The sequence below is a fragment of the Argiope bruennichi genome, chromosome 10 (assembly GCF_947563725.1).
Source record: "Argiope bruennichi chromosome 10, qqArgBrue1.1, whole genome shotgun sequence".
NCBI classification, from domain to species: domain Eukaryota; kingdom Metazoa; phylum Arthropoda; class Arachnida; order Araneae; family Araneidae; genus Argiope; species Argiope bruennichi.
Genome location: NC_079160.1, coordinates 93,463,400 through 93,607,578, shown reverse-complemented (window position 1 = coordinate 93,607,578; position 144,179 = coordinate 93,463,400). Strand labels below are relative to the sequence as shown.

At 30.5% G+C, this 144,179-nt stretch overlaps 4 protein-coding genes across 10 annotated transcripts; all 4 read right to left on the bottom strand.

Moving 5' to 3' along the window:
- Nucleotides 1–21,676: 21,676 nt before the first annotated feature.
- On the bottom strand, nt 21,677–35,817 carry LOC129988828 (acetylcholinesterase-1-like). 2 transcript variants are annotated; one of them, XM_056097099.1, is made up of 5 exons: nt 35,717–35,817; nt 30,138–30,692; nt 27,083–27,394; nt 22,770–23,403; nt 21,677–21,997 (listed from the first exon to the last, which is right to left on the bottom strand). In XM_056097099.1, exons 2-5 carry the CDS (start codon nt 30,667–30,669, stop codon nt 21,853–21,855), a joined length of 1,623 nt encoding a protein of 540 aa, XP_055953074.1. In that variant the 5' UTR covers nt 30,670–30,692; nt 35,717–35,817; the 3' UTR covers nt 21,677–21,852. The 2 variants fall into 2 exon arrangements, with proteins under 2 accessions (XP_055953074.1, XP_055953075.1); XM_056097100.1 differs by lacking the exon at nt 35,717–35,817 and adding an exon at nt 31,782–31,901.
- A 25,822-nt stretch (nt 35,818–61,639) lies between these two features.
- On the bottom strand, nt 61,640–89,053 carry LOC129989346 (acetylcholinesterase-1-like). 5 transcript variants are annotated; one of them, XM_056097830.1, is made up of 6 exons: nt 85,516–85,571; nt 85,309–85,385; nt 77,050–77,611; nt 73,735–74,046; nt 71,661–72,291; nt 61,640–62,017 (listed from the first exon to the last, which is right to left on the bottom strand). In XM_056097830.1, the coding sequence occupies exons 3-6, from the start codon at nt 77,588–77,590 to the stop codon at nt 61,870–61,872; spliced, it is 1,632 nt and encodes a 543-aa protein (XP_055953805.1). In that variant the 5' UTR covers nt 77,591–77,611; nt 85,309–85,385; nt 85,516–85,571; the 3' UTR covers nt 61,640–61,869. The 5 variants fall into 5 exon arrangements, with proteins under 5 accessions (XP_055953805.1, XP_055953803.1, XP_055953808.1 ...); XM_056097828.1 differs by lacking the exons at nt 85,309–85,385; nt 85,516–85,571 and adding an exon at nt 88,782–89,053; XM_056097833.1 differs by lacking the exon at nt 85,309–85,385 and having other exon boundaries at nt 85,541–85,559.
- Nucleotides 89,054–114,232: 25,179 nt separating this feature from the next.
- LOC129987979 (acetylcholinesterase-1-like) lies at nt 114,233–129,342 on the bottom strand. Of its 2 annotated transcripts, none has more exons than XM_056096032.1 (4): nt 129,251–129,342; nt 122,205–122,516; nt 116,936–117,566; nt 114,233–114,512 (listed from the first exon to the last, which is right to left on the bottom strand). In XM_056096032.1, the coding sequence occupies exons 2-4, from the start codon at nt 122,512–122,514 to the stop codon at nt 114,371–114,373; spliced, it is 1,083 nt and encodes a 360-aa protein (XP_055952007.1). In that variant the 5' UTR covers nt 122,515–122,516; nt 129,251–129,342; the 3' UTR covers nt 114,233–114,370. The 2 variants fall into 2 exon arrangements, with proteins under 2 accessions (XP_055952007.1, XP_055952008.1); XM_056096033.1 differs by having other exon boundaries at nt 129,247–129,309.
- Nucleotides 129,343–140,628: 11,286 nt separating this feature from the next.
- Nucleotides 140,629–143,630, bottom strand: LOC129987977 (speckle-type POZ protein-like). The gene has a single exon (XM_056096031.1). It carries the CDS (start codon nt 143,544–143,546, stop codon nt 142,029–142,031), a length of 1,518 nt encoding a protein of 505 aa, XP_055952006.1. The 5' UTR covers nt 143,547–143,630; the 3' UTR covers nt 140,629–142,028.
- Between the last annotated feature and the right edge of the window lie 549 nt (nt 143,631–144,179).

Sequence of the window (144,179 nt, the reverse complement as noted above, 5' to 3'; positions counted from 1 at the left end):
CGATCCGGAGACGAATTAGCGAAAATATGGAAAAGAATAAAACTCAAAAAGCCAAAGAGTTAAATAGAATCAGTGGAAGGATAAAGGCGAAACTAACAAGTATTAAAAAGTTTGTCGAAAGTAGTTCAACGGTTGAAGAAGAAAATAAATTTATATTCAGCTGTCAACAAAAGCTGGCAATTGTGGAAGAAATAAAAAATGAATTAGAAATTTTATTCAAGAATTATTTAGAAATCGACGAAGATGAAACACTAAGCCAGAAGTGCGATCAAGAAATGTTGGATATCGAAGAAGAAAAAAATGAATTAGAGGTAAGTTTGAAATGCTTACTCTCTAATTATAGTGTTAATGAAAATGTAATTCATAATATAAATGATCAAAATTCAAATTTGAAAGCTTATATCAATCATATTGAATTAAAAACGAAACTTCCGGAAATTCCCTTACCGCTATTTTACGGAAAAATGGAAGAATTCACTAATTTCAAAAATCAATTCATGTGTCTAATAAACGATAATACCGAATTAACGAATGATCAAAAGTTATTTTATTTAAAAGCTGCCCTCCGTGGTGAAGCTAAATTTATAGAAACAAGTGACGATACATTTGAGTCACTGTTTGCTGCTCTCGAAGAACGCTTTGAAAATAAGCGAGCAGTTGTTGATATTCACATTCGAAATATGCTAAAACTAGAAAAATTAAATTTTGAGTCTGCAAAAGCCTTACGAAATATCACAGACACAATAAATAAAAGTCTGAGAGGTTTAAAAAGTTTGAATTTAGAATTTAATGACTTAACAAATGCTATATTAGTAAATATAATATTAGAAAGACTTGACAAAGAGAGTAGAAAATCATATGAAATGACCATACAATCAAAACAAATACCTTCATTGAAGGAGCTCTTGCAATTTTTAGAATCAAGAGCGATGGTACAATTAGGGAAATACCCTACAAGTAACAAATTCCCCAAGGAATTTCAAGCCGCAATAAATAAGCCGAAAAACTTTCTTCTTAATGCGAATAAACTAAGTAATGTAAAGCCATGCATTTTATGTAAATTTGAACATCCTTTATAAAGATGTTCTGAATTTTTAAAATTGAGTGTTTCTAAAAGAATCCAGCTTTTAGAAAAATACAACATTTGTAAGAACTGTTTGCAATTGCATAAGCCACCCTGCAAATCCACATTCCTCTGCCGAAGCTGTCAAAAATCAGGCCATAATTCTTTGATACATCTGGATCCTAAACTCTTAAGTACGCGCCTTGCAGAGGTAACGCCCCCAGACGCGGGGGAGCAACTTTATGTAAACAATGAACCGTCTGGCTCGTCGAGGTTGCCACAAAAACTAACCCCTGATGCTGAGTCAGCGCTTACAAGTAACTCGAAACTATCTTCAAACATTCTATGCACCGCGCAGTTATTTATTGAAGACGCATTTGGTCAAAAAATAAAAATAAAAGCCCTGTTGGATTCTGGGAGTTCGGTAAACATAATAACTGCAGATTTGGCCAATTCTCTAGATTTGAAGCGAGAAAAGGTTAATGCATCCATCTCTGATATTAACGGAGGAGAATTCTTCTTTAAAAATAAATGAACCACTACCATTTTTAATGAAGATAATGATTTTTCCAGAACTGTATCATTTTTAATTATGCCTAAAATAACGCATTTAACTCCTTGTAAAGAAAATGATATCTCAGAAGTTAACTTCCCAAGTGAGATAAAACTTGCGGATGAGACTTTTCATATTCCTAGTAAAATTAATGCATTACTCGGATGTGAGTTGTTCTTTGATTTATTGAAGGCAGAAAAATTTAGATCATATGATAATTCACTCTTGTTACAAAATAGTGTGTTCGGATATTTAGTAACGGGAACAATCAACGGCAGAAATTCAAATTTCTTTTCTGGATTAATTTTTGAAAATGATAATCTGGAGAATTCTGTTAAAAATTTCTTTAACTTAGAATCTTTTCCTGGTGATACTACAGATGATTCAGTCTAATCAAAAACATATGAACAAACTTACTGTGAGGAACATTTTCTTTCCACTCATAAGAGGGATAGTACCGGAAGGTATGTTGTTAAATTACCAATAATTGAAGAAAAACGTTCTATACTAGGCGATTCAAAGGAAATGGCGGAAAGGCGTTTAAATTTACTTTGGAAAAGATTAGATAAAAATAAAACAATGGCAATACAATACAAGGCTTTTATGGATGAATATTTCCACTTAGATTATATGGAAAGAATTTTAGATTCTTCTGAAATTGCCAATAGCAAATATTATATTCCTCATCATGCTGTATTTCGCCCAGAAAACACATCAACACCCTTGCGTGTCATTTTTGATGCATCTGCAAATTCTAGCAATGGAGTTTCACTTAATTCCATTTTATTGAACGGCGGAACAATTCAACAGGAACTATTTTGCATCATCTTGAGATTCCGAACATATCAATTTGCATTTAGTGCAGATATAAAGAAAATGTATCGCCAAATTTTGGTCGCAGAAGCAGATAAAGACCTGCAAAAAATTCTGTGGAAACCTAATAGATTTACTCCTGTAGAAACATACAGACTACGGACTGTGACATATGAAACAAAATGTGCTCCATTTTTAGTCACCAGAACACTCAAGGCATTAGCTGAGAAAGAAAAAAGTGAATTTCCTCAATTATCTGCAGCACTTCTTACTGATGCTTATGTTGACGACATTTTAACTGGTTCAAATAACTTACCAAAAATCAAGGCTTTACAACAGCAGTTAATAGAACTTTTAAGTAAAGGGGGCATGCAACTTCACAAATGGGTTTTCAAACCATCCTGGATTATTAGGGAATAATGAAAACTTAAATTTTGAATTTCCAGCTGAATTTCCAGTCCTAGCGTTTTAACTGTTGTTAACAACAGTTAAAGCGCTCGGAATGCAGTGGCGTCCCACATCAGACATTTTCACGATTGAAGTGACTGTCAGTTTGAATAACAATCACTCAAAGCGGGAAGTCCTTTCAATCATAGCAAGACTGATCTTTTGGGTCTTATCAGCCCAATTATAACCAGCGCCAAGATATTTCTTCAGAGACTTTGGCAACAAAGGCTAAATTGGAATGACACAATTCCTCAAAACGATTTGAAAGGCTGGTTAAAATTCTTAAAAGACTTACCGGCAGTAAACCAGTTAAAAATTCAAAGATGTGTTATCATCAAGAATCCCACCACCATAGATATATATTGCTTCTGTGATGTCTCAAATAAGGCCTACGCTGCAGTCATCTATGTGTGTTCAAAAAATAAATCCTGTGAAGTGAAAACAAGTCTTTTGTGCAACAAATCGCGAGTGTGTGCAATCAATAACGACTTTATGAAAGAAGTTAAAATTCTTTGTGAATTGAATTTACTAACTAATATTTCTAATAATTTTGTTTGTAATATTTTAAATTTAAGTAACAACTATACTAAAATTGTAAGTTATCTTTTCAGATTTATTAATAATTTGAAGTGCTCTTCTGCACGTAAAAAAGGTAAGGTAACAATAAAGGAAATTCAAACAGTATCCAACTTCAGGGTAAGCAAGGTGCAATCTTCTGAATTTTCAGAGGAAATTAAAGATTTGTCAGAGGGTATTCATATTAAGCAAAGTAAGATTAAAAATTTAGCACCATTTTTAGATGAGGATAATATTCTTCGTGTAGGTGGTCGTTTGCAAAAATCTACATTAACTCAAAATGAAAAGCATCCTAAGCTTCTTCCTGCTCATCATAGACTTACAAAAATAATTATGGAATCTTTTCACAAACGGTATTTTCATGTAGGTCCCCAAACCTTACTCCATCTTGTCGGACAGGAATTTTGGCCAGTTGGAGGAAGAAATTTGGCTAGAAGAATAGTTAATGAATGCATTGTTTGCTTCAAAAATAAACCAGTAAGTTGTAATCAATTATTAGGAAATCTGCCAGCGGAAAGCGTAAGTCCTAGCCCACCATTTTTAAATTGTGGTATCTATTTTTGTGGACCATTCTTAAGTAAATATAAAGGCCAACGCAAAGGTATTTTTCAAAAGATTTATATTGCAGTCTTCATTTGTTTTTCAACTAAAGCCATACATTTGGAATTAGTTACCGATCTAACGTCTAATGCTTTAATTGCAACTTTAAAACGCTTCTTTGCCCGACGCGGTAAATGTGCATGTATATTTTCGGATAACGCAGGAAATTTTGTTGGAACAAATTCAGAATTAAAAAGATTGAAAAAATTAATGAGTAATCCTGATGATACTTTAAATAATTATCTAACTGCAGAAAGTATTGATTGGAAATTTATTTCCCCAAGGTCTCCTAATTTTGGAGTCTTGTGGGAATCAGGTGTCAAATCTTTTAAATTTCACTTAAAGAGAGCAGTAGGTTCTATAAAACTGACATTTGAAGAATTTTTAACATTAACTGCAGAAATCGAAGGTATTTTAAATAGTAGACCTATTGTACCTTTATCTACGGATCCTAATGATTGTACAGCTTTGACCCCGGGACATTTCTTAATTGGCAGTCCAATAACTTCAATTACTGAACCACAATTAATTGAAAAATCAGATAATTATTTGTCAAAATGGCAAAAAGTAACTAAATTAGTACAACAAGTTTGGAAAAATTGGAAACGTGATTATTTGAATAATTTACATCTTAGAAACAAATGGCAGTTTGCTAAGAATAAGGTAAATCTTAATGGTATGGTTGTAATCAAAGATCCAGATTTGCCTCCATATAAATGGAGACTGGGTAGAATTCAAGAATTAATAAAAGGTTCAGATGGTTTAGTCAGAGTTGTAGTAATAAGAGTTTTGAATGCTGTTATTAAAAGAGGTATTAGTCAAATATGTTTACTCCCAAAAAATTAATTGGATTTATATGTGTATATGATTGTACATAATATATAGAGACTTTAACTCATTTGTATAAATTTGTATATATAAGAATTATTTCAGTATTATTTTGTGTAAATTTATATATAAGAATTATTTCAGTATTATTTTGTGTAAATTTATATATAAGAATTATTTCAGTATTTTTTTATTTGTTTTTACATTTATTCATTTTTTGTAATAATTCTGTTGAATTTATTGTAATGTGTGAAATTCATATAGTGTCTGAATATTGAAATTGTGCAATTTCAAGGCGGGAGTATGTTACGTAAGCATGTTGCCCCGCCTCTCACTTGTAACGCCCTATAGCGGTATATGTAAAAAACCATCAGTCTTTGTAACATCCTCGACGTAGCAGCAAGCTGAAAGGCAAAGCTCAAAGAAACTCCCGAAAGCAGAGAACCAATAAATTCTTTAAAATACAAAAAAGGTCCGTCATTATTGTTGAACCTCTCCACACTTTTCAATCCAATCACAGATTTCTTTTGAGAGCTTCCATTGGACAGATCGTATCAATTGTTACTTTCCAGTGAAATCACCACTCCGGCAAATTTCAGTGATATCGTATCGATTGTTACTTTCTATCGTGATCCAAAACCTGTAATCGAAATATCATCAGTAAGATCGAAGATCGTATCAAGGATTTGAATCACACCCCTCTTTGAAAAGTATTGATCACTTGTATTTGTGACTTTTTGATATTGGTTACGTAATAACCGCTCTTAAAATATTCGTCATCCCTAGCAAGAATGAAGATAAGATTTATTTTTTCATGATGAGTAGGTTTCAATATTAAGTAAGCTTGTAATACATTTTTTGTTATTTTCCGTATTTACGAATAAAATTTAACTTCAGAATGAAGCAATGTTGAAATTTTTTTAAATGCCTCCATTTTAAAATGTTGCTGCTTTTATTTGTGATATAATTAAAAAAATAAATATGTGCATAAAATGTAGATAGAAAAAAAATGTCCAATGCAGAGGCGGCGGTAGAGTCTTGCCGACGGGGGGGGCAAGACATATCCGACAGGGGGGCAATCACATTTTCCCTAATTTGGTTAGAAAATAACTCATAATAATTAATTTTTACATTTAATTAAAGGAAATTAAGTATTTTTAGCTTCTTTTTTATTGAGATACTGACCTTTCTTTCGTTAATAAAAATTTACAAAGATATTTGCAAAAAAAAAAAAAAAAAAAAAAAAAAATTCTCAGTTGTTGTTTTTTTACTGATCTTTAAAAAATTGTCAATATTTGAATCTATATTTTTATGAGATTCTTGAGATTTATTTGCACTAAGATCTAATTTTGGAAAAATACAATTATATTTATTCTAGATTGTAGTATATAGATAGAAACACAGGCTGAGGTAAAATGCGGTGTCGTTGCAAATTAAACAAATACATATTCTCATCATGGAAGCTATTTAAAATGAATGTAGAAATTATATTCAAAAAGTTTTATAAAAGAAATTTTTTAGAAATCCAGCATGATAAATAAAATGGAATATTCAGTGCTTTCGCCAAAAACCGATTTTTTTCTCCTCCTTTGTATAGTCTCCTACCTAAAATAATTTTTATAAGAATTGCAACAACGAGAGGGAATTCAGATATATTTCGAAATCGAGGCGAATAAGCGAGCGCATACAACAAAAATTTAATATAATTCAGACACGAACGATATAGAATGCTGAAAAGATACAATGACGTTTCTTAAGAAAGTTTGGGAAGATATTTTGTAAAGATATGTACAAACTTAACTATTTTATGAAGGTTGAAAAATGAACGTGTGAAAAATGAGCGGCTTAAGCATTAGTTGTCCCATGTATTATGCATATGCTAAAAAACTATCAGACTTTAAAAGACAAAGCGTTTTATTAAAAAACATTTAGATCTAGAATATGAACTCCTCTATTTTCATTTTTAAGATTGTGTTCTTGTGGTTAAGTACTTGTTTCCCTCGAAGCTATTGCAAGCTAATATACTTCTAAAAAAATTATTTTTATCCCCTCAGTTGCATGCATTGGTTTTTCTTAACCACTTCGTATACAATGACGAGTCTGGATCGCGCATTGAATTACTAAATTTTTAATCTACAATTAAGTGAAAATATTGAGTAATTTAAAATGCAAAAATCACTTGAAAACTCATCAGTGCCTCAAATGACTTTATATTATTTTAGGAATTAAAATAATAATAATTGTCCTTAATAAGATGTACCAGTTAAGTAAATTCGTATATGAATATTCTATGAATAAATATTTTAATCAAGACATTATCATTTTATCAAAATATCTTTATTTAAAGTCTATTAAAAATTTAGAAGTACCAGAAATTATATAGATTTTACTGTAAAGAGTATTTATTAAAAAATGTAAAAGAAGTTTTTTTAAAAATACTTTTTCCGATTACATAGTTATAATACTGAATGCAGAATCTTAAGAATTTAGGTAGTAATTTATTTAACAAATTTAGTACATACTTGGATAAGCTCTTAGCGTAGCTAAAAAGCTACCATAACATATATTTTTATTTTTTGTCGTCATTTTCAGTCGGTAATATTTCTTTAATAATTGTAGCCAGTAAATTAGATTGCATAAAAAAGATATTTTACTGTTAAATAATTTACTATAATAAAATTTACTTATTCCAGTAATTTATAAGGAATTCAAATAACCTGGTTACAGCAACCTAACTCTTCTTAGCATGCATAAAACACAAGAGTACCGAGAGAAAAAGTGTTTATTAAATTTAGTTTAACCATAAACTAGATTTTAATCAGAGAATTCTCAGTGAAGTAAAATAAAATAAATTTACCAATTCATCACCGAAGGAATAACAATTAGATAAAAAAAATGATTCATTTTATAATCTAAAATCTCATAAAATGATTCATTGAATTCCGAATTAGAGAAAACTATCGCCCTATTCATGTTTATAATGGCACTTGCCATGGACAAGCTCGCTGACGAAGTCAGCTATTTAAAGCCAAGGGAGCGTCTCTTGTTTTAGTAGCGCTAACTAGGGCCAAGAGTATGTCTTAGCTACTCACGCATCACATTCGCTTGCACAACCCCTTTTTAGAGGGGGAGGGAGGGGCACATTCACACATCTCACAGGTAGAACAGATGAAGAACAACCATGCCCGATCCGGGACTCTACAAAGTTTACTTAATATGAAAAATTATAAAATTTCATGACTTTTTTCTATTAATTTCTGTTTTAAAGGTGATATTTTATACCGCTGATCTTGATAAGATATTATAAGTTGCAGTTAGTTATTTATGGAAAAGTCATTTCATAATTAATCATTAAACTTACACACAAGAGTGAAACTGTGCTTTATTCTTAGACACACCAAAGGCACCTAAATATTCTCAAAAAAAGAACAAATACAATGAAAACAGTTACTTGAGGTGAGTGAAAAAAGTGGCTTAGATGTGAAAGTGCATTGTGGTGCATGTGATTTGAAAATGAACCCAGGACGCCCAGGTCACGGGGAAGACGCGCTACCCCTATGCCAGGACGCCGGCCCTATATCTTGTGAAATATAAAAGTGTTTTTCCCTAATAATTCCACTTGCAAATAATCGAAGTACTCGATAAAATTTTTTTTTCTCATAACTTATGATAACATCTTAGCCGAAAGACAAATATAAATCGGCAAAAATGTGACTTCTTACTCACTTGACACGTTGTCGGTTATTCTGCCAAAAGTAATGCAAATTATTAGCCGAATGAACATTTACACAAGATGTCTGAAAATTAGCGAACTTCCATCGTATTCAGTTCATAGTCGGCAGAATGAGATAACTTATTCACCCTGTCGGATATACTGCCAAAAGTAATGCTAATTAGAAGCTTGATGAACGACATTTCAATCAAAAGCCTACAAATCTGTGAATTTAACTTCTACATCTATCAAATTGCGTTTATACTCAGGCGATCAAAAATCGTCCTTAAAATGCGACATCTTATTGCCCTGCCACCCTATTGATTATTTTACCAAACATAATGAAACCGCTTTAACAGCTACTTAATTGTTTACAACATATTAATTTTAAGATGGCTTTTAAATTTTCATATTCGAGAATGTGTGCTTTTCCACAACCATTTTGAAGTAGTGAAAAATTTTGCCGACGAAACTCTCAATCTCTAGCCGACGGGGGGCAAGCGGTTGCCGACAGGGGGGCAATTGCCCCTCTTGGCCCCCTGCTAACGCCGTCTCTGGGTCCAATGAAAAGCAAAGTAAAGCTAAAAACAGTGTAAAGCATATATATATATATATATATATATATAGCATATATATATATATAAAGCATATATATATATATATATATATATATATATATATATATATATATATATATATATATATATATATATATATAAATTTGGGTTTCCAGAATGATTTGTTGTGGAAACAAATGAAATTTTCACCAACCCTTATTCCCAGCTAATTAATAGGTCGTAGAAGGTGGAAAGTTTAAAATATTCGACTAAATATACCAAAAACGTTTGCAAATCATATCAACTCTCTGAATTATTCATTCACAGTCAAAGTATGCCAAATATAGTTCTAAAATATAAATAAATAAACTTTAAAAAGGAATCTAAAATAGCGAAATTCTATTATATGAAAATATATCTAAACTTAACTACTACCATCATAGACGACTCCAAATGTTTTGAAGTAAATTGTTAAGTTAAATGTACATTTCAACCAATTAATAATACATAAGTCAATAAGAGAATTTGACAGATAATAAATTTCTTACTATTTGAAATTAAATCTGTTCATTGAATTTTCGGTAATCAAATAAATAATTTATATACATATGGAATAAATAACCTAGCAAACCTAATATTCTTATAAAAATACGTCATATCTCATATTAAAAAATCTAGTATTCATGTTTACATGAAAACTTCATCTTTACATACGTAAATATAAACGTAAAATCTTGACAGTAAAATATACATGCTATCTTAGACTTATACATATATTTTTTAATAGATTTAAAATACGCAAAATGAAGACAGATAAACCAATAAAATTAATGAATTTTTTTAAAGATTACCGTAGAGATAACATTAATTTTTGTGGTATATATATATATATATATATATATATATATATATATATATATATATACACACACTCATGTCCAAAATTAAGGTCACAAACATAAAATCTGCGAAAAATCAAAAACTATTCACTGTGTTGCTACGAAATTTGGCACAGAGGTACACTACAATGGAAGAAAGAACATAGACACATAACAGCACGGAAAAGATTTTTATTGGGAATTAAGAAACAGGGTATATCAAAAAGTGTTACATTATGAATCAGAGATAAAGCTTTTATCTCGGGGAAAGCCTGTCTGATATGGAGTGTGACAATCGTGCACTGCTATACAGGCTTCACAATGAGCTTTCATGCTGTTTATGAGGATGTCAATAAATGCTTGGAGAAACAAAGCCCATTCTTCCAAAAGAGCGTCTTTTAACTCTTGGAGGATATTAGGAGGGAGGTTACGCTCTGTAACGGTTCTTCCGAGACCATCCCAAACATGTTCAATAGGATTACGATCCAGAGACCTCGAGGGCCAGTCCATACGTCGAATATCCTCTTCCTCAAGAAAATCATCAACGATCTGGACTCTGTGTGGACGCGCGTTATTGTCCATAAGCATGGTCTGGGCCAAAAGCACTCGGGAACAACCTCATATAGGCTTCAAGGATCTCATCCCAATAGCGATGTGCATTGAGGGTACCCGCATCGGAGAAGTGCAGTTGTGTATGACTGTTCAACATTATGCCACACCAGACAAGGATTCCTCTGCCACCAAATTTGTCGATTTCTTTTACGTAGGAGGGATGATAGCGAGCTCCTCGCTCTCTCCAGATGAAGATTCGACAAGTGTCACTCTGTGTGATAAATCTCGACTCATCACTGGAAAGAACACGCCCCCATTCTTGCTGTGCCCAAGACTGATGTGTTCGGCACCACAACAACCGGGCCTTTCTGTTGGATGCAGTCAAAGTGACTCTGGTCGCCGAGCATAAAGGGCCCTCTCTGCTATACGTCTGTATAGCAGAGAGGTCTGTATATATGTCATTTGCTCTTGTTGTTGTTTCTTATGACACTTGAAACGGACAAGCCCGCTGTTCAAAGACAGCCGATTTAAGGCTAAGGGGGAGCGTCTCTTGTTTTTATCGTAGAGCCAACTTGGGCCAACCGACTTGAATACTCACGCATCACTCATTCGCTTGCACAACCCCTTCTTACAGGAGGGCACATTCACTCATCTCACAGATAGAACAAAAAGAATAACCATGCCCAAACCGGGACTCCAACCCGGGACGCCAAGATCACGGGGAAGATGTGCTACCCCAAGCCAGGACGCCGACTTCATTTGCTCTTGAAATCTTAAATTAATCTTGACTGGACTTCTGCAAACTATGGGCTCATTGTGAAATAAATAGACTTTTTTAATAGCAAAATGTCTGCAATATGCCCATGGTTTTCACGAAAGCAAAATTGCTTAAGAACGTCGGAATGAATGGCATATCGAAACTTGTCCTTAAAGCCGTTTCTAATAAAAGTAATTAACTTTTCAAGAAATTTGAATCTACGATACGGGAGCTGTAAATATATTATTTGAATAATTCTAATCAAGGGGGATGGGGTGGAAGGGAAGGATTATTAAGTAGGCAAAGTTATTGGCATTTGCAAAGGAGACTCTCAGGTCTTGAAATTTTTTAGCATTTGTAGAAAGTTATTTAATTTTATACTTTCATTTAATGACAGAAGACCGTGCAACCAAATTTATTCAAGTCAAAATCAAGTATCGATTGAATTAATTTTGGAACTATTCTAGCAACATTCCTAATTAACATTTACAAGTTAGTTATTATGCTACTTCACAATTTAGAGCTTTTCAATTTTTTTTAAAAAAAATGTCCCCTCCTTTTACAATATTATTTAAAATTAAAGAAAATTGTCTTTTGTTTTTAATATTTTGCTTAAAGTTAATTTTACGTTTTAACTGTGCAATTTCTTTATATGTAAAATAATGAAATGGTCTTTTTAGAAAGGGACTTGCGACTGCAGTTTTTCAAAATTTGCTACTTAAAACTGCCGAATAAAAATTATATGAAAATCAATAAAAAAATGTGGAGGGGAAAGAGGCTTCCGGATTTGCATTACCTCAAGGAGGTTTAAAAAGGCTCTGAACTCTTCTGAAATTGGAAATAATTACATTGTTTGAAATATGGAAAAACAAAAAACATAGTTAATCAGTAAAAATTTTGCAATAAAAGTGTAAATGTAGATTGTTGAATAGTGTATTACCAGAACTACATTCATCACGATCTTTAATGACTTATTTTACATATAAGAACGATCTTTAAAAAAATTAAAATTTCTGAATAATGTATAATACATATGTTCATGTAAAAATAATTTTTTTTTCATTCTGTTTTTATTTTTCAGCTATCTAAAAGAAAATTAGATTTCAATTCAGCTAACATCTCCTACAGATTTTCGCAGATGCAAATGATTAATTAGCAAAATATTAATATACTTCTGTTTTAGTGTTTTTAATATTAGTTCTTTTTATGCACTGTGTTCTTGCTATATTTCATATACAAAATGAAAAGTTATATAATGAACAAATAATTTATCTTTGTAGTAGTATAGATTTTAAAAAAGTGCAACAGTATTGAAATTAAATCTAAGATAATAAACAGAAAAATTTAATTTTGTAATGGCGCTTCTGTTCCGGAAACTGATTATTTTGAAATTGATATAACATGGAAGCTTTTCTTACTACTTACGACATTTCAAGAATTGCTTTTGCAACTTTTGACTCCTTACAAATCCTTTCAATACCACTAACCTCATTTAATTGTACTTCAAACTTAAGAAATAACCTTCTTTTCAAGTGCCTATATTTAAATAACATATTTCTGTGTTCAAACTTATTGAATTAAACAAACGAACCATGAAGAAAAAGTAATGAAACCAAAATCCGTTCGTTTAATGCAAATCGTTATATTTATGTAAAGCAATGCATTTATATCTGAAATCTAGAAGAAATGATTATTATTTCGAAGTGGTTACAGTATTTATATGAGAAAACTACCATTATCTCCATTTCTTTCAAAAATATACTTGCCCCACTTTCAAAATAAACGGCTCATATGCATTTCTACTTAGATGCAGGTCTGTTGCAGGCCTAATTAGATGCAGATCTAAATAGATCTGGTTACATGCAGTTCTAATTAGATGCAGGTCTGATTCGAGCCTAATCGGATGCATACCTGATTCAGATCTAAAAAGATGCTCTATTTAGAGACGGGCCTTATTAGATGCGGAACTGATGCCAGCATGTCTGATTAGGGCCTAATTAGATGCACACCTGATGCAGATCTATTTAGATATGGATCATATTAGATGCAGACCTAATACAGGCCTAATTAGATGTAGTTCTATTTAGATGCGAATCTAGTTAGATTTGAAGCGGAGCTAATTAGAAGCAGATCTAATTAGATGTATTTACAAGCAGTTCAAATTTGATGTAGATCTATTTAGATATGGATTTAATTAGATGCAGATCTGATGGAGGCCTAATTAGATGCAGACTTCATACAGGCCTAATTAGATACAGTTCTATTTAGAAGCAGATCTAATTTGATGCAGATATGATGCTAGCCTAATTAGTTGCAGACCTAATTTGGTCTATTTACATGCAGTTCTAATCAGATGTAGGTCTTATGAAGGCCTAATTAGATGCACACCTGATGCAGATCTATTTAGACATGGATCATATTAGATGCAGACTTCATACAGGCCTAATTAGATGCAGTTCTATTTAGATGCGGAGCTAATTAGATTCAGATCCAATTAGATGTAGTTACATTCAGTTCAAATTTGATGCAGATCTAATTAGATAAAGTTACATTCAGTTCAAATTTGATGCAGATCTAATTAGATGCATGTCTGATGCGGGTCTAATTAGATGCAGGCCTGAGGCAGATCTATTTAGATATGGATCTAATCAGATGCAGATTTGATGAAGCCTAATTAGATACAGACCTAATTCAGATCTAATTAGATGTGGTCTTAATTATATGCAGTTCTCTTTAGATGCAGATTTGATGTGGGCCTAATTAGATCTAATTTGATGCAGACCTGATGCGGGACTTATTAGACGCAGTATTAAATATATCTAGTTACTTGCAGGTCTAAATAGATGCAGATGTAATTAGATGTATGTCTAATGCGGGCTAAATTAGATGCAGATCTATTTAGATACGGGCCTAACTGGATGCAGTTTTATTTTGATGCATATCTGATGCGGGCGTAATTAGATGCAGATCTGATCAGATATGCCCACATGATGCTGTTTTATTATCGAAACACAAAATTAAGATACACTTTTTATTATTTATGAAAAACTGTACAACCACCGATAGATAGATAGAAACACTCTAGATTTCAGACATGATATCAAACGGCCACATTTGCTTCACCAAATAGCAACCGGAGCTAAATTTTGCCGTAATACATTCGGTCAAAAATAATTTAAATCTAAGATGGATTTGCACCACTTTCAAAATAAACTGATTTTTAATATTGTTAAGAGCTAAAACTTCCATCTCCAAAATACAAGAATCTGATTTTTTTTAACTTTAAATTGTTTACGCATAAAAAAATATCATAACAAGTTTTATCTATACTACCATTATCTCCATTTTTTTTTTTTTTTTTTCAAAAATGGACTTGCCCCACTTTCAAAATAAACGGCGGATACGCTGAATCAGATTTACAAGGGATGCATCATACAAAATGTTCTGCAAAACACCGATAGAAAACGATGCTGAATTTTAAATTATCGATTTGCCAAAAACGAGGAAGACCAAGTTATTTCAGAAATATAAAATTATGTTTTATGTATGAATAAAAGGAGATCTATTACATCTGAAAAATGAAGGAAATGATGGATTTATTACCATATATAACTCCAGTTCATCATGAACATTTTAAAATGTTAAATCCTGAATAAAATTCATTTTAATTATAACTACGTATAAACTGAAAATGTATAATTTCATTGAGATTCTTAATAAAATTGATTTTTTTTGTTATATTTTCTCTAAGAATATTCTTTGTCTTTTTTCCACTTTTTATCAAATGAATAAATAATTGTAAATTTTTGATGCGTAGTAGTATTTTGTGTTTATTATTAAAAAAACCAACTGATGTAACTAAAATATTTCCCAATTAAATGAACTGTTTACAATAATGCATTAATCTTGAAAGAGAGTCAAATCCATTTAGTTATAATAAAACTCTTATTTTTTTTAGTCAGCACTGTAAACACTATTGGATTATAAACTTACATTATCTGGTACCACAAAATACAAAACAAAATATATCTATTAATACTTACCAATATTTTTAAATTTATTGAAATGCAAACCTTTAAATATCTCGCAATAACAAAAAATGGACTTGCCCCATTTTCAAAATAAACGGCTCATCTCTTAAATATTTTTTTAAATTTTAATTAACAATTAACAGATGATTGATTTTTTTTCACGGTAACTCGCGAAAATATTTTTGGACAAACTCATTTTTAAAAATTTAAAATATTCTCTTTTCAGGCTATCAATTTAATTCCTATGAAAGTATTTCTTCAGTTTATTTTTGGTAGTTTTCTAAAAACATTTTTCACTTAAATTTCAACAGCAGATTCTGTTATTACAATAGAATTCAAATCGTTTTCATTGTAACATTAAATATTTAATTGTCTAATTTTTTTCCGTGTTTGAAAACGAAGAAAATGCTTTCAGATATGCATTTTTGCAATTTATATGAGAAATCAGAAATTGAAATTACAATACTGCTAAAGACAATGGGAGTTCGAAACATTTATACAAATATTTGTTTTTAATGGCCTGATGTGTCATGGGACTCGACTCTGTTGGGGATTAATTAATAGTTGTTGTAAATTTCAACAATTACATTCTAAGAAAAAGATTTCATAATAGTGAAAGGGTATATAAAAATTTTCAGTAAATATGCAAGCACGAACGAATTTAGGAATAATATCTATCTTTAAAGCAATGACCTAAAGCACATTTTTCATTCCAAATGATCTTTTACAAAGTAGTTTAAAATTCTATCTTTGAAAATACCTCATTTTGGCACATTTCAGTAAAAGTAGGTAATCAACAATTATAAAGCTAATGTCAAAAACTTTATCGCTACATTGATCCTTATTTGTATCAGTTGTAGCTGACACAAATTATATCAATGTATTCAATCTATTTATTTTAAACTAGCTGCCTTTGGCGACCTACAGGTTCGCCAATCTTAATGCTCGTTAAAATTTTGATAATTAAATATTTTATGTAATTCCTACTTTAATAGCTTCTTCATCAAAATATTTTAAAACTTCAAATTTTGATAGTCATATAATTCACTCATAATATTATAAAAACCTTCAGTCATAACGTAATATACATCTTTATAATTTTCTCTTAGCTCCAGTAGAATTTAAGCGTTAAATTAAAGTGGAAATGATTAATATAATAATATTTTTTACTGAAACAAAGCATTTTTTTTAATAATATGATTACTGAAAATAGAGCCACTGAGCATTTAAACCTTATGGACATTAAAGAATATCTTTTTTAATTTATGTAATATCTGAAGAATTTGTGAACAAAATTTTCACAGATTCATCATGAGCAGATCGATTAATTAACAATGTTTAATTTTAAATGCATCAAACACTAAGGAGATAAACAGAATCGTTTAGAATAGCTGGTCGAAAACAGGTTTAAAAAAACTACTTAAAAAACGATGTACTTTAAACTATAAGCATATACAAAAAATATATAACTAACGTAAATACATTTTAATTACAAAAGCATACAACTAACCTAAAAATAACTTAAATCAAGTCCGCATCCGTTGAAAACAGTTGTCAACAATCAAAACACAATGCGCATGCGTGAATTTTCAAGTTATGGTAACGAAAATGCGTGAATGTTTCTACGCCAGTTGGAGTAACGCTATGCAGATCAGAAATTTTTAATTTACTTTATTCTGTTTTTTTTTAATTCAAAAGTACTTCAGAATGAATCTGAAAGATAGATTAATTAACAATGTTTAATTTTAACTGCATTAAACATTAAGAAAATAAACAGAATCATTTGAAATAATCGGTCGAAAAATGTTATGTCTAACCTCATGAGCGTGGGAAAAAAAACTAAAGCCCTACTCATTTGGCGGTGGGGAAATGAAGATTCTTTTTAGCTGAAAAGTTAGTTTTTAATTAATAATTAAAATTCTAATTAAGAATTCAAAAAAAGGGACCCCAGGTTCACATTCCCAACCTCCAAGGCATACATGTACCAAATTTAGTAGCTGTAGGTCAAACGGTCTGGCCTGTAGAGAACCAACACACACACACACATTGACCTTTATTATAATTATAGATATTTTATCGTTTTCATACAAGTTATTTAAATATTTTTCATTGAGACTCCCAGAAGAGAATATTGTTATCTGAAGATAAATAGCTATTTTAGTTGTGATCTATCCACACAATCAATCCATATAGTGCTGGTTATTTTCTTCGAGAGTATTTTCTTCAAAGTGTTTCAACGTAATGCTGACAAAATGAAGAAATAAATGAGATCCTCTGTGGGACTAAGTATAAAAAATCTACTGCGGCTCACAAAGCATACGGAGATCAATAAAATACAAATATAAAATATGAATAATAATGAATACAAAGTACATACAGGGTGTTTCAAAAATGACCGGTATATTTCAAAAATCAATAAAAACTAAACGGTCAGCGATAAAAATACACCGTTTGTTGCAATATGCTTGGGAGAACAGTAAATTTTCAGACAGACAAACTTGCGAAATTAGTTACTATTTTCAACAACAGATAGCGCTACAGTCTGGAAAAAATCTAAACTACGATATTTTCCAAATATCCACCATGCGCAGCAATAACAGGGCGTAGTCACAGAATGAAATGAGCAGAAACCCGTGTAAACGTTTCAGGCGGGATGGCTTCACATGCAGAACAGACGTATTGCTTCAGTTGTTCAATTGTTTCTGGATTGTGGCGATTCACCTGATCTTTCAAGTGTCCCCACAGAAAGAAGTCGCAGGGGTTCATGTCTAGCGATTTCAAAATTTTTCAAACAGATCTTTTATTGTATCATTTTTCGGCTCTTTGGTTACATTAAACTTTCGTTGAAAACTTCGTCTTGTTGCAACAACACTGTGTTCTACGCGGTGGAATTCCAACACCAGAAAAATCCTTTGTTCTAAGGAATAAACCATTTTTTCACAACAAACTTGCAATCTGTGAACAGCACACGCTTAAAGCAGAAAGACGACTTACAGAATGGCGAACTCAGACTGTGTTTTCTTCTATATCTTTCAAATCGCCTGCAGCGCCATCTGTTGTTGTAAATTGTAACTAATTTCGCAAGTTTGTCTGCCTGAAAATTTACTGTTGTCCCAAGCATATTGCAACAAACGGTATATTTCTATCGCTGACCGTTTAGTTTTTATTGATTTTTGAAATATACCGGTCATTTTTGAAACACCCGGTAAATAGAGTGAATATAGAGTAAATACAAATGAGAAATATATACAAGTATGTAATAAAAGTCACCCCAAAACCCTGCAAAAAGGAGCCATAATTTTAAGCTTATAATAAACACAATTAAGCCCTTTAATTCTTAATGTGTTCCAAACCATGGGAGTTGAACACAAAATGTTGCCAAGTTCAACAGACAAATTCAGAAGGATGATAGTAGGCATCAAGAAGTTGAAAAATTACCACAGATTAATCGCATAAGTAAAATGGTCAAACGAATGCCTGGATTACTGTCAATCAATCTTTAGTCTGTCGGAGTAAACTCCACGAGTACCTAATATCACTTTTTCAACCTCTTGATCCTACTATTATCGCTCTGAAATTGTTAGTAAAGTTTGGCAATGCACTGTACATGCAAATACCTTTCGCAAGTGGAAACTGTTTACCCTAATCTTCTCATATTTTAAAGATTTGAAAATAATTCCAAAAAATTTTCTCACATTTCTATTTTTTGACTTTGAACTGTGATGTTATATCTGTAATAAAAATTTAATTTACATCTAATCAATATTTTTTACTTATTCAAATCAAATTTTATATCAAATCAACATTTTTCAACTTATTATTGAAATTTTTTTTTCACTCGACGTCACATACTTCATAAATATTTTTGTGATTTTTTCCACTAAAAGAGATTTGTGATTCTATGTTCTATGTGAATATTTCATCCTCTTTACAACATCTGAAACTGTCGTTGGAACCCATCGACACCCTTTATGTGCAAACACCTTTCATAAATGGAAGGTGTTTGTAACCATGGTGTTATTAACCATTTCAATCTTAAGATCTTTGGAGATCAGGTACCTCAGAGTATTAGAAAGCCAGAATTTCTCTCTGGAAGATAAGAACAAATCTCTACTCCCCACAGAAATAGAATAGACAGGCCATATAAGTAAAGGATAGACATATAAAATAGGATCCCGCTTAACTGATATTTATTAAATAAATTTATTCTGGGATATCTTTTGAGAAAATCTCCTGTACCCGAAACCCCTCTTAATTAATGTATCTAATTAACAGAACACGCTTAATAGATATTCAATTAATCACACAACGAAAGAAAGAAGAATGTTTGCAATGATATTCAGGCGTCTCGGGCACCCACCATAGCTTCGTTGGTCTGGCATTTCTGGCCTTTTAGCCCTGATATGTGTTTACACAAACACAATCTTCATATATATATCTCAGATTATTGCTGTCATTTTCATTACTTTTTTTTTTGCCAAATCCCCATGTACATGTTGTAATTAATCAAGTCTAAAGAAGTGTGTTAAACAATAGTAGATATGGTTAATAGTTTTTTCCGTTATTGAATACGAAGTATGCTAAGAAAAAATATTGTAATCTTCAAAAAATTCGGTCTTGAGATTTGATATGTCTCCATTAATCCAAAAAATACATTTTAAAATTATGTCTATCTGTCAGTTATTCAAAAACATTTTGAACTAGATGAATGAAATTTGGTATATTGTCTTTACTCTATATTTGTAAATTTTTTTAAATCAAATTTTGAATGAAATGTATTCAGAGGAAGTCTGTCTATCTGGAATCCAAATCTAGATTAGATTAATGACCACTAAATGCCTATACCTTGATAAATAAAATGTGGTACAGACATCTACATCTAGAGGTTAACCGTCTGAAGGTCTGTTCTTTCATTAACACGTGGACACGATAATTCAAAACCCAATGACTTAAATATATGAAATTTTGTACGTGATTTTGTGACTGCAGTTGTAGTTTTTCTATGAAATTTTGATTATTTTCTAAAATTATATATATTTTTTTCATGACAATATACATAATAGTGAAAATTTCTCTAGAGTTAACACTTGAAGTACAGCAAATGTTTGTTACTTGGATATTAAATCTCTTCTTTAAAAGCGATGAAATAATATTGAAATATTTAATATTTTGTTAATCTAAGAAAAGGCTTTTCACGATAGTGATTATTACAGTATTTAACCAATTTATTAAACAGATAAAAATTACCTCATTAAAAATATAATATAAGCTGCTGTTCAGATTTTAAATCATATTTTGTAATATTTATTACATGTAGAATATGTTGCACAATAGAGACTCTTAGAATTAGAATAATTTGTACAATTTATTACTTAAGTACAGCTTTAAACAAACTTCGTTGAACCGGAACTTTTGTTGATTTGGATGCTGCCAGCCCCATTATTGAGAGTATACTCTAATAAAAAAATACCCGTTGTAAAAATATCATAAATATGTTAGAAAAATGCTGATGGTATACTGATTTGTTTCAAATAATAGATATTGAAATAAAAGTGAAACTGATAAAATCTTAATTTCGATATTAAATAAGAAAAGTAGACAATATTTTTCCGCAATATAATTGAAAAATTGAATAAAAACTTCTTAATTTGTATCATCTTAAATCGTTATTTACTTTATTTGATTGAAAAAAGAATAACTGCAAACGATAATCAAATGTGATTAAAATGCAGACGATGAACTTTTAATACTTGCCCACTGATATAATCTTTTGGCATTTTCTTAAAAACTTCAAAGCTTTTTAATAATATATTTTAAGTTTTGAAACAAATCTCTTATACTTTATTTGCATACATTAATAGTGTTCGTCATCTCAATATTATGAATTTTTAAATACATATTGAATAAGACGATAATAATTCTTTCATTATCTATAGTTGCTTCAATATGCAATTTTTCTTTATTTTTACTTTAGGATTGAAAGGAAATTGCAAACATTAACTTAGATAATTAGGAATCTATCTTTGTCTTCCAGCTTGCCGATAGGACCCTTTTTAATTTATTATTATATTATATGTATATTTCTTCAGATGAATTATATCACATCAAAGTCTGTTACATTTCGTTTCTTCATTTTGATTTTTGAACTTGGCTAACTCGATTTGTTTAGAAATATATTTGGAAATTATATATATATATATATATATATATATATATATATATATATATATATATATATATATATATATATATATATATATATATATATATATATATATATATATATATATATTTTCAATAAAACTTCCGTTTAAGAGTTTCACACTTTTATTAATAATGAAAGAAAAGGAAATAAAACCAACCAATATAATCCAATTATTTCTAAGAAATTTGTATTACTTTCTATCGGTGTTCTACAATAAACTGCTGGGTAATTTGTATCTTTAATATTGCTAAACCAAAGTATTATTCCAGTGATTAAGATGCTAAAAACCAAAATAACTTCTCAGCATGTTGCAGCTTTCCAAGTGAGGACCTGTGCCAAGATCACCAAATGTGTCTGTATCTATAGTGTAATAGGTATGATTTTCTTTAGAGTATTTTGGCCATTCGGGATATACGCCAGGACGCCTAAAAAGAAAAAGGACAGAGAAAAGAATTAGAAGATTAGAAGAGCCTCTTTAAAATGTCAGAACTTTTGCAAAAATGTAAGCTATTATTGAATGGAAAGCTAAAGTATTTTCATTTCAATACAGAGCTTTTGCAAATATCTAACAACTCTTTCTTTCTTTTTTCAATATTGGACCAATTACTATTTACAGTTTTTATTGTTATTGTTTAATTACTGTTATAGTTGTTAATATTATATTCCCAATTACTTTTATGAGTTTAAGAGTAGGTAATTAAACAAGTTTATTTAAAGAATACAAAATCGTTAAAGTATTTAAAATTTTCCCGAATTTATGAAGACCGGTATACATTGTGGACTGACTACCACAAATGATATGTGATTGCTATACTGAAAATCTAACAAATGTGAGCTCTTCTAGTTCAATCAATGACCTTTAGTCAAATTTAGTACAAATATAAATGATTAGTCATAAAATACTTTCAAGATGTATTCTATGGCACTGGAAAAGAGAATCCGTTATGAGGGATTTGACTTTTTAGCTTTCTCTTTTTGACTTTCATTTGACCTTTTTTTAAAATAATCTTTGTTCTTGAGGTTATCAAGATTCTTATTATAGGGGAAAAGAATTGTCAATTACATTTTTCTCTGCACTAAATATACATTTTTATTCTATTATTTGATATTAGAAAGGACAGGTATACGTGTGCCACAATAATAGAACAGATATCCAGAATTAATAAATGACAATAATCAAAGAAAAGCGTCACTTACCCATTTTTTGCGAAGTTTGCCCATATTTTCATTACTTGTTCACTAACCCAAATGTCCTTTGTATCGTATTCCTTGCTTCGTACCCTGACGGGTCGACCGAAAACGAACTGCACATCTTCAAAATGCACCGCTCCCATCCATTTTGCCCAAGGTGAATTGGAAGGGCGATAAGTGAAAAAGTAATAGTAGACATCATTTTTCCTCTCGGCATAGCTCTCAGCAAAATACACCGTCTCACACAAGATGCTGCTGTCTCCAAATGCAGCGGAAAGTTGACTTCTAATTAGGTCATAGTCTTCATCAGGCACATCTTTCAAATAGAAATCGATATATTTTTGTGGATCAGTGTAATTTTTAAAGAGGCCTTCCAGAAGGCTGTTGGCGTAAGTTTTGTTGACTTTTGGATCTTTTTCGCCAAAGAAACCGAACTGATCGGGATGTGCTGTGGTAATCTGAAAAGCTCCTTCATCTCCGACATCTCCAGCGAGGAGTGGGACATTTTGGAAGTTGCCGTTTTTGATGTCGTCTATAGCATTATTCGGTAGAAATTCATCGCCGTACTGAGTGAAGAAAGATCGAGCTGAGAGTGGATTGAAAGACCACAGAGTTTTCGTCAGATATGTGGCATTTTTAGCTAAAAAGATAATTTAATTTTCATATCAATTTAAAGGAAATGTGCAAAGTCACACAACTATATATTTTTAATATTACAATACTTATCATGTTTTCTCTATGTGCTTTCTCTTTTCTTATTACAAAAGAATTTTTGAAATATTTGCTGTCTGATGAATTCACAGACTGGATTTTCTCCTCAATTTACTACTTACTGTAATTTATAATATAATTCGTTTAAAAATTTAACAAATGAATCACACATATGTAAGAAACAGCAAAGTCATATTTTTTGAATCAGAATCAGTTTTCCATAAAAATAAACTACTTACCTTTTTCCACTTCGCTAAGCTTAAAGTTTTATTTGATGTTATATTTGTATATAATAATTTAAATTGGCTTTGGGAAATTTGTTTTCCTTTTTAATTAGCTTTGACAAATATGTTTTCCTTTTCAATTAGCTTTGACAATTTTTTTTCCCTTTTCAATTAATTTTGCCAATTTTTTTTCCCTTTTCAATTAGCTTTGGAAATTTCTTTTTTTCCTTTTCAATTAGCTTTGACAATATTTTTTCCTTTTCAATTAGCTTTGACATTTTTTTCCCCTTTTCAATTAGCTTTAGAATTTTTTTTTCTTTTTCAATTAGCTTTGGCAAATTTTTTTTCCTTTTCAATTAGCTTTGATAAAGTATTTCTGTAGTGTTCAATCTTTAGCACTCTGCACTTACTTTTCAAAATGTTTTATAATCATTTAAATCTATTTATTTATTTTGCTTGACAATTTTTTTAGGAACTTCGATCATATGTAGTTTTCAGCAACAAGAAAGTCTTTAAAAAATTGAAGAGACAACTCTATTGTTTTCTTATCTACCATAAATAATTTTCCTTACATGAAATTATATATAATCCCAATTAAGAACAATGCAATTTACGAGTATAACATCAAAACTTTTCAAATGCGATGATATTTCAAATAGCCAAAGTGTTTTAACTAATTCTTTTTCATTCTTTACTCTAATCAGTTTGTTATTTTAAGTGCAGTATGAAGTCAGAAAAATTATCATAAGACATTATTGCTTGATATTTTCAAATATTATAAATCCGTTCTTATAATACAACCATAAATAGAACTTTAAGGAAGATATAGATGATGTAATTTTTTCCTTCTAAATAGAAGCATACATAAGTTGTATCACCTTGTAATCTAAATATCATGCTTATTTATCTATCTTTATCTATTTTCTGGAGATATGTGATCAGCTTGCATATACTTTGATATGCAATTTTTTGTGATAACAAAAATCATGATAATTTTTGCCTGGAATAGCGACTTAAAAAGAATTAATTGATATGTTAGTATGCTTTGAATTCGTAATACTGCAATCACATGAGAGCTATTTGATACTGATCGTAACAATTCTTTTTTGTTAAAGATAAACATTGCCGTATCAGTTACAGCATGCATGAGGACAGGAAAATTTTTAAACATAAATAAGATCCCTCAGTAATAATATGCTCAAAGAAGGAGCGATTTTTAAAAATAAACATAGCCTTATCAGTAATAATCTGAACTCAGAAGGAATTATTTACTAAGAAAAAATAGATGCATCTGTAACAGCACGCACTAAGATGGAAAAATATTTAAAAACAAACATAGTCCTCTCAATAACAGTATGCACAAAGAAAAAAGTCTTTAAAGTTGAACAAAGCCTCAACAATAACAGCATGAACCAAGATGGAACGATATTTAAGACTAAACAAAATTGTTTTTGTAACAGTATGTACTCAGAAGGATAACGATAAACATGGCTACATCAGTAACAGCGTGCTCCAAGAAGGAAAAATCCTTGAACTAAATATGTTCGCAATATTATGTGCAAAGAAAAACAATCTTTAAATGTGAACAAAGCTTCTTCATCAGTCACAGCATGAACCAAGTAGGAACGATATTTAAGACTAAGTTGTTTCAATAATAGTATGTACTAAGAAGGATAAAGATGAACATGGCTACATCAGTTAACAGCATGCATGAAGAAGAAACAATCTTTAAGGCTAAGCATGCTGGCATAAATATGCATAAATAGTATTCACCAAGGAGGAAAAATTTCCTCCTGTTTGAAAAAGTTTAGTAGAAGGGGAAATAAATTAGAGTTTTTCTACAATACGGGGATAGTGAAATCTACAATCCACATCAATTGTAGAGATATGTCGTTGAAGAAAGGATGGTGTCATGTGAAACTGGAAATCCAATTACCACCAAGCATCCTCACAACACTTAACCGTTTGAAATTAGATGCTGCCTCCTCTTGCAGTTCAATTTCTTGAAACTCTGAAAGAAGTATTGCAAGTAATCTAATATATAAAAATGAATTTTCGTTTGTTCGTACTTTATGCTCTGTCGTACCGTTCATCCGATTGTAATAAAATTTCGCCCACTTATTGCCTGCACTTGCGCGAAGGTTATAAGCATAGTACTGTTATTATATCTGTTGTTGTTCTAATGGGACTTGTTATAGACAAGTCCACTGACTTTAGATGTCAGGGATTTTAGGTCAAGGGTGCGTCTCTTGTTTTTCAGTGGCGCCATCTAGGGCCAAGAATATGACTTAGCTATACACACGTCACAACTCTTTTTACGGGGCGGACTTCATTCATGCATTTCATTCAATCATCCACAGATCGTAATTTAGAGCTGAATCAGAGAACGATCACCCCTGATCCAGTATCCCCAGTGGTATTACTCTCGACATGGAGGGCTTTGTGACCACGACAGATTTATACGCGTGCCAACCGCCACACACGGAGAGTCTTCAGCCGGCGGGGTTCGAGCTCGCGGCCCTAGGGAAGCGAATCCATCGCCTTACCAACCAGACTATTCCGGCCCCTGTTATTGTGTCTAATATATAAAAATGAAATTTTGTTCGTATTTTATGCTCTGCCGTATTGTTCATCCGATTACGATAAAATTTTGACAACAATTTGCTTGCACTTATGTTGGATGCTCAAGAGTCGGACACCCAAGAAATTCATTTGTTTTGTTGAAAGCTGAAAAACAAAACGAAAAAAATGTTGTCTACCCAAGAGCAATTGAATAATAAAGTAAAAAAATAGAATAAATATTATCTATGTTTCTCCTTTATAAATTATCAATTTCAATGAATATATTCATTATCGACAAGAAATTAAATATCACTTTTTCTCTCATTCCTAATTAAACAAAATAACTATTTCAAACGATATTCCCAAAATAATGCGTAGGGCACAAGCTAGTGGTAAATAAAATGTAACAATCATTGGCCGTTGCTCTTTTCTAGAATGTAAGATGCTGTTTGTCAATGGCTAATTTCTTGCCCATCCTAAAACTTTCTTCATCGAAGAAATGTTTAAGGTTTCGGTGCACAGAACTGAATATATCATTATGACAAAAAGAGAAATGACGCATTTATTCATTTGCTAAGGTTTTTTAATTTACTATGCAAAAGTAAAGATATTTTTTAGCTTTTTATTTAAGATCAACGAGGGAAATAAGAATAAATTGATTCATTGGTTTTGAGAAGGAATATAAAATTTTTAATCCCCTTCAAAAACTAGGAAACTACTATTTTTCTGTAATGCACTGTGTGTGTGTTTCATTTAATCTGTAATATAAAAAAAATATAAAAATGCTGCAGAAGGTTCAACAATCTGTACGGTGGTACTTACTTCTCAAACATTGGACGACTTCGGTCGGATGATTATAAATAGTGAAATTCTTTGTTGCACAGCCTACAGCTTCTGCTAGACGCTCACTGAGATCCAAGTTGTAACCCAACTCATTGTATTTGAACATAATGATTGATGCACTCTGCATGATAGCTCGACTGAACATGCCTCTGGACAGCGGAGAAATGCACAGTGCGCTAACGGCTATGGACCCCGCACTTTCTCCAGCAATAGTGATGCGGTCTTTGTCACCTCCAAAATATTCAATGTAGTCATTCACCCACCGGAGCGCCATCATCATATCGTACATAGCTGGAAAAATAAAATTCAGAGTAAGAATCAAGAGATTTATTAAAGTAAAGAATTTTATTTATTTAACTGATAGTGTTCATAATCGCAGGAAACTGAAATCTAGGAGCAGTAAACGTGGTAAAGATTTTAATAAAAGTGCAGAATAAAGCAATACGTTGCAGCGCGATACGTTGCAGAAAAGGATCTGTAATATTTTGCAATGGAAAAAGAAGGTGTTTCAAAACAAAACAATAGAACGTTCAATCACTGATAGAATCATTATAAATAAATTACAGTTATATAAGTCAGATTTTAATTATAAATATAAAATTTTTTAAAGTTTTCTGCAAAATTTATTGTGGCATGCTTTCCTTATAGTTGTTTCAAAGAAATGAATTGTTACAGCGCATTTTAATATATTTTTTTGACTTCCAGATTTTTAATTGCGAAATTCTTTTCTTTGGAGCCTATTATTAAGCTAAAAAAATTAAAACATTTCAAAATACATTTTTTTATATTAATCAATATTTTTTTTTTGTCTTTAATATATGGAGTAAAAAGACTCATAAAAAATGTCAAAGTCTTTTTTTGTGGCTATTTTAATGTAGCATTCCCCGAAACGAATAATAATTATCACATTGCAATTCCCCTTATATTAATAAATAACAATTTCGGCATTTAAAAATTTTTATTCTGAGATCATTTCTAACTGGTACTCGCTGGCTCCTGATTACCACCATTTTTTATTAGAACGGACTGCTTGCTTCCTAGGAGACCCTGTGCATCAAGAGTCCCACATTAGAGTGCTTTAAAATATTTACTCGAAATTATACAGAACAGAAAAATCAAATACCGATTTAAATTAGATAATTAAGTTTAGCATTTTTCGTCTTTTTAAATTTGCTTACTCAAATGATATAGAAAATGATCATCAATAAAGAATTAAATATCTAAATGAAATCAATCGATTAACTAATAATAAAATTTTAAAATGTTGAATGAACAGAAAAAAGTAAAAAAATTCTCGTTCTCTATTGTGCTAAGATCTTAATGAAAAATTAATAACGAAATTCCATCCTTACAAAAATGGAAGCTATGTTTTATAATAGCATGAAAGAAAAACAGAAAAAATAATATTAAAATTGAAAATAAAATGATTGATTACCGTTTCTTCAGCAGCTTCCAATTCAAATGGGACCACTTTTATTACATTAGGTTACAATAACTAGGGATTGTATCGTAATGAATGGACGGCGAAAAATATATCCGGACTTTCATTTTATTTGTAAGATTTCAAATATGAAAAGCAATATAAAAAAATACTACTTACGAGTACCTGTGGAATGACTAATTTTAGAAATGTAAAATTCCAGCCACCCTTGTATAAATATATAAATGTTATTTAATGAATAGAGAAAGCGCTAAAATATTAGAAATAAAAAAGAAATAAAAGAAAAAAGTTAAACAATTTTTTTTCTAAACCTAAGGGTTCAAATCAGTGGATGTATGGTGAAAATATCCAACATGTAATAAGATGTTTTATTCTATTTTAAAACGCTCAGATAGCAAAACACAGCAAAAACTCAAAAAGCACTTACAATTATTACTGTGATAGAAGAAAAAAGAAAACAAGATCATCAATTGTTAAGATAGAGTGGAGTTTATAATAAGGGAAACAAATTGAGAAAGAATTTTTTTTCTTCCCAAACTCAAGGGTCTAAAGCAGTGGGTGTAAGAGGAAAAAGTTCAATATATAATAAATAAATTGTTTTATTCTACACGAAAAAGCTAAGATAGCAAAACATAACTAAAACAGACACAAGAACAACACTTACAATGAGCAGTAACACACAAGAAGAAAAATCTGTAATAAATAATTATAAGAACACAAAGCGCTCAGAGAGAACTCACGGCACAGATTTCGCTCGATTCTTGAATCATCTACTACTTTAAACTGATTTTTCATTTGAACTTCTCTAATTGACTCAATACTGACTCTGTTTACCAGATTTATATAATTTCCTTGACAAGGAAAAGAAGTTTCTAGAAACATCAACATAACTCAAATCTTAAGAAAGCCATCGGCAAAAAATTTGCCGATTCCAAAATTTTCAATTTTGTGTCCAAAGCTACCAAATTTGTTGCCAAATCATCAAAAGATCTCCAAATCAATATTGACTTTATTTCCCAGATATATACAAAGAGTACTTGACAAGGAAAAGAAGTTTCTAGAGAGATCAACATAGTTTAAATTTTAATGAAGCTATCGCAAAAACTCCTGCTGAAATTTTTCAGTTTAGTAGCCAAAACTACTAAATTTGTTGACAAATAGTCAAAAGTTCTCCAAATTTGTCAGTGAGGTTGGAAATCATTAATCCGGCATCCAGTCAAAGTCTGTTCAATTCAACATTCAGCATCTGCCAGAACTATATATGTAAAACTGTCTTCCTTACTATGAGACTTCATAAGTTGGGAAGCAATATTACAATGTGTTTTTAAAATATGAATAATCTATTTTTTAGAAAAAGTAAGAATGTTTTAAATAATAGTAACGAATAATTTACATGATGAAAAAGGAAGATATTCCAACCAAATATCAAAACATTAAGTCAAATACAAGAATAGTTGGACAGAAGGTGTCATAAAGAGGATAGACATAACGCACAAAATCTGAATTTTGGAGATAGACGAACTTTTAATTATTATTTTGATAACTATGGATAATTTAAAATTTCACAGATTTTATTGAAAATATCTCACTTACCCATATTTCCTGGGGCATCGCTTGTGTTTGAAGTAAGAAAACCAAGCGCTCCCAAACGGTAGTTGATAGTTACCACAATGACTCCTCCTTGCGCTACTAAAGGTCTGGCGTCATACACTTCCATACGATTCGATCCAAAAGTGAACCCTCCACCATAAATCCAAAAAATTACTGCGAACTTATATCCTACAGAGACCGGTGCATATATATTTAAATAAAGACAATCTTCACTTTTACCAGTCATGTTATCATACCATGGGAACGGGGATTCTGAATACTGCATGCAAGCTGGTGGTTGGGTCTTTGCTTGATAGACATCACTCCAGGGTTGTACCGGCTGTGGTTTCAGAAATCTCAGATTCCCAAGTGGAGGCTGGGCGAAGGGTACTCCAAGAAACATTTTTACTGGCTTAACACCAAATGTAGATATAACTCCTTCGATTTTACCCAATGGTGTGGTTACCACTGGACCTGAAATTCCTGATGCGGGCCATAATATTGCTATCAAGTATACCAGAGTTATGATCTTCATCTTTGAATGACGAATTCAGTAACCTGTTAAACACAGCATTAAAGAAACGATTTTAAATAAATTTTATATTTGATTGCCTTGGTTAAAATTAATTTTCAATGAGTTTAAATTAGAAAGAAAACTATTCCGAAAGTGTTAGTTATTGGAAGTTTAGCTTAATTTATTTACATTAGCGTCCTGTTTTAAAGCTACATTTGGGCCATTTTCTGACAGACCTCGTAATTTTGAACTATGGTCAGATGACCAGAATGACAGCTGAGCTGGCACTAATTAATTAAAGTTAAGTTTTAATTTCTTAAGATTTAATAAAATCTTCTTATTTAATTAAAGAAAATTATCTCATATCTCTGTGTATAAACGTAGAATTAAATTTTTTTTTTCTAAAACTATATTACAGGGGTTGGTTTATATATGAAACAGTTAATCCCTCAAGAAACACTGATAGTTTTCGTTAGACAGGAGTTGAATATTGTATTTTTTCATATGTTAATCTTTATTTCTATTTCTTTATTTGCTCCCAGCTAACTGAAAAACATAAAAATTGTTCTCAGAATTTACAGCAAACACAATAACTTGCATTTTAAATGCTGTAATATAGTAAATTTTTCTCTCTTATCTCAAATGTGACAAAAAATAAGAATTAACATTGGAACAACACATCGTGCATAACGCTACAGCAAAAAGTTGGGTAAAATATGTTATCTTCAGAAAGATCACTAAAATAAAAAATATTGTACTTGAGACTTATTGTTGTCTGGACTTGTCTGGAAAATATTTCACCCATTTTACCTGCTAAGCAATATTTAAGAACTAATTTTTTTTAATGTCGCAGGATTTTTTAAAAAAATTATTCAGGTTTACATTTTAGTTCTGAATTTCGGGCAAATGTTACGAAAAAAAAAAAAAAAAAAGAAGAAATTTCGGCTTATACACGAATCGGTTTCTATTCGGAAATATACGATATAGTTTGGGTTTAGAAGAATTCGAAAAGATTTTTTAAAAAAATCTATATACTTTCGAAAAATATGGTGATATGCGCACATTCTGACAAAAGTATTAGAAAGTTCATGAAATTTTAGTTTAAATTCATTCTATAGGAAATTCATACTTACCTGCAATAATTCAGCAATCGTTGCCAGCAGCGAATGAAGAAGCCAACTGCCTGGATATTGTTAACCATAGATGGAGTGCCAAATTTATAGTATGCGTTTCTCGCGTTTTAATGTTGAGTCATTAACCTTAATTTAAAATTTCATTAATTCGAATAATATAAAATTACGAAGTGTTATTATCTATTCAATTTGAAATATCATGCCCTTTAAAATTCTGCATGAATACTTTAAGATTATTTTGATTTAAAACATTGCTGATTCATAATGAAAAATGACTTTTGCGTTAAAAATAAGATTAAGGGAATTAAATAGACGCATACACACATCTTGTACTAAATGCGTTTTCATATTATAGAGGCTAAGATCATCTTTCTCCACAGCAGAGAATTCAGTTGTGAAAACTGAAGTGATAAGTTAGAGCAGGAAATTAAGGATTTGGGAATATTAGAGAATGAAATTGATGATTAGTAATCTATATAGTCATCAGTGGTCATCTAGACAGTGGTCAGTTGGTCAGACAGACGACTCATTATAGTCTGTGAAGAAAAATCTCAAAAAATGTTGTCTTGAAATTTGGTAAAATAGACAAAATCTTTAACAGACAGAGGCTCTGAAAACAATGGAGGGAATTTGGAATATATGGTAGTATCATATAGCCCACAAAGATGGAAGTAATTTAGGAGAATGGAAAGTAAGTATTAGGTGCTTTGTATCAATGATTTGTCCATCTCACCAGACAATAATGCGTACTTGCGCGATTCCTTGGCCTCGTAATTCATGAGTTATTTCTGCAATAGGAACACTGAAAAGTCCCCCACAAATGATCACACCATTTGAATAATTAAAGGATGAATGAGGACTAATGGTAACGGGGATTGCATCAGGGCTTTAAATTTTATTATTTGCTGGGCTTGCTTTTTAGAGTTCACTTCTATCAGCAAGTCACTAGAGTGAATTTTCCGTATTCCATTGATACTACCCACGGTTGCTGAGATGGCCTTTTGCACCAGAAAAGGGGAAAGTATGAAAGTTTCCCTTATTGTCAGATACTCTTTTAATCAAATCATAAAAAATGTGTCGATATTTGGTTCAGTGATAGCTTAAAGTCGCAATGATGCCCTCTGGTGGGAGATTTTTTGGAGCCCATATGATATGGAAATAAGATTCAGGCCCAACGGCACCGCCCACCTCGGGCCCAACAAAGGAAGACAACCACCAGCTCAGGCCGTTTCCAGCCTCGGCGCTAACCTTAGTGGTTGCCAGAACCTGTACGCTCAGAGTTACCCCCGGGGATAGTGACCACCCTTAACCTCTTTGTTTGATCCCTAGCAGACTAGCAACAGCAACTCAGGTTGCTAGCTACCGGCCGATTGATACATCGGGGACTACAGTGCACCATCCGTCTAAAGCCGCGGTCCAACGACCGGAGGATCTTCACAGATGTGGTCATAAAACTGTCACCCTTCCTTCGTGGTGCCACCCCCGCCTGTGGCAGCGGACCCACGACCAGAGAAATCTTCAGACGGCACGCGTTCCCCTTTCGACCGCTCAAAACCCTCAGTTTCTTTGACTCCCTTCCCCCCCCCCCATAGCCCAAACAAATTTTCCGGCTCTTTGATGTTTATCCATCTACCGACATTTTGCGGGAAACTACAGGCGTACCACGGGCGACGGGGGAGTGTGGTCCCCCAGTGGGTTGGATGTCAGATTTATGACCAAATCCGTGAGGTGGCAGGTCGTTGGACCGCCGCTTAATAGGTCGCCACGCATAACGAACACGTGGGGTTTTGGTTGCCCATGAGAAGCAAGAAGCAAACAGAGCGGCGACAGTTTCTCATGAAGAGCTTCCTTATTTGCCGTCGAGGGAAGGAAGAAAAACAATAGACAGCAGCAGACTGAAGGGAGGGAAATCTGGAAGACCTACCAGATTACTAGGGTAAATCTGGGTCGCAAAACTGCTCAACTATGATGTTTAACCATTCTTATCAAAATAGGTATTATTCGTGATTTCAATAAAATAATTTTCATAAACCAAATGTAAATTCCTTAATGTTAAAGATGCTGTAGAGACAGCTCTTGCTCAGTCATAATGCATAAAATTTCAAGATAAAGTATGCATTACTTGTGATTTCAGTACAACGGGTTAATAATTTTCTTAAGCGATGTTTTTTAATATGAGTTCCGTTAAATGCAATTTAAAAAATAGAAATTAGGTATGTCAGTTAGAATAAAAATTTAAATTTAAATTAGCGTTTTGCAGATTTTAAAATAATGGAAAATATCACACTCTAGAGATAGTTCCAACTCAATGCAATGCATAAACTTTCATAATAAAATAAACCTTTCATGTGATCTCAGCACAGCCAGTTAATAAATTTTATGAGTTACATCTTTTAATGTGATTCCATTAAATGCTAATTAAAGATTTAAAACATTGACGCTAAGAGTGAAGATTTAGGTAAGGTTATTCTAAATAGGATTTCTCCATGTAAGTGAAAAAGAGCTTATAGAATGAGAAGCTGATTACTGACTTGCCATCAATAGCATATTATCCTGTGATTACTTTTTCATAATAATATGATTGACATTATTATTTTTTTTATAAAATTGACTTTAATTTTTGCTTTTTTATAAAAATATTTTTTTTTTAACAATTTCTCAAAATTTTTTGACTTCTAGTTTAGTTTATGAAGATTATCAAAATAAGGATTGTTACAAAAAAAAGAGCTTTAATTTGAAGATATAAATGTTTTAGATAAATATTTGAGATTATATATATTTATCCGATAAAAAGTTAAAGCAGCAAAAATCCCAAATACAAATTAAAATTTCATTGAAAGCTTGAGATTGGTATTATAAATGGTCACTTTAAAAGACATTATACAATAAGACATTAACATATGAATAAAAAAGATTAATTTATTAATGAACATTTTAAATGACATTTTAAAGATTTCAAATATTATATGAATTACAAGTTCTAAAGACTTTATAAAAATACCTCAGTGTTGTGTATGAAAATTAATATTCGAGAAAAGGAAATTAATTCTACTGTGTCATCTATAGCAAACTGTCCTCCGTTTATTTTGGTCTTAATATGGTTAATATTATTATTTATTAAAAATTATTATTTTTATCATTATTTTAAAATTATCTTCATCTGTTTTTTTATAAAAATATTTTTCAAAAATCTCTTAAAATTTGGTTGACGCCTTGTTTGATCTATGAAAATTATTACAAAAGGAATTGCTTTAGTTTGAAGATATAAATGGATTCGATAAATATTTGAGGCTATATATATCACAAATAAGAAGTGGAAATTACACATGCAAAAATAAATTTCTTTAAAAATTTATGAAAGAGGATAGCATTATAAGAGGACAATGTGAAAAACATACATTAAAATGTTAAAATTTGAATAAAATATTAATTTTTTTATTAAAAGTTATTTATCAATACAGCATGATAAAGCAATGCATCAATAAACGATATGTATATTTATTTATACAGTATAAAGATTTCAAGCATTTAGATAATAAAAAAAATTGAGATTTTTTAAAAATATCTTCCCTAATTGAATTTAAGTCCCAATAACATTATAAAAATACGTCATTATTGATAAGCATGGAAATGTATAAGAGAATTTTTCGGTAAATTATTAATTTTAAATAGAATTATGTACAAAACCCATCAAACTTTTTTTCCCTTTTCTTTAGAAGCTTAAACTTATATTTGACATTTACTAAAAGTTTAAAATTTTAAAGATTTAAAAAACGTATCTTTATTTGAATAAAAAAGAAACCAAGATTTTCTTTTTAAATAAAGTAGTTAAAATTTTATTTTTTCACCTTAATGTAAAAAAAAATGATGAGATAAGCATAATTGAAAATAAATATAATTCAATAAATTTAAGATTAAATAAAATTATAACTTACGGGCACAGTTCGATATGTTGCAAATTGCAGTGAAGTAGGCAATTGCCTGAATTTATAGAGACCTTAAAATGAGCTGCGAAATTTAATTTATAGTATTTTCCTTATTTTAATGCGACGTCGTTTAATTTTATTCAACATTTCATTTATCACATGAGAAAAGCATTCGATAATCAGCGGTTAAGTTTTCGGTTTTTTTTGTTTATTTTATATTAATTATAAGTTTCAGTGAATAATGCGAGATTATTTTGATAAAGGAATTCCCGAAAAGAAAAAGTAATGCTAAATAGACCATTAGTAGAAATATTGCCTAAGTGCTTTTTTCCCCTTTTTGATAGATATACATAATTTATAAGACATAATATTGAATGTATAATTAAATTTTCTTTAAAAATTTTTAAAAACATTTATTAAAAGCCAAATATTTACTAAAATTTTTCCTTCATATTTAAACTACAATACCATGATAAACAATCTAGTTTTGTTTGTTTGACCTTTTCCGACTTAATTTTGAAGAAACACGATTATTTTGGGATGGAGCAGGTATGATCAACTGATAAGAATGGAGACAAGCTGACCTTGAAGACACTTAACAAAACTGTCATCTCCCTTTTGCCGAACGTGATTAAAATTTAGGATTCAATCTTATATGTCCTTGTTTTAAATTTTCACTTGCTCTTGTGAAATATTTATTAGTTTCTTAAAAACCCTTTTTCAGACTTTTAATTAAAATTCCATGGTAAACAGTTTAAATTTATTTTATTGCTTATCTAATTCGAACACACACACACACACACACACACACACACACACACACACACACACACACACACACACACACACACACACACACACACACACACACACACACACACACACACACACACACACACAGGGTATTGCCGAATTCGACCTACAAATTCAGAGGGGTCATAGTAGGAGGCACCAGGAGGATAAAGAATCACCATACGACAGGGGTCCCAAACAAAGTTTAGTAGGTGAAAATCTCAAAAAAATATAGAGTCGGAAAACTGTTGGAAACTGTAAAAAATTAATAAAAAAATAACAAACGAGGTTTTAATTATGAATTTTTTTAAAGAGAAGGTGCATTCTAATAATTTGTTTTTCATACTGGTAAGATGCCGATTTGATGATCTAGGAGGTTATAAATTACTGAAAACGAAAAAGTAGTTTAGAAAACATATTTGCAAAAATATTAAAAAATGAAGAAAAATCATAGCTTGAAAATGTAAGGAATTTGGTATTCTATAATTTGATATAAGCATGTAGTGCGAGAACTGGGTATTCAAGAAAAACTAAAATGGGAACCCGAAAACATCGCTGCAACATCAATACTGATTTTCGCAGAGAGCGTTGTCAAATTCGAAAGACAAATTCAGAGCAAGGATAATAGGATTAAGTAGATGAGAAATTACCAGAAAACATAGGGTCGCCGGTAACGTTTATTCAGTAAAAATCGCAAATCGGGTGGAGTTAGCCCGCTGAATACTTGATGCCCCACAAGAAGATACAGACTTTTCTGCTGGAGTTTTATTCTCAGATGAAGCCTGCATTATGATAGAAGGTGTCTTCAACACGCACAATCCGAATATTTGGTCATTCGAAAATTCCCACATCACTATCCCGCCGAACGTACAACGCAAGTTTGATATTAATATCTGGGTAGAGTCATTTACTTGGACCATATCTTCTGCCTGAACGCATCAGCGCACAAAATACCTGTTTTCTTCTAGCACATTTCTCTGGATTTACTGCAGGGAACACCGACAACTGTATACCAGAACATTTGGTGAGTGCATGATGGGGCACCAGCACATTTTAGTTACATTCGTAAAATCTGACTTGTTGTTTGCGAATGAAGTTTTACGACGATCAATTCTTCAATGCTCATTTATGAATCCTTGTTCTCTGCCTTTTGCCGTACGCATAAAAAATTTACATAGGAAAAAGCTTCTTCCCGATTACTTTGTTCCTAATCCTCGCATTCCCAACGCCATTCTCTTCGCCTGATTCACTGTCTTTCGATGTCTGTGTTTGCGATTTTCTCTGAATAAACGTTATCTGCGATCCTATGTTTTCTGGTAATTTTTCATCTACTTAATGCCTATTATCATTGTTTTGAATTTGTCTTTCGAATTTGATAACGCTCTCTGCGAACATCGATACTGATGATGCAGCGATGTTTTCTGGTTCCCATTTTAATTTTTCTTGGAAAATCTTTAAACCTCCCCAGTTTTCACCCTACACGCTTATATCAAATTATAGAGCACAAAATTCCTTACATTTTCGAGCTTTTAGTTTTCTTCAAGTTTTAATATTTTTTTTCAAATATGTGTTCTAAACTACTCTTTCGTTTTCAGTCATTTACGACCCCATGGGCCATTAAATCGGCATGTTACCTACATGAAAAATAACCTTTAAGAATGGACTTTCACTTGCAAAAAAATATAATTGAAAAACCATTTGTCCTTTTTTATTAATTTTTTACAGTTTCCAACAGTTCTATACTTTTGCGATTTTCACGTACTGAAAGTCGTTTGGGACCCTATGTTGTATGGATGCATGCTATCACCCCTTTGAATTCAGGAAAAAAATCCTGGGATGTATGGTATGAAAAAGCGAACTGGGAGACCAGAAATTCTCACTCGTCGACAAAAAAGAATGATTGTAAGGAGAGCTTGCGAGAAAAGAGAAACCGCAAATGAAGTTAGACAAAATTTGAGTTTACCATGCTCAACAAGGACTGTTCAAAATGTTTTGAGTAAACATCCTGAAGTTTTTTATGGGAAATTAGTGTCACGCCCCCCTCTTACAAATCAACATAAGAAAAGAGGAGTTTACTTTGCCAAAAAATACATTTCTCTTGGTCAAAAGGGGGATGATGTAATTTTTTCGGACGAAAAAAAGTTCAATCTTGATGGACCGGATGGGTTTCGTTATTTTTGGTATGATCTGCGAAAGACCAAGGAAGTGTTTTCCAGGCTTCAATATGGTGGTGGCTCGGTTATGGTATGGGGCGCTTTTGTGGCAAATGGAACCACTCCAATTGTATTTATCAACCGTAAAATGAATTCGGACAGGTATGTTGATATGTTAGGAGAAAGTTTGTTACCTGAAGCGCCACTAATTATTTCAGGGGACTATATTTTTCAGCAGTATAATGCTTCGTTACACGTTTCTACGAGTGCAAAACTCTGGTTTGAAGCTAATTCTGTAAATTTACTTGATTGGCCATCGAGAAGTCCTGATCTTAATCCAATCGAAAACTTATGGGGACTTCTAGCCAGAGAAGTTCATAAAAACGGCACACAGTATTAATGTACACAAGATCTTGTCGTCGCTATCAAAGACGCTTAGGAAAAAATATCTGTGGATATTTTAAAAGATCTTTCAGGATCTATGACCTCTCGGCTTATTCAAGTGATTGAAAAAAAAGGTAGTTTTCTTGATTATTGAAACATTTTTTAAGTATTTTACAACATGTCCTTATAATTTTTTCCTTATTTTCTTTAATGTTAAATTTTGTAAAATCAATATTTTGAAGCTAAATTATGTTTTTTATGTGGTATAAGTGTTATCACAAAATTATGCAGCAGAAGTAAGAAATATAAAAAGTTCATTTAGGTGAAATGGAAATAAAGCATATTTTCATGCAATTACATGTTGTCCTCATACTTTTTTCGTGCACTGTATATAAGCAATCTAAAATTAGAAATATTTTCATAACGAAACTAAATAGTTTCGGAATCGCAGCTAAAAATTATTTCTTATTCAAACTAAAACCAAAAAATGAACAGGAAAAAATATCTTAGTATTTAGAGAGCGCAAATGCAGCTACTTCTAAAACACAGATGAATTGAGACAATAGTAATAAAAACCAAGTTAATAGGAAAAAGTCAAAATTAAACCAAATAAAAAAAGAATCCGGCCTGAAGACTTTCTCAAGGGTCACCCACAGGCAGGGATTAAAAAAAAGGTTTTTTTTTTTCTGTGAAGGAATGCAGACTAAACAGTCTAATATCGATTCCTCGTGACTCAAAATTCCCCTGAAAATTAGGTCTAAGAGATATACCATTTTTACAGAAAGGAAAATACAAAACAATAAATTAGAGGAATACGTCCACTAATAATCAAAAATACAATAACAAATATAACATAAAATAACCATATAATAACTCAAACTAGTAATGCAAACAAAAAGGAAAGCACATACCAGGCGGTAGGCAAAAAAAAATTTTAAGCTTTCGGTTGTGTTTCCCGCTCTCAATACCTCCAAGCTAACGCATTCAAGGTAAAAAATAATTGGAGGGTCTTAGCACCATCTATTGGGTTATCTAACATGCAACGGAAGATTTGCTTTTATTTTTACAATTCCTATATTAAAACATCAAATAATCACATTATAAATTTAACTAATTATGAATTTCCCAGAAACTATCAATTTTTTTAATAAAACAAGGAATGATTTGAGATTAATCCTTTACCTAAAATAAAAATAGACCTTCCGTTGCATATTAGATAACTCAATAGATGGTGCTCAGACCCTCCAATTATTTTTTTACCTTGAATGCGTTTGCTTGGAGGTATTGAGAGCGGGAAACACAACCGAAAGCTTAAAATTTTTTTTGCCTACCGCCTGGTATGTGCTTTCCTTTTTGTTTACATTACTAGTCTGAGTTATTATATGGTTATTTTATGTTATATTTGTTATTGTATTTTTGCTTATTAGTAGACGTATTCCTCTAATTTATTGTTTTGTATTTTCCTTTCTGTAAAAATGGTATATCTCTTAGACCTAATTTTCAGGGGATTTTTGAATCACGAGGAATCGATATTAGACTGTTTAGTCTGCATTCCTTCAAGGAAAAAATCCCTTTTTTTTAATCCCTGCCTGAGGGTGACCCTTGAGAAAGTCTTCAGGCCGGATTCTTTTTTTATTTGGTTTAATTTTGACTTTTTCCTATTAACTTGGTTTTTATTACTAATATATATATATATATATATATATATATATATATATATATATATATATATATATATATATATATATATATATGTAATGATATTTTAAACTCTCAATTTCAATTTAATTAATTCCCAAGAATTTATCTTAATTTAGCCCATAGTAACTTCATTCTAAAAATATTCTCTTATTTCGTGATCCAATTCCACTTTTCTACTTAATTAATTCAAGAGAAGCTTTATAAAATTACTTAGTCAGCTAAAAGCCGATACTTTCACACGCTCGGCGTGAAGGGGTAAAAATGTCCAGTAAGCACATTCTTTCTTAAAAGATCCCTGTGTTTCCCTTACATGTGATCGACATGCGTCAGAAATCCCTATCAGAATCTTATTAATATATTGGCACTGTGAAGAAATATTTTCCCTGTCAAAATCTAAGGTTATATAAGGCGAGGGATAATTTATTTCGGCCCTTCTTCCCCACTTCGGCTTTTTGTACTGCGCTGCGGCGGACGTCTTGTCCGCGTCTCTGCTTGTAAATAATTATGCTTTCCCGATGGATTAAAAAGAAGTTAAAAAGATAAAAAGTCTCTTCACTGCTGGTCACAACTGCATTTTGTTATTAATTAAAAAGTGATTATTCTTCGAAAAGTGATACATATATATATATATATATATATATATATATATATATATATATATATATATAAATGAAATCTAAAGCGGTAAGTTAAAATTTCACAAAAGTCTTCTTCTTAGCCAAATATCTGCTAAAAATATGTTTACACACACGTGCACGCACACATGCATACACACATACACACACACACGCATACAACGAGCACACCCACACACACCAAAAAGTATTTTTGACTGATTGCGATAAAAATTTGAAACTAAATGACAATTCTAGAAACTAAATCATATATAAGACTTCATTTATATAAGCCGTTGCATTTTCTAAACTACCGCGTTTACATATATGCGAACGTGCAGATCGATGGACGGTCAAGCTTTTAATAAAAATGGTTAAAAATTTTGTTCAGTGTGTTGTTGTGACTTATGGCACTGTAAAAACTTATGGCACATTCGCTTGCCCAACCCCTTTTTACAGGGGGGCGCGTTCACACACCTCACTGATAGAACACAGAAGGGAAAAAAAAAAAAAAAAAAAAAAAAAAAACCACTCCTGAACGTGTGACGCCCAGATCACGAGGAAGAAGTGCTACCCTTATGCCAGGAGCCGGCTCCTTCAGTCTGCACTTTAGTTTGTAAATCTATTTACATTAAATTTATCTATTTGTGTTTAATGGCTATTGTATCCCTTTAACCTTTTGCAGGCAAATATCCTCTTAATGGGTTTCGTTCAAAATTTGAAGAAAGTCTACAAATTTAGTATTAAATCTATATAAAAAATTTCATTCGTCTAGCTTTAAGACGAACTCTAACTTCGTCACTAACAGATTAATAGACATAACTTCAAAACTGTTCTATCCTATTTTAGGATAATTTAAAATAATGAGATCATTTTATTTTAAAGATTATAATACTGGTCATTCATGAATTCGAAAACCCTCCGCGCTTTTACGCATGTGTCAGGATACGTTTATTTCGTCAAAATAGGGAAAAGATAAAAGGAAGAGATGTCTACATTTAAGAATAGGATGAACTCAGATTATCTGCGGACTTGGGAGGCGTAAGAACTGTGGATAACTTGTGCTATTATCAGTCAAAATATAAATTCCCAACAAAATGCTTTAGAGCAATTTTTATTTACTGTAAAGGGCCTAAATATTAAATTAAGTTGAATGAATAGAATATTTCTGTTCTTAAAATTTGGTGATTTGCTTTTTACATAATAATAATTTTTTTTGTGTTAAACACTTTTTTTGTTATTGAATTCTTTGATAATATTTTGATATTAACAACAGTGGATAATCTAAGTCATATATAACAACAATATGATATTATATGCAATATTTTTCGTGCCAATTTGTTTATCCCTTGAACTAGCCATATAAACAATCAATAAGCATTTTTGAGTTAAAATACATAGTCATATACATAAACACTCATATGTATAGTCATATACATAAAAAAGGACGAAAAAGTATTTAGTAGAGTGAAAATCAAGATCATCCTTTCGTATCTGCCACCTTTCGTATCTTATACCTAATAGAGCGGAATTCTGGAAATGCACGCATGCTTTCGTATCCAATTCCTTAACGACGTAGAGTAACAGAAAAATGGTAATCTTAGATACTGAATCGAAGAATGTTTTCTCTTAATTCAATATTTACAGTATTATAATATTTCGTTTACGAGGAAAAAAACCTCGGTTATGAGAATAAGTTGCATCATACATGTTTTTCATGTATGAGTTAACGAGGAAACGAGGCATACTCTCTCGTTTCCAAAGTACTGCATCAAATACTTCGTTTATACATACCTCCAATTTCACGATGCCTTAATAATGTACTATTTTGCTTTGAGTGAAGCCTACCGGTTTTTAAAGAAATAATAACCATAAAAGCTTTAAAAAGAAATGCTGTCATCATTTTTTAAGGAAAAGAAAAAATAGTTTTTCCTACCCCATCAAAAAATCTGGGGAACTAAACGATAATCGCATAAAATCTGAGTAAATTATAATTATATATATAATGCTTTCCTATTTTTATAAAATAAATTATTGTGATTCTTTTTATTTTTCCATATTCTTTATATTTTATCTCTTTTTTTTTTCTGTGCCTTATGCTTTTCAAATATTGTTTTGATCTCCAGACTCTTGATACAAACAATTATCTTATACATTGAAAATGTTAATTTTATGTTTATTATTTTAGAGTTTTTATTTATGTTTAAAGATAATCATTTTAACAAAACAAACAAACAAAACAACAACAACAACAAAAAAAACCCGGTTAAGCAGTGTCAAAGCATCGAACACGAGCCATATGTTCTTCCGCTCGAATGTCATGCTCAAATAATAAACTAAATTCGTCTGATTTTGTATATGATTACACTTGCGTGCAATAATTCGTCAACCGTTGCCAATGGAGAATGAAGAAGCCAACTGCTTGAATATTATTAACCACAGATGAAGTGCTAAGTTTATAGCACGCATTTTCCTCATTTTAATGTTGAGTCATTAACCTTAATTTAAAATTTCATTAATTTTGAATAATAGAAAAATACGAAGTGTTATTATCTATTCAATTTGAAATATCATCCTTTTAAAATCCTAGATGAATACTTTAAAATTATTTCGATTTAAAACATTGCTGATTCATAATGAAAAATAGTTATGAAAAATGACTTCTGCGTTAAAAATAAGATTAATGGATTTAAACAGGCACATACACACAGATTGTACTAAATGCATTTTCATATTATAGAGGCTAAGATCATAGCAATGAATTTAGTTGTGAAAACTGAAGTGATTAGTAAGAGCAGGAAATGAAGGGTTTGGGAATATTAGAGAATTAAATTGATGATTATTAATCTATATAGTCATCAGTTGGTTATCTAGACAATGGTGAGTTGGTCAGACAGGCGACTCATTATTGTTCTGTGAAGAACGCTGGCCCAAATCATGTCTTAAGAAAAATCTCAAAAAATGTTGTCTAAAAATTTGGTAAAATGGATAGAATCTTTAGGAGACAGAGGATAGAAATCCTCTTTTCTTGCACCCTATTCAGACTATCTCTCTTCTTTCAACTCAAAATTTAGTAGGTCATAACAGGGATGGGACTTTTTATGGCCTATATTCGCATATTCAGCCTGTGGTCTCTAATCTAATATATACTTTGGCTTGCTCTACCCAAATAGAATTTAAGGTTTTTTTAAAGGGAAGTTTTTTTCCCTTTGGGTGGATCAAAGACGAATAATAACTTCCTATACATTTCTGAGAAGACCGTCAATCCAACCCAGCTCAACGGATGGAGAATTATCGAATCCAAGAAAAGCTACAGACATTACTTTTATAGTAAAAAAGTTAAATGCACTGATATGTTTGAGTAATAGTTTAAAATATTGGTTTGATTACGATGTTCAACCCATTTCGGTACTGGCGTATGGTATCATGATTGTTTCGACTATGGAGACACGGGCGATCCAAACTATTGCTTTGTTAATTATTTTATACCAAAAAAATCTTTTATTATATCAAGACCAGCGAATAAAATTTGCTGACCTGATTCAAAATATCAATCAAAATAAAAGATCCATATTACATAATGATTACGAAGCTTCTACAGAAATGAAGTCATGTCATTATCCTGGATTAAAAATGATATTAAATGTCTTTGTTGGCTCCTAAGACATTCATTGTGGACTTTTTCAGTAACCATTTTATATTACGTCTTCAATTTTACTTAAATTTTTACTTATTTCAAAGAAGGGTTTTGTTTAATCCGAAGCATTTTCAGGTGAGTTTTCTCTTGGCGCTTAACAGTAATCTATACTTATAATAAAGCTCAATGTGTGTGTGTGTGTGTTGGCGCTCTACAGGTCAGGTCATTTGACATACAGCTATCAAATTTGGTACATGTATACCTTAGAGGTCGGGAATGTACACCTGGGGTCACTTTTTTTGAAATTTTAATTATAATTTTAATTATTAATTAAAAACTAACTTTCCCGCCAAAAAAATCTTCCATTTTCCCCACCACCAACTTTTCCGCCAAAAAAAAATCTTCCATTTTCTCCACCGCCAAATGAGTAAGGCTTCAGTTTCTTTTTTCTCCCAACAGTAATAAGGCTAGGGTTAAAATATTTCGGCGGATTATTTTAAACGATTCTGTTTATTTTCTTAATGCTTTATGCATTTAAAATTAAACATTGTTAATTGATCCATGTTTCAGATTCATTCTGAAGTACTTTTGAATTAAAATAACACAAAATAAAGGAAATTAAAAATATATAATTTGCATAGCGTTACCCCAACTGGCGTAGAAAAATTCACGCATTTGCGTTACCTAACTGACGAAGAAAATTCACGCATGCGCATTGTTCTGATTGTTGTCATGACAACCACTTTCAACGGATGATTTAAATTATTTTTAGGTTGGTTGCATGCTTTTGTAAGTAAATTGTATTTATGTTAGTTATATATTTTTTGTATATGCTTATAATTTTAAGTACATCGTTTTTAAGTAGTTTTTTTTAACCTGTTTTCAATGATTTAAATTATTTTTAGGTTAGTTGCATGCTTTTGTAATTAAATTGTATTTCTGTTAGTTATATTTTTTTTGTATATGCTTATAGTTTTAAGTACATCGTTTTTTAAGTAGTTTTTTTAAACTTGTTTTAGACCGATTATTTTAAAAGATTCGTTTTATTTTCTTAGAGTTTGATGCATTTAAAATTAAACATTGTTAATAAATCGATCTGTTCATGATGAATCAGAGAAAATTTTGTTGACAAATTCTTGAGATATTACATAAATTAAGAAAGATATTCTTTAGTGCCCATAAAGTTTAAACGCTCAGTGACTCTATTATCAGTAATCATATTATTAAAAAAATGCTTTGTTTCAGTAAAAAATATTATTATATTAATTGCAGATTAATCATTTACACTTTAATTTAAAGCATAAATTCTACGAGGGGTAACAGAAAGTTAGAGAGATACATATCACGTTATGACTGAAGGCCTTTATAATATTATGAGTGAATTATATGACTATCAAAATTTGAAGTTTTAAAATATTTTGCTGAAGAATCTATTAAAGTTGGAATTGCATAAAATATTTAATTATTAAAATTTTAACGAACATTAAGATTGGCGAACCGGCTGGTCGCCAAAGGCGGCTAGTAAAAATTAAAACAAGGATGTAACAAAAAAGTACTTGCATAATTATTAGCGGAATGTATGCTTCGCTGATAGTTTAAATTGTTTAGATTAGCGTAGGATTCTGAAGCCTAATTTGAAGACTTAGGTTCAGATTTGTTTTTGGCTCTAAGTTTGTAATTTTGAACTGTGGTGGATTAGGGAAACACGTGGCAAGCACTAAAAAGATTCGCATCGTACCAGATGTTCAGTAGCTGGATACTTCACTCTAGATGACAGCTGCATCAAACCAATTTTCTTACGAATCTAGTCACGAAAAACCCTCATTACGAAGGGGATCTAAATCCTAATGATTTACAGGATCTCATTTCCAAACACTTCAAATTGTCTCCTCAAACCCTTTCTCGTATATTTTCCAATCAAGATCATATTCCCCTCCCCGTATAAAGCTATGGACTTCACAAATTATTTGCGTTGTTCATTGTTCATAGCTTTATGCGGGGGGCATTGGTAGCGAAATATAGATCTTTGTCATGAATTTAATAATTTTGCTGAATCTATCCTGTCAATATGTATTTTGAACATATTTCTGCCGATTAAATGAAACCAAAATTTGACACGTAATTACACTTGTAGTTGCCAGATAACTTTTAGCATTTCATTAATTTAAGCCATTTCAGTCGGTGTCCTGTCATAGGGGTAATGATGACAAGATGGCAAAAGGAATGGGAAGAAGGCGAAACAGGCCGCTCCACATTCAACATAATACCGAAAGTTTCTCTCTACGCGACCAACTGGAACAGAGCGGATGTCCTTTTCTTCACTGGACACGGCCCATTCCCGACATACCTACACAGATTCCACCTGGCCAACTCTCCTTATTGTAGCTGTGGGGAGATAGGATCCCCAATTCACTATGCCACCGAATGCCTACTGACTCTCTCATGGCACATGAGGAAGCCAGAAACAAGTCTCGAGGAAGAATGGTACAGGAGAGTTGCATCGAATACCCTTTCACGCGGCAAGATCCACTCCATAGTAAACCATATTCATAAATACCAAGACCTCTTCAAAACTACACAATAGCTGAAACCAAAACGCCACTTATCAAAATCAGCCGAAATTATAACTTCAAAAGTGCAGTTCTGACGAAGGAAATCAAAACCACAGGACTCAGAAGGACGTTACAGATTTCTGACTTTTCAGTGATTATTTATATGCTTATACATATCATACAGATGTTCTCAATGTAATTTATCAATTTTTTCAGTTAGTAATCTCGTTTCCCTGTAAGTTGAACCTATAGTGACCATTTGTTTAAGTATCCTTGTCCCCTCTATTCGGTTATTACGTCACCAAAAAATTAAATACAGTCGTGTAGGATTTGACACCGTTGGGATTCTCTCTGGAGAACCCTGGATTGTCTGTCGTCTCTTTCTTTCTACCAACATTTTCTTTCTTTCTTTTCTTTTCTTTTTTTTCCTTCCATCTTGTGCTCATCCAACTGGTTAGATAACTTAGTGTTATAGGCACCGGGGGCACAGGATGGCGTTATGTTATGTCATAGGGGTAGCGCGTCTTCAACGTGATCTGGGCGTCCTGAGTTCGAGTCCCGGTTTTGGCATTGTTGTTCTTCCGTTGTTCTATCTGTGAGATGTGTGAATGTGCCCTGCTGTAAAAAGGAGTTGTGCAAGTGAATGAGCGATGCGTGAGTATCAAGGTCGTACTCTCGGCCCTAGTTGGCGCTCCTATAAAAACAAGAGACGCTCCCCCACCAGCTTAAAATCGTTGTCTTTGTAACAGCGGGCTTGTCCATGGCAAGTGTCATAAGAAACAACATTTCATTTATGAGTTATTGCATCTACATGCTTTTATTTAACAAATTTGGTTCAAAATTTGACAAAAATCTTTATTTTAGTACCAAATGTTATCAACCTATCTCTTCATGCCTAGGAAATATAGAACAATTGCAATATTTCCTCTATATTTCATATGCAAGAAAATAAAAAAAAATGGGACATCTTTGTGACTTGAATCTATAACTTGCCTCTATAACTCATATAATATTCTTTATTGCATATGCATGAAACTAGTGTCAATAAAAGCGAGCAGTTTATTCAGGTCGACAGCCTAACCAATCCAGTTAATTCACGCATTAATTTATTAATATTTCAAAATTTATCCAAAACATAACCTGACAATTTTCAATAATTTATGGGCGTGACATTTTTATATGTGCACCGTCTTTCGTTCAAAAATTCACACAGATGCTTGAAATATAATTAATTTGTTTTGCTAAAAAACTCCGCCATAATAGAATCAACTCACTAAGAATATTAATAAGAAAAAATAGCACTTACTAATAATGAAAAAACTTTATCTTCATCTATTTTTCACTGAAATTTCAGGAAAATATGCGAATGATTCTAACTGAGCTTTAATAAAAAATTTTCTTTTTCAACTTCAACAAAAATCTTACGATTCATTTGTTTCCAAAATATGAATATTTAATTCCTTTTCTAAGCATTTTTTTATCATTGTCCAGTATCTGTACTTGATATCATAATAAAGATATTTTATCAATACCTCCCTTTATCACACATTTATCACACCTTTATCACACATTTATTATTCCATTACTCTTGAAATAACTCTCAGTTCATTGACAAAAAGCGAATTCTCACAATGATATTTTAAGCCAATTAATTTAACTGGGATTATTAAAAATAAATCTTATCTGCAGACATAAATATTATTAGATTAATATTAACCGAATAGAAAATTCGTCATACTGTACTAATAGTAAGAAAAATAGTTTTTTTTTCTATCTTTCCTTCACTGAAATTTCAGAAATTTAATAAAACATGATTTCAATTGATCTTTCATATAATCATTCATTTTTAGATTTTTAACTTTTTTTGTTTCCAAAATTTGAAAATTTCATTAGTTTTTAAAACATTTTATTCGGGATGTGAAAATGATTCCACTTTAAAACATTTTATCAAAACTCTGAAATATTTATTTCGATTGAAATACTTTGATTTCATTATTCTTAAACAAGGTTTTCATTCATTGGTAAGAAGAGAATTTTGTCATAACGACATTTTCATCCGATGAAATTAGATTATATTAAATAATACATAATTTTATTTTCACACAGAAAGGATTTTTAAATGGATGGGAAATTTATTATATTGATTTTTCAGTAAATATTAAAGATATTACACATTTAGCTTTTGAAATCAGAATATTTTAATCAAAGCTATAGATAAATTGGTGTTAAATATTTAATAGGAATATTATTACATAATATTAATATTATTATATTTAATAAGAAAATTGTTAAATTTAAAGTTAATTTCCAGAAGAATGGGCATTATCTGGTTGGAGGAACTTCATACGGATCATAATTAAAAGTACTGAAATATTCAGTAGTTTCTAGTTAAGAAATATTTAAAATTAAGCATTGTTGAAATTTAAAACATTGTTGAAAAAAAAAACACCTTTTGTTGTTTTATTATTTATGGCACTTGTCATAGAAAAGCTCGCTGACGAAGTCATCGATTTAAGCCGAGTTTGTGCAGTAGCTTCTGAGGAAAAAGACCCCTGAGCACCCGAGGCAGACGTTTGACTACTCGCTCATATAAAGATGACACTCATACACTCACTTGCACAACCCCTTTTTATAGGGGGGGGGGGGGGCTCTTTCACACGCCTCACAGCTAGAACACGGGGTAAAGTACAACCATGCCCGAACGGCAACGGTAACGTCATGATGTTTCGGAGTTCCACGATGTGACAAAGTGGTCACGATCACCTCCACATCATAACTTGGAATAGTTACTTTAATTTGTTAGTTTGGGGAAAGTTAAAATTAATTGAACTAGTTTAGACGAGAGCAATAAAGCTCTAACGTAATGAAATTTGGTACATAATTAGTTTTTAATATAATTAATTAATTTAAAGGTAATATTTAGATTATTTATGGGGGTAAATAGAACTTTAATGGATTACGTTGCACGTGCCTTTTCTATGAGGACTGAATTAATTGAACAATTTTTTTTTCGAAAATTTTCAGAAAAAATTTCGTGCGTGTAGCTCTTTGTAGCTATCTAAGGCCTAATTAGTAATAATTTTGAGAATTTTAATCCACCAGATTGATAACAGAGTTAATAAATTATCAGCCTTTTAACCGCTGACAAATTGATGTATTCATTATCAATTGCTTCCCTAGGACTTTTCCTAGAGCTGAGCATGTCCGAGCCAGGACATGAACCTGGGACGCCCAGATCAAGAGCGAGAGGCGTTACTTCTAGGCCAGGACGCAGGCACAACACTTTCTTGTATATAAATGCGAAATGTCAAAAAGGGAAAGAGTTAGAGGGTTGAAATTTAATATGTGATCTTGTCTCAAAAATTATACATTTTTGCCGAATTTTAAATATAGTCCATCTGAAAAACTTTTCATGTCTATTTGCCTGTGCCTATGTGAATATTACAAATAAAAAAAAATCTGAAAAAGACGCATGGGTGAATTTTCTTACATAATTTGTATCACTGAACTTCTAGACAGTTACGAAAAACAAATAAAGGCCAAACCGAGATAAAAATGGTTCGAAGGCCAACAGGAGGCAATCAGGATAAAGATGGAATGAAATAAAGTGGTTTCAGGTAACTTTTATTTGCATATGAGCTTCAGCATAGACTGTCTCTCCTGTAAAATGCATTAACCATGAACTTGGAATATATAATATGTTATTAAAATATATTTATGCGAAGGCCGTGTATATTTTACCTTTTTAAAAATATTATTTTAGCTTCCTTTGTGTAATAACGTTTTATAATGAGATCCAGAGCCTAGTATGAATGCAAATGATACTGATATGAGGTCAGGAAATTCTTTTATAAAGCTCCCTATTTTATTATTCGAAATATTGCAATAAAATAATAATTATTATTTCAATCTCAAATTTTGTAAGGAAACACAGCGTTCATTAATGATCAGTGTTTTTAAATTTTTGAGATTTTAGAAGAAAATACCATAATAAAATATCATACTTCATTCAATGAAATATTAAAGATATTTTTTTTTTTTTTTTTTTTTTTTTTTTTGATAATGGGCTGGAAATTCTATGCAAATGATTTAAGCTAAAATTATGTCATTTATGCTAATTTATTACGTTTTTTATGTTAATTTATATATTGTGTGCAAAAATTCCTATTTAGAGATCAGATAATGCAATAATTCTGAGCAACATGAGCATTCTTAAATGGGTATAAATTAGCATTTTTTGTAATTTTGAATCCGAGAAAATTATTTCACATTATGTGAGGCTAAAATTTATAAAATGACTTTGACTTCCATTGCATAAAGGATAGTGTTCTGTATTTTTATTTGTATTGTCAAACTAAATGTTAAATATTAAAACTACATGATTAATATTTATATCGCATTTAAAAAAATTAATATACAGGGTGGTTATTATTAAAGTTACCCTGTTTATACCTTCATTGTGTCCGATCTAGTGGAAGGATGTCGAAGAAACTTGATACTTAGGTTGTTTGGATCATGGGGAACAGAAATCTACTATAAAAAAATTAGTTCAAATTTCAACCGCCAAGTGAGAAGGCGGCGCATGAAAAACAAAAAACACAATTTGGAACTTAAAAACTTTATTTAATTACTATATATGTTCAATGTGCATTCCATTTACGTCAAGCACATGTTCAACAGTGGTACGAAGGGTTTCTCGATCAATTACAGAAACATGATGTGTTATGCTTGCTTTCAATTCATGCAGAGTCCGTATGCTTCCTCCTTAGACACGATCTTTCAAAAATACCCACAACCAGAAATCGCAGGGATTCAAGTCCGGAGAGCACAGAGGCCAGGCAATTGGAAATCTTCTTGAAATTACACGTTGATCTTCAAAGTGGGCACGAAACAATGGTCGAGCAATGTGAGATGGTGCACTATCTTGCATGAAGACAGTAGTCCCTAAACATTCTCGTTCTTGTAACGCAAGAATGACTTGCTGCTAAAGAAGGTCACAGTAACGGGCGACAGTAATGGAACACCTTTGAGGGCCATGAGAAGTATTATCCTCAAAAAAAAAAAAAAAAAAAAAAAAAGAGAAAGAGAGAGAGAGAGACCAAGAATTAAATCAGCAGTAAAACCATACCATACTGTAATGTACTCATGATGTAGAGACTGTTCATGCACTACATTAGGACTTGCAGTACCCCATATGCGACAGTTCTGAGTATTAACTGCTCCCCCTAGGGTAAAATAAGCCTTATCCGACCATAAAAAGTTCCAAGGCCATGAATTGTCAACGTTTATTCTGGCTAAAAAAAATTCTAGCAAATTGAATTCGTTTCTCCGGGTCTGCAGGATTCAGCGCTAGCACATGATGGATCTTGTATGGATACCACTTTACAATGGATAGAACCTTTCGTACTGTAGACCAAGAGAGGGACAAATCACTTGGCACCGCTGGAGCACTTGATGAAGAATATTGCGAATCGTACTCTCTTTCGACCACGGCAAGATTGACTTCTTCCGCTGTTTCATTTGAAATTCGTTTCCGTCCGCTACCTTGTACCACACCCAACTCTCTAATCTCTTCAGATTTAATAATTATCTTTTTCAAAGCCCGCCTGGACATAGGGCCTTTCCGTAAGTCTTTCAAGCGCCGATATTCTCGCAATGCAGCTGACAAATTACTGCTGTTCTGCTAAAATAACTTTATCAGTAAAGCTCTACCTTTCTTCTCTAACGGCAAGGGAAAGAATGATTTTGCGGCAGTGAGTACTGGCTTTTTAAACTACTCTAAATTTGCATAACGGATGAAAACCGCCATCTATCGGCCGAAATTTAAACTAACTTTTAATTGCAGATTTCTTTTCCCCATGATCCATACAACTTAAATATCAAGTTTCTTCGACGTTCTTCCACTAAAGCGGACACTACGTAGGTCTAAACAGGGTAACTTTAATTATAACCACCCTGTATTGTTACGCATTTCACCGTCGGGTTCGCTTAATAGTGAGTGCATGGTGTGAGAACACAATCAGCAGGCCTCAGTAGAAAACAACGACGTTTATTTACACGAATAACGCGAGTACATAGACGACAACTATATACAGAGAAGACGAACACAGGACAGTACACTAAGGCAGACAGTAGCCCACAAGTAGTAATCGGCGCACACAGCGGCCAGACAGAATCCAGCAGGAAAGGGGATCCTCGGATCTTTGTTCTACGGTCTCTCCAACGGCTGAACTTCTCACTTTAGCTGCCGACTCACTACTTCTTACAACTGGCTACTACACAAAAGATACGACGCTGCTTCCACAGTAGACAACAGGACTCAGCACACAGCAACTCAGCACTCGCTCCACAAAACGCTGGCACTCCGCTGTTGCTTCGCTATCCTCTCGAAGACTCGTTACTTGTCGGCAACTCCGACTACAATTCGCGACGACCACCTACAGCTTGAGAGTGCAGGCCTTTTATAGTTCCCAGGAGGCGGGCCAAAAACCTTCTGGGGCAATCAGGGCTTATCTGGGCGTATATCGGTTCCTATTAGATGGATCGTGAAAATTCTCGAAGTGTCCAACTTTATCCATTTTGTCACCAAAGTCGCCAAATTCTTCTCCAATTTGCCAAATGTTCGCCAAGCTCTAAAGTCATTGACGCATCACCCGATCAGTACCCACAGGGCTTATCGTTAAAACAGTCTTTCTTACAATGACACTATTCATGCTGGGAAGCAAAATTACAGGTTTGTAACAATATATTTATCATTTTCAAAACTAGACATTGATGTTTAAAATTTTTGCATATTAGATCAACAATAATAAAAATTGTTGACGGTCCTAAAAAAAGTGGGTGTTGCCGGCTGTCTATAGGCATTTCAATTTTTTTTGAATATTTCTACAATTATAATAGATATGCTCATAAATTTTTGAGTTCCAATATTTCATAATCTCATTTTGGTCCACCTAGAAGTTTTGCTGCACGACAACTAACTTCTTTTACAATTATGATTACAAATTTCTCCAAAAATATTAAATTTTTTTTCTGATGTTTTTCTATCTTATCAGATATTTATCAGAAGATACAGTGTATGTCAAAAATTCGAGCAAGTCACAAGTTTTGAATACAGTGTATTCAAAAAGTTTTAATAAAAGAAATAATTATCGAATTTTTTTTTTCTTTGCCCAAATATGATTAGAAGAATAGATTTTTCCATGTATAAAAATGACAAAAGTAACTGAAGAGTGAGATCCAAAAATAATCGAAAAAATTAGCTCACAACAAGAGAAGGCATTAGTCAAGCTAGGCGTATCACTCCGCTTATTGCAGCTGAGAGTAGCATTTCTGCATTGATTTTTGATTTAATTTTAATCAAGTGGCTTTTGACTTCCTCCCCCGCACACATGAGAATTTAAGCACATATACGGGCACTTAAATAATCCAGAATTCTGACACCATGCATTTAAAATTAAATTAACATATTTCAATTTATTTTTCAGCACAGGTGAAAGACTCTAAAACCATATACAAAACAAAATCTTTGAAACATTTTTTATGGATTATAAATACATGATACATAAACAATTGCACTCTAAAAAAGAAGATAAACTCCCTTTATGTTATTTTGCAGGGCATTATACCTTGTAGTTTTCTGTGTATTGCCACACTCACATGTGACTAAAAATTTTATAACGTTTCATGCTGAAGCATGAATAAAATTTCTTCAACGGTTTCATCATGTTTTAATATATTTCCCTTCTTCTTTCTCCTTGCATTCTCTCTTCCATACTGTTAAACTTGACATTTCTGTTCTACTTTTTTCATTCAATAATTATATTGTTTTTGATAAAAAATATGGTCACATAAATTGCTATTGAATGCAGGTTTATTTATTATGCACTACTTATTATTTTAAAGGTCGACTCAGCCTTTCATCCCTTAAGTGGGTCGATAGACTAAGGACCAAGCATGCTTGGGAACTAAATCCTGGGGGTTCCGCATTAGGCTGACCACCTAACCGGGAATATGCCTTTCACTCCAGAGCCCTCGGTCAAGAAAGCAGATATGGACATTGTAGGCTTTGGCCTACATGGGTTGTCGTACCACTGAGTTTAGTTTACTTATTATTTATTGATTATTATGTACTATTTATTATTAATTAATTATTATGTATTATTTATTATTATTTCTTAGTGTGACTAGAAAATAATGGTGAATGTGGAAGATATTTATGGTAAACCATAAAATCTGGGATCATCGGTCATGAATAACGTTCTTTAAAGATTCAGTATTTTGAGTGACTAAACACTGGATGACTTCTTAGCATACAGAGTTCAGTACCTCTCTAAAGCAATAAGCATCTTTATCCTTTACAATTAATCGTGTTTCTATATAGACATCGAGTTATTGTTAGCTCAATTACAATAATTGCTCATAGAATAATCATAATTGAATAAAATCTTCGAGAACTATAATTGAATTTCCTTTACCTTTCTGTGATTTTAATACTATGTATTCACTTTAAAAGCTAATTTTCCATATCCTTAATGTAGCAGGGTTCGGAAGTCAGGCAAATTTCGGCAAATCTAAGATATTCGACCACTTTATATGGATGTCGAAAACCACTTTATATGGATGCTATCGTAGAGGAGAATTCATTTTTATTTTACTTTATGTAAAGTTAAGTTATAAAATTTTCTAAGAAAGCTAAATCTAATTAATCTTACTTATATATGAGATATTTACTCATCAGTAAAAATTTAGACAAATCCATGACGCATTTTCCTTTTTGGCCAAAATCTGTAAATATTTTTGACATTTCACACATTTAAATATCCATAAAAAGATTCCGTTTATTGATTTTAAAGACTAACATGCCCTTTAATCTAATTGACGTCAAAATTTAGGACTTTTCCAAAACTAAGGATTCACAAATCTGAGATGTCTGTTTGTTATATAAAGGGCGTCCCAAAATTAACGCAAGATTTGAATTTGACAGCATTCGTGCAACCTTTTAAAAAAAATCATTTGACAGCTGGTAGTTTAGGGTTAGTAAAAATGGAGCATTACACGATAGGACAGCATATTTTGATTGCCACAAAACATTTCAAAAATTATGAAAATCAGTTTGAAAATTTGAGAATTCACCTTCTAGATCGTGTGATTTAACACCATTGGATTTCTTTTTAAGAGTTTATTTGAAGTCAAAAGTCTATGCCAACAAGCTCACAAACACGCATGCATTGAAGAAGGAAATTTATCGCCTCATGAACGAAATTCAGCCACATTTATTCAAAAGTGGCCAAGGAAAATTTGTACAAAACAGTGTGTATGCGCCAGCAAAGCTGTGAAAGTTATTGGCCCTATGTGTTATTCCATACATAACTCAAACATGTACTTTACGATTCAATAAAAAATCTAACAATTTAAAGAAAAAAGAAACTTTTTTTTTATTTCATTCAAATCTTGCTTTAATAAGTTGTTCCTTCCTGTGACGTTCTGGTTTTACTAATTCTAAACTATCAGCTGTCAAATGATTTTTTTAATAGGGTTGCCAACTCTTTACTGCATGAGTGGTGGCAATACACACATAGAGAGAGAGATAAACACACACAGAGAAACGACACACACACACACACAGAGACGACACACACACACACACAGAGACGACACACACACACACAGAGAGACGACACACACACACACACAGAGACGACACACACACACACAGAGAGACGACACACACACACACACACAGACGGCACACACACACACAGAGAGAGACGACACACACACACACAGAGAGACGACACACACACACAGAGACGACACACACACACACACAGAGAGAGAGAGACGACACACACACACGCACACACACACACACACACACACACACACACACACACACACACACACACACACACACACACACACACACACACACACACACATATCGAATTCTTACATTGATTTTGTACTTGCAACTAAAGTCCTGGAAAAATCTGCGATGTTTTTCCATTCAGGTGCATGCAGTAAAAAATTAGACCTGTCAAGGTTAATCCACGAAATCAAAATAAATAATTCCTTCTCGAAATTATAACTGAATTAATTTGTAGATTTTTAACTCCTTAATTTATTAGTTTAGAGTGTTGTAGCTCAAATATTTTTCAAAATATTTTATTCTAGTAACGCTTAGATAAATTCACAGCATCAACAGAAGGAAGTATCTTCCTTTTGAATATTTCTAGTAAAAACAAAAAGTCGACTCACACTTCATGCATATTTAATATGTAAACAAGAATTAAGAAATTTCCCACGGAAGCGCCAACAAGAAAATACTTGTTTTCTTATTTTCATATGATGGCTTTTACAGATAAGTTATAAAAAAAAACAATTCAAGCTTTGCTTATCAGAATGTTTTCTAGCACTAATAATAGGTCGTTGTTCCCATAAGTAAGTAAATGATTTGCTAAAATTGAATGTTTGATTTCTATTTTTCAGGCTATATTGCGAAGTCATTTAGATTAATTCAAAATCGGGTCGAATATCTGATAGTTTTAAATTGTAAAACGTATTATTATTCATTCAAATATCTTTGCTAGAAAATTTCAATTATGATTGTTAAGATAAAAAATATTCAATACATGCAAAAGATATTTTAAATAATACAGTTTGTTTTGATAAAGTAAAGAATAGCTTTAAGGAATAGTAAACTCATTTTTAAACCTCCGTCGGAATTATATTCGTTCTGGAAAGTTCGGGCCCTATGCACTTGAGAAAAGCAGGTAAAAAAAATTCTTAAATTGTAACATTAAATCTTCTTTAATTTTTTATTTTATTTTACTAGAAATAAATATGAAGCGTATTGAGAATGTGTAGAAACAAAAAAAAAAATAGGTGAAATCATGGCGAAAAAAAAAAAAGCATTTATTTCTCAAAAAATTTAAAAAAAAGCATAAAAATTTCTCAGTTTTTATGAATTGATATAAATTATCAGATTATAAATTAAATAAATCTGAGAATATTGAAAAAAAATTTTGAAAAACGAAAATAATAAAAAGTTAAACAAGATGAAATGTAATTTAATAATGTAGGACATCGGTAAATGAGATTCCCTCGGAGTCAATAAACTGGCATTTTTTCAACCTCGTCTTAATATTCAATATCACTTTCGTCCCCCCCCCCAACAAATCCTCTTTCCTCTAGGAGTCTTCCTTGTCGTCTTCTTCTAACCAACTCGCATTTAAGCATGATGACTGGATTAGAGAGATAGCAGAATTTTAGAGCTGTTTTTAGCGGAAACAATGAAAGGTCAGGTTGGAAATTTAACATAGTTTCGATAATCAATTAGCGGGAGCAATGAGGGAAATAATCAATTAGCGATCAATAAACTAGCAATCAATAAACCTGTATTGCATCATAAGAAAATCAAATTTCTACTTTAGATATGTATTTCTCAACCTATTGAAACAAAGATTTGACACTAAACTTCGTTTCAATGTTAATATTTGTTTATGTGCACTTTTAGTCACTAAATTCCATACCAAATTTGATATATTTAAGTTGTTGTGTTTTTGAATAATCAAGTTTACATGCTTCTGAAACTACAGATCGATAGATAGTCAATTCTTTATTGGATTTACTTCAAAATTTGTCAAGTTTCTACACTATAGATGTCCAATCTGCGCACTGAATCTTATCTATCTAGATCACTTCACTTTGTAGTTATCGTGTTAGCTTATATTCGATCAGCCGGACAGACGAACTTGCTCTGAACAGATTTTATTCAAAATTTGATAGAATCTGCAAATTTGTTTTAAAGACCATATACCAAATTTCAACCATCAGGCTCAAGGCGTTTATGAGTAATCTTTGTCACACACAGACAGACGGACATTTTTCATAAATATTTTTCGAATTTAAGAGTTCTAAAACATGGAAATTCGTCAAAATCTCGAGTTCGAATTTCTTGACAATTACTATACTTCATCTATACTGTGTATTCAAGAAAGTAAAAATAAGCACTCGCTATAAAAAAAATAAATTTTACTCTCTTATGTGCCACGATTTCGGAAGTAGTGTGTCAGTAAGATAAGCTAGGCAACAACTTTCGAATCGAATCAACTGAACCGAAGAGTTCCATCAATTTGGTAACGAATGTTGACTTATTAAAAGGAAAAAAATTCCTTCTTTCCTTAAAAGTGAAGAAAGGCATGAAAATTCGTGGGCAGTACCTATTAGGCCGACTGTGCACGACGGAGGGTTGTAACAGAATTCGTATAGTTTCATTAACATTCCATTTACAGAAGAAACAAGAAAGTTATAATAGACCGTTATTCGTAATTTTGAGCTATTGTCAAGTGGAACAGATGAAAATTCTACTCCATTCCAGTCGATTTATGGGATGGATTTTAACTTTATCCACCTGCTTTAGATAGTGGACTTTCGTTATAATGGGATTTCAATTCGTCATCTCCGAAGCAGAAGATCTTAACAACAGACCTCCGAGAACTTTAAAAATGGTGCATTTTCCTTTTCAATGATCAATACGCATTTAGAGAAAAAATATAGGAAAAACACGTTCATTGTCCTTTTTTTTTTTTTTCGAAGAAATAATAAGAGTTGAGTGTCAAAAATATTCAAAATATGTTCAATATGTATATATTAAAAATATTATAAAAACAATAGTTATAAGTAATAAGAGATATGCTTGCATTCTAAATGAATAAGTTAAAACTTATACCATGAATAAAATTTTGCAGTTTCTTAAAAGATTTGAACATGAATATTCTGTTACTGCCATTTGTAAGGTGCGTTGGCCTAGGGATGAGGTATTGATTTCAAGGCCAAAGAGATCCAGGTTCGAGATACGACTCATTACAATATTCGCCATGTATGTGGCTTTGGTGCATGCGAAATCCAACAACAAGGATCAGTTCCTCCGCTATTGATGTAGAGCGATACCTTTGAGATGCAGATACCAGCTCAATTTTCCAAATGCAACTTAAACTTGAACCATCTTCCGAATGCAACTTAAAATTGCGATGTCCATCCCAAAATAACTTTTGTTTCGTTTTCAATGGAATATTGATGTAACTGAACTAAACTATAATAACTGCAATTTGTTTCAACAGTTATAACAAATGTTTTAAAAGAATTTCGCTCCTTTTTAACTTGAGATATAATATACAGATAAAGGCAAGATATAAAATATAATAAAAGCATTTTTTCCTACATGACATACACAGATATAAATGCAACACCTTAATCATTTAATTTTATCATTTACTTTCAGGTTATGAGTTTACTTTACAAACTTATATAAAATAATAAATTTATATATTTTATATTTGTAATAACTGAAAAGAGGAGAAATGTAATTAATAAATTAGTGCTCACTTTTATTATAGAATTAAATCATGAAAAAAAAATATTTCTGAAAAAAATTTGGCATAGAACTAAAAATGTGTATTATGATTATAAAAAATCTGATATATTGCATTAATTTTTATATATTATATTATTGTTGAAATTATTTTTTTCTACAGAGGAAGAACCTTGCTGCGAATAAATTGTTTATATATTTTAATACAAGCTATTGTTAGTTTTCACTCATTCAGTTATGCAGATGTCAAATATTTGGAACTCAGTTTTTCGATATATTAATTGAAAAAAAATTCTTTAGCATATAAAAAGATTAGTATGAAATTGAATCGATAAATTTTAAATATATGTAGTTATTTTTATTTAATTTAATTCTTAGAATAAGTCATTGAATAAATATTCCACTGTATTAAAAAAATAATGGCTTAAAGAAAATAGCATGTGCATGGATTGATAAAGATTTAAAATTAAAAAAAAAGATTTAAAATTCTATTCTATATCCAAGTTTCATACTTTTAATTCAGCATTGTCAAATGAAAACTTAAAATTCCTTTCATACAATTATCATTCCATTTCAGTATCCAAATGAAGTGTTGTTTAAAATTCAGCATTGTCAAATGAAAACTTAAAATTCCTTTCATACAATTATCATTCCATTTCAGTATCCAAATGAAGTGTTGTTTAAACTAATGCAATTACAGCACAGTGAAAGCTCTGATCGAAGAATACAGCATTAAGGTGGGTGAATTATATGATCTGCTTTATTTTTCACTTCATTGCTTTGGTTATCACAGAACTAACTATTCCAGTTTCACTAAAAATTCACTTTATTGAATAACCTCATAATCCTGAGTATACTTTTATAGTATCATAATTTAAAAAAGCGTTTCCTCCCTTACATTATATTAAACAATTTACAAAAAATTCTAATCACAGATGGTATTAATTTGTGGCATTAAAATCCGTAATAATCTCTCATGACATTGCAGTTGTCTAGATGAGGGCCAGTTCCAAAACGATCACCTTTAAAATCTGTATCAATAACCACATAAGTATGGTTTTGGATAGAATATTTCGGCCATTTGAAGGTATCGCTTGGATAACTGCAAGAAAAAAAAGTAAGTTACATAAAATATCAGTCTAATAAGGTCTAAGTCGCTCAAATAAATCATTCAAGATAGCTTTTGATTTCTTTACCAAAAATCATTCAATAAATGCAAAGCACATAAATTAAATTCAAAAAAGTTTTTAATAAACATATTTTTATTATTGTTCTATAGAAAAGATTTTTTTTTTAAATTTTACATTACAATTAGCATAACACGTTGTTTATACTGTGTGATATTATATTTTATTATTCGATATTTAACGATATTATGCAAAATTGCGAATGTATTTTTATATCATACGATATTATAAATACAATATTATGTGCTACTAGAAGTAGGCTGTTTGATAACGAATGCATCATAAATTAATAAAAAAATAATACCTATGCTTATTATCCAAAGTTTTATGCTCATTTTCAAAACATTCCTCATTACATATAATGTATTTATTTCCTCATTTTGACCATTCTTTTTTACAAGCCCTTCAAAATCAGCTCGCAGCATTTACAATGACTCTGATTAGGAATAACGTGCCGGAGTCTTGGCATAGGGGTCTTCCCCGTGATCTGGGCGTCCTGAGTTCGAGTCCCGGTTTGGGCATGGTTGTTCCGTTGTTCTATCAGTGAGATGTGTGAATGTGCCCTCCAGTAAAAAGGGGTTGTGCAAGCGAATGAGTGATGCGTGAGTAGCAAAGTCGTACGCTTGGCCCTAGTTGGCGCTACTATAAAAACAAGAGACTCTCCCCCCTCCGGCTAAAATCGCTGTCTTCCTAACAGCGGGCTTGTCTGTGGCAAGTGCCATAAGAAAAAACAACAAACAATGATTAGGAAAAACATTTATTCTGAAGATGTTTCTTGAAATACGCGAAAAGAAAAATTGTATTATGCTAAATCAAGATTAAAAGATAATAGGCAATACATATGACACAGATTTTTGAAAGATAATGATAAACAGTCTCTGATAAACCCGAAGACAAAGGCAAGCCCAGTAGCACTCAAAGAAATTCTTATCTCTCTAATAGGTTTTTCATGTGATTCGGCCACTTTCCCTCACTATTTCAGTATTGATTGCTGATCTTTACTTCCGTGATAAGGTTGTTGCGTTCGATTGTTAACAAAAATGGAATGCCGACAAACTTACTATTAAACGAAATCTTACAATATTATAAATAATATTATTTAATTAACTTCAACATACTTTTATTCAAACTCTAACATCTTTTGTTAACAACAAACTCCAAAATTCAATAACATATCACTGTTACCAATCTGAAGTAAGAACTATTTATAAAATAATATTCATAATTATTAAACTACTCGTGAGTTAGTTTAAGTGAAATATTTATAATTTATGTAGCAACAAGGTAGATATTGAAGCAGTGTTGGTGTTAACCTCCATTAAAGCAGTCATTAGAATTTGGTAACAGTTCTGAATGGCCTGAGTATCGCTCTCTCAGTTACGTTACAGTACCTGATACAAGTGATTTTCGTTTTAGGATTTAACGAGATGCTAACCCTCTTCATATAATTATTAATCAAATCTCTCGAACTATTTATTTATGTTTGTGTAATGACGATTTTGTTACTTACATAACGTTGTAATTCTTTAAGTGCGATGAGGCTAGTGCGCATGCGTACAATGATATCCTTTAGATGTAGATAATAGTGAGGCTATGATAGCAGCCTAACCGAATAGCTACTCTTGCATGTTGGTGTCTTGCACCAATTGTTTCCTCTGTTTAAAAGTTTTAAATTTCTTCTACCTATACAGTAGCAGAAGGAAGCCTTCCTTATAGCATTACATAGGATTCAGCTGATGATTTGTTAAGACAAAAAATTAAATTTAAGAATGTCTTTGCTCTTTGCGTCCCATTCTATTTTTGCAATAGAGAAAAGTAAAACAACTCTTATTTGATCGGCCTCCAAGGCTACGTCAGCGACATCAGTCATAAGACAGACGTTATCTATTTTTCACTCATGCCGCTACATATGTGATTTTAATTTAATTTTCAAGATTTTCGTAATTAATTTTTTAAATTTTGATCCTTTCTTATTGAACAACTTTTATAGTTGCTTCTAACCTTTAATCTTTAAAGACGTTTTATTGAAACTCATTGTCAGTTGGAGCTACTGGTATACATTCGAAATTTGATTAAATTTTTTAATTATAAATATACTAAAATAACACATTGCAATGAAAAAGACATAAAAGTGCAAAATTTCAAAACTGTAATTTATCAATAAATGAGCGAAAAATTGATTTTAAGGTTTCAACTTTTTGAAGAGAAAACATCAAGTTCAGTAAATTTGTCTAATAAAAAGCTTGAAATGCTACAATATAGTATTGTCATCGAGGACATGTCTGCTTATTTTCGGAAATTTGTTTACAAATTAAAATCTTTATAAATGTGAAGCAAAATGTGTTAAAAATATCTGCAAAAATAATATCTTTAGAGCTATAAAGGTCATATCATGCCCATGATTAAAGGGGGAAAAAACCGCCATTTTTTTTCTCTCTTTTTCCTTTCTAAAATTATTTTTCTCTTTCAGTTTTATTTTCTTAATCGTTTATTTCATATTCGAGATAAGATAACCTTTACTACTTGGAACTAAGTATTGAAAATTTTCTTAAATTTTTTTGGTTCATTTTCAGATAATTTTTTATGATAGGAGAATTGCATTTATTTACCAGCAAAACCGAATCAGAAATTAGGTGATTAAGCTCCCCGGAATAATTTTATTTATAACATAGCGATTTATCAATACACTGACTGCAGTGTGACTCATCTGTGATTAATACTTATTATATAATTATATCAAACTATCTAAATAATTACATGAATCTTTCTCTCATATAAGAGTCAGCAAATTAGATGGTCCGATGCTAAATTATTCTAAAGAATTTCAAAATTCATTTTCAGCTAATTAGATCTAATCACTTTGTTGAGATAGAAGGATCTTAATCAATCAGATGGATAAGCAACAAATTGCGCGAACTTCAAGACCTGAGGACGAAACCCATTTGTTAAAATAATATAACAATAATAATGAAGATAACACTATTTGTTCACGAAACTGTCTTTTCATTAATTAGACTACTTGATGAGATTTCATTTTAAACGATTATCATATCAGTCGTCTTTAGAATCAATATACCAGCTCAAGAAGTCAGACTATTTTACAGGATGATTACAAATAAATATCCTAACTTTCAAACGCTATGTGTTCTAAACTATTCAAAGTAGAGTTTCATTTCATACAACATTTTTAAGTGAGAAGTTATAAAGTTTTATTGATTTTAAATTTCATTTTCTAACGAGAAATGGCGCTACGAGGGACTTTTGGAAAGGGAACTGGCAGGACCGATGCGAGTTCATTTAGTCAGTTTTAGTTGGGATTACATAAAGATAAAGTGTTTTTTTTTCTGCTTCTGCGAGGTGTGAAAGTTGAATTGGAAATCGGGATAACTACAGCCATCGAAGATATAAGACCAGATATGTTGAAAAAATGTGGGAGGAATTCTGTTACAAAATGGATATCGTTTGTGTTTTTGGTGATGGTCCCATTGAACATTTTTAACTTTATACTATTAGTAACTTCATACTGTTACTTTTTTTTTTACCCAAAATGCATGCATCTGCTATTTTTTTATAAATATAGCCCTTCAAAGTTGAGATATTTATTTGTTATCACCCTCTGTTTCTAGAAAACCGCTTTCTTTCAGTTCACTTTGCTGATAGTCTCCATGGTAAAAAAAAAAGAAAAAGAAGAGAAAAGAGAGAGAGAGAGAGAGAGAGAGAGAGAAAGAGAGAGACCAACTAATTCATATTTTTTCCTCAATCTATTGCTAAAAATTTAATAATTGACCTTCCGGAATATATTTCAGCATTTTGCTACGCCGCTTTTTATCTTAAGCAAAGTATCAACTCCTAAAAATAAGAAATCTAGTTAAATGTTGATAAGCCAGGATAACCTGGTTGGTAGGGCATTGGATTCGCGTCCCTGGGGTTGCGCGTTTGAACCCCGCCTCCCAAAGACCTCACATGTGTGTGTGGTGGCTGGCGCATGTATAAATCTGTCGTGGGCACAGTTCTCCATGTCGAGTGTAATATCACTGAGGGTTCTGGATCAGGGGTGGACGTTCTCTGATTCAGGTCTAAATTACAATGTGTAGACGAGTGAATGAAATGCGTGAATGAAAATCCGCCCCGTGAGAAAGGTTGTGACGTGTGTGTAGCTAAAGTCGTACTCTTTTCACTAGATGGTGCTACTGAAAATGCAAGAGACGCACCTTTGGCTTAAAGTCAGTGGGCTTGTCTATAACAAGTGCCATTAGAAAGAACAACGAATGAATGAGAATATTATTCTGAGAAAATTTATTGCTGCTGAAAGTATCAATATATTTGAGAAGTGACTATATTAAAATATTTTTTTGTCATTAGCAGAATTTGATAATTATTTGAATTTCGAGACTGAAATCGCAGAAAATCTGGCTAGGGAATAGAACCTGATAAAATTTTGATTGCTTTTAGGGTAAATGCTGCGTTTTTTAAAAATATTTGAAAGAGAATCTTTCCTTGCTTTGAAATAGATATATGAACTTTTATATAATCTTTTATTGAATTTATATATGTCTCAATACCTTGCGTTATTTTAAAAATAAGACGAAGAAAAACATTCTTCTTTCTTAAAAAGAGTCCTAAAAGGTTGCAGAAGTTCATTGTCAGATGACAGTTAAAATGTATTGCACAGCTGTGCGTAAAAAAAGAGAAAAGAAACTAAATAACTTTAGAATGTAATAAATGTTTGCAATCGTTTTCTGCTTTCGAAACAATGTGAGTCCATGTAACATATACATTCATTTCAAACTATATAACATTTTTAAAAATTCAAAAGTAGATATTTTGAGTTTAGAATTGAAGATTCATATTATTTTTTAAAAATGTCCTAAAATGATTTATAAAAACTGATATAAATTAGTACATTTCTGGAAATTATGTGTTTTTATTTCACTATCCGCAAGATTTCATCAAAATCATGTGCTTTTTAAACTGCTATTTTTGAATGCTATAGCTTTGGTATAATTTAAACATGCGATAAGAATATTTGCAACTTATATAAAAATTATTAATAAAAATTATTTCCTTTTTGGTATCGGTTTCACAGCGAAATAATTTGTAAATATTTTTTGAATGAATCTGATTTGGCATAAATTTTCAGTTTAAAAATTTACAACAGAAAATGTTGAAATGTTTTAATTTAGTCGATTAATTCATATTTTAAAAATTTAATGAAATAATAAAATGGTGTATAATTAGTTGATATGTTTTTTAAAAAAGCGACCATTTTAGTAAAAATGAAAATAACAATAGCTTATATTTACTTCAATATTTAATACAAGTTATAATATTTTTTTTCTCTTTTTTTTATTTATATTGTACAGGCGGATACTAAAGGGTAGAAGCATTAGACGTACATCAAGAGTTTTAAGTTGAAGGAGGACATAAATAAATTCCCTCTTCGTTTTCGAAAATGAAATAGAAATGATGTATTAATGGTGATAGATTATTTCCATCAAAATGAATATGAATACCTAAATCAGATAGTATTCAAGATGAACAGATATTTATCTTCACAGTCTTGAGGAAAAAAATCCAGTCATTATAGCATTCACACGACGCTATCGGGTCAAGGCTTTGAATAAATGCTTATTTCACTTAATATCAGTAGAAAGGATCTCTTGTACATGATTCTTATTCATTGATATACACTTCTGAATTCATTTGGCCATTTCGGAAGCTCACATCTTTGTTGATTGGCCATTCATTTTCATTCGAGAATAGTCACCAACTTTGCAAATCAGCGTTTTACTATCCCAACTAAGAATAAATCTTGTTTATGTTGGAAGACAAAGAAATATGCCTCAGTAGAGTTTTGATCCAATTTTGTGCGAAAGGTACTGGATTTTTAACATGTTTAAAAACGAATTCATCATCCGATTGGCAATATGCCCGATTCATTTAAAATTAGTAAACTTTGGTAACTAGGTGGTTTAAATAAAAGATTCTGGATTTTTAACTTATTAAAAATCAAATTTTTCATCCAATTGATAAATGCCAATAAATTAATATTCATTTAAAAATAGCCAATTTTGGTGACCAGGTAATTTAAATGAAAAATTAAAGAATTTTAACTTGCTTAAAAACAAATTCCTCTTCCGATTGAAAATATTCCTAATAAATTAATATTCATTTAAAACTAGCCAACTTTGGTTAACAAGTGATTTGCCTGCATTGATAGCTACTAAAAATTTCAATTCAATATTTTTTGCAACTAAATTGTTTCTTTTGCAAAATATTTTTATACGTCAGATTTTGATAGGTATAATATTTATGATATATTAAAAGCTTTACATCGTTTTGTTTATTGTGCTCTGTAATTCTCATTTTATTGATTATATCTTCAAAGATTCAATTACATGTAAGGGCCTCAATCTTTGAAAATAGACACACTTAAAAAAATTTCATGATTGTTTGAATTTGAAGTTAAACTTTAATTTTCAGTATAACAAAGTTTCAAAAATTTTACTATAACCAGATTTTGTATTGAAAACTTTCCTACATGTAAAATCAAGCGGAACCATCATATTTTAATTACCAAGAGTAAAAAAACAAACTAAAATGAAATATTAATAACAACCATGAAAATTATTTAGATTTCTCTTCAATTACACCTCGCTTAACCTCAAATAACAAGTGATACATATAGCGAAAAAAAAAGTAAACAAATGACTCTTTTAACGAGTGATGTTTCTTAGAACGAGTGAGAGGGACACATTATGACGCCACATGCAGGAAAGCCCTACATCTCAGGTCAATATTGAATGCCAAATGAATGTGAGAATTAACGGCAATAAATCCATAGTTGGTGTTGGCTGTGCAATGACTTTTACAACCGCAACATTGTATAATTCCTAAAAAAAATTATCGGCTATTTCCTTTCTGACATGAAATTGTAATACATTGCAGTCAAACCTCGCTTAGATAGGAAAACAAAATGATAAAAAAATAATTCTCTTGAGGAATGATGTTTCGTAAAATGAGGAACGAAGATACATCGTGACGTCATATTGTGTATTCATCGGTATTTTAGGTATCAAGGTATGAGTGATTGTTTAAAGAGAATTTTTATTACAATACGTATTTATTCATTAATTATATCCAAAATAGGTTTGTTAGGAAAAGTTTTTGAAGTCTTTTGTCGACTTTAAAACCATTTCAAAAACAATTTTCATAAATATTTATAAACACGAATCTCTGATATAAATTTAAAGTCATTGAAAGCAGAGCATATTTATTATTAACAAATATTATCTGGTTCATTAAAATTAAGGAATCTAGCAATTATGAATCGAAACGATTGTTATTAAATACTGATTAAAAGCATGCGAAACTATTTTATTTTGAAATTTCATAACTAATAAGGTTAAATTTGAAGTACATATAATTCTTTCAGAAAATCTTAAAAGACACCAGCATCAGTTTTATCTGCATCTAATTGCACCAATTCTCTAAAATTCATTATTACTTTTTATTCAATTCAGCGTAAATGTTTGCGTTCAAAATGGTAATAATCATTTTAAAAGTAATGTCTAAGAAAAATTTGATAAGAAAAGTAATTTACATTTATTTTTAATGCAAAAGATAGGTGAATTCATCAATTATTTTATTTTCATCTTACTATTGAAGTTCTTCCATTAATATTTACTCCAAAGATTTTAATTATGAACACAGATTAAATAAACAAAAAATTAAAAATCAATGAATTATAATTGAAAATAATTATTAATAATAAAATTGTAAGAGCATTGAAATTGCTCGCAATTATATTATTTTGAAGTATAATGACTGTTAAGTAAAATTGTATAAGTTCATATGTCGGATGCTTTCCCAAGGTCTCCAAAAAATTCAATTAAAAAAATTGAAAGATTTTAGTGTGAAAGATTTTGAATAATAATAATAACTCAACTCAATCCGCTGTTGTTTTCGGACACGTTTTTTGGCTGGTCTTTCAGGGTTATTTTCGAGTTAAAAATGACAAGCACTTAATGAAACTGTTTTATTAATACTCAAGTCTTGAAAAACCTATCTATCAAATTTTCTTCATGTCTGTGAACATCATAACCCAAAACCGCAACCAGTTGAAACAATAAAATTCAGTATTTAATCTTTACAACAAAAATTGTTATTATTATTTTTTTTAATTTTGATCGAAATCATCAGTCATAAAAAAGTATATTTATCAGTCCATGAAGTAAATATTGTTGTAAATAGAAGTGGGGCGATTTGAGACTGGCCCCAAACCTTTTGTTGTTATTAAAGACAGAAACCAAGCAGGACTAGATTATTAGTTAAAATTTCTTTATCCTTATAGGAATTTCAATGACACGACAGAAACCAAGCAGGACTAGATTATTAGTTAAAATTTCTTTACCCTTATAGGAATTTCAATGACACGACAGAAACCAAGCAGGACTAGATTATTAGTTAAAATTTCTTTACCCTTATAGGAATTTCAATGACACGACAGAAACCAAGCAGGACTAGATTATTAGTTAAAATTTCTTTACCCTTATAGGAATTTCAATGACACGACAGAAACCAAGCAGGACTAGATTATTAGTTAAAATTTCTTTACCCTTATAGGAATTTCAATGACACGACAGAAACCAAGCAGGACTAGATTATTAGTTAAAATTTCTTTACCCTTATAGGAATTTCAATGACACGACAGAAACCAAGCAGGACTAGATTATTAGTTAAAATTTCTTTACCCTTATAGGAATTTCAATGACACGACAGAAATCAAGCAGGACTAGATTATTAGTTAAAATTTCCTTACCCTTATAGAAATTTCAATGAATACAGTTACATCAGGAAAGATGAAAGAGTATTTTTAAATAATATTTGTTAAAACCAACAAACATCTAGAACATATTTACATGCGCAGCATAGACCACGGTCGCTATCTGGCATGTAATAAAGAAAACTTTATGTATATACTCGACTAGCATTTATTAGATTTATATATTATCAGAGATTTTCATACAGATAAAGTCATACATTTGCAATTAAATTGCCTGAATAACGATGTCAAATGCAGTGGCTAAATCCAATGACGCAAAACTTTGAGGAAAGAATGCTCCGAATCGTATAGTAAAAATTACAATTTGATTTAGAAAAAGATATTTCATAATTTAAAGGCAGAATTCTCTAACACAATTAATGATAATAACTCAAAAACGCAAACATAGGTAAAATTTAGCATGTGACTTTAAAATTAAAATTATATACCCGCTTCAAACTTTTGCTCAGAACTGCCGATGTTTTGGCTGTCTTTTGATTTTCCATTTAGCATCTGTATAAGCGCAATAACTTGAGGAGGTGCGACTCGGGGGAATTGAATTTGGCATGTAATTGATTTTCAAATGTGTTCAAGCTACTAATCAGTTTTAACATTCCAATAATAACATAGCCCTGAAGCAATAGGATATTTTATCCTTTGGCAAGACTAATAGTACGTGATACAGAATGCACAAAGATTATTGCATTAATAAACTATATTTCAGATTAACTTACCCGTAATTAGCAAAGTGAGTCCAGATATTTAGCAGTTTAAAACTCAGACTCCGTTCTTCCGATGGATATCTCCAGGGTTTTCTGACTGGCCGACCAAAAACGAATTCCACTTCATCAAAATCCGTTGTTCCCATCCAAGATGCCCATTCGCTGTTACTCGGACGATGTACAAAGAAGTAAAAGTAAACATCGTTCCCCTTCTTGCCATAACTCTCAGCGAAATACACAGTATGGCACAATATGGTGTAGTCCCCTGAAGCAGTATACACTTGTCGCCTGATGAGGTCAAGTTCATTATTTGGAACATTTCCTAGATAATGTTTTACATACTTTTCTGGATGTGTGAAATTCTTGAAATAGCCTCTGATCATCTCTTCGCCCTGGGTCTTGTTGATCTTAGTGTCCTTTTCACCAAAAAAGCCAAATGTCCGTGGATTTCTGGTGGTTATTTGGAAGGATCCTTCATCCTTATCATTGCCGATAAGGAGAGGGACATCATGGAACTTGCCATTGCGGATGTCATCAGCAGCATTCGTTGGTAGAACTTCGTCACCGTATTGGGGGAAGAATGATAGAAAGTCGTGGGGAATAAATGTCCATTGAACTTCAGCAAGATATGTCGCATTTTTCTCTAAATTGGAAATAAAATTTAATATTTAATTAAATTTATCATTAAATTTTCAAATAATATAATGTAAGAAAATTCATTATGTTATACATGTAATAATGTTAAGATTCTTTATTCTTTCAATTACAAAATATTATTAGAACAACAAGGGAATTACGGAATAAAAAAAAGATCAGAGGATAAATACGTAATCAAAATGTAATAGTAAATAATAATGCAGTGATAAAATAGGAATATATCAAATCTAAAAATTAATTGTAAAGCAAGCAGGAAAAATATCATCATAATTGAAAGAATTGAAAAGTATTAATTCTTTTAGGGTAAAAAAAAGACACACACACACACAAGAAAACAATACATGAGAATATTCGAAAATAAGAGTATTTTAATGCTTATTGTATATATCAGGGACTAGGGACTGACCTTCAGCGTAGAGCATAAAAAAATATGACAATTGGAATTTTAAATTAATTGAAAAACCCGATCACATTTAAACAAGAAAAGGTGTGTGATTAAAGAAAAAAGAAATGTCACCTTGTAGGCTAGATAGCGTCATGAAGATGTTAATTATTTAAAATAACGAAAAGGAGTAAGGAAAAAAAAAAAAAACAAGCTCATATAAGAAAGTAAAGCAAAGAGATTTAGTGAATTGAAGTCTATCTAATAAGAATTAAGGCTTTTCTAATTGAAAGTGCAGAGTTTCTCATATTTTATTGGTGGAATTCTATTATGATATTTTACCTTATTCTCCAGAAGAACTGTTTTCTGGTATTAAAAATTTGGATGAAGTGATAGGCGATGAGAAGCTGCCATTTTAAAATGTAGAAATTTGACATTCGTGCATGTAGTATATATATGTGTGTGTGGGATACATGCAAAATTTGTACATTTATAAAAACACATTTTACACACACACACACACATATATATATATATATATATATATATAAGGTACAGCGAAATTGCTTACATTACAACTAATATATATTGCTTGCAATATATATTACTTAATTATCTAGTCCATTCATTTGAGATGAACGGAAGATGAAAAAACCACAGGATCTGCTGTTGTTAAAAAACCCTCACATCATTTCCGAATGACATTATAGTTGTCAATAATTGTTGTTGCAATTAAATGAATCAATTTCATTTTTGTTAAAATTTATAAAATGAAAATTTTAAGAAACCAATGAATAATCTAATTTTTATTCTTTGGCATTTTAAACTCTTGCATAATTTTAATTTCGAATTTGAGGTATTAAGAATTGTGGAAATTTATGGAAGTCATTTGTATTCATAAAAGGTTTTTTTAGTATTTTATAGTTATAATTTAAAATTTTAATTCAAGCAATTTCATTATTGTTCCAAATTTTATATTAAATATATTGGAAATCAATTGAAATTTGAATAGTAAAATTAACATTTTATCGCATAATTTAATCATACCTCTTAAACAATTTACGATGTTTTTCGAGTCGCTTGTAATTGTTTGTTGGTGCGATGCACATCCAACGGCTTTTGCTATTTGCTGGCTGAAATTCAAGTTGGCCTGTTTTTGGTTATACTTCAGAAAAGTGGCTGATGCACTCTCTAAGATGGCTCTACTGAACAGGCCTTTCGTCAGAGGAGAGACGCAGAGTAAACTGGTGGCCAAAGAGCCTGCATTTTGTCCGTGAACTGTGATTCTATTTTTATCCCCTCCAAAGAATTCTATGTTGTCATGTATCCAATGAAGAGCCATTACCATGTCATACAATCCTGAAAATTAAAAAGAGAATATGAACAGAAAATTAAGATTTTTTTTTATCATGACCGCTTTACTTTTAATGTTTTAAAATCATTATAAAGATGTGGATATTATTAAAATATTTCTAATACTTATTCAATTCATTAATCTCTGATAAAAATTAAATTTCCTGCCTTTAAAACATTTGAAATTCTCGATACTCGTCATACAGACATAAAATGTTTGAAAAGTTTGTAAATATTTTTGGATAAAATTATATGTTTTTGTTTTTAAGGAAGCACAAGCGACACTTTTCGAAGAGCTTACAAACTGCATGAAGAATCTGATGCTTTTATGAATTGCAAGTATTATTGGAAGAATAGAAATTCTGTGGTACTGCCCCGCTGAGTTGAATTAAAATTTCTATAAACAAAAATAAAATTAAAATTGCCCACTATAATTAAAGTATACCATTCCATATTAACACCAATGTATGCCTCAGTATAAATAGCAGTAAGCCACTGTATCTCAAAATAAAACATAGCCATCATTATCTGTAGTAACATATCAGTCAACAATAACATATCTTAAAAAAGCATTTCGTTTTGAAGTTATATCTTCATTGATTCGTAAACGGCTGCTGCTTTATCCTATGATGAAAGTCTCACTTCCTATCCTCTCCATTGCTAACATTAATGAATTTAAAATTGAGTTCATTTTGAAATTTTCCTTCAAATCATTTGGTATGATGATAATATATATATTTGACTGTTTTTATTATGGCTATAATTCAAAATATTTTATTTAATATGACTTTGATTTTTATTGCTTCAATTTCTAGGATCGAAATTTGATTAAAAGATGTTGACCATAAATTCTAAAATTTGTCTCATATTTATTTTATGTTGATCAACTGGACATATTTGTTTGTGAGTATTGGCAGCTAAAAATTTCTTAACAGCTATTTGTCCTCCATGATTCGATGGATCGCATTTTTGAAACATAACATCAATCGAAGTGGTAAGCAGTTTTAAATTGAAGAATTATTTGTGATTTACTTACGTTAACTTCAATGAAAATCTTATTTACCAATACTAACTTTACATAGTTAGTATTGGTAAGGGAATTTACGGGTTAAGGGTTAAGGGTTAGTAAGGGTTAAGGGAATTTGGCATGGGGAATTTACGAAACGATATAATTCGAATAATCTCTTCAGTTTAAATTTTTTGGGCATGTAGATATTTGTTGGCTTATCACAACTTAAAAATTAGGTAAAGAACTATTTCTATTGTGATAAATAAATTTGAATACCACAATAATAGTGATTTTCTTTACTCGATTTGTATTATTTACATATGAAGAATTTTGTAAAGAAAGAACAAGTTTCATATACAATATATTGCCAGGTAATTTCATTAACAAGAAAATCTTTAAATTTTTTTGAAAGGTTTAAAAAATAATTATAATCTTTTAAAAAATACAAAAATGTAATTTTGAAAAATATCCAAATTTTAGACTTCCCTTTGTTTATAAAAACCTTCTTATTTTTATTAGGTCTGTTTAATCTATAAATCGAATCAGTTTGACAATGGAAATTTCTTATGTAATTTTAACTGAAACATCTACATCAAAATTTGAAGGAAATATTTCAACGAAAAGCCACTGTGCACACATGTGCATGTGAACACGGTAACTCAAAAATTTAAAAAGAAGGTAAATGAAATTTGGATATGAATTAACAATCTTTAGATAAATTGTATGAATTAATCATCAAAATGGTAAATTTAATGCAAAGTGTTTGAGCTAACATCAATTTAAGACTGTATATTCTTATGTTCATATATGCAATATCTCGAAAAGACAAAAACATGTACCAGTATACATGCATTTTAAAATAAGGTCTTTTACACTAAAATTCTCTCTCTATTAACAAAAGATATTTTATGTCATCTCCACGAATTCTAAATACTATAGAATATCTTACAGATGCAACAGTATTGTAGGTCATTTTATGCTGTTAGAGTTAGATATCTATGTAAATTTACTTTTCAGTGGTCGAAGAGAAGAAGATTCCATATTTCTTACTATATTGAGAAACTGAATAGAGCATTTTTCATAGTATATAAATGTGCAAGGAAGCCGAAGCACTAACAGTACTACTGTTTTTTCCTTTGTTTATATATGCTATAAATTTCAGTAGTAAACTTCGTCAATAAATAACGATATGCGGGAAATTTAATACCAGCTCCCACATTAGTCGATATTGACTAATCTGAACTCCAGTGAAAGATGAAACTGTCTGTTAAAATTGCCAATTTGCCATAACACAAAAACAGTAAAAGGGCTTCAGTCATTCATCATTAAAATAGCTTGTAAAATTTTTAGCTATTTTATTCTAAAAGAAAAAGAAAAAAAAATTCAAATAAAATCTGACAACTTTTAAAATTGGTTTTCTTTTTCTTGTTCAATGAAAAGAACAAAAAGATGAATTTTCAACTTGAAAAGTAAATACATGAAAAATTCTAGTTCGAGATGGTTATTATCCTAAATATTCTATCACAAATCCCTAATTTCGAAAAACTTAATATTGTCATGAGCATGAAATAAATATGCAGGCAACCGGCTCCAATTAGAAAGAAATATACTGATTGGATAGCAGACGATTCTTCTGTCATCCCAGAATTCCTTAGTGCTTCTAAGTGGTTGGATGGCAGACGATTCTTCTGTCACCTATAATTCCTCAGTAATTCTAAAAGTCGATATTTATTTATTTATTGTTATTCTCTAATTTTTTTTTCTGTCTGGAGTGAGTTATTACTTTAATATGAATTTCTAAAATAAAAACTGTTTATGAGCAATCCATTTTTCTGCTTATTTCTACGTGATAATATGAAAATACAGATTTTGTGAACAAGCATTTAAAATATCTGAAATATTTTTTAAATGAGTTCTTTAGAAATAATTATATTATTTATTTCAGTTAGCCCATTAAAAATGCTTCTAAGAATGTTTAAATGAAAATTTGTGGAACTTACCTGCGTTTCCAGGAGCATCCTCTGAGTCAGAAGTGAGGAATCCAAACAAGCCCAAACGGTAATTAATAGTCACGACAATCACATTACCTTGTAATACCAAACCTGATCCATCATAGATCTTTTTTCGGTTAGATCCAAATGTGAAACCTCCGCCATGAATGAAAAATATAACTGCCAGATCACTCCCCTTTTTGGCAGAAATCGGAGTGAATATGTTCAGGTAAAGACAGTCCTCGCTTTTGCCACTTTCAGAATCGTACCACATGAATGGAGATTTCGTATACTGAATACAAGCTGGACCATTTTGCGTGGCCTTGATTGCATTCTTCCATGGCTTTATAGGTATTGGTTTCTTGAAACGCAACTCTCCAACAGGTGGCGTGGCGTAAGGAATACCAAGAAATTGTTTCACTGGGGTACCCCAGTCTGAAGATACCTTACCTTCTATTGGACCTGAACGTGTTTTAACTAGAGTCACACTTTTGTCGCATGCCGCATGCCAAAAGAAGCAGACCAGACAGATCAATGATATTATCTTCATTCTGTTTATGGGAGATATATTCTGAAATATAATATGGAAAAGTGATTGAAAGAGAAAATAGAGCTTTACTGTGAAGAAAAAATAAATTAAAAATCAAGAATTTAACTACATGAAAACGATGCTCACACTTTTGTATGTTATCTAGAATGAAAGAAAGAGGACTATATAATAAAAAAAATTCCATTCTGTAGTTTGAAACATCCTAGAATGTTAATATTATTATGCAGAAATTTTGAATTATTTTATTATCTGCATTTATTAAATTATTAGTAAATTTCAACTTCAAAGTCAAATTTCAAAATTCATAAAATGTTTCAAAGCATTTCAAAAGTAGAGATAATTAAGGAAATTTAAAACAAAAACGCAGAAACTAAGCTTGAAAATCAAGTATTTTTAAAATTTAATTTTTTTTTTAAAATCTGAAGTTATAATGCAGATATTGGCATCATAATCTATAAAATTAATTATTTTGTTACCTTATAATAGGAAGGAAATTACACGATTCAAAATTTGATGAAACAATCAAAATTAGTTTGAATCCTGCTGCAACAATAAAATAAATGCTGTTTATAATAAAATAATAAAATAAATGCTCCAACAATAATATAAAAATTGTTTAATACGATAGAAGAACTTATAAATATCATAATAAAAAACTTATTTTTAAAAATTGTAAAAGTTTTTTGAAAAAATACAAGGCATATAACTTGCTAAAAAGATTTCATTAAAAAGATAATTTTTTAAAATTTTAAAATGGTTTACAAATAAATATATTCTAAATACTTTCGAAAGTTATTAAGAAAACGCTCCAATATCTCATTTAATTTATAGTTCATTGAAAGTTTAATTAATTAAAATATTAAAATAGTTACTCCGATTCACACATTCCATTCTTCAAAATTTATTTGCCACAAATATGATACACTTAAATTAAACAAACTGGTTTGTCGAAAGCTCTCCCACTCTACATTCTAATTTATTATTAATAGCGATTATAAAATCATTAAGGAAGTAAATTATTTTGTTCCACCAGAAAGTAAGTTTCCTGGTGTCAAAAATGAAATGAAACGTTTATTAAAGTAGTTTGATCGTACTTTCAACTACTTGTCAACTTAAAAACCACCGGAATTGAATTATCTGTCATGCCATGAGATGAATTCCCATACACTGACGTCGAAGAAATCTAAACCGGAGAAAGAGGCCATCATAGGACAGCTATCTTCACGTCGTTGCCTCTGAAGAAATATTGTAAAACCAGGATTATTTTCGTAAATTTCGGAAGAGATGGTGGTAATCATTGGGAGCAAGATATGGAATATAAATGAGATGAAAAAACAGCTCCCAAAGGAGTGCGCAGTTCCTAGTAAAGGGAGCGTTACCATGTAGCAATACGATGCCAGTACGAAGTATGTCTATTATCCCTTCCAACATCTGAAAATGTCCTTAGGAGAGATATCTATAGACAGCTTTCTCACACTGGCTCAGATCGAAATCGATGAATTCCTCCGGTATGCAAAAATTTGTCTTACATTTGGTTCAGTTCTGGTGGTAACCATGTATATAGGTAGATAAGGGATTGATATATCTGTGTCAATAAATGTTTCCAGTAACCTTGTTTGAATGATTACTTGGAATCTTCTTACAGCGTGTGGAAATTTTTATTTCTAGATGAGATACATATTATTCCAAATACACCAACATAAGTTATTAAGCACAATTTTAAAAAAAATTAATGTTATTATTTTCTTAGACCAGTTTATTTCCAGATTACAGGGAAAATTAGAGTTGAAACTGTGATGTTTCCCCATTTTTACATCTCAAGATCTGAAATCCGAATACCGAATACTTAGTTCTGAAATTCTTATTATCTTATAGATTCATCATAAAAGGCTTCGTACAATTAAATTGAAGAGCAAAATCCTCATTGAAGGGTTAGAAATTCATTAAATTTTTTACTCGAGGTAGTCAAATTCATGGCTTAACTACATTTGATAGACTAGTCCGAGGTAGTAAAATATTTTTTGCTAGGGTATGTACACACCTATCAGAAAATGCTAAATATATTCATTAATAATCACTTTTAGTCTACTGGTGACAAAGATGAATGTTTGCGTGTGCGTGCGTGTATTGGCGCTCTACAGATCAGACTGTTTATTCTATAGTTACTAAATTTCACCCATATTTAGCTTGGGTGGTTTAAATGAGCATCTGAGAGCGTTTTTTAAAAATTTTAATTAATTAAAACTCGGATGATATTTCGCGTTTATTTGTGACAATATGAAGACATTATTGCACAAAAACAAATTTTAGAATCTTTAAAAAAATTTTTTTTTAAATTGTCTTTTTTATGACAACAATTTAATAACAGCTCTATGTTTCCCTATTTTTTGGGAATTCTTTAAAAATGTTTTTCGTTCATTTCCAACAACAGATTACATTGTTGCCCTGAATTCTATACTTTTGTTTCATCAAACGTTTAATCTCGAGAATTTCTTCCATTGCTGAAAGCTAAAGAAGGAGATTTTGTTTAATACTTTTGTCGTTTATAAGACAAATAATGAATTAAGCTACAATATAGCGAAATTTTGATGACAGATTAACCTCATTTTTACGTTATTAATAATTTTTTGATGGGGCATATTTCGGAACTGTCGCCAATAAACACAACAAATAGTATTTAAGTAAGACAATTAAAATAGCAATACTTTAATATCACACAATTTCATGGATATGAACGTTATATCTAAAGATTTATCTGAAATCAAATATAACTAATATTCACGGCGAATCATCTGTTTAGGAATGAAAAATGTGAAATTGTAACAACCGGAAAGTTATGATTTTGAATGATACTATAATATCATGATATTTGATTTTATTAGAATGCATAATGAATAAAATATCTATTAGGTAATTAAAATTATACGGCTTTGATGTCTGTAATAATTTATGTCAAAAATATTTTTTGGTGAAATCACGAACATTAAGTTATGCATAATAGAGTTAATTGATTCCGTCCCGCCACTAAGGCACACAGATTTATCAGATTGACCGGACAGCCTCAATAGCAGCACTGGTGGTCGGACTCACTAAGGGTGAGTCCTGAGGACCATCACCAGCCATTGTAGAACCCTTCCTGTGGGAACCATTTCTGTCCTATCAATGACGGACGCTACCTCCTATCAATGTTATTGATAGGAGGTATTCCCCCCCCCCCCACGATTTCTGCATCCACCCGGGTAGGGAGAACCACCTACAATCCTCATTTCTAAGGTGCTTCCCTATGGGAGTAATTGAAAGTAAAAATTACCCACTTTTTCGGCGAGCCAGCTGGTTGCCATTGGCGGCTAGTATCCTAAATATAACTCAATATTATTGATGATTCCCCCATCAAATTATTCTTAAATATAATGTAGAAATTGGTATTAAAGTCATAATACTATTAACAATCACATTTCGTGACATTTTATTGATATTAAGCAGTAAATTTCCAGGTAATCGAAATGCATATTGATAATCTATTACTCTGCATATTTTTCACAATGCTATATTATTCCTGTCTTATTCCTCACATTAACTACTATCTAATGACGAGAATTCTTCCTCCTTAGTTTTTGACAACGGACGAAACTCATAAAATTGAATATTTAATGAAATAATAATAAAAAAAGTTTTAAATTTCATTACAATAATGAGAGTTTTGTTAAAAACTATGAGAAAAAAATGTCTTTTCAACATTTTCTAAATAAAGGGAAGAAAAACTTATTAAAAATGAATAAATTAAAAAGATTTTTTTTAAAGTTTGAAATAGAGTAAAAATCAGTTTAGTTCGATGATTTTTCGAAAATTAAGGCTGAAAAACGGCAAAATTTTATTCCAATTAAAAATATTCTAAAATTGCAAAAAATTATCTCATTATACACATCAATGCCTATACTCCTTATAATATTTATGCCGAATTCGGAAACTCTAAAGCAAACTACAAGGATTGTAGAGAGTAAACAAGACACGCACGCACACACACACACACACACACACACACACACACACACACACACACACACACACACACACACACACACACACACACACACACACACACACACCTATCTTTGAGATATAAAACGAAACCGTGTAAAATTGATTGATTTCTGTTGTGTCATTATTATTGTCAGTTTAATTTATCTACAGCAAAAACAGGAAATGCTAATTTTGTTATAAACTTCTTTTAATGTATTTTTTATTATTTTCTGCAAATTTGAAACACTTTAATAGAAAATTGCTGATAATGGTTTCTGCAAATATAAATGGATTAATGATTTACGTAAATATAAACTCATAAATATGGTGAAGGTAATTATTTAAATGGCACTATAAATTTATTAAATGGCGTTGTTTCCGATTTTTAATGGATTAATTAGCAGCTGACTTTTTTAATTTTATATCTGGAAAGTTCGAATGCTTATTTTAAGTAATCATTTTATGGAGAGATTGATTAATTTCAGGAAATTCTTCAACAAACACTCTTAATTAAAATTTTGTTTATTTATTTCAATAATATTTTTAAAAAACATTTTTTTTGGGGGGAAAGGGATATATTTCGACCTCACGTACACTGAACTTTAATCGAAATATATCTGTTTATGTTTGGGGCTATGAATTAAACAACTTATGCTATAACGCTTTAAATGCGATTCACAGAATAATTTTTGTAAAAACTTGCTTTATAAATGAAATCATAAACAATTATTTGTAATTAAATATCATCATTTAAATATTTTAACAAAAATGTAATAATATTTATGCTATATTGCTTTTAATAACAAAATATGTATATTATTAAATCCTAAACAGGAAACTTGTTTATTATATCTACTTTTATACACTCATGTCCAAAATTAAGGTCATAAAAATGTTTTTCAAAGTAATTCTAAATCGCTACCAGTAAATTTTAAACAAATAATATTTTATGTATTGTGAAGGACCGGTAACACGATATTAACCTTTGTTGTGGGAAAAAATGTTGTTTAGCATTAGTTTTTGAGGATCTACTGAAATTAGACAGTTTAGGGATTTGGGATTTTTACCTGCAATTTTGTGAAAATTGCATTAAAACAAAAAATTTATCCTGTTTCCAGTTAGAATGAATTCTCATAATCGTTTAGACGATTCCTTGAGACGGAGAGACGTTGGCAGGCTAGAAGCTGGGCAGTCTCAAGCGGAGGTGGCTCGATGGTTACAAGTGGCACTGAAAGTGGTATCCAGGTTTGGAATCAATTCCAAACAAGTGGTACTGTAACTAGGAAGGCTGGCCAAGGCCGTCACAGAGCAACGACGCCTGCACAGGATTTGTATTTGGCACTAAACGCACGACGGCATAGGCTGACAACGGCTTCTAAACTTGCTCGTGACCTTGCTGCTGCGTCTGGAATAAGAATTTCCAGACAAACAGTATACAGACGTCTAGCAGAGAGGGCTCTTTATGCTCAGCGACCAGTTGAGTGCGCCCCTTTGACTGCATCCAACAGAAAAGCCCAGTTGTTGTGGTGCCAAACACATCAGTCTTGGGCACAGCAAGAATGAGGGCGTGTTCTTTTTAGTGAGGAGTCGATATTTACCAGACAGAGTGACACTGGTCGAATCTTCATCTGGAGAGAACGAGGAGCTCGCTATCATCCCTCCTAGTAAAAGAAATCGACAGATTTGGTGGCAGAGGAATCCTTTTCTGGGTTGGCATAATGTTGGGCAGGCGTACATCACTGCACGTCTTCAATGTGGGTACTGTCAATGCACATCGTTATAGGGATGAGATCCTTGAAGCCTATGTGAGGCTGTTCCGGGGTGCCTTTGGCCCAGACTTCATGTTTATGGACGATAACGCGCGTCCACACAGAATCCAGATCATTGATGATTTTCTTGAGGAAGAGGATATTCCACATATGGACTGGCCCTCGAGGTCTCCGGATCTCCATCCTATTGAACATGCTTGGGATGGTCTCGGAAGAGCCGTTACATAGCGTAACCTCCCTCCTAATATCCTCCAAGAGTTAAAAGACGCTCTTTTGGAAGAATGGGCTTTGTTGCTCCAAGCATTTATTTACATCCTCATAAACAGCATGAAAGCTCATTGTGAAGCCTGTATAGCAGTGCACGATTGTCACACTCCATATTAGACAGGCTTTCCCCGAGATAAAAGCTTTATCTCTGATTCATAATGTAACACTTTTTGATATACCCTGTTTCTTAATTCCCAATTAAAATCTTTTCCATGTTGTTAAGTGCCTATGTTCTTTCTTCCATTGTAGTGTACCTCTGTGACAAATTTCGTGGCAACACAGTGAATAGTTTTTCATTTTTCGCAGATTTTATGTTTGTTACCTTAATTTTGGACATGAGTGTAATTTAATTATAGGTGTATAGAAATAAAAAAAAATACTTAAATTAACTATATTCAACTCTTAGATTTCTAATTCATTTTTAATTTTTTTCAGAATGAATATAGTTAGATTTTAAATCTCAGATGCGTTTTTCAATGCTTTAAAACATAGATTTTAAATCTTCTAAATTCTTGAAGCAATTTTTTTTAATGTTTTTAGATTGATTGTACACAAAATTTAAATTTTTAATGCATGTTTAAGTGTTTTTATTTCTACTAGCATCTTTTATCATCTGTTTGTTGCACTTTGTTTATTTGTTTAGTATTTTGCAATAAGAGTTTTATTGCTGTAATATATAATTTTTTTAAGGAAAGTAAATTGGACCACAAATAATTGCTTAAACTGAATTACCCAAAATGGCAATTATAATAATTAATTATTCGCTTAAATTAAAATCGGAAATGGCTAAGAAAGGGAAATAACTACAGAGACACTGAATCTTTCAAATATATATATATATATATATATATATATATATATATATATATATATATATATATATATATATATGCCATTACTACAGAAGTACCAAAAATTCGAATATGTATATTTTGGACTTTTTTCTAACGGATTTAAACTAAAATTTTAACAATTATAGTAACAAGATATCAAATTTCATTTATGTTAATTGTTACACTTTTAGACATCGCTTTCATTCGATGCATTGCATCAAATTTTTGACAGGCGATCAAATCTTTGATGTATTTTGCTCAAAATTCAATAAAGATGTATTATTTAGATGACTAACTTATGACTTAATCGTCTAATCTCCTAGATGACTTAAATCCTCTAGATAAACTCATATAGCTTTTTACTTTTCCAGTTTACTTGTACTCAGACAGGCGGGCAGATAGAATTTATTTGAAGGAATTTCATGCAAAATTTGATAAAAATCTACAAATTTAGATTTTTTATTCGTTAAATTTCATCAGTCTTATTCAAAGTATTTTTGAGTATCTAGTTCTCAGACAGATGGACATATATAATTCCAAAAAAGGGTTGTCAGAAGAAAGTAGATGGCTAAAATTCGGAAATTCATCAAAATCTTGCAATTTTTTTAAGGATTACAATACTTTCTTTTTGCATATCTTTTGTATAAAGTAAATAAAATATGAAATCCTCTAATTGGCTGGCAGGATGAAAAATCCCTGATATTATATGCGCAATTATCAGATATAATTCTGCCTTGTGAATCGAAATTATTTTGAATCTGAGTTTATGTTAAACAATTTGAAAATGAAAAGAAGTAAAACATAATATAATAAAGCAAAATACACTTACCTATATATACGCGTAACTGATAATTGTTTCAATTATCTGCGGAATATTATGATTATATTTACGTATTCAATTTAGAACTATAAGAAGGAAAAATAATCACATTATCAGCTTATTATTGCACTTTTTAAAGAAATTAAGACTTTTTTCCAATAATTATCTTTTAAATGTTTTTAAAAATAGCAATATATATCTTGTACTCGAACTTACGCTAAATTCGAAAATAACTGCTTACATCTCTCTATATCACATCCAGTACTGTGTGCACATCCCTACTGGGACATACACTTGATATAAAATTGCGTTATAAAAGACAAAATAAAATGAAAAAAATAATAATAAAGGCAATAAAAACGCTCATAAAACGTGATGACATTGTATTTGGAAAACGCACAGACTCAGCTGTTAAGAAAGATATTTATGATTATTATTTATTTACAGATGTCAAATGAAAAAAGAATTTAAAAAAAATAAAATGTCATGTCTTTGTTTATTTTTATTTGATATAGATTTCACCTCTTTAGAAAGATCAGGTAACATTATAATCGGTAAATTTTTATTTGTTTATTTAAGTATTTGCAAGTTTATTGGAGTTGGTTGAGAAAAGGATCATTGTAAAGAATGTTGTAATAATAATTAGACAGTAAAATCTGATTTTTTTTCTGAGCAATTTTTTTGTAGAAGGCAAGGAAGAAGACTGCGTTGCACCAATAATATATATATATATATATATATATATATATATATATATATATATATATATATATATATATATATATATATATATATATATATATATATATATATATATATATATATATATATATATATATATATATATATATATATATATATATATATATATATATATATATATATATATATATATATATATATATATTGCAAGATTTTATACGATACTTTCGAATTTGTTATCTATTTTACAAGATTCTATAAAATGCTTTCGATTGAATACAATGCTTCCGAATTTATAAATTCATATCTGTTTTAAAAGATTCATATCTATTTTAACGTGTCGATTTAGGAAAGGTAATCTTAGGTATCTTTATTAGCATGGTGCAACAATTAGGAATTTTTATCACTTCACTCGGAGCGTGAAAAAATGTTGAAATCAACAGTTTTCTAGAGCAAGTATTAAAAATAATTAAATAAATATGTTGGAGATGAAACGTTTGCATTTGAATATGTCTTCTCTTTTTAATGTAAACAGAATTTGATTCGGTGAAAGAACAGAAATGTTTTCATAGGGAGATGTGGATGAATTTCTGACGCCGATTCAAATAACTGAAGACTAATCGATTCTATGATAGCACTCGAATCTCTACATTGCCGAATCTGCGAGGATCGTAACACTTGTTAATAATTGGGATAATTTTTAAATTATTGGGATAATTTGCAGAAAAGGATTGATAATGATAAAGATGATTTTATCATTTTTATCCCCAGTTTTGAAATATTTCTTTTCATTTTAAAGAACGATTAATTGTTGAATGAACACAAACTAAAACATTGAAAATTTCAGAAAATTTTTCAAACTTTTTAATAATTTGACAATATTTTATATATATATGAATTTTAGTTTCAATAAATTTCGAACAGAAAATCCGTCATAGTTCTTCCATCAATTGTGTTATATTTCGGAGTAAAAAAAAAATTATGTATTCTAAAATTTTATTTTAAGCTTATTTATAATAAAGATAGAAACTTCCAGGAATCTTATATTGATGAGAGGGCATGTAAAATTCGAAAAAAGGATAAAAAAGTATTTATGTTGGAATAAAATAAAAAATAAACAATAGCAATTTAAATCGTCCACTTATTTTTCACTATAAATGTCGAACGATTTTAAATAGTTAGAAGTAAAGCTATAGTAAGCCACCAGATAATATATATTTTATAAAAATATCACGATATTTTGTGAAAAGCACTGAAATTAAAAAATGGTCATTTATAAAATAAGATAAAAATTTCCACAAAACATCAGTAAATATATTTACAAATCAAAATATTCAAATTCAAATTTTTGTCCATTCGTTAGTGAAAAATCAATTATTTTCCAATAGCGAGTCTTTCCATGTTTGTTTTTTCTATCAGCGAGTGCTACCAATTTAAGTTAAAAGCAGAAATAAAATGCAGTTTTGCAGAAAGCCAATTTTTCCAGCATGAAAATATTTTGCTAGTAAGACAACATGAAGTTTCATATTTACTGTTGAAAACAAGCAAACTATAAGGAAAGTCAACCATCTGACTCTCCGACCCTCTAGGAAGGCACACGGATTTAAACCATAAGGCTGAATGACCGGACCACAGCAATAGCCACACTGGTGGGAACTATGGTTGAGTCCTAAGGGCCATCACCGGCCACGGTACAACCCTCCCCGAAGGAACTTCACTTGTTAACTTAAACAACTTGTTAACAACTTAAAGCCATAATTAAACTTGTTTCAAGAATTTTCAACAACTTAGAAATTTAGCACAAACTTATGATTTTAAGGCATTAATTAGCTCTCACATATTCAAGTGAAGGAACTGAAAGACGATCATAAAATTTGTGATATTACAAGGATTATAAAGATTCTAGAATGAAAAGAAAGTGCAGCGAACAGAAAAAAATGATTACAAAAGAATGAATTTTGAAATGCATGGAAACAAAGGAATATTGAAATGCGTGAATCAAAGGAATTTTGAAATGCGTGAATTAAATGAAAATAGATAGAAACCTAATTATTGCAAAAATATAATAATACAGCAAACAAAAAAAAATGATAACATTAAAATTCATCAAAAAAATAAATGACTTTTGCAAGAATTTTGATGATGTGAAAATAAAATAAATTACCAAACTTCCGAAGCAAGCCAATATGATATGGAAGAAAAAAAAAATTCACAAACTTAGCAAAACCTCTTTATAACATCAAAAATTATGCGAAATAAAAATGTGTCTGTAAAAATATGTCTGAAACACAAAATTGAACAATCCAAATATTGAAATGCTAGAAAGCAAACAAAAAATAATGAAGGATTAACGATGAAATTTAAATGTAATTTCCGAATTATATTGTTTACGTTACCTATTGGAGAGAAATGCGACAAAATATCGTCGGAAAGAATTACAAATTATAAAAGGGCTAAAGAGAAAGCAGATAACCTTCTTTTAACCAGAGAATAGATTTTTAGTTTCAGAAATTATAATTAAAACTAAGGAGTTACTGGATAAACAGTATAAAGCAATGAAAGTTATAGCTATTAGATCCCATGATGCGTGGAAAATCAGATCAACTCAGAAGTGACTTTTAAGAATGACGTGGACAGAAAATAATTAGAATTTAAATCACAAATAAATAGAATTTATTACCTTTATATTATATTCATAGTGTATATTTGAACCAGAGCAAATGTAAAAATAAAAATTACCATTAAAGTGTAACAAAATTACTATAAAAAATCAAAATTACCATAAAAATTTATTCCAGGGCGAACTATGCATAGGCAACAACGAATCATTGTAAGTAATGAATATGATGATTCGACAGATGTTTTACGCCTACAATACATTTATTCAATTTTTACAGCTACAGACTATTCTTGTACAGAAAATAATCCCCAGTTTGCTAAGGCTAAAATACATTGAATAAATACATAGATTTACATTCGGATTTCGTAACATCCACTGTACAAGTTTCATGAGTGAACATTCTTTGTTTAGCCGTGAATTTCCTTTGAATTTAAATGAAGTAATATTCAATGAAATAAAACGAACTGAATATGTACTTAACGAAATAATAAATATATTCCAATGAATCATTGGAATTAATCATCATGATTCATTGGAATACATTCCAATGAATCAAAAATATCCAATCAATCCAGATTATTCAAAGATTTAACAATATGTAAGAAGTTAAAATTATCCAATGAAACTGAAAATAATTCAATGAACTTACATCATAGTATTCGCAATAATGTATTGCTCTCATGTTGAAATTTCATAGACATTAATCCACCCCCCCCCCCAAAAAAAAAAGAAAGGAACCTCGACTTGTAAAAATTTGTAAAGGGAAAAATATGAGTTTAGGACAGTGGCTTCTCGTTTTATGGCCCGAATTCCAATTAAAAAAAAATAATAGTTCGAATATATGAAGGATTCGAGGTGTGAAAACGGTGATATAAAGAAGCCTTTGATAAAATATGTCAATTACATAATTGTAAATATAACTGAGCATGCTGCCTACATTTTCATCATCAGCACTTAATGCGAGTAAATGCGTACTACTATCGCATTAGTGTGGCAATCCACTTTATGCAGATTTTTGAATTTGAGAGGGGAAAAAAAGAGAAAATAAAACCTTTTTCTTTTTTTCACTCGGTCATTATCATATAACGCTTTGCTTAATTTTCACACAGATTTTTAAAGAGAAAAAATCCTATATCATTCTTCTTTCAGTTAGCCATTACCATCTTAGGGTTTGCATATATTTCACATAAAATTTTGAACAAAAAAAAATGCATTATCATTTTCCTTTAAGCTGATTTAATTAATGACCTAAATACATACAAAATTGTTTTTAATCTTTCCATTTACCGAAAGCAGTTTTAAGAGTATGAAATGTGAAAATAAAATTCGGAAATAATTTTTTAAGTTTATTTTAGGTTGTGTACTATATTCAGCTTGGCTACCGTCTCATAATGTAAACCAACCGAGTGGTATACATATTTATTAATTTCTACTTAAAAAATGAAAATCAATCTAATAAATAATTTAAATAACATGTATTAAATATATTATAAGGTAAGCAGAACAATTTTAAATAAATCACGCAAGTTTTAAGAAATTAAAAATGCACCAATTATTGGGTATTTTTTGTATGAAATATTAGTTTATTACTAAGGAATATGTGAAACAAAAATGCAAAGAATTATTCAATAAGTAAAATAAAATGCTTACAGTAGCGAGAACAATTAAATAGGAGCAGATTAAAAATTTCAGTGATGCGGGTCAATTTATATTTATTATGTGAATCTGAGCTCACTCGTTCCGCTAATTTATTTAAAATTAAATTTTTGCCTAATTTTAACTTTTAAAACTAAAGAAAGAGTTTTAAATGCGTTTTCTATTACAAACTAAAAATAATTAAACTGCGTAAGCGATTTAAAGTAAATACCACTAATTGAAATCAATCTATAAATTACGACTTAATATAGTTTCACCGATTTTCTATGATTTCTTTTTTGTTTGTTCAAACAATTTATATAATCTGGTGAAATTTTTATTTAAAAATTGTATGATAAATAAAACAATGAATTTTTTAGTGTAAGTAATATTTCCCACTACTGCGGAATATATCGTAAATTTAAATTCAAATGCATTAAAGAAGATAAAAAAGAATCTGGAAACAGAAGTATAATCTATTTCACAATCTACAATTACATTGGATTTTTCTAAAGAAATCACTTATTAACTATTGTAGAAGAAAATAAACGGATTCAAAAGCAATACATTAAAAAAATATTCAATGTAAAAATATATAAGGGCACACCAGCGCGCAAATATACAACACACACGCAAGGCATATCCTGCTTAAATAATTTAATGTAAAATATGATAAATAATAAATAAAACGAAAAGTAACTTAAAACTTACTTATCCAATAACTACCTAATATGTATTATTAACAGAGAATAAAGTTACAAAAATGAAACACATACTAAGATTGCTATTATAATAAAATACATATTAAGAAAATGATAATATCAAAATTATATCATGCTAATAGCCATAGTAACGATACTCAATGACTTAAAAGTGAATAAATGTTTTTCACAAATCGTGCTCATGGAAACCTTAAGCAAAAAAATTCAATGCATAAAACGAAAACATGATTCATCTGTAGCTTGATTGCTGAATCAAAAATTATTAACACTGTTTTAATTCTCATATATCTTATACTGAAAGTGAAACCAAAAGGGAAAAAAATCAAGATTAGATTCCTAGTATAAGCCAAGAAAATTAGAGTACAATAAACAAACGAAGATATTAATAAATAGTTGGCCCAAACTATATATAAAAGAATAAAGAAATTTCTTTTCATTGCATAGTTGCATAATTGTCGGAATCCGAATTCTCAAATTCAAAATCTCTTAAGCAATTATTTTCAATATCATAGAGCTTTTGAGAATATAAGTTATCAAATTTATCGTCCTCATCAGGATAAATATAATACGTTTCATCATTGTTCATTGAACAAATAATAGTTTCTGTGGTTTCAATAGCTAGTCTCGGCTCTGAAATTCTAAAATTTTTCCATTCATCGGAATCAAAAATCTCATCACAGTGAATAAAAACGTAGTTGTTTACTACAGTTTGGAGACTATAATCCTGATGCTTATCAGCAAGAATTATAACGCTGCAAAAGTCAGCTGAAGAGACATTGACTTTCATGAAATTTGAACAAATTTCTCTGAGATCAAATAACGCGTACTCGTTTGCTGCCTTGTACAAATCTACAACTTCATCCCATTTGAGTTCCGGTACTGTATTGGTGTAGATATAAGACAGTAAATGGCGTAAGGTATCTACACTTGTACATGGAATCATTACGCATTCACCAGTCTTCTGCTTTTCTTTTGTAAACATGGCTTTAAACACCGGGGATCGTACACTCAACATGGCTTTATGAGCATGGAAAGTTTCAGAACCAGCTTGGAGACAGACATCACTTAGTATTCCTTCTTCATAGCAGCTTCTGAAGAAATTCCTTAAAGAACAAGAATTCACACACTTTTCCACTTTTTCGTCGTCAAATTGTATTTCGGAAACTAGAGGCACAATCGATCCCTCGAAATCCTTATAAGTCTCTATTTGATGCCAGTAGGGGTACACATCAATATCGAATTCACATCTTAACGACAGCACGTCATTCTGAAGTAAAGATTCTTTGTCGGACAAAAAGTCACTTTTCTTGAAGCACAGTTTGATTAAACTGATGATTTCATTCGACTCAGAGACACATTCCTCCACACTCGATGACTTCACTGACTTTCCTCTGGAATCCAGAAGGCATATCTTACCAAATATGGCATGGCACTTCTTTTCCATACTCCTGTCAATCTCAATAAAGGCATATTCTTTTCCCATTTTCTCACTCAAATAAAATGTCAAGATTAATCGAGGAGCTTCTTTGGAGGGTGGATTTATCAGGTGAATCCTCTTCTCTTTCGGCCGAAGAGTGCTGAAATCTCTTATTTTCCAAACAAATGAAATTCGATTCACATTTTTGAGGGTGCGGACAAAGCACAAAGCGGTTTTGGTTATTCTAGATCCAATTCTCCACATTCTGCATTGAACCGTGAGATTGCCTTTCGGCAGAAATTTTTCCTTTTTGTTATAGAAAACATCTTCCGTTTTCTCAAATCCGCGAAAGGAATAATAAGAAGAATTCTCAAACTGATTACTACCCATCTTTTTGACCAGAGCTGATCCATCAGCTCCAAGTATTGAAATTTCGTAATCGATTTCAATGGAATCTGGACCGTTATCCTCATCAGCTCGTTGAACATAAAAATCAATGGAGACAGTTGTAATGTCTATTGTCAATTGCCACTTGGTATTTTCCATCGAATCTATGGTGAATACCGGGCTTCGATATGCTTTTGAAAGATGCCATATTGATATGTTTTCCATCACCCACAAATACGTAAAATGAACTTTTTCTTTATCTGTAGTTCCCGCCATGTTACGGCTTACTCAGACATTAAAAAAATGCGAGATCAAATCGAATAGCGAACTGAGGAAGAAGCATTTCCGCACCTGATGTCCTTCCTGCATCGTCTACCATTCCATTGATATCTGTTAATTACACAACGAATATGAAAGCATAAGAATGAGCCCTAGGATGAGGATGCTTGAGTGAAAAAAGGAAGTGAATGAGGAAAGGAAATGTATGATTATCAGTCTGAAATTAATATTTCAGTTTCCTCACTGATGAGTCAAAGGTAAGTATTAAAAGTAAATAGGATCAGTACTGATTTTTATTAGATTACTAATGGTTATATAATATATCCATGTGTTATTTACTGGATTAAAAAAATTACTTTAAAATAAATCGTTGGAAAATGTTTTTATGTAGATTAATAGCTTAAGTTAAAATTAATATTCATAATAAAAGGGATTTGTTCATTTTACTGCAGCTCAAATTTAGTAATCTAATAAAAATATATTTTGATATTAACAGAACAAGTAGCAGTTTTATATTTAATTGGGTATTTAAAAGTTTTATTTTCTTTTAAAATTTTTTCTACCTTTTTTTTTTTAAAAAAGAAAAAAAAACTATACTGGAACCTTGTTTAATGAGCATAATTGAAAATTTTACTTGTAGGTTGAAACTTTAGTTAAGCAAAACAATTTTTCACATAGGATCAAGGTTAAACAGGATAATGCGTTCTGAAAAAATAAACCAATTTATAATAATGTAATTTATTATTTATAATACATGTTTTTTTACGAGAAAGCTATGTAAAAATATTTTTTGTCACACTTTAAAAATAGGCAAAGATAAGTCACAGCTTTATCGTTAAATAAATTTGTATCGCGTTTAGTTACTGCCTTATTGGAGAGATATTTCTCAACAGTCAAATAAAGCAGGGATAATTTAGTGATTCAATAAGACTCCTAATGCAAAGATTTCCCATGCTTTCGGCATCTTCCTTATTTTACTAGAATGTTAAAGCTATACTGAGGCAGTTATATATTCTTATGCGAATGAAATTCCCTCATCAACTTTTTGCTGTGACACAAAATGTAGTTCTTAGCTATGCTTATATTTTCGCTCAAATGTTATTGAAATATTTCTCCTCTTATTGCACTGTGAAAGTATGATGCTTAGCCAATCTAGCATTTATTATTTGTTTATTAAAGCTTTAATTAATTGTATATTTTGCAGTTTCGTTTTCAATAAAGAATCAATAAACAAGTGCTAAATAGACAAGGTGATTCATAAAAAAGTATACATTTTCCAGATGCTGTAAAACAGTAACAATCAAAGACACGAACCAACTTAACGAATCGTGAGGTAGATGTATCTTAAAGTTTCTGTCTCGCCCTTGGCAGAAGTCACATAGGCAGTAGCAGGTGTGTCATTTGACCAGTCAGTCGAAATGGCGGATTCTGCAGTGGGCGAAGGCATTTTGTGTTCTTCAATTTAGCAAAACGGAATCCGCAACTGTTGTGCAATGGCATTTTCGATCACAATTCAGAAAAGGAATTCCAATTAGAAAATCTGTCTATCAAGGGTATGGCAAATTTAAAACTACGGGCTGTTGGTGCAAAGGTATAAGTCCTGGTTGACTAATTGTATTGCAAGAAGTCGCTCTTCAACGAAACCCGTAAAAATCAACGCAGAAGGTGAATCATGAAGTGCAGATTTCTCCGACAACCGACTGGAGAATTTATAGAAAAAAACTGAAAATAATTCCATAAGAAGTGCAAAAGTTGCAAATTCTGAATGACTTTGACAAACAAACGTGCTTTGAATTTTGTGCTGATATGTAGCTTCATTTTGAAAATGATGATTTTGCCTATCATTTTGATTTCATTGCTGGAGAAACATTTCATGTCAGTGGGAAGTACACAAGCACAATGTTCCATTTAGGGATTGCAATACCGGTATACCGGGATATAGAATACCGGTATTTTGATCCATTTGTACAATTTTATAATACCGTTATTCACAAATTTAAATACTGATTTTTCGGTATTTACTAGCAAATTTAAAATTGTCTTGTAATTGTTTAAATTGTTCAGAGATCGCCAACATAGCAAACTAGTATACGTTTTTGTTTTTATGTCTCCCTAACGGACGAAATTAATTTGACTGTGAATACAAAGTTGCATCGTACAATCAAGAGAAGTGATAAAATACTAAATGACAATGGATTGTAAAACCCTCCACGCTTTTGCGCATGTGTTAGTATGGGTTTTCTTTGACAAAATAGGAGTGAGAGGAAAGATGAAAGGAGATGTTTAGGAGGAGATTCTAATACAAGTTGGAACAGTTTACTCCTAACGATGGAACAATTTTTGAAACTAAGAAATCCAATTCAAAAAGCAATAATCGACTTAAACCAGCAAATTAATTTCTTAGATAGTGAATTCGACTTAATATCCAGAATAGATTGTTATAACTTAATATAAACTTAATATTAAAACTGGCTGTTTAGGCATTATGTCGGAGAGATTCTAATTTATTAACAGCTAATGCAACAATAAATTTCATGTTGCAGTCACTGAAAGAATAGCACACATCACTATCTGAAGAATTTTATATTACATTGAAAAATCGTACAGAAGAAAGGCATACCGAAATAGAAAATGTCTTATGGTATTTACATAATTATAATGATTTTAAAAATGAAAAAGAAGAAAAAAGATTAACCAATTCAAATGTGATCAAGTTTATAGTAAATTTTCTTAATTTTTTTTTACCCACAAACCTATCCACATTCAGAACAATTCGGTACAGTTATCGGAATTATGTTTGTTTATCTAAACATGGCACTAATGTGAGAGGAATTGTCTCTTGAACAAAAATTAAAATTAAAGATAAAAAAATTCAACAAACCAAAATACAATACAGAAATCAGCTATATCCAAAACCATCCGAAGAGTAATCGATTTATTTGAAGATGAGGTATTTAGAGGTAAATATTTGGAAAAAGTATATTGCACATTGCTAACAGTACCACCAACTATCGTAGATGCCGAAAGAGCGTTTTCGACAGCTTATAATTTTTGCACAAAATTACATTCCCGGCTTAATGACAGTACAATTGATATATTATGTTTTTAAGATCACATTTCAAAACTTTGTAATAGTACCACAGACTGAATAGTGATGTAAAAACTTTTTTGTTTATCTAAACATTATTATTGTCAGGCTCTCCGCTGAACACTCTGTACACTTTCAGTGGGTTCCCTCACATGTTTGTTTAAATGGTAATGAGATAGCGGATAATTTAGCTAAGACTGCCTCAGCTGACATATTTCATAGTGAGGCAACACTAACTCCTCCATCAAAAGGAAGGAGTCGAGTCAATTTTAGAGAGTCCCACCTGCTCACCTTTGGTATTTTGGTAAGAGTCCCGGTTGGTGTCAATGTCTGAATATCTCTAGAAAACAGCAAACGGGTCGCTCTCGTTTTTTAAGTGGACACACCAAATCCCTCACCTTCCAATACGGACGGAGGATCTTCGCTGAATGTCCTTAGTGCAAAGCAGATCAAGCCTTCCCAATCATATTCTTAAATGTTTAAATTTTACGATTTTTAAGATTTTAAGGGATCCGTATTGTTTTGGGACTTTAGAGATCTTTAGTTTCATGAAGGTGGTATAGCGCAGCTATACCATCTTAGATCAGAAACAACAACACTTTTTTGTGATTCTTTATATACTGTTATAATTTATAATTTACAAATTATTGTTTTGTGATATTTACACTCTTTAACAAAACTGGCAAATAAAACAAAGAAACACCTGTGTTTTCTTTCTTTTTCTAAAATTTCTCGGTATTAAAACCGGTATCCCGGTATTAAGATCTAAAAAATACCGAATACCGGTATTGAACTTTTGGTCCGATATTGCAATCGCTAGTTCCATTTTGGAGAAAAGATAATCACAAATTGACAGTGCAACACATGCGAAACTCCCCTAAGGCAAATTTGCTTTCTATCCCTAGTGCTATTTGCTTTCTGCGTTGTGCTCAGAAAGAAAATACACAGCCCCTTCTAAGGGGTCACACCTAGAACATCTACGACTGTCTCTTTGACAAAGCTTAAAATAACCCCATACAATTCTGTTACAAATGACAGATAATATCCTACATTGTTCTTAATTTATATTGCATAGAAACTGTATTTTTCATTATGAATCATCCTGTTGTTTAACAGCAGGGTTATAGGCGATGAATGTGGCATCACAATGTCACCTTGTCACGTTTTGTGAAATATCGTTAATTAAGTGAATCATTTTTTTTGTTTCGTCCTTTACGTGAATCATTTTCAGGCGAGGAGCTCATTAATACTTCCTTTGCAATGGGAAGTATACTTACCATCAAGCTCATCAATCTTTGAATGAAGATATGTAGGTTAGCACAAGTTCTCACAAATTCTTCAATACGATAAAATCTTAGGTGATTTAGTTTCTTATCTCACACAAAAAGATGTGTCTTGATTTGTTACTTAGTCATTAATTAATCAAATTAATTAATAAATTAAATTATATTTATCAAACAGGTTAACCCTTAACTGGGGAGGTGAAATTTTAGAACTTGACTGGGGAGTGTGGTCTACAAGGCCGCATTTCATGTACACTCAAATTAAATTTTCTAATGAATGTATTAGTATGAAAAACTACCAATATATTTTGCATACATTTTTCTTGATATATAGATATGTTTTAGAAATTTTTCAAAATATATTATCATTGAAAAAAGTAAATGTGTTGGAACATACATTTTCTTCTCAAATTACATGTTACAATAAATAATATTCTTGAAAAAACATATTACTTTTTATTTTTAAAATCATATTTATTTTTACAGTATATGAGGGTATATAGAAGACAATATAATGTAAAATTCAACAATTATATGAAAAATAAAAAAATGGACAATGGGTAAAATTGGCCCTTTTTTTATTGGCTTGTGTGACTTTCATAGCACGGTTTTCTAGGGTATTTTAAACATACAGTTTAAGAACTAGTATAAAAATCAACCTATAAATTCTTTATATACATATCTTGGTATATTAATATATTTTATAAATTTTTCAAAATGCATTATCACTAGAAAAATTAATTATGTATGAACATACATATCAGAATCAGTTGAATGCGAACTTTCATCGAAAAACTCTTCTGTACAATTATCCTTATCACTAAAATCACTTTCTGCTTCATTTAAAAGTGTCTGGAGCACTGCTTCATAATAGGATAAGTAAATTGAATGATATTTCGGGGCCCAAGTTTTAGTGCCATCTGCTAAGCCTTGTTTATCACTGGGGCACTAATAGGGAGATGCGGTCTTAGAGACCGCGCTTAAAAAAATAACTGAATTAATTTAAAAAGCCTCCGCTGAAATCGGTTGAAAAAGTGCACGTGCATTAAAGGTCACAAAACAGGAAGCTACAGGGTCAATCCATTCGATTGAGCTAAAAATAGAATAGGGGTGACCGAAAATCCATCGCTAGCGGTCTCACAGTCTCAGTTAAGGGTAAAATAAATCACTTTTATTAAATCAATCTGAATCCTAAAAATATTTTAATATCCCATTACCAGGGAAAATGGCCTTTTAAAGGGTTAAGAGAAGTTTGATTGTGTATCATAAAGAATGAAATTAAGAATTTGAACGAAGAAATTTTTTTCCATGATTCTATCATATTTTTTTTTTGGGAAAAAACATTTTAGTTAGTGAATAATTTAAAGGTATTTATAAATTTTCTAATCATTAGTCGTTTGAAAAAATTCATGATGTCGACTTCTTACTAAATTATGTTATTTACGTTAAAAAAAATTTTTTAAATCACTTTTAATGACCCTCACTTGCACCGATAACTTCCTTACAAGTCTTAAAATCCTTTTAGGCTTACTTAAAACATCAAATAATTTGCATTTACGGGGTTCATTCTAAAAATAATGAACATTTTGATCGACTAGCCGCGCATTTTTTTCACCTCCCCAAAAGCAGTGTCACTGATTATTCCAATTGTTTGCGCCATTCTAACCTTAATAGTGAGCATCTGCGTTATCGTTTTTCATGGAATTTTAAAATGTTCGACGAATGTAATTCTGCCAAGTGTGAGATTCGTAGAGTAATGCACATTCGGAATTCAAAAAATGCCCGACCTGTGGAAACTTACTAGCGGATAAGGGATATTTATAATTAAGTTAAGCACTGCTTATTAATTAAGTTTTTGTTCGAAAATATTTTATCATGTTTGATAGCGAACGAACGAAAATTTAAATCAAGAATGTCTGGATTGTCCTTTAATTTAGACTGACGAACTCAAATTATCTAAGAAAAATTCCAACCGGATTTGCTATTGATGGATTAAGCTTGCTCTTATCTAAAATTTAAAGATGTTATTTATGAAATTATTAGTGCCGAAATGATTACCATTTTTTTTTTTTTTCAAATTTGAAGAACATTCATTTTGGTCAGAATAATAATGTGGGAATTAACAATGTGGAAATAACAATGAACTGAATAAAGATGTTAGTTAGCGGTTTAACAACTTGCCGACAAGCGAAGGACACAAGAAATCTGGTGGAAGAGCATTCTCAATTTGGATGGCGATTTTGCAAAAAAATAGCTAAGATATCAAAATATCTTGCAAAATAAGAATTCTTTCATTATTTTGAATAAAAAAAGTAGAAAAACAAGCTTTTTTTACTTTTTAGAACTATTCTCATATTTTAAATATCAAACTTCACTCTTTCCGCAACATTTTTTTAATATCGAGGTGTTTGCATTAACTCATGGTTGATTGAATGCCATATTTTTATATTAAATTAAAGACACCCTTCAGTTTAGCAACTGTCTATTATTTGCTTTGTCATTTTTTGAGATAAAATCATTAAATTCCATTTGCACCGATAAGATCAAAATTTCATTAGTTTCAGCTGACAGCTCTTGATCATTTCACGATACTTTATATTACTATGACGCTTTAATTTCCGTTGTTCGAAAGAAATATGGATACGTGTTATCTTCTTTTTTAGTAGCAGAATTTTATCAATTTCGTATATAGTGCTTTTTAAACGTGGCTTAAATACTAATATCTAAAATGTCAGCAGTAACCAAATACTGAAAATTGGAAAATGGATTTGAAAAATGTAAAATAATTATAAATAAATGCGATACTAAAAAAAATACAAGATTTGAATTTTTATGCAGTTTATCAGTTTAACTATTTATATTTGATAAAATATTTTTGAACGAGTAACATTTTAAACAAAAATATTTCATTTATTCTGCGACAAAATCTCTCCGTTTTATGAAGTTTTGAATCATTATTATTCTTTTTTTTTAACCTATCTGCAAACATTGAGCATGGAGTTCATAGAATAATTATCTAGGCATTCATTGAAGTAATTTAAATTCATCAAAAGTAAAGGTATTCAAGGTTTTATCTCTCTCGGTCAGTTTTATATCACAGAATACCGCACTTTTTCTTCTCTCTTATACGAAATAAATAAAGAGAAAACATTGTAACCGTCAAAAATTGAGCAATCGATATTTCGTTGAATTTCTGTTTCAGAATTCTCTGAGTCCGGAAAACACTTTTTCGGAACTATATCTATCCGTTTGTGAATGCAATAATGCAGAACAGGTTTGAGCTAGATGGATGGATTTTGGTATATGGTCTTTACACTAAGTTTGCAGAATTCTATTGAATTTTGAACGAAATACATGCTGAGGAGCACCGATGAATGCAATACGGTAAAAAATAATGGGAAAGATGCATGAAATTTGGTACATAAGTTTAAAACCTATACATAGATCTGTAACATATTTGGGACAAAATCAGTCAAGGATTTCACTATCAGTCAGTCTGTACTTTTGCATGCATTCAAATGCAATAATACAAAAGCGTAATAATTTTGGCAAATGAAATTTGGTATTTAACCTTGTGACTGTAGTTGTAACTCCATATCCAATACTGATATTAATCCGCCGGAAAAAAAAGCTTCCCAAACGCATACTTAATTTTTCGGTACTTGTGCGTCAACCACATGTCAGAGATTAATCATCAGTAAAAAAATCGCCAAAGATGTCATGCTAGATTCACGCCAAAGATTGATCTTTAGCAACTATCATTCGCCAGTTGTATCTTTGCAACATAATTTCATGTTTACAAAAATGAAAATTTGGACACTCGGGGCGTTTACGTCTTTAGAAATACACATAATTTTATTCAAGGGAGATCAATACCTTTATTGCAGAGTAGGGGGTGGGGAAGTATCACAGAAACCACTAAATTGTTAGGGGCCCTAGAATACCTTATTAAATATGAAAAACAGGAGTAAGGAACAGCATTAAAATTTAGATTTCTGAATTCTTTTTAAAAATGAATTTATTCACACAAAAAACATAAAATATGAACTTTAAATCTTTTTTTACTAGAACTGTATACAAATTATAACCACTTAGAAATTAGTTTTAGTATTGCGATTAGAATGTATGCTGGCATAATATTACATGGATGCATTCTACTTAATGTTAAAAAAAAAATAACTGATACTGAAAGAACTATAACGCTTTGTTATGTATAATAGAGTATACAAAATTATATAATTTCATTATGTAGCATAAATATTTGTTCAAATAAAATTAGCAAAAAAACCTAACCATACAACAAATAATAAATAAATTTCATCAAACTTTTTTAAAATGTAAAAGTTTTTTATTATGATTAATCTTTACATTTTATATTTTATTCAAAATTTGTTTTCATAAACATTCGAAAGTCTGTGAATCTATTTTTGTTGAAATTCACAATCGGTGATTCTCACGTGGAATCAAAATTTAATTAAATTATCTGAATGAATTATGATCAAATTCTGAAAATACTAATATATTCTATTTTCATGAAAAACTTACAAATATGTAAAATTTAAATCTAGCATATCATGAAGTGAGAAAGAAATAAATTAAAAAATTTTATCTTAAGAAAAATGAAACAAATTAAGTTAAACAAATTTGTTGAAAAAATAAATAATTCTCTAAAACTGATTGCTATACTGAATTTGAATACAGAATTAAAATAGATCATTTTAAAAATAGTATGAATGTTAATATTTTTTAAGTGATTAAAAGAGGAAAATATACGATTAATGGGCAATATGCAGATTCCTTTTTATTAAACAATTGTAGTGAACAGTCTTGCTAAAAATTTTAGATATCCATGATCAAAAGAATATAACTCATCTGTAACGACACATTACACTACAATAAATGTTCCATTTAAATGTTTGAAAATGGTGATATCAATAAATATTCACAGACTGCAATAAATTACTCATAAATTTTTGAAAAAATTATAATTAATATTTATAAATTAAAAACAATCACATATAAATTAGCATTCATAGATATTGAGTAATTGTAGATTTTACTTCCAAAAAAAAAGTGTGAAAATGCAAAAACGCTTGCTTTTTTTAATATTTATTATAAATAATCAAAATCTATAAATAATCAAGAAAAAGAACAAGAAGATTCTCATCTTAAAATTTAATGTTGTTTACTGAGTTCAATCATATTTAAATAAAAAATGAATTAGCGAATTTTTTTAATAAAATATTAATAACATTATTGATATTAAATATTTTAAACAAGGATATATTTCGCATTGTTTGACAAATGAATTAAAAATCAATGTAACGTCAACAATAAATTCATAGAAATCGAATAAAATTTTAAGAACAATGAAAAAGTTTATGAAAATATAAAACAAAATAGAGCTATTTTATCTAAAATTTAAATTTCCATATCTTCGACTCTTTCAATGGCACATGAAATAATTTTCTTAAAAATTAAAATATATGCTATTTTAAATTAAATAGAATGATAAAATTCATCAGTCAATTAAAATTCCACATTTTAAAATATTCCAGCACTATATAAATAATCGTACTTAATCATAACTTTAATAACTAATAAAATCTCATATTATTAATATTATTTTAGTCCTCATTTCATAATTATGTAATTTGATTATCAATAAAATATTTATAGAGTTACTATATATTTTTGTTATTAACATAAATTATAATTATTACAAATAGTGCCATCAGAATCTATAAAATTAACTAAACATTATTAATTTTTTTTTATTTTTCATTAAACAAACAATATATACAGATATATTGAACATTTTTTTAAAGTTTTCCATGCATCTGATTAAAAAAATTAAGTAATTATAACTGTGCAATTTGATTTTCATAAAAATATTTATAAAATTACCATTTGATATTGTTATCAATACAAATTATAATTATTACAAATAGTGCCATCAGAATTCATGGAAATTAATTAACCATTATTAATCTTCTTTATTTTTCATTAAACAAATAATGCGTTCAGTGGTATTCATAGCTAGATCGAAATTTTCTTTTTTAAAATTTTTCCATGCATCTGATTTAAAAACTTCAGTGTTATGTTTAATCATAAAACGGTACACTACCGTTTGAAGGCTCTGATCATGATGTGAATCTGCAATTTTTAGGATACTAAAACAGTTGCTTGCAGTAAGATTCGATGTCAAGAACTCGGTACATTTTTCTTCCAAATCTACCAACTCATACTTATTAGCAGCTATCAGCAATTGCGCTGATCTTTCCCACCCATGTGATGGCACAGTGCTGGTGTAGATATACGACAGCATCAGTCTCAGTGTATCTGCATCTACATCAGGAATATCTATATATTTCCTGTCCTCCTCTTGTATGTCTTTGGTAAACATGGCTTTGAAGACAGGAGAGAAAATACTGAGGATGAGTCTATGAACAGGAAAGGATTCAGAACCAGTTCGTAGACACACATCGCTAAGAGTTCCAATTTTGAGGCAATCTGTGAGAAACGTTTGCAAGGGAGAAACATCAGGAGTATCGTTGTATTCAATCTCAGGTACAGCAGACACGATGTATTCCAAATCTGAAGAAATGAAGTCTTTATAAGTTTCTGTTTGGAAGCAGAAAGGCTCAGTTTCAATTTCAAATATACATTTAAAAGTTAGCATATCATTGGGGAGTAAAGATTCTTTATTGGCTATAATCTGGTGTTTCGGGTAAGCTAATTTGCATAACCAATTAGAATCTTCTCCAAGAGAATCGTATTCCCGAGCTTCGATGGTATGGTGAGCTCTTCCATTGACATCTATAATGCACACTTTACCATAAATAAAATGACAGTTTGATTCAGCATCTTTACTGCAATGGAAAAAAGCATATTCTTTTCCCAGACTCTCCTGCAAGTAGAAGGTTAGAATCAATTTGGGAGCCATTTTTGTAGTAGGATTTACAATATGAATTCTTCTTTCAGTTCCTAGGAGAGTGCTGAAATTCTTTATGGCCCACACAAAAGAAATTCGATTAATTCTTTTCCGAGTTCGAACATACTGTAGATCACCACTGGGCACTGCAGAAGTCGTCTTCCATATTCTGCATTGAACTGTGAGAGTATCTTTAGGTAAGAATTTATCTTTTCTTTCATTGAATACTTCGTCTGAGCTTACAAATCGCCGCAAAGCGAAAATAGAAGAGTTTTTAAATCTTTTCCTGTCCATCATTTTAACCAATGGATATCGCTCAATAGAAAGTAGTGAAATCTCGTAGTCTATTTCAATGGTATCTGGTCCACCATCAACTTCAGCTCTTCTTATAAAAAATCCTGTACTATATATTCCACGATCCAAAGTCAAATGCCACGAAGTTTTCTCCATTACTTCAGAATCCGTACTAAATATCGGACTGCGAAATGACTTTGATGATTGAATATTAGAAGCATTTTCGATGGCCCAAATAAAGGTAAAATGGGCTCTCCTGTGGTCAACCTCAGCAGCCATATCAAACATTATTTGAATTTTGTAGAAAAAGCCTAAAAGGTGAGTTTATAAAGTTCGATTTCCTTTTCGTTATTGACATTTCTCTCTGTTTCTTGAATACGAGTACGCTTATCCGTTCCGCGACTACGCGTATCCGTCGTGGCTGCTAGCATTGTTTACGTATATCCGCTCCCGTTTTCAGAAGATATTTCATATCTTTACATCCTGATTTCTGCTTCGTCGGTTAAATTTCTACCACTTTCAATAATTAGGTACATACAGTGATTGATCTTTAAATAATGTGGAAGTTAACTAATAATTTTTTTAATAAATTTATGCATAATTCTGTGGGTAAATTTCTATGATTTTCAATAATTAGGTTGATCGCAGATTGTGCTAGATCTTTAAATAATGTGAAAGATTGCTAATAAATTTATGTATGATTCAGAGATTAAATTTCCACCATTTTTAATAATTAAGTTGATTTACATACAGTTCTTGATATTTAAATAACTTAGAAGTTAACTTATAAATTTATGCATAATTCATTTTTTAAATTTCTACCACTTTCAATAATTAGGTTGATTACAGGCAGTGCTTGATCTTTAAGTAAACGTGGAAGTTAACTAATAATTTTTTTCATAAATTTATGCATAGTTTAGTGACAAAACATTGATGTTTTTAAATGCATTGGGGTTCTTTTTAAAATGACATTCAGTTCTGTCAAATATAAAAAAGGACTTTCATTCAGCTGTAGGTTAAAATTAATTGGACAGTACATAATTTTAATATAAAATTAGCTTCGTTCGAAGACCAGACGTTTTCCCATTATATGTTGTTGTTGCTGTTTATAATGGCACTTGCCATGGACAATCTCGCTGACGAAGTCAACGATTTTTGGCCAAAGGAGCGTCACTTGCTTTAGTAGCGCCAACTAGGGCCACGAGTACGTCTTAGCTACTCACGCATCACAATCGCTTGCACAACCCCTTTTTATCGGGGGGCACATTTACACATCTCACAGATAGAACAGATGAAGAACAACCATGCCCGAACCGGGACTCGAACCCAGGACGCCAGATCACGGGGAAGACGCTCTACCCCTATGCCAGGTCGCCGTCACCCATTATATTAATAGTATTAATTTAGCCATATCAACAAACTTCTATGAACTTCATCTTACCACTATAAAATACAGAATTTTTTTTTTAAATGTACTTGCTCAGAAAACGTGGGATCTCTGATTGTTTAGCTGTTCTTGGAAAGGAAAAAAGAGTTAATGATCCTCGCTTTGTAGATGCAAGGAGGAATTACAATGTAAAGAGAAGTAGTGCTTCGGTGATTTTTTTTTTCTTCAAAAAAGAGAGGATCGGCTGTGTTTGCAAAATGATGAATAAAATGTAATGAAAACTATCCAGTTCTCAACACAGGAGGACTTTTTCAAAGTTCCATTTAAAAATATCTTTCGAAAATTGTGGGCAGCAGAGGAGAAGGCAATGGGCAGTATTTTGGGGTATATATATTGGGGTCTATTTGGGGGTAAAGAGTTGTCTTTAAAATAAGAATTTAAATGTATCTCATAGTTGAGCTGGAGGATTGATTCTTTACTATTGAAATTATTTTAAATATATATAGACAGTAAAAAATTAGATAAAATTGAAAAAAAAGAAAAATTATACTTTAAAAAATTGGTTCTCATAATATAATTTTATTTAACATATTAATGATCATTTTTTCAAGATAAATATTAGTACTAAGCATCAAGACTCAAACTAACTAATATTTATGAAAATCACATGTCAATAAAACTATTTTTAATAATGTTCGCTAATTGGTTTCGATACGTAGTACCTTGAAATCTTTTCCAAAAAATGATGTATATTCACAGAAATGTATTTATTTTAAACGCAACTGAAACAGTGGCTTGATCTTTACAGTTGCGTATAAATAGCATTTTCCACTGTCTTTAGAAATCTTATTATCTTAGGATTCGCAATTATTCTCAGTGGCGTGACAATCTTTCATAGCGTACACGTAAGAACTAGTAGATTAAACAGAGTTTATTAATATCAAATAATATGAAAATATTTATCTTTGTAAGCTAGTTACATCTTTAAAGATGTAACTAGAGACAATTATTATTATTTTTTTTTTACTCATAAGATATTTTCAATGCTATTTTACTTGATTTCCTTTTTTGTTGTATTATTTCTCTCTATTTTTAAGTTAAATTTCAAAATACTCAAAATTTTTTATCATCAAAATTTACAGAACAATTTGTAAACTCCAAACTAAATATTATTTATTTCCAAATCATGAAATAACTGAATAGCTATGAATTGTTATTCAATATTTTAAACCCTTCGGGAAAATATATTCATTAGAATATTTTATAAAACACTGCTTCCACTTTCAGTATTTTTATTTTAATTACCTTCTTTCAGTCAGATTTGTATTGTGAAAAAGAAATATTTTATCATGAAAGTATTTAAATGTATAACTATTCTGACATCGTTTTACTTTTTCTAAAAATATTATCATAAACATGCTAGTAATATAAATCTAATATATTTAATAATCTGTCATTCCAATGAATATTTCATGAATTTTTGTCTTTTTTGCCAATTACTATATGGATTCAATTAGGAGATTTTTGAAGTTTTGAAATTAGGAATTTATTGGTAGCAAGTTGTCAACTTTCTCTTCAGATAGGGCTGTGAATGTAATGTTATTTTGGTTGAAGCAGAATGCAGGTTTGACAAGCAGTGAAGAGACTTTGTATTTTTAAATTAGTTTTATTCTCTCTCTACCACCATCCAGGAAAGCTTAATTATTTACAAGATGACGCAGTGCGGCACAAAAGCAGAAGTAAGAAAGAAGAGCGAAACAAATGATCACTAGTCTTATATAACATAGGATTTCCGGCCACACGCCAATTGAATACACGTGGTGACCTTTAACACCTTTTCAAGGGCACCGAAGGGATCACTTTCATTTGAGACATAGTACTGATGGTGCATTAGTTTTACAGAGGAATTAATTAAACTGAAAGTGGAATTGGATCATGAAATAAGATATTATTTTCTAAATTAATATAAAATCTTGGAAATTAATTAAATTGAAATTAGTATTAAAATATCATCACACACACACACACACACACACACACACACACACACACACACACACACACACACACACACACACACACACACACACACACACACACACACACACACACACACACACACACACACATATATATATATATATATTCAATTTTTTTCTTTTCCGCTTGAAAATTGGAAAAATCAGAGATGCATTCCTTTTGTAGCAAATTCTTCAATTTTAAAATTGTTATTCTTGCAGTACAAATATATATTTAAAAAACTCCTCTGCCTATTTACGTTTAAATTCTTCCAGGAAACCTATGGAATTCTAAGAAATTTAATATTTTTATTCGCTATTCATTCGTACTCATTATTATTAATTTTATTTAACTGTTAAATTTAGAGGTTTTACAGATTTGTAATAAGAGATTTCATTTTTTATTGAAAAAAGAAATTCTTGTTGGAGATGAAATTGTTTAAAAAGATAAAAGATCTTTTTGTAAAAAATCATAGGATAATCAAATTTTTTAAATTGATACTGGAAAATTAATCAGCCGGTTTGAAATCTCAAAGCACATAGTTAAAATTTAGCTATTGTGAGCCTAATTTACTATAGAATGCGTTTTACTTGATTCAATTATTTGATTTGTTTGCATGCTTTTTTTTAGTTTTTTTTTTTAAATTATTTTTTTATTTTTCAAACTCGTTTCACTTTAGATTCCTTATTGCATCATTTCATTTCTTAACTTCATTACAGAATAAATAAATAAATAAAAAAATCACAAAAAACATTTCAAAGAATAAAAGTTTTTAGTTGTGATCGCATTGTTACATTAATATGGCATGTACTGTTATATATATATGACAAAGATTATTCACATCAATTAAAATAAAAGATCTAATAATTCAAAATTTTTTTATACATTTATTTATTTTTATTATCGAAAAGAATATGTGGAAAGTCAATTTAACATTAAAGTAGAAAAAAGATCATTTCAGGAAGAAGAAATCAGGAAAATTAGGAAGATGAAATCATGATTTTAATTTATATATTAATTTATTTAAAACATGATTTGTTGATGATTATGTCATAAAATATTTCTGACCAGTGTATATCAATATAGTTTATACCACTAGATGGCAGCATGAGGATTTCATTCAATCACCATACCAAATAATGGTTTCATTACCAACCAATAAAAATCATCATTTGACTGAAAGAAAAAAATATGTATATGTATATACATGCAAATATCCTTTTTCATCACGTGACGCACATATTCAACAATTCGCAATCGTTCGTAATTAATTTATTTTTAGGAATTAACAATATACTTAAATTTTAATAACGGAAACTATTATAAGGAAATTGTTTCTATCATAAAATTTTTACCTGCTTTCTTCAGAAGAAAGAGAAACTTGTGGTTTTTATTAGAATTTCACAAACGCATTTTTTATAGAAGAAATTTCGTAAGAATATCGAATTCGTTCGCGGAAAGAATATCGAAGAATAAAGGAAGGGAATGATAAAAATAGTTTATTCAAAAGACGAAATTAGTACCCATCTAGTAAAGAAACTTATTTTTTAAATCATTATTTACCACACATATGCAACACACATGGTGGAAAAAAAATTAACGCACATAAAATAATTTACATCTAAAAAAATATTTAAATTATTATTTCTCATTCATTTATAAATTGGAGCAACCCTTTTTTGGTTTTTGAGTTGAAATAAATTTCTTACTTATCAACCCATTTATTAAACTAAATTTTGAATTTATATTTTATACTTAATTTTCCATTATAGATCGAAAATAATGATGAAATAAAAAATATGATCAAAGACAAAAGTTTAATGAGCCTTTAGCAATAACAAAAAGATTTAAAATTTTTAATCGACGTAAAAAAGCCGTCTTTATAGATATTTAAGGAAATAAAATAGATTTTTAATGAAGAATAAAATTGATCCACAATGAAATAATTAAAATGCAAAATGACTTCTCAGAAATTGCAGATTTTTAAGATAATTGCATAAAGATCACTAAAAGGTGCCTCTACATAAACAATACAGTGTCTTTGATTGGACTTTTTTGGTCAGTTGAATGAATGACTCAGGAACCTGCATGTAAGATATTATGTATGAATTTACTGTTTAAACAGTCAAACTCGAATGCACATAAAACGCTTGCCTTGTTTTTCTTTCCTGAAATATTTTGTTCTTTAAGATAATTTAGAACAGAGGTTTAGGTTTTTAGGTTTAGTTATATTAACGTCCCGTTTGAAGCAACACTTGGGCTATTTTGGGACGGACCTCGTTATTTTGAACCGCGGTCAGATGACGATGACGACACCTGAGCTGGCATAATTTCCTTCTTAATCAAGAATTATTGTTCGTTTAATTCTAATGTTTTAAATTTCATTTAAATTTATTCTTATTTTTCATATATAATGGAAACAGTACAATGGAGTTTGTATAAAACAGAATTTTTTATACCTGAAAAAAATTCATTCGCTAGTACAATAAAAATGCTTATATAATAATAATAATAAATTAAGAGAAAGAACAAAGGTATCTTCTTAATAAATGAGCAGGAGTGGGTTTCCCGAAACGTTCTCGCGCATTCTCTAATTAATATACTTGTGTATTATTAACCTTATGCCATTGGCGAACAGTAGTCACAAAAGAGCTTACTAGGGACGATCTAAGGCGATTTATCGTTAGAATGTGGTTAATAGGCAAGTATAGGAAAATCATTTGTGTGGGACGGGATAAGCTGGTTGGTAGAGCGTTGGATTCGCGTTCCTTATTTTGCGAGTTCGACACCCGTCGGCCGAAGATTCCACGCGTGCTTGGTGGCTGACGCGCGTTAAATCTATCGTGGTCACAAAGTCCTCCATGTCGAGAGCAATACCACTGCGGGTACTGGATCAGAGGTGATTGTTCTCTGATTCAGGTCTAAATTACGATCTGTGGGTGAGTGAATGAAATGCGTGAATAAAGTCCGCCCCGTAAAAAGGGTTTTGACGTGTGTGTAGCTAAGTCGTTCTCTTGGCCCTAGATGGCGCTACTATAAAAACAAGAGGCGCTCCTCCACCGGCTTAAAATCGCTGTCCTCGTTACAGCGGGCTTGTCCATGGCAAGTGCCATAAGAAAAATCAGCAACAGAACTGGTATTTTACGAGTATGTAACCTCAGTATAACTAGCGAGAGATCTTAAACAATTAATGATCCAAAAACGGCACGATGGAATTTAAAAATTCATGATCCTTTTGGCATGTTTTACGGAACATTGAAAAATGTTTTCAAGCTCAATTCCCTATTAGCACAAAATGCCCAACGACATTGTTACTATATTTTCACAATATTGTCCAGAATTCAGAATAACGATGAACATCGTGGAGAACACCGAACGATACCTAGTGCTAATAAGGTTAACATAAGGTTAATTATCAAGATTTATCGATTAAAAATGCATCTGATTTTCTGTTGTTTGTGAAAGAAACTTTCATTTTTTTTCAATTCGAAATCTGAAAGTTCCCTTTTTCCCAAACTTTTCAAAATTTAACTGTCTATATATTTTCTTCCAAATTCATTGAGAGAAATAATATTTTTATGCTAATACATTCAAAACTTTAATTTTCAAAATGGAGATTTGGTATCAAAGAGAACAAATCTCAAAATAAAAATTACCAAAATTTAAATTACATTTTCACAATAAAAGTCAATTCTTATAAAACCATTTTAAAATTTTCAGAATTTTCAACTAAAAAAGAAATAAAGCGCCTATCGTAAAGAATAAAATCGCGCATCAGGAAAAAGGTTTTCTTTCCAATGCAAGTATTCACATTAAAGTCTTTCGTAGGAATGTAGAAACATTTGATCAAGATTGCAAATTATTCTTGATCAAGATTGCAAAAATTCTGGTTATATCCAGAAAACCTTTTATTCTAATTTTAATGGCATCAAGAACCAAAGAAATTTTTTGTAAAATGTTCAACTATATAATGCTTAGTAAAAAAAAAAATGTAGTTTTTTAGAAAGATTTTATTTAATTTCAAATATTTCATATTAGTAAAAATGCATTTTAGTTGTAAAATTTTTTTTTTTACTCCCTTCCTAATGCGCTAGACCACCAATATTCAGACAATTATTATTCTCAATAGAAAGACAAAATTTTATAACTTAATTATTAATGAATACATTAAATTAACTAAATAGTAATTTTATGCAAGTGGCGCCATCTCAAAGTTATTTAGGAAACTTTTATTGTTTAGGTTCCGTAATATTTATAATAAAGAATGAATAAACGATTTAAACACAGAAAATATTGACAATAAGAAGATTTTAAACATCCTTTGAGTGAAGTGCTGAAAGTAACAAAATAATGTATTCTTTTTCGAATATCAAGCGAAATTATAAAGGAACAATAAATATAGAAAGGGAAAAAATTCTTAGAAATTTATCATAATTCAAATTTATATAAATTCAATAAACATACAATAATAAAATAAGGGATAAATTGTAGGGGATAAATTGTAAAATAAATAAATAAAATAAAAATAATAAAATAAAAATAGATAAATTGTAAGGGATAAATTGTAAATTGTAATAAACAATTTACAATTTATCCCTTATATTTCTATGCATTTATTAAATGTTTTATTTTGACATCAGTAATTTTGGTAGTTGATTTAAGTATGGTTTTTAAAAATATTACGGATATTTAAGATATTTATTCCTACAATATGAATATTACTATATAAACAAGAATTTTTATGAATAATATCAAATAAATGGACTAAGCAAGTTTTAAATATTTATTTTTATAAATCTATAATATTATGGAAAGGTAATTTTTTTCAAAATGCAATTTAAATACAATAATAAAGCCAGGTCCACGATGTTGCAAAATCAGTGTGTTTGGATTCAAATTCTATATAAGGATTTGGTGGTTCATATGATATTTGGTGGTTTTATTTTCGTTCCTCAGATGATTCGAAAATACCAACGACGTTATCTTGTTGATTCAAGATGCCGAGTAACATTACTGAAATAACATGAAGATGAGGTACAACATTAAGAATATCGAATAACATTGTGGTTGTATCTTACAATGTTCTGGGCGAATTAGGTGATCTAGATGAATATCTTATTTACTAGAAATTTACAAAATAAAATCGGCTTTCTTCAAAAAAATTCTTTTTGTATATTTTATCTCTATTAAATGTATTTCTATATATTATTGTCGAAAGAGCAATTCATCTCAGTAAATTTGAAATTTACTATGAAAATAACTTTACTTGTCTAAAAGAATAATTTTTCTTTGCTCTTTCTCTTTATGTCCATAGCTTCGTATTTTTTATAATTAGAGGCGTACTCCTCTTAAATCAACAGGTCTCAAATCTTCACATTTCTTTTTTACTTTCTCGTCAGCAAAGTATACAAAGTGGAAGTATTTTAATCATGGACAATTTCAGCCTTTTGATGGATCTTATGTTACAAACCCTCCATAGTGAAAAAAATACATTTTCGGAATGTTGATTGCCTGTGCCTTTCAGCTAGACGGATGAAATTTAGAACATGGTTTTCGTAGATTTTATCAAATTTTGAAACAAAACCATTCTCAGGAAGTCAGCCTGTATTGTAATTAATTAACACTCTGATTACAAAAGCATGAAATTGATAAATTGATTTATAATTTTGTATGTCTATTAAGCAATTGATGTTTATCATGAGTTTAAACTTATCTATCGAATTGTTTATTTGTTTTTCTCTACCATAAGGCATAGGTATTATGATAGAGAAAAACAGATAGACAATTTTAACTTTAAAGCTTATAATGAAATAGCGAAATACTTTTAATTGGCATGTATTTAAAATATTCGCCTATGAGTCTCAATAAATTTCCATTCAAGCGAATTTTTACTTTATGAAATGTTTTAATCGTTTCGCTCAAAGATATGTTGTATATAATTGAAATAAGATTTTTAGAATTGATGGATCGTTGATTTCTTTGTCAATATTCCTTTTTATGTTAACCCATTTTTACTTACTCATTTCAATCATCGAATAAATATTGCTAAAATAATTGTATGTTTGATATGTTTACTAAAAATATATTCATATTTTTGAATTTCTATTAATATTTCAGTTTTTATTTGTTATCGTTAAAGCATACAAAAAAGAAAAATTAACACAAATGAAGTCACACTTCTTTATTGAGTTATTCAACAAACAGCTGCAAGATTTTTCAGTTTTTTGATACAATAACTGACATTATATGCGACATTAGAGAAAGTGGCGTCGAATAACAATTCACTTGCAAGATGTTGAAAAAATTAAAATCCGAAATGACTTCGTAAGAAATTGCAGTTGTTAAGATGAGGACCAGTGCCATAAATGCCTGTTTTAAACGTTGTATCTAAGTAAATTAAATCATGAGTGTCGTTGGAGTATTTCGGCCAGTTAAAGGTAGGATACCTGCAAATAAAAAAAGTATTAATTCAATTTCTAAGTAATTACATTTGAGTGCTTGTTTTATATTTTTGCCTCCTGTATACAAAAAGGAGAGAAAAAGTAGTAATCATCGAAAATTTCAACCTAGAGTTTTTACTGTATCTCCATATTTCAGATACTATACCATAAATACCGTTTAAGAAGCTATGTTTATCTATCTATTGTTCCATATGTCACTGTATCTGTCTCAGAACGTGACAAATCAAAGACGCAACAAGACAAATGTATTTAGTCGTACAGTAGACTCCCGATTATCCGCGCCTGCCGCATTAAGTTTTTTTTTTTTTTTTTTTTCTACCAAGCAAAGAGAAAATGCTTCCAAAGCAAGAAGCAAACACAAATGACTGATTTCTTCAAAAAGGTGTAGTTTTACAGTTATGCTTTTGTAATTGCATAATACATTACAATATTAAAACAATGCATATGTATTAATTTTTCTGTGTATCCTTGACGCCTCTCGTAAATACAAAGCACTTTTCTGTTTTCATTAACAAAATGCATTTTAGGTTAGTTTTGAATGATATACTAAAATATTAAGCGTTAGTTAAACATTTCCTGCTGTTTATTTTACGTTTTATTGTACATAAAACGATTTTTCAAAGTTGGAATGACTGTTTTCTCTTTTGCTATACCCGTTTTTAGCTTTTTTCGGATTATCCGCGATTTTTGTTATCCGCGGCTGCCACGCCACCCAATTCCGCGGAAAATCGGGAGTGTACTGTATTCGTATTTAGTCTTTAAACAAAAAATGTAATTCCTTATAAAATTTTTGTCAAATTAATCAAAGGAAGCGACAGGCGTTTATGTGCAAATTGATGCATATCTGCAGTATTATTCCCCTGATGAGTTAGTCTTATAATAAAGAAGAGATATTTACAGATAATTTTGATAGATGCCTATATGCCAGCTAAGTGAACCCCGAATTTGGTAACATACTTAGTAAACATTTGGAAACTTGGTGATGAATTGACTACAAAAATAAAGATTCTAAAATAACAAGAATTATAGTAATATCTCTATTAAGAGCCAAGATACAGAGATTCTTCTAGAAATTTCAATTCACTGTCATAGAAACTACATAAGTGAAGGTGCTAAAACGAGTAAAAACAATTCTCTCTTTGGAGTGTTTTCATTTCTACTTTGAGAGCTTATGATATATTCTCTTTGCTTTTATAAGTCTTTACAACTATGGTTGTTTGTGTAACCTCGGTTATGTTTATTCCAACCTATATTTCATATTTTTTTATGGAATAAAGAGCCGTTTTCCATTTTCCAGTTTGTTGGATTTCATCTTACAACCACCAACGCATATTTCTTACTTTAACAATATAAGACTAGAATTAAGAAAAATGATAAATTAAATGAAGGAAATTTAATTGGGGGATTTTAACAAATGTATCTTGTTTTGAATCATCTTGAACAACAGAAAGAGAGACAAGATGTATATTCTATTCTCTTTACTGTTAAGAAAATTCTTCTTCTCTAATCAAAATTATATCATAAATGTATACTAAAAATTAGAAGGATACAAGAAATTAAAGTATACACTCTCTCTCGTTTTTGTCGACTTAAAGAATGAACTTAAAGAGAGAAAATTACAAATGTTTTTTAGGAGTATTCAAATTGTTGTTTAACATTAAATTTTCATTGATAATCTCCTAAACAAATTATTGATAGCAAAGTTTCTTCTTCTCAGTAAGGAACGAAAAAAAAATATTGTTGAAAGGATATTATAAAAGAGGCAAAATGCTTGACATATCGCTTCTCTTTTTTCTATTTAGAGAAGTATGAACTATCCGATGGTTTGAAGCCAAAATTCATCTGCTCAATTTCGTACAGTTAGTAGCAAAAATATTTTATTATAATGATAAACATCGGATAAGATCATGGAATGGTGCTCATTTCGAATATTTTATAAAGCAGGTAAAATGTGGCATGCACTTCAGAGTTTGATAAATACAGTTTTAAACGATATTTTAAAAAAGAAAATTACAAGCAACACAATAATCCATTGAGCTTTGTTGCACTCAAACATCTCGCTTAAGATATGTGGATAAAATAATTTGAAAATCAGTGTACCAAATCTTTTGTAATTGCGACAAGAATCCTTAAAGAAATCTTGAGTTTAACCACTTCCCCCAACAGAATTTTATCGTTTTAATTAATTACATGATATCGTATATAATCTGTTTACAATTTGTTTACATATTTCATTCCAATGAAATGATAAATCATTCACAACCAATGATGGTTAAAGATTACTAAATTTTCTTCATACAGTTCTTATGAAAAATGTATAAAATGTCTCCAAGTAATTTTTCGAATTATTTTTTTGGTCGTAATATCACAATAGCTAATTCCAGTTTGAATGTATAATGATTACTTACCCATATTTAGCGAAATTTGTCCAAATTTCAATCATATTCCTGCTGAGTGTTACTTCATCAAGCTGGTAAAGTTCAGGCTTCCGAATAGGTTCTCCAAATACAAATTGTACTTCATCAAAGTGTGTCGTCCCCATCCATGGAGCCCACACACTGTTACTAGGTCTATGGAGGAAAAAGTAAAAATAGGTATCATCATATGTTCCTGCGTATCTCTCGGCAAAGTAGACAGTTGCACATAAAAGAGTCGTGTCTCCAACTGCAGTGTAGAGTTGACTCCTGATTTCCCCATAATCATTATTTGGCACATCCGCGAAATAATACTGAAAAACTCCTTCAATATTGTTATAGGTGCTGAAGAATTTGTGGATCACCTGATCTGCATAGGTCTTGTTGACATAGGTGTCTTTCTGTCCAAAGAATCCAAATGTTTTGGGATCGGATGTGGTGATAAAGAAGGACCCTTCATCCCGGTTGTTGCCAATGAAGAGGGGGACATTGTGAAAGTTGCCATTACGGATATCATCTAAAGTGTTTGTCGGAAAGAGATCGTCACCGAATTGAGGCCAGTAATATATAGTGGCTGTGGGATCTAAAGACCAGAGCGCAATGGCAAGATCAGTGGCATTTTGATCTAAAGAGAAAATATAAAAAAATAATTCATTAGACGATGTCAATCAGTTAAGTGATGATTTATATTGAAAAACAATAACAATATGTTCGAATCAATGAAAGTCTAATTGTGTAAAGCGACATTTCTAATGATTATGATGCCTTCTTGGGTTCTGCTCCCTTAAAGACAATTAATTTTTCGCCAAGATGAAATTTAAGAACATACAAAGGACTGTATTGAATGCTGGTTCAGAAATTCTGCTAAACTTTGGGAGGAATCTTTCTCGGATTACGTTAACAAAGGTTTTTCTTTATCCAATTTCATTTGTAATCGAACTTATTTTTGATTAAACTGTGTCAAACAATATTTAATTTTCACAACAAACTTTAACGTAAACAATACGTTGAAGGAAACCTCCGATTTAAATTGGTATAAATTTAGCTGTCGTAACGCAAAATAAAATATAAGACCTAAGATTTAAGCGAGTCACGAGTTCATTGCTAAGCCTTGATCACTGTCCCCAAAACAACAAACCTGTAACAACCACCGATTTGTAACTACTCTCCGAAAGAGGAAAAATTTGACAGCAATTCTTATGACACGGTAGCTTGTATCTACAAAATATAGATTAGTGAAGATAAATCGAGCAGTAGACGTGAATGCATTGATTGAATCAATTCATTAACCATATGAGAAGGCCATTATATTTAGTAAAATTATGTTATATTATATATAATAGTTTATATTAGAGTAGTCACAGATTTAGGCAAGACAATTTCAAAATATTTTCGATTATATAACAAAAGCTTCACTAAACTAACCAAAGGTTTATTCTTGACTCTACGATACCATCAGTCACATTTACTGTGAATATATGAGAACATCAATGGAACTCTGTATAGTAGAATAAAAAAATACCAATGACGAAACGATTTCGTTGTATCATACCGAAGATAAAATCATAATTCTTTATTGGGTGTAGAGATCGCTGATCACTGACGGGAAGTGTTTGCATGATTAAATGTATGTGGTTGTCGTAGACAGCACAATGAAAACTATAAACTATTTGAATGCCATCGAGAACTAGTCATATACATTCATGGTATCTACATTCTTAAACGAAGATGGACTATTCATGATACGTAGCCATGAATGGGCTCATAAAATTTCAATACCATGAGTTGGAGTTACATTTCTTATTCTAGACGCCAAATTCTCAGGAACTTAATAAACATAGCATTTGTGAGATACCATGGACTTGGCGATCTATATTTTCTTAATTTACGTGAATAGATAGATACATTTGACACGATTTATTACCATTGACACAATTTATTACCGGTTGACACACATTTGACACGATTTATTACCGGACACATTAGAAAGTCATGAAATTGATTTTCGGAAATAATAGCAAAATAAATTATAGTATCTAAACATATTGTTTTACACATGAAAAGAGATCTGCGTTTTTATTTAAAATTAACGTTTTCTTTCGTTATTTGTGGGAATACTATCCCATTTAGAAGCTATTCAAGTATTGATGTCAAAGAACCAAGTAAATTTAAATAGTAGTTTGATAACAAGATATATAGTTTAATAAGAATAGTGTTTTGAGTTTTTCTCCAATCACTCTATTTTGATATGAAAGCCTCTGAAGAACCAATGAGCCCAAAGGCAGATTAGAAAGTTCATATTCCTCACGCACTTCCAATCGTCAAAGGTTAATTACTTAAATTGATTAAATTTCCCCTCAAATTTCGCTTCAAGTTCAAATGTCAGTGTTTCTGTCATAAGGGTTCTTTTGAAAGAGTCCTAATAATCGTGAAACATGGAGTTCAGTAACAAATCATCCCATTAGTATAACTTAACCTCTCAGCAGTCAGATTGATGATGACATTAAGACTTTAAATGGGATTTAATATCAAAAGTGGATGAAAAAAATAATGTATAATGAGGCAGATCAGCATTGGAACGAAGTAATTTCACTTCATTTGCTAGCCATTTTTCCCCCCGTCTATTAACGAGGAATTATTTTCTGAATAACTTCATTATTTATGAAATTGTTAAAAATTCTTTTGACAGTTTTGAAATTGGCTGAAAATTATAAAAATATTATTTAATATTGCATTTTAATTTTCTAGTTCAAGTCACGTTTTTTCAATTCAAGTTTTATTTCTCAATACTTGAGTTCGTCATAAAAACTATCATGTCCTTTTAATCCATCTTCTTCTGAATAAAATACTTATACGGATTTAACAATTTCGCCACATATTATTTAAAATGAATGAGCTTTTTATCTGCAATTTAATCTTTTTATTGCATGTAATGTAAATTAAAAAAATATTCATGGTTACTTCAAACTTATTATCTTCGAAAGTTTCTGTAATTAATTATCCGTTTTTGAAGAAATGTCATATAGATATTTTAAATTTAATATTGTTAGCTACTGGTATTATATATTTAATAAATATTTAACGTAAGTAGGATTTTATTTATTTATTTAAACAAGATTAAAAGTATTTCATTAAGAAATTACTCTGAAAAAAATATCTCCAGCTTGCTATAGCTTTTCTTAAAATACAGATTTTAATAACTTTTTCAATTTTCCATTTTAATGAATTTACTTTTAAATTCCATGTATTTTCTTACAACAAAATAAGTGAGTAAATATTTTACTTTGCTTTCAAGTCATCGAAATATAGACTGCACTCTCCTCTTCGAGCCCAGTGCACACAGGATCGCGTTTCGGTGTTTGACCTCGTGATCAATATAATTATATTATATTCTGAGATAGAATAACTTAAGAGAATAATATAAGCTTGAAACATAAGTTTTCCGATAATGAATAATGTTATTTTCTTTCTTATCTTGATTAGCAATCCATATTATTTACGTTTAGATTAAAGGAAGTTGAGTCGAGTTTGAAAGAATTTGAGTAGAATTTTAGGTTTAACGATGATAAGATTCCATGTGTTCTCTCATCTTTTCCCTCTTTCCAAATCATCAACATATAAATTGAACTTTCCTCTTCTAGTGCACACATGGTTAAATTTCTTGCTTTCTCTTATCAGCAATTAACATAATTATCTCATAAATCATGATACAATAGGATAGGGGAATAAAAAATATCTACAGAAACATTGCAAATATTGTATATTATCCCTGACAAATAGGAAAACTAATCGTTTAGTAATAGAATGATTGTAAAACACTTCTTTTAAATGGGAAAAAGTGTTACAATCATCTTATCAATATAGCAATATGCAGTCCTAACAGTAACACATATCGCGCCCATCCTAACAATACAAGCATATATTCTAATAATCAGCATAACAACGTCCTAATAATACAGTATATATCCAGCCCATAAAGAAAAGATGAACTACAAGAAATTAAAATTATTTTAACGTTGTATTACTTCGGAGGTAACCAATAACAGATATCGTATAAAAGGATAAAATAGTAAAAAAATCTACGAAGAAATTATAAATCTTCTAAATTAGCCAGACAATGTAGGAAAGCCAATCATTTAGTGGTTCAAATGTTTTATCATTTCCTATATGGGAAGAGGAATCCTAATCTTTAACATATAATAAGACGACATCGATATAATAGAATAAAATAGCAATATATATATATATAAATCTCGTAAATTATTGTTGACAATGTAGGGAAGCCAATCATTTAATGGTGGGACAGTTGTACTATTTCCTATATGGGAAAAGGAATTCTAATAGTACATTTTTACCATATTATAAGACGATATCGTATAATAGGATAAGATAGCAAAAAAATCTACGAAGAAATTATGAATCTCCTAAATTACCCAGACAATGTAGGAAGGCCAATCATTTAGTGGCGCAACAATTGTATCATTTCTTACATGGAAAGAGGAATTCTAATAGTACATCTTTACCATATAGTAGGACGAAATCGAATAATAAGATAAAACAGTAAAAAAAAAATCTGCAGAGAAATTACGAATTTTGTAAATTACCCCAGACAATGTAGGAAGTCAATCATTACAGATGCGACCATTGTGCCATTTCTGATATGGGAAGGGGGATTCCAAAAGTGCATATTTATCATATAACAGGACGATATCGTTTAATAGGATAAGCAAGTAAAAAATCTACAGAGAAATTATGAATTTCGTAAATTACCCCAGACAATGTAGAGAAGTCAATCATTATTGTTGTGACCATTGTGCCATTTCTTATATGGGAAGGGGGATTCTAAAAGTGCATCTTTACCATACAATAGGACGATATCGTATAATATGATAAGAAAGTAAAAAATCTACTGAGAAATTACGAATTTCGTAAATTACCCTAGACAGGTAATAAAGCTATAGGAATCATTTAGAGGTGCTACAATTGTACCATTTCCTACATGAGCAGGGGAATTCTAATAGTATAACATCTTTACCATACAGTAGGATGATATCGTATAATAGGATAAGGTAATAAAAAAAAACTACAGAAAAATTATGAACTTCTTAAATTATGCCAAACAGAACAAAGCTAATCATTTAGAAGTGCGACAATCGTGACGTTTCTTTTATGGGAAGAGGAATTTCTATAGTACAAAATCTTTAAAACTTTTAATGGAAAATCAGAATTGTAAAAAGTTTAAATAATTTGAAAATTGCATTACTTCTGAGGCAGCCAACAACAGATTTCGGATCGCTCTCAATCGTTTTGGTGTCAGATGCACAACCGACAATCTTTGCTATCTGTTGACTGAAATTCAGGTTATTCTGCAGTTCGGTGGGTGTGAGTAAGATGGCCGAGGCACTTTCCATGATGGCTCTGCTGAACATACCCTTGGTCAGCGGTGACACACAGAACAAGCTGACGGATATGGCTCCTGCACTTTCGCCACTCAAAGTGATGAGGTCTTTGTCGCCACCGAATGATGCTATATTAGTTCTCACCCACTGAAGCGCCATATACATATCATACATGCCTAAAAGAAACAAAAAATTTCGGTTGAAATCTACTTTAATGTGCCCTTTATATCGCCAAAAAATACCAAGTCATCGAAAAAAAAACTCATGGCTGACAAGATAAATAATATTGTTTATAGGGCTGTTAAATGAGCGACTTTGTTTACTTGTTTGGGTTACCATATTGGCGCCAATTCAAGCAGCACATTAAAGGGAAGATTCTGTTAAATTAATAATGTTCTATTTGAATTTGTTAATATGAAAATAACAAATTTTAGACATTTAGTCAAATTTAATATAAATATTTTCCTTACAAAATAAAAATAAAATTTAAGCTGCACGAGCACGTTTCGCCTTCATGGGGGAAAAATTAGCTTTTTTCAAAGTGTTGCCATCACATCGATTAAAGCTCCATTTAAAAATAAATTAAATCTTTTTGGAAATGAAATCTGCAAAAATATGATTTTCGTCACGTGTCTGTAGGAAATGAAAAAATATGAAATATTATTTTTTTCTAAAAAATAAATTCAAGAAAAATTATTTTATGATCTTTTACACTATCTTTATTATTAATCCAATAAATCAGTTTTATTTTAAGGCAAGTTTTGTTTAATATGAACAGGATATTCATTCAAATCAGGGCCACACTGCTAATTTGTAAACCTTTAGTAATAGACACAGATCTGCTAAAATGGTCTAAATGGAAAATGATTATATTTTATGTAACTTGATCCAATAAATACTCTAATATATAACGAATTTTTGATTTTACATAAAGCTTCTGCTGTGGAAATCACGTTTAACAAAATGTTCTTGAAAGACTAATATTTTAAATAAAAAGAGTTAATTTCCAATCAACTAAATCAATCACTTAAACTGACTGATTTATGAAAGTTTGAATATCACTATTCAATAAAAAAGGATAATTTTAGATTTTTCATCGATCGTTTCAAAGAAAATACGCCAATCAGAGAGCAGGTTTCTCAAGATTAATTGGACTAAAATTATGAAAATGTTGAGTTTTTCTAAATTTTTAACATTCAAAACTTCATAAATCAGTCTTAGTTGATCGTTGAAAATAGGAACATTCATTCATTTATTTAAAATTTGGTGTGTCCAGAATATTTCTCAGAATATGATACGTTACTGCATTAAATTTAGACTTCATAATTTTTGAAATATATTTATAGGCCGGAACAAAATATTATTTTGGATTTCATTTCAATCCCTTTGAAAGCAAAACTAAAAACTGAATTTTATGCTGAATCTGAGAAATTTTTGTTGAATTATTCTTTGAGATATTACATAAATTATGAAAAATATTTTATAATTCACATAAGACTTAAATACCGAGTGATTCTGTCTGCAGTACTCATATTCAATAATAATAATAATAAATAAATAACAATAAAAATGATAAATAAAATAAAACGCTTGGTTTCATTAAAAAATATCTTTATATTAATTGCAATCTCAGCATTTCCACTTTAAATTAAAGTTGACGTTTTACCAGAAATGGCAACAAATTAGGAAAATGTATATAGTAAACGATCTAAACAACAGTATAAATTTGGTATGACTATCAAAATTTGAAGATTAAAAATTTTTGTTTGAGAAGCTATTAAGAGACAAGTTACTGAAAATATTTAATTGAAAATTGTAGCGAGTGGTAATACTGGTGAACCGGCTGGTCGCCAAAGGCGGCTAGTAATATAATATAATAAAAATCTGTAACCATAAAAATAAACGCTCTAAATTGCGAAAAACGCGGGATGCAATAGAAGATGAACTATTTGCCAATCTTGGGAAAGGCAGCTGGAGGATTAATAATTCAGTAATTTACGGAATAATGTAGGTAGAGAGGTAAAAATTGACACACATGCTTTAAATAACATGGGACTTTTTTGAACCACCCGTACAAAAAAGTACAAAAAAAAAAAGGCTAGAAGATGGCGCTTCATATGGTTCAATAGAGATAATTACCATAGCAATTGATTAGCAAAGACAGTTCTTTATAACAAAGGCTCAACATTTCGGCCGTCATTCGCCTATAATCCACTGCGTCATGATCATTACGGGGCCTATCATTTAAACAATCCGTGGCCTCGAATTTTGCTATCATTTTCTTTATTTATCAATGGACATTTATCTATCTGAAATCCTTCTTATGGCAATAGGATCGTAACGCTGCTGTAGCAGATTCTCCATTATGATAGTACAGCTTATTAACAGTGCTTTTTCTGGAAAAGTCAACATGGAGCGATTGCTGGTGCATTTGATTCTCTCTCTCGCTACAGCCCATTTCATGCGGCGTCACTGATTTTTTGCAGTCCACCGCCATATGTTGGTCCTTTTTTGAGTTTTACAAAACCTCTTGTTATTTCTAGCATGTGTGTCAATTTTTACACCTCTACCAAAACAATTCAGTGAATTATTGAATGTTCAAATGTTAACGGGCTTCTGAATCACCCATTATATGTATAACCATTAACAATTTAAAACATACAACAATACAACTGTAACATAAACATATATAACATCTTATCTTTCGAAATGGGCAAAAAGACATAACAAAATGTAAAAATTGAATAAAGACAAGTCAAGCATCCCCGTAGAGGCTTAAGAACCTTAATATTAAATCGTCATTAAAAGCTATTTTGAAATACTACTTATAAAATCATTAGAAATCTGCAATACTGATTTCCTGCATATCTAATCCCATAATATGGAAAAGAATTCTACAGATTTTCTAATAGGTTAACGACTCCCGGCCTGGCAACAAATCTGGTAACTATCTGGCACTTTGCGACGTCCCTTGGTCACTTCGAAAGGCACATATTTTATCATAACTTTATTGGAAATTAAAATGAATTTTATCTAAAAGTTTTTATACCAGAAGAAGCGTATACACGACAGGGAAATAATATAACGAATTCTGTGCTAAGAGTCTTGATCGTGAAGTGATCTCACCAGTTGTTTAACGCTGAGAAGTTGTGCTGTTTTGTTATTCAATTAACGATTTGTTGTTGGTCTGTATATTATTGATTTTTATAAATCGATCCTCTATATATTTTGGCTGTATTTTACTACCGGTGTTTCATGCTGTCTTGTAGTATAAAGCTTCATTTTCCATTATCAAGCTTGTTGAATTTCTCACACTATATCCGTTATATGAATTTTGAAAATAATACAAAGAAAATCAATACAAAAACTTAAAAACATCAGTGTACATGAAATGACTATATCTACCAAAAGTTACTCTATGGAACCAGAATATGAATTCTATCGTGAAAAAGCGTAAAATACAAAAAAAAAATTAAAATTATTTGACTTAAATCATTTTTTTCAATAAAATTAAATGGTTGTTACTTTTTTTCACTTAAAATTCAAGAATGTGCGTTGAACCATGTTTGAAAATAACTCCAATCACCAATGTTCAATTTTCGAGTTTATTTCCTTGAACAAAATTTTCATAAATAATTATAATTAAGTATCTCAAAATTTCGATACAGCACTAAATCTGCCATTTCTCTTATTTATTTCCATAATGAATTACAGGGTTTAGGAAACTAATCAAACAGAAATTCAGATAGATATATCTAGAGGAGATAATCGTCTAGGACTTACATTTTTCAAAAGATCCAGATCATTTTCAATTTTTATCGCATATCTATACTTATATAAAGCTCAATGTCTGTGTGTGTGTGTTTTGGCGCTCTACAGGCCAGACGGTTCGACCTACAGCTACCAAATTTGGCACATGCATACCTTGAAGGTTCGGAATGTGCACCTGGGGTCCCTTTTTTAATTTTTAATTAGAATTTTAATTATTAATTAAAAACTAATTTTCCCGCCAAAAAATCTTCTATTTTCCCCACCGCCAAATGAGTAAGGCTTCAGTTTTTTTCCCACGCTAAAGAGGATAGGCTTAAGAAATTTTCGGCAGATTATTTCAAAGGATTCTGTTTATTTTCTTAAGGTTTGATGCATTTAAAGTTAAACATTGTTAATGAATCGATCTTTCAGATTCATTCTGAAGTACTTTTGAATTAAAATAAAACAGAACAAAGGAAATTAAAATTTTTTTATCTGCATAGCGTTACCCCAACTGGCGTAGAAAATTCACGCATTTGCGTTACCATAATTGGCGCTGAAAATTCACGCATGCGCATTGTGTTCTGATCGTTGACAACGGATACGGACTTAAGTTTGAAGGTTTAATATGTTTTCGACAGATTATTTCAAATGATTCTGTCTATTTTTTTAGTGTTTGATGCATTTAAAACTAAACATTGTTAATTAATTGATCTGTTCATGACAAATCTGAAAAAATTTTGTTGAAAACTTCTTGAGATATTATATAAATTAAGAAAAATATTCTTTAGTGCCCATAAAGTTTAAACGCTCAGTGACTCTGTTATCAGTAATCATATTATAAAAAAATGCTTTGTTTCAGTAAAAAATATTATTATATTAATTGCAGATTAATTCTTTCCACTTTAATTTAAAGCATAAATTCTACAGAAGCTAATAGAAAATTAGAGAAATACATATTACGTTATGACTGAATGCCTTTATAATATTATGAATGAATTATATGACTATTAAAATTTGAAGTCTTAAAATATTTTAATAAAGAAGCAATTAAAATGGGAGTTCTATAAAATATTTAATTATTAAAATTTTTTACGTGCATTAAGATTGGCGAACCGGCTGGTCCCCAAAGCCGGCTAGTTATCCATAAAACTCATAAAATAATGAATTTTTAATCAATAAGAGGGCTCATAAAACAATTGATAGCAGAAAAAATCTTTTCAAGAATTCTTTAGAAATTTAAAATATATTAACTCGTGCTATTCATAAAGAAGAATGTGCGTTTGCATGTGAGTTCGTGATTAAGTGTTAGCGCACTTTAGGATAGTAAAGTGTTAGCGCACTTTAGGATAGTAAAGTGTTAGCGCACTTTAGGATAGACCATTTGACGTAAGGAACTAAATTTGGCGCACATATACTTTGCGTATCGTGAAGCATTTGTTAATCTTTTAATAAAAAAAATTAAGTAAGTTTTTGGCAATATCCTGTAAAATATGATAGCATCAAACGTATTTAAATCATTTTAAAGTATTAGACAAATACCTTTTTAGTTAATTGAGCTTAATTTTTGTACAGTTCTTTTCTTTAAATTTTGACGACCTTTTACTTTCTTGTATAAGAAGTATAGGAAAGAAAGGAAGAAAGCTCTATGGATAAAATTTGGTGCACATATTTAACATCTATAGTGTAGACATCTATTAAATTTTGAGTCAAATCCATCAAAAAGTTGACAGTCCAACTAAAAGTATTTTCAGAAACATAAAAACGCGATAACTCAAAATTACAATCCCTTATATAAATCAAATAGGATATGGGATTTTGTGATTACAAGTATAACTTGGGTCAAAGCTTTATTTTACAAGGCACTAGAGAATAACAAGTACAAAATAATAATCTTTTGAAAAAAACTTAACATTTTTACTAAGTGTATCATGTGAGCCTCGGCGATATTTTTGGCAATTAATACTTGGTATTTTGCAATAGATACCCGGAAGTTGAATTCATGTTTTAAACGCGGTGAACCCGATTGAAATTAAAATTCGTCACAAAGCTACAATTGTAGTCACAAAATCACAAACCAAATTTTATAATTTTTTTATTACTTACGTTTTTTAACTATCGCGTTTACATGCTTATGAAAGTATAGACCAACAAAAAGGCACATTCGTGGGGAATTTGGTTGTACGATGTCAGGTATTTACATTTTGGATGTTAATATGTATAAATTTTATTAATCTAGCTTTTATCATACTGTAGTTATGTTAAATTCTATTTGAATACCAGAACAAATAAACTTTCTCCAAATTGATTTGGTCAAAATTTGATAGAAACGAAAGTCTTAATGTAAAAACTATATACCAAATTTCTGGTAAGCAGTTAAGGTCTGCTTTAAAGCAGTTTAAACTTATCTTTGTCAGAGACAAATGTCTTTCAAATTCCTTGAGACCAAATCATAGAGATTCATCGAAATCTGCAGTTTGATGTGCTTTTTTAAGATTACATTGCTTTCTCTATACGAAAAAAGTTTTAAAAAAAAGTTAATAAAATAAAAAATAAAAATATCTGAAATAAATCATTAATATGTTAAAAATCTGTTGAAATGCAAAACTAATTGTTAAATCTAATCCACAAAATACCTATTAGCGGCTCGAAGTGAGCAGTGGACTGCACTTTTGCTTCACTTCTTTATTTACAACTCTATATACTCCTTTTACGGAGAGTAATTCATATAATACATGGCTAATTGCGGTATTGCATTGTGGTTGGCTTTGTTAAGCCTTACAAACTGAAGTTTATAGCTTTTGCGGTGACTGGGGAGCCGATGCGGGTCAACGTTCAAATGAACCCCTGAAAGACTTGACCGGAAGGGCGGGTAAAGGGGTTGCCGTCATTTTAAGATTGCCAAGTTTGGCGTTAAGCTACAGTCGCGTGAACACCTATAATTGTCAAAAGTGAAAAAACTATACAAAAAGGAAAAATTGAGAGCAAATTTTAAATGAATTTGCATCTTCAATCTATTGAAAGAGAGACGGTTAATTTAAATTCAAATAGATCAGCTGTATAGAAAAAAGAAGGCTATAATGCTTATAAAATCATTTAGCTGTAAGCCGAAAAATGATTGTAAAAGACAAACACAAAAAAACTTTTGGTAATTACCTACTTTAAAAGTAGAGCTACTTGGAAGTGAAAACGGGAGTAAAAATTATGACAAACTGAGCATATTTCTGATGTCGGCACTTTTTATAAGTATATAAAACATTTATGTAGGCATTTTTGATTAAGATGCATCATGCCATTTAATAGACAGATAAGTCGTACTCTAATAAAGCACTGTCATTTCATTATCAAGTAAGTTAAAATTTGGAATCAGCATTTTCAAAGTTTGCTATACTTATATGCATATTTAAAAATGCAGTTTTCTCCCTCAATTATTTTTACTGTTTGAAATAAGATTCAAAAAATTAGCGACAAATTTTATCTTGAAATTTTACTCACTCTTCATGAACTAGAGGTTATCAGACATTTATTTAAAATTAATGACAAAAGCTGGTAAAAAAAAGATACCAAAACGCTTTTGATTATTTTTACATCCCACTTAATGAGCATATAAGAAATCTTAATGATAATAGGTTTTGAAAGAAAATGATCTTCGAGATGTGTTTATTATACTCTTTTCTAGTGTCTCTATTCATATTACTTCTAAAGAGTTATAAAGAAATTCTACAGAAATGTAATCACACTCACAAATTCACTACTCAGACCCCTCCTCGCCCCATCCCAGAAGGCATGACCGGACTACTGCAATAGCAACACTGGCAGGAACTGTGGTTGAGTCCTAAGAGCCATCAACGGTACAACCTTTCCCTAAGAAAGTACGTCCCGTCATCAATGGAAGGAGCCAGACCCCTACCTTTTGTTCACACAGGAGTGGAAAGAACCAACCACCATATCGGAAGCTTCTCAGCCACAATTACGAGGCGCTCACCCTTCTTGAAGGACTCATACAGAAGAATTAAAAAGGTTAATATATATATATATATATATATATATATATATATATATATATATATATATATATATATATATATAATTAATTCTCTGAATTCTTACGAATTGAACTTTCATTTTCATTTTCAATTTTTCTAGCTGGCCAACAAAGTTTTGGAGCTCGACCGATTTTGAGATGAAAAAAAAAAAAACCATCGTTTTTCTAAATATCGACGAATGCGTAATCTGATAGTCTAGTGTTTGTTTCAAACCGATTTAAACGACACGAGTGTACTCTGATAATCTCGTGATTGTTTCAAACCGATTTAAACTAGTTAATGACTTAAATTAATTAATACAATTCGTAAGAATTCAGAGAATTAATAATTTGGAAATCAAATTGCAACTTTAGTTGGCGATAAATCGCCAAATGTAACAACCTTCTGCATTATTTTCTGGTAACTAAAAACGAAAAATTGATGCCCCAAAAGCGATTAATCGCCAATTTGTTGCCTACGCTTTTTGAGACTTCAAAAACCTCAAACCAAAACAATATCATGGTCTCATATGATAAAATATGTTTTTCAAACTCATGTTTCACTCAAACTTCATTTCAAAAACATGAAGATTCGTCAAAATCTAGTATACGAATTTTTTTACGATTGCAATACTTTTTCTTCGAATACGCGTAAATAAAAAGGAAGAATAAAATACGCACTGATTATAAAATTGTATAAATTTCTTAAAATAAATTATAAATTAGTAAGAAATCATTAACAGTCACTTTTAAAAAAGTAGCAGATAGTAATTTGCGAAAATCTTACCTGCACCTTATTTTAAAACATTTGCTTCTGACACAGTATCTGAGAATCAAGCATTACTTGTAGAACTTGCATTTACATATTTTAATATTTGTTAGAATAATTGCTAATTAATAGATCAATTATATATATATATATATATATATATATATATATATATATATATATATATATATATATAATATTTTGAATTTTTAGTTTCGTTTTATTTGCATCCCGGGAGGCATGATTTTTTTTGTACTACAAGAAGCGATGAGCACAACACAGAACGACACAAAACGAAATGACGAAAAGCTAATAAAAAATTTATCCCTGTGATTATATACTGTGAGATTTCGATAGGTAGGTACATGGGTCGACCACAGGCGAGGGAATCAGGAATCTTTTAGAAGAATTAGTTTCGGTCAGGAATTTTTTATCCCTTCACTCAGAGCGTGGCAATCGCTTACGAAAGCATTTTTACAGAGCTTTCTGTTGTATTAATTAAATAGAAAAAGTGGAATGGGATCAGTAAATAAGAGAATATTTGAGAATGAATTTGATATGTGCTGAATTGAGTGAAAAATAAGGAAATTAATTAAGTTTAAATTAGATTTTAAAATATAATCGCACACACACATATATATATAAAGTTAAATGGAAATAAAATATAAGATAAAGTGCAAATTTGGGCGATCGATGCATTAATCCCACATCTGAGGATACTGTATACCAGCACTGATCATATTACGCTGAACCAGCGATGTTAACAGTCGCTGCTGATAATACTAATAATGTTTCTCACTCATTTTCTGTTTCTTCTTTTTCCCAGATAAATACTTTCTATTAATCGTCTTTGGTGACCAGCTGGTTCGCTGGGGATACTGATTGTATTTAATTTCAATTAAATCCATATCCGTGACTCCGTCAAATTACATTTAATTCCATGTCTGTGACTCCGTCAAATTATCTGAATTAATGTCGTGTTATTTTAATTGTCTTACATGTGTACGGCTCATTTTGTACATGAATCTTTTTAGTTTCTACTGGAAACCAATCTCGTGACTTAATATTGCTATTAAAAATATAAATATATAGCTCATCTATCTTCTGATTTTCGCCATATTGCAATTTAATTTTTATTATTCGTCTTACAAGCAACACAGATATTAAACATAATTCTTTTTTCTTTAGATTTAAATAATGGAAGAAAATCACGCAATTACATATTTGATGAAGTAATAAAAAAAAAACGTTGCGAATTTCAATTAAACAAAATAAATTTTTTATTGAAAATTATGAAAAAAAAAAAGATATTTTTTAAAAAATTTCCAAAATTCCGAAAAAATGTGCATGGTTATCAACATGATATCATTCAAAGAAAAGTTTCTAAAAACTTGAAACGGCGCAAAAATCAGTTCGTAGCGACAATATTTTTAGAAGTTATCGCAAAGGATTCCAAAATTTCGATTAAAATTTAACTAATTAAAGTATAAAAATTTCGCTTCGTGGTGCATATTTCCACCTTCCATGGTTAATATGGGTCAAATTTGGAAATTATTGTTTTAACAAACTGGCTTGTAGAGCGCCAACACACACATGAGCGCATACACAGGCAGACAGAAAGACACAACTACATTCATCTGTGTTATTGCCGGGGTTCCGGCATAGGATTAGCGAGTCTTCCCCGTGATCTGGGCGTCCCGGGTTCGACTCCCGGTTTTGGTATAGTTGTTCTATCTGTGAGATGTGTGAATGTGCCCTCTTGTAAAAAGATGTTCCTCAGGCGACTGAGTGATGTGTAAGTAGCTAAGTCGTACTCTTGGCCCTAGTTGGCGCTGCTGTAAAAACAAAAGACGCTAGCCCTCAGACTTAAATCGGCTGTCTTCGAACCGCGGGTTTGTCCGTGGCAAGAGCCATAAGAAACAACAATAACATTCTGTATTACTAGTCATTCTAGGCTGCGGCTAATTCGCCGGGAATATTGGTTATATATATAACTTAAGACAATCATTTAGACATAAATTTATGTCCATGACTGTCAAATTGTGTGATATTAATGTCATGTCATTTTAATTGTCTTATTTTGTTTATTATATACATGAACCTTTCTAAATGAGGCAGTCTCAGAACATCATAGTGCTCTTATGAACAGAAATATCCTGTTCGCCAGTCTTCTAAACGTCGAGGTATTGTAAATTTAATCTTATTTTTCTTGTAAACTAAACAGATTTTAGACAGCACCCCTCTTTAACTTTCAACATGGATGGAAAGCACGTGATTAAATATATGATGAAGCAATGAAAATGGTTTAAATTTCAGAGTAACAGTGTAATATATTGTCCGAAGTCAGGAAAGTTATTTTTTTTTTTAAAAATGTCAAATTTCAGAAAACTTTTGTGTAATTACTTAATTGAGTTCATTCAAAAGAGAAAACCAAAATTTCGCTCTATTTTTAATTTACTTAAATTCAAATAAAATTTCAAAACAATCACTCGAAGACGTACATCCTCACCCTCTAATGTATATATATGCCAAATTTGGTAGATATAGATTAGATGGTATAACTGCAAAGTGTCACACATACACATGCACGCACGCACACACGCACACATTCATTTTTATTATTTGTATAATTAAACACAAAGTACAGAAATTACTTAGCTTATAAAATTAATTGTCTTCTCAATAACGTCTTATCTTGCTGCTTTTAATTTTTTAATTATATTCTGTAATGGTTTCTGAATTTTTTAACACTATGTATTCTCTGTGTACAAAATAAAATATTTATAATTTTAGCTAAACAGATAATTAAATTTAAGTTTGGAAATAAAAATTTAATTTGCATTTAAGTTTTGCGTACCACCGTATTTTTGTATATGCTTTGGAATGGAATGACGCATATAGTCAAAATATCAATTTACCATAAAAATTTGTAGTTATAACTATCAGATTGAAATTATTAAATAAAAAAAATCTGAACTTTAAAAAAAATTCAATCGAATGTGGAACTTTTTCTTTTCTACTTACTAATAAACCAAATAAAAATTTTGATAAAATTCTGAAACATGAATCTTTCCATTAGCAGAATTTAAATTTTCAAACACGTTGACATTTCTTCTCTATTTTATTTCTTTTCTACATACCAATAAACCAAATAAAAATTTTGAAAAAAATTGATTTAAAACATGAGTTGTCATGAATAATTGAAAAATGAATTTGAAAATTGAATCGTCATGAATAATTGAAACATGAATTGGAAAAATGAATCGTCATTAATAATTGAAATATGAATTTGAAACATGAATCGTCATGAATAATTGAAAAATGAATTTGAAAAATGATTCGTCATGAATAATTGAAAAATGAATTTGAAAAATGAATCGTCATGAATAATTAAGAAATGAATTTAAAAACGACTCGTCTTGAATAATTGAAAAATGAATTTGAAACATGAATAGTCATGAATAATTCGAAACATAATTCGGAAACATGAATCTTCCTATTGGCAGAATTTGAATTTAAAATGCATTGACATCTGTTTTCTACTTTAGTATTTCTTCAGAGATTTTTAACGTGTTTTCATCATATTAACCTTGGTTGAATAGTTTCTAGAAATCGCATCTCAAACTTACAAGATAGCTAAGCAATGCCATAAGGAATTATAAAAATATAGTGCAAATATAGGGCATAGTAGCCAAATAAATGATCGAAAATCGATAATGTGAGGACTTAAACCAGCTGGAATAGTCTCCCCAAAACTTTCTCGCATACATCTAATAAACACGTCAGGCCAGAGAACGCCTTGGCATTGGCGTACAACAGTTCCAAAATATTTACTTTTGGCGTGAATTTAGCATTATTTACAGAATCGACCGCGTCATCCTTGGCGAGATATTTGGTGATTAATCCCTGGCATGAGGTTAATAGTAACCAAAATTCCAATTTGTGTTTTAGACACGTTTTGCTGAGCCGATTGAAAAAAAATTTGACAAAAAGTTGTTGTCATAAAATCATATGCCAAATTTGATATATTTTAGTCTCTGAGTATTTGAATTATCGCATTCACTTGTTTCTGAAAGCGCAGACCGACAGACAGTCAACCCGTTGTTTATTTAACTCACAATTTGATAAGTGTCTACACTCTAGATGTTAAATCTGTGTGCCGAATCTTATCTATCTAGCTCTATTCATTTTACTGTTATCGCGTTAACTTTTATTCGAACAGCTAGACAAATAGTCTTTCTCAGAACAGATTTTACTCAAAATTTGATAGAAATCTACACATCTAATGTTAAGATAGTATACCAAATTTCAACCATCTAGCTCAGAGCGTTCTTTAATTTACCTTTGTCATAGACAGATCGAACATCTTTAAAAGATGTGTTTTTTGAAATGAGGGTGATCTAAAACGTGGAGATTCATCAAAAACTCGATTTGGAATTTTTTGACGATCACTACTTTCTCTATACTACTTCTTTCTTGTATACTACGTATAGAAGAAGAATTACTATACTCTCTCTATACTATGTATACGAGAAAGTAAAAGCTTTTTTATTTCATCACTTAAATCTTCAATGTTTGGAGGGTATTTCAAAACTTCTGCTAATTTGTATAATAAAATTTAGATGTTTCATGCTGAAGTAGATTTTCGATAATAATCCGAACCAAAATCTACGATTCACTGGTATGTCATTACTTCTTACATGATCATATTACATGACGTGATTTCATCAGAAGTAATTTAGCATTAAAATATTCACAATATTATGCAACTGTTGCAAAGAAAATGACAATGCCTAATAATGTAAAAAATATGTTAATTCACCTTAGAATTTGGGTATTACCAGAGTTGTAATAAAGGAATAATGTATTTAAGGAAGCAAACTGCTTTTTCTTTTCTTATAAGAACTCTTAATGTTAAAGAAAAACTGCTTGAGACATGTACTTTATACCTTTCTTCAAAGGAGAGCTCAATAAATATGTGGCACATTAATACTGTGAAAGAATCAAATGGATATCCAAGAGAAAATACATAAGGAATGGGATGTGTGGAACATGAAATCTTTTCATTTAAAAAAAAGAATAAAAAAGAAATCGAGTGTAACACCTACAGTAGATCTTTTTGTGAATTTGGAATAGCAAGTGATTCAGAATAGGTAAGTAAAAGAAAAGAAACGTTCTGAGAAACTTTTACCACATCGACCCTCATTGTCTCATAACAGAATCGAAACAATATTTAAAAAAAAAAAAATGAAATCTGCTGTTGCGAATTTCAATTTATCATGTTAGAAAATTATTTTTTTAAGTTACGTAGTTTCAGTGGACATTCCGACAGAAAAACCATATGTTCTTCAGAATCCCCAACATTTAGAAAAGCGATGGGATTACCATTTCAAAATCAATGTGTATATATATATATATATATATATATATATATATATATATATATATATATATATATATATATATATATATATATATATATATATATATATATATATATATATATATATATATATATATATATATATATATATATATATATATATATAATGATATTTTAAACTCTTAATTTAATCCAAAACTTATCCAATTCCACTTTCGGTTTAATTAATCCCTTTGTAAAAATAATGCGCCATCAGAACTACGTTTCAAATGAAAGTGATACTTCTGTACCCTTGAAAAGGTGTCAAAGGTCATTCCCTTGGCGAGTGGCCGGAAATCCTATGTTATATATATATATATATATATATATATATATATATATATATATATATATATATATATATATATATATAAGTAACCAAAAATATTAGCATTAGGCAATTAAAACCTATAATTGAAACAATCTAAAATTAAAAATATTTTGGAAACGAAACAAAATTATTTCGGAATCGCAACTCAAAAAATTATTTCGGATTCAAACAAAAACTTAAAAAAAAAAAAAAAAAAAAACTGAAAAAGCACTATTGTATTTGTTTGTTGTTTTCTTATGGCACTTGCCACTGACAAGCCCGCTGTTACGAAGACAGCGATTTAAGCCTGAGGGGGACGTCTCTTAGTTTTTATAGCAGCGCCAACTAGGGCCAAGAGTACGACTTTGCTACTCACGCATCACTCATTCGCTTGCACAACCCCTTTTTACAGGAGGGCACATTCACACATCTCACAGATAGAACAATAGAAGAACAACCATGCCCAAACCGGGACTCGAACCCGGGACGCGGGGAAGACGCGCTACCCCTATGCCAGGACGCCGGCACCATTGTATTTAGAGAGCGCAAATGCAGCTACTACTAAAATACAGATGAATCAAGACAATAGTAATAAAAACCAAGTTAATAGGGAAAGAAGTAACAAAAACAAACCAAATAAAATAAGAATCTGGACTGAAGATTTTCACAAGGGTCACCCTTAGGCAGGGATTCAAAAAAGGGATGATTTTTTCTGCTAGAAAAAACAGACTAAAAAGTCCAACTATTGATTCCTCGGGACCCGGAAATCCCCTGAAATTACGCCTAAGAGATACACCATTTTTACATGAAAGTAAACAAAACAATAAATTAGAAGAATACGACCACTAATAAGCAAAAATACAATAACAAAAAATAACCAAATAATAATACTCAAACCAATAATGTAAACAAAAAGGAAAGGACTTACCAGCAACAGGTAAAAAAATTAACATAAGTTCTCCTATTTTGTTTCCTGCGCCCTAAACTGCCCTAGCTAACGCCAGTCAAGATAAAAAATAATTGGAGGGTCTCAGCGTGTTAGTTGAGTTATTTAATATGTAATGGAAGGTCTATTTTTATTTTAGGTAAAGGATTAATCCCAAATCACCCCTTTTGTAATTAAAAAATTAATATTGCAGTAGTTTCTGGGAAATTCATTATTAAATAAATTTTTAATGAGATTATTTGTTGCTTCAATATAGTGAATCTTGTTATTACAAGGTCTTTTGATCCTGTTAAATTGTGAGAAAATTAGATTTTTGAAAATTTTAGAGTTTAGATTAGAATGAGCATGAGCTATTTCGATTTTTAAATCCATTAAGGTAGCCTCAACTTGATTTTTATTTGTTTCTTTTAGAATTAATTCTTTTCGATAGCAATTAGTCACAATATTGGTATTATCTAAGTTTATCAAAAGTAAGTCATCAATATAGCTCCACCCGTTAATTAAATTATATTTAATTATTTTTTTCTCATAATAATTTAGGAAAATATTAGCTAAAGCACTTGACAAAGGAATGCCCTTTACTTGTTTATAAAAATTAATTCCATTAAAACGGAATTTTCAGTAATATTAAAATGACATAATTCTAGCCAGTTATTTTTAGGAATAGCATCTTCATTTAAATATTCGTAATATATAAAAGTACAGACATTTATTAATTTTTAATGAGGTAGATTGGTGTATAAATTTTCGAAATCAAAAGTATTAAGTTTATTAATGTTATTATCTTTAAGAAAATCCAGTACTTCTATGCTACTATTAATTATAAAGTTATCTTCATCTTTGATTTTGTCCAGCATAATTTTTAAGTATTTAAAGAAATGTTTTCCCGTATAGTAATTATAACTGCCAGTGCTACAAGTCACTAATCTGAATTTTAATAGATTTTTAAGAAATTTAACTGTTGGGAATAAATACGGATAGTTTAGAGAGCAAGACTTAATTTTAATTTTTTGTGCGAAAGCTAGCATTCTTTTATCTAATTCCTTTTTCCCGGTGTTCTTTAACATATAAGTTGCATTAGAGTTATATTCATTAATTAAAAGTTCTTTATAATAATATTTACAAATTAAACAGAAATTATTTGCTGATTTATCTATTACTGTAATAACAAATTTTTCTTTTAAATTTTTTATTTCGTTTTTTAATGTTTTACTAAAATAAATCCCACGTTCTTTAGATCTGTCAAAATCAGTATTCATTTTTAGTTTAATTTCCTTTAAAATTCTCACTTTCCATTCCCCGAAACCTTCCGCAGGCCAATGGTATTTTCTAGATAATTTGGCAATAAAAACATCCAAATCATTACCAATAGAAATCAAAATTTTGTTATGTTTTATTTTTTCTCTTAATCTAAATTTTGTTCCTCTTCCCATCAAATCTCTTAAAGAGTTGGATTCAATAATTTTTAAATTACTTGTAATAATATGACCTTTATCAACCTTTATTTTTGGTTTTTTTCCTATTAACGATTCTAATACTTTTGTGTATATATATATATATATATATATATATATATATAATTTCCGATACCTCCCCTCACTATTTTGCGTTCATCTTCTGGTGATAACTTTTTACGAACTTCTCCTTTATTGGTCAGACAGGAGAATAGGGTACATGGCGGACATTCGCACCAAGTTGTAACTTTTTGTCTCCAGATGTGACAACCTTTGAATCCACCTCGGCATGAATTTTCTTGAGGAAATTGACAAGCTGCACTCATCAGAAATATAGAGAGTTGATGCTTACAAAACGTTTTATTAATAAAAAAAGTTTGTTAAAAACAACCGTAAGTTCCAGTACCAATCTATTCTCTTAAAACTTAGAAAATGAAATTATCTGCCTGAGCAGTGCTGGCTGAAAATAAATTGCCATTGAAAAGTATTTAAAAATGTTTAGCTCTAAATTATTTCTTTCTGAATTTGTTAATGTATATTATTTTCGATAATTTAAAATCTTATCTAATAAATATGAATTCGAAACTAATAAAATTTAGTGTGGATATTTCTGCAACATTGAAGTGTAACACTTGATTATAAACGCTTAGGATTTTTTAGAGATACAAGAGAATCACTTTTTAAACACTTTTATTTAGCTTAGCTTGTTTTTCATATTTGCAAAAGAATTTTATTCTTACTTTTTCCCAATAAATTTTCATATGCTGTTTTTGTAATTAGATAAAGGATTTAGAATTGCACTTATATGTTCTTGATAAAAATAGGATATTTTAATATTTTCAAAATATTATAAACATTAATGGATTAATTAAATTAAATTTTAATTTCATACTAGTGGCGGGCTCTAATACAAGATTCGTAGAAAGATTATTTCTGAAATCTATAACATCTATAAATTAAAGATAAACAAGTATAAAATAGCCAACTTAAAGCATTTCAGAACATTAATATATTTTTAAAAATACCACTTATTATTATTTTGAAAACTGACATAAAAAAAGACGAAAATTATGCAACATTTTATGTTTCCATTCTCTATGTGTGTTATTTATTATATTTATCTAAATATTGTGAATAATTTGTATTTTTATTTATAAACAAATACATAAAGTTTCATAATTTATATTAAAAATACATCAATTACCCTTTTAATTTCAGGACCTAACTTGGAAAAAGTATGGTAACTTGTAGATGATTGAAAAGTAGATTCGGTTTTCTTCTACGCTTTCAATATTTTATCTGCATGAATTATTTTTTTTCTTATGAGGACACTGATTACTGAAACTAATTAGTTTAAATTGAAGATTACTTGTACTCAAGTACTCAATTACTTGAATTTAAATTCTCAGTTGGCGTTAGCATTGCATTTGGACAATAACGGTCAGTAATTTAAACACAAATCAACTGATTATGAAAGAGCTGAAAGCCAAGAGAAGTATAAATATTCAAGCTGAGATTTTCGAAGAATTAGTAATATCAGTATTAACATCAAAATTTAAACTTGTAATAAAACAACAATTTATTGAAAACATATAAAATGGCAGAATAAATTTAAGAACCATGAAATGTATTGCAATTTCAAAAATGAATGCAAATAATGAATGACAAAATAAATATTTGCTGTATAAGAAATCATTGATACCTGGTTTCACGTTTGCTTACATAACAGTTGAGTAAAATTCCTTCTCTTTAAAGGAAATGAAATAATCAAATAAATTACACTAAATAAATTAGAATTAATGTTTAAAATTTTCAATTATTATCATTAATAAGAAATTATATAACAAAATATTAAGAAAACAAAATATCTTCAAAATTCATGGTTAATAAATATATTATTCAGAGTAAATTCATGTATAAAAAGAAAAAAAGTATTCATCTTAACATTTAGCCTTCTTATTCCTATTATAAAATCATTCGGAATCAAGCATATTAAACAAATACACTCTTAGACGTCAATTGAGTGTTCACAGAAAACCTTCCTGCCTCCAGATATATCTGGGCGAAAGTATCTTTTGAACAAAACAGGCGCTTCGAGTATTCAACCAATAAACACTCAACGAAAGAGGGAGTAATTAATCAATCCCTAAATTACGAAATTATCCTTAAATTTCGGACGTCCACTGTAATTTCGTTGGATAAAGTTAATGTTATGAGACACAAGTTTATTTGCATGTTCTGCATTAATTGAATAAAATTTGTTCCCTTTAAATGTAAGAGATATTGAAATCAACTAAATTATTCTTAAAAGGATCTTAAGAATATTGTTATGAATTATACACTATACACTATATACACTGTAATTAATCAGGCATGTTATTATTAAACACACTCTCTCTCTCTCTCTCTCACGCACACACGCGCACACGCACACACGCACACGCACACGCACACACGCACACACACATATATATATATATATATATATATATTACTATTCACATAAATGTTAATTAATGATAAAATATTTATAATGTTTGAAGCAAATAATATGTTATATAACAAAATAGTAAGAAAACGTCAAAATGTATGGTTATTAAGTAAATTACTTAGAATAGAAAAATATAGCTATAAAAGAAAAAGAAAATTATTCCTCTTAAAATTTAGTGGCGGGAGATTCAAGTTTATTTTTATATTCTACAGAAATAAAATAAGATTTTCTCATTTTATATTGCAAGATATACTAAAAATTAATTAAATACAAGGGAACCTATAAATGGATCTTAAGAATATCGCTATTATTAACCATTACTAATCATTATTATGAATACATGTAATTGTTAACCACGCATGATATTATTAATCACACATATAATTATATTATATTCATCAGCATTGTTATTATTATATACATGAATTATTGATATAATATTTATAACGTTTACTTTAAATAATATGCTATAATCATCACTTTTATGTATGATTATAAATAATATTATCACTAATGAAATATTCATTCATCATTTGTGTTTTTCATCAAAGTAATAATATGCTCCAAAGTGTGTGTTGCAAGGGAGAAATTTTCGCTTTTAAAAGTTTTCCACATATCAGATTGAAAAATTTCAGCTTGATGTTTAACCATAAAACCATGCACTGCCATTCGAAGATTCTGTTCATGATGCCTGTCCGCCGTAGCTAAGATTGAACAACAATTCCTTACTGTGAGATTCGACTTCAAAAAATCAGAGCATTTATCTCTTAAATCTATTATCTCATATTTATCGGCCGCTATGAATAAATCCAATGCAATCTTCTTGGTAAGTCTTGGTAAGGTATTGGTGTAGATATGGGATAGCAACAGACGCAATGTCTCTGGATCTACATCAGATATATCGACAAATCCGTTTTTCTTCTCTGCCATGTCTGTGGTAAACATGCTTCTGAAGACAGGCGAGAAAGCACTGAGAATGAGTTTGTGAGCTGGGAAGGATTCGGAACCAGCTCGAAGACACACATCACTGAACATTCCATCTTCGAAGTTGCCAATGAAAAATGCTTGCAAAGCAGATGCAGTACAAGAAATTTCAGGTTTATCAAGGAATTGGATTTCAGGTACTCCAAATGTAATGCACTCTGAACTTGAGGAATCAAAATCTTTGTACTGTTCTATCTGAGAACAGAAAAGTTCCGTGTCTATTTCGAATTCACATTTAAGAGTTAGAACATCATTAGGTAGTAAAGATTCCTTGTTGGCCATTATCTTATTTTTTGGATAAACTATTTTGGTAAAAAAGTTGCGATGAAAACTTTCATCAATTTGAATAGTATGGTACACTTTTCCGTTGGCATCCAAAATACTTACTCTTCCATGTATTGGATTTGATTCAACACCTAATTCAAAATTCATGAACAAAGATTCTTTTCCTTTTTTCTTTACAAAGAAAAAAGTTGCAGTCAGTTGGGGCACCCTTTCAGTAGTTGGATTAACATAGTGGGTCCTTTTTACATCTTGCCGAAGAGTACTGAAATTCTTTATTGACCAAAGAAAAGAAATTCGATCCGCGTTTTTCTTAGTGCGAAAGTAATGTAAATCAACTTTCGATATTCCCAGGTTCTTCCTCCATATTCTACATTGAATCGTGAGTGTGCCTTCAGGCAAAAACTCGTCTTTTCTTACATTGTACACTTCATCTGTTTTCGCAAATCGACGCAATACGTAATTGGAAGAGTTTTTGAATTGCTTTCTGTCCATCATCTTGACCAGAGGATAGCCTTCAGCGGAAAGCAGTGAGATTTCATAATCTATGTCAATCATGTTTGGTCCTTCATCTTCTTCTATTCTTCGAATAAAAATTGTCATGTATTCAATTCCAAGTTCCATAACCAATTGCCATTTTGTGTCCTGCATTACTTCAGAATCCGTAGTGAACATCGGACTGCGAAATGATTTTGAAAGATGTAATTTAGAAGCATTTTCGATGGCCCAAATGAAAGTGCAATGAGCCGTTCTATAATCAACCACACGCTCCATTTCCAACTAAGAAAAACTTTCACAAATATTTGTTTTAGAACTAGGCGACGAATCTATATACGAATACATAACTTGCTCCTTTCATTTGCGTATCGATTTATTTCTGTTGCTTTGGAAATGGGCGGAACTAATTACTTTTGCTAACATCCGCTTCCACTGACAGATTACGTTTCACACGTTTACATCCTGTTCAAGTTTCACGTACAACTAGCTACTAAAAGCATTTAATATTTCTGTCATATCCTATGATAACATTTTTTATGACATTTAATTAACATTTCATTTTAATTAAAAGAATTTCACAATATACCAATAAATCTAAAATATCAAGATGATTCATCAGTTTTATAACATACCAGACGCCAAGTGACGTGTTTACTTTTACAGCCAATAAATAGCCCTTTTCCTATTATGGCAAATATATGAAAAGTTTCCTAAACTGCCAGAAGAATCAATATTCAAGCCAAACCGAATATTGACATTTGATATGGAATACATTTATTTAAAATTTTACCTTGTTATTTGAAAATGCTAAAAAAATTGAATTTATGGTACTAATCTAATACAAATTACTTAATGCGCAAATTAAAAATTATATATTCTGCGAATAAAAGCGCAAAAAAAAAATTATTC

What these genes read in the sequence shown, in the direction of transcription:
- LOC129987977 (XM_056096031.1), bottom strand. Translation starts at nt 143,546, where the DNA reads ATGGAGCGTGTGGTTGATTATAGAACGGCTCATTGCACTTTCATTTGG.
- LOC129988828 (XM_056097099.1), bottom strand. Translation starts at nt 30,669, where the DNA reads ATGAAGATCATAACTCTGGTATACTTGATAGCAATATTATGGCCCGCA. An exon ending in CGATGCCCCAGGAAATATGG is followed by an intron (nt 27,395 to 30,137) that starts GTAAGTGAGATA and finishes TTATTTTTCCAG; the next exon opens with CTATGTACGATATGATGATG. An exon ending in AGTCGTCCAATGTTTGAGAA is followed by an intron (nt 23,404 to 27,082) that starts GTAAGTACCACC and finishes TTATCTTTTTAG; the next exon opens with CTAAAAATGCCACATATCTG.
- LOC129987979 (XM_056096032.1), bottom strand. Translation starts at nt 122,514, where the DNA reads ATGTATGATATGTATATGGCGCTTCAGTGGGTGAGAACTAATATAGCA. An exon ending in TGTTGTTGGCTGCCTCAGAA is followed by an intron (nt 117,567 to 122,204) that starts GTAATGCAATTT and finishes TTTTCTCTTTAG; the next exon opens with ATCAAAATGCCACTGATCTT. An exon ending in ACAAATTTCGCTAAATATGG is followed by an intron (nt 114,513 to 116,935) that starts GTAAGTAATCAT and finishes TTTTATTTGCAG; the next exon opens with GTATCCTACCTTTAACTGGC.
- LOC129989346 (XM_056097828.1), bottom strand. An exon ending in GGATGCTCCTGGAAACGCAG is followed by an intron (nt 74,047 to 77,049) that starts GTAAGTTCCACA and finishes TTTAATTTTCAG; the next exon opens with GATTGTATGACATGGTAATG. An exon ending in ACTCACTTTGCTAATTACGG is followed by an intron (nt 62,018 to 71,660) that starts GTAAGTTAATCT and finishes TTTTTCTTGCAG; the next exon opens with TTATCCAAGCGATACCTTCA.